Source organism: Loxodonta africana, chromosome 6 (assembly GCF_030014295.1).
Source record: "Loxodonta africana isolate mLoxAfr1 chromosome 6, mLoxAfr1.hap2, whole genome shotgun sequence".
Classification (NCBI taxonomy): domain Eukaryota; kingdom Metazoa; phylum Chordata; class Mammalia; order Proboscidea; family Elephantidae; genus Loxodonta; species Loxodonta africana.
Window position 1 is genome coordinate 43,319,534 of NC_087347.1, and position 121,896 is coordinate 43,441,429.

At 39.5% G+C, this 121,896-nt stretch overlaps 1 protein-coding gene across 1 annotated transcript; it reads right to left on the reverse strand.

Annotated features, from left to right (window-relative positions):
• Positions 1-13,825: 13,825 nt before the first annotated feature.
• FAM117B (family with sequence similarity 117 member B) lies at positions 13,826-108,322 on the reverse strand. The gene is made up of 8 exons (XM_064286797.1): positions 107,506-108,322; positions 71,582-71,733; positions 63,933-64,025; positions 62,882-62,995; positions 38,423-38,566; positions 36,871-37,096; positions 34,945-35,065; positions 13,826-21,504 (listed from the first exon to the last, which is right to left on the reverse strand). The coding sequence occupies exons 1-8, from the start codon at positions 108,302-108,304 to the stop codon at positions 21,186-21,188; spliced, it is 1,968 nt and encodes a 655-aa protein (XP_064142867.1). The 5' UTR covers positions 108,305-108,322; the 3' UTR covers positions 13,826-21,185.
• Positions 108,323-121,896: the final 13,574 nt, after the last annotated feature.

Sequence of the window (121,896 nt, forward strand, 5' to 3'; positions counted from 1 at the left end):
TTCAAATGCACATTTATTTCAGATTTATTTTGGAAAATGTAAAGAAGCCTAATCTGACTGCAGCTGGGGCAAAACTTACATGGTTTGAATCAAATACATAATCATAGATAAATTTTAAGGGTTGTATACCTCTTGTACTATCAAATCTTACCGTGATAGCCAAAGACTGGAGGACCTGTTATTTTTACCTGTTCTTGTTTTTCTGATACTACTTCCTACTTGACTAACAATGGATAATTCAGTATTTCCTCCCCCAGGCTGGGCCTCTCATGGAGGATCAGAGCTTCCTCTTCCCCACAAGGATAATGAGTCCGTGCCTTCACAGAGCCCAAAGAAGTTAACAAGTTGTAAGTTATTTATCTATACTGTTTCCCACCACATTAAGAATCAGTTCAATTCAGATAAATTCAGAAAAGGATCACTTCATAGTCTTTGCCTCACACTGTCCAGAAAAATATTTAATAATAAACTATAATTAAAATGAAAACTATTCCTGGCTATCCATCACTGTGGAAAGCAATGAATAGAGATTATGAGCTCGTCATAGAATACTAAGTTCTGTGCTGTAGTCTTTTATATTTCATGTTAAGGTTTGTTGATAGTGGATACCATTGGGGATAAACCAGTTGCTGTCAAGTCAGTTCTGACTGACGGCAACCAAAAGGTCAGCAGTTCGAATCCACCGCCCGCCCTTGGAAAACCTGTGGGGCATTTCTACTCTGTCCTGTCTGGCTGCTGAGTTGGAATCACCTCAATAGCAGTGGTTTGCCTGAGTCACTGCTTTCACGTCTCTACGAGTAGAATCACCAGGTCATATGGTAGTTCTTTGTTTAACTTTGAGGAACAGCCACACTGTTTTCCACAGCAGCTGTACCAGTTTACATTCCCATCAGCAGTGCCAAGTGTTCCAATTTCTCCACATCCTCTTCCGCATTTTTTTTTTTTTAAATCTTAGCCATCTGTGGCATGATTAATTACTTTTGTGTGTGGCCTTTCTAGCTGTGGTCTTGTAACTCCCACCCAGGTGATTCGGTGGAGCTCTGCAAATAAGGTAACTGTGGCCCACTGAGGGGATTGGTCAGTTTTGCCTTAAAAGAGGCAGAGAGGCGAGCCCCACCACCACCAAAAAAAGGAGCGACCCGCAGGAGACGGCGTAATGGGCATCCTGGCTCACGGAGTGAGAAAACTGAGTGCACTGGGTAGAGACTGAAGGCCACAGGGAAGTCCATGCCTGACCCACAAATTTGGGACTTGCCGGCCTCCATGACCGTGTGAGCCATTTCCTTTGTATGGTTCATGAGTTCTGTGAGAAGCTGCAGCGAATTAGGAACCAAAGACAGGGAGTAGTTGATGTTAGAGATGGAGCGGTACAGCAGCTTGGAAAAGTTAGACGTCTGGGACATGTTTAACCTCTGCCCCATAAGAGCCAGTTTTGTGCTGATCCTTATAAAAGAAATTATTTGTTTGCCATCCTACTGGTTTTGATTTGCATCTCCCTAACGGTTTTGGGTAACGGCTAATGGGGAAACCCTGGTGGTGTAGTGGTTAAGTGCTACAGCTACTAACCAAAAGGTCAGCAGTTCAGATCCGCCAGGCACTCCTTGCAAACTCTATGGGGCAGTTCTACTCCGTCCTATAGAGTTGCTATGAGTCGGAATCGACTTGATGGCAGTGGGTTTGGTTTGGGTTAATGGCTAATGGAGGCCCTGGTGGTACAGTGGTTAAACATTTGGCTGCTAACCAAAGGTTGGCAGTTTGAATCCTCCAGCTACTCCTGGAAACCCTATGCGGCATTTCTACTCTGTCCTATAGGGTTGCTGTGAGTGGGAATCAACTTGATGGGAGCAGGTTTAATGGCTCATGATATCGAAGTTCTTTTCATGTGTATGTCTTCTTTTGTGTATCTTCTTTGGTAAATTGTCTATTCAATTCCTTTGTCCATTTTTTGATGGAGTCATTTGCCTTTTTGTTGTTAAGTTTTAGTTCTTTTTATATTCTGAATATTAAACTCTTATCTGATATATGGGTCCCCAGAATTTCTCCCACTCTGTAGGTTGTATATTCACAGTGTTGTTAAAGTCTTTTGATGAGCAAGTTTTTCATTTTGATGAAGTCCAATTTATCTGTTTTGTCTTTTGTTGATTGTGCTTTTGGTGTTGTATCTAAGAATTCATCGTTAAAAACTAGATCCCAAAGCAATACCCCTGTGTTTTCTTCTAAAAGTTTTATGGTTTTAGTTCTTACATTTAGGTTCTTGATGCATTTTGAGTTAGTTTTCAAATACAGTGCAAGATATGAGTCCAACTTCATTCTTTTATATGTAGGGGTCCAATTGTCCCAGTACCATTTATTGAAGAGACTGTTCTTTCCCTATTGCATGGACTTGGCACCCTTGTCAAAAATCAGTTGACCATAAATGTATGAGTTTATTTTTTTATTTTATTTTTTTATTAACTTTTATTGAGCTTCAAGTGAACGTTTACAAATCAAGTCAGACCGTCACATATAAGTTTATATACACCTTACTCCGTACTCCCACTTGCTCTCCCCCTAATGAGTCAGCCCTTCCAGTCTCTCCTTTTGTGACGATTTTGCCAGCTTCCAACTCACTCTATCCTCCCATCCCCCCTCCAGACAGGAGATGCCAACACAGTCTCAAGTGTCCACCTGATATAATTAGCTCACTCTTCATCAGCATCTCTCTCCTACCCACTGTCCAGTCCCTTTCATGTCTGATCAGAGTTGTCTTCGGGAATGGTTCCTGTCCTGTGCCAACAGAAGGTTTGGGGACCATGACCGCCGGGATTCCTCTAGTCTCAGTCAGACCATTAAGTATGGTCTTTTTGTGAGAATTTGGGGCCTGCATCCCACTGATCTCCTGCTCCCTCGGGGGTTCTCTATTGTGCTCCCTGTCAGGGCAGTCATCGATTGTGGCCGGGCACCAACTAGTTCTTCTGGTCTCAGGATGATGTAGGTCTCTGGCTCATGTGGCCCTTTCTGTCTCTTGGGCTCTTAGTTATCGTGTGACCTTGGTGTTCTTCATTCTCCTTTGCTCCAAGTGGGTTGAGACCAACTGATGCATCTTAGATGGCCGCTTGTTAGCATTTAAGACCCCAGACGCCACATTTCAAAGTGGGATGCAGAATGTTTTCATAATAGAATTATTTTGCCAATTGACTTAGAAGTCCCCTTAAACCATGGTCCCCAGACCCGCACCATTGCTCCGCTGACCTTTGAAGCCTTCAGTTTATCCCGGAAACTTCTTTGCTTTTGGTCCAGTCCAGTTGAGCTGACCTTCCATGTATTGAGTATTGTCCTTCCCTTCACCTAAAGCAGTTCTTATCTACTAATTAATCAGTAAAAAACCCTCTCCCACCCTCCCTCCCTCCCCCCCTCGTAACCACAAAAGTATGTGTTCTTCTCAGTTTATACTATTTCTCAAGATCTTATAATAGTGGTCTTATACAATATTTGTCCTTTGGCCTCTGACTAATTTCGCTCAGCATAATGCCTTCCAGGTTCCTCCACGTTATGAAATGTTTCACAGATTCGTCACTGTTCTTTATCAATGCGTAGTATTCCATTGTGTGAATATACCACAATTTATTTAACCATTCATCCGTTGATGGACACCTTGGTTGCTTCCAGCTTTTTGCTATTGTAAACAGAGCTGTAATAAACATGGGTGTGCATATATCTGTTTGTGTGAAGGCGCTTATTTCTCTAGGGTATATTCCGAGGAGTGGGATTTCTAGGTTGTATGGTAGTTCTATTTCTAACTGTTTAAGATAATGCCAGATAGATTTCCAAAGTGGTTGTACCATTTTACATTCCCACCAGCAGTGTATAAGAGTTCCAATCTCTCCGCAGCATCTCCAACATATATTATTTTGTGTTTTTTGGATTAATGCCAGCCTTGTTGGAGTGAGATGGAATCTCATCGTAGTTTTAATTTGCATTTCTCTAATGGCTAATGATCGAGAGCATTTTCTCATGTGTCTGTTAGCCGCCTGAATATCTTCTTTAGTGAAGTGTGTGTTCATATCCTTTGCCCACTTCTTGATTGGGTTGTTTGTCTTTTTGTGGTTGAGTTTTGACAGAATCATATAGATTTTAGAGATCAGGCGCTGGTCAGAGATGTCATAGCTGAAAATTCTTCCCCAGTCTGTTGGTGGTCTTTTTACTCTTTTGGTGAAGTCTTTAGATGAGCATCGGTGTTTGATTTTTAGGAGCTCTCAGTTATCTGGTTTCTCTTCGTCATTTTTGGTAATGTTTTGTATTCTGTTTATGCCTTGTATTAGGGCTCCTAAGGTTGTCCCTATTTTTTCTCCATGATCTTTATCATTTTAGTCTTTATGTTTAGGTCTTTGATCCACTTGGAGTTAGTTTTTGTGCATGGTGTGAGGTATGGGTCCTGTTTCATTTTTTTGCAAATGGATATCCAGTTATGCCAGCATCATTTGTTAAAAAGACTATCTTTTCCCCAATTAACTGACACTGGGCCTTTGTCAAATATAAGCTGCTCATATGTGGATGGATTTGTATCTGAGTTCTCAGTTCTGTTCCACTGGTCTATGTGTCTGTTGTTGTACCAGTACCAGGCGTTTTGACTACTGTGGCTGTATAATAGGTTCTGAAATCAGGTAGAGTGAGGCCTCCCACTTTCTTCTTCTTTTTCGGTAATGCTTTGCTTATCCGAGGCTTCTTTCCCTTCCATATGAAGTGGGTTTATTTTTGGACTTTCAGTTGTCTTCCATTGGTCTTTGTGTCTATCATTTTACCAGTACTAGACTGTTTTGATTACTAAAGGTTTATAGTATGTTTTGAAATCAGTGTGAGTACTCCTGCTTTCTTCTTCTTTTTCAAGATTGCTATGGCTATTCAGGACGCCTTGCAATTTCATATGACTGGCTTTTCCATTTCTATAAAGAATGCTGTTGGAATTTTAATAGAGATTGCACTGAATCTGTAGATCATTTTGGACAGTATTGACATCTTAACAATATCAAGTCATCCAGTCCGTGAACATAGAATTTCTTTCCATTCGTTTAGGTCTTCTTTAATTTTTTTCAGTAATGTTTTATAATTTTCATTGTAAAAGTCTTTCACATTTGTAAAAGTGGCATGGCAGTGGCATCTGACTTCCTCTATCTTCGCAAGGGGGAAGGAGAATCAACATCAACAGCCTAAGGCTGATTCCTATGAGGTGGAGTTCAGAGGTGTCTCCTCTCTCTGCGATCTTTCCCAATTCTGACACCAACTGTCCCTCCCACGATACTCTCTACTTCTCTGCTGGGTTCGACAATTCATTGCAGTGGCCACAAAGAACTCACAAACAATACTCACCATATGGGGTTTATTAGGGGAGTAACAGGTTACGGTTCAGGTTTAGGAATGCTCAGGATACAGTTCTTCCATCAGGACAGCCTCTTCTCAGCCATGCTCACAAACATGCCTCTCTCTGGCCCCTCAGCCTTTGCCCTGCTTGGGCAAGTGTTACAAAGCTCTTTTAACTCTGCCGATAAGTGCCCAGAGGCACCACACTCCACCAGCAAGCCTCCTACCTGAGGGTGCACAGCTTTCTTGCTCCATGGGCTAGGAAGCCCACCATGCCGTCTCCTGCTGAGCTCTCTTCTACCAACACTTCTCTGCCACTGCTTCTTGCTGTCTTCAGTGGTACAGTTCTCTCTCGGTCTCCTGGTTCCAGGAGCATCTCATTGCAGAGATTCTAAATCCAAGGGATGCGCTTTGCTCTTGGCTCTTCTTCCTTGGTGGTGGTGAAATCTTCCTTCTGCTCTGGAATTGGCTGTCGCTTAAGCTAGAGGGGTGGCAAAACTGACCAGTCCCCTTGCTGGGCCACAATCAATTTATTTGCACAGTCCCACCCAATCATTTGGGTGGGAGTTACAAGACCATGCCAAGAAAGGCCACACAAAAGTGATCCATCAAACCGACAGCTGCATTCTTGTTTAAATTTATTCCTTGGTATTTTATTCTTTGAGATGCTATTGTAAATAGAATTGTTTTCTTAATTTTCCTTTCAGATTGTTTGTTGCTGGTGTATAGAAACCCAACTGCTTTTTCATGTGTTGACCTCGTACCCTGCAATTTTGCTGAATTCCTGTATTAGTTCTAGAAGCTTTCTTGTGGATTCTTTGGGATTTTCTATAGGCTCATGTCATCTGCAAATAGGGAGAATTTTACATTTTCCTTTTATTTCTTTTTCTTGCCTCATTGCTGTGGCTTGGACCATTTCTTTGTCAACTGAGATGGTCATGTGGTTTTTCTCCTTGATTCTATCAGATGTTGAACTACCCTTGCATTCTTGGAATAAATCCTACTTTGTCATGGTGTATAATCCTCTTAATATGCTGTCGGATTTGATTTGCTAGTATTTTGTTGAGGATTTTTGCATCTATAGTCATAGGGAATATTGTTCTGTAGTTTTCTTTTGGTGTCTTTATCTGGCTTTTGTATTAGGGTAATGCTGGCCTCACAGAATGAGTTAAGGAGTGCTCCTTCCCTCCTGTCTATTTTTTGGAAGAGTTTGAGCAGGATTGGTGTCAGTTCTTCTTTAAATATTTGGTAAAATTCCTCAGTGACACCATCTGGTCCAGGACATTTTTTTGCTGGGAGGTTTTTGATTACCAATTCGATCTCTTCACTTATGGGTCCGTTGTGATTTTCTATTTTTTCTTGAGTCAGTTTAGGTAGATTGTGTTTCTAGGAATTTGTCCATTCCATCTAAGTTATATAGTTTGTTGGCATACAATCGTTCATACCATTATGATCATTTTTATTTGTCAGGTTGGTTGTAATGTTTCCAACTTCATTTCTAATTTTAGTTATATAATAGGATGTTATGTGATTTAGATGTTCTGCAAACACCTGGGTCCATGGGGCACAGGCTCCTGTATGTACAGGCCTGGGGGCTGCTGTGTGGCATGCAGCCCAGGCAGCTCCCGCTGTGGATACGTCAAGTGAGCACTCAGTCAGGTCATGGCAGGAAGGCTCCAGGTGTTGGCCAGGGCAGTAGGGGAGCAAGCAGTCTTGGTGACCTGACACCCCTGCCCCAGCCACCCCTGAGGTGCCTGCCGACGTTGGGTCCTGGGGAGTAAGAGCAGGTGCCCACTCCTCCCAGCAACAGGAGCACCTGTTCCTGCAGGTGGGGTGTGGCAGAGTGGCCAGTTGGGTTATGGGCTTCCCCTGGAGGGTGCGCACCAGACCAGACATATATGCAGTCAGATGTTGGCAGAATGGATTTGCATCCTCTTTTTTTCTTCGTAGCCTAAAGGTTTGCTGATTTTATTGATCTTTTCAAAGAACCAACTTCTGGTTTTGTTGATTCTGGATTTTCTCCTATTCTGTTTCATTTTCATTCTCTTTCCCCATGGATTGCATTTGTTCCCCATCCCCCAATTGTTGAAGCTTTTAATAGTCCATCTGTTCACCAACCGCATCTATTATTGAGACCACCCTCCAGAATGTGTGTGACTATCAAGGACTCTGATCCAGAGCACGTGTTCTCCTAGTGTTTTGAAGATTTCCTTGTACTTCAGAGAAAAAACAAGCAGCAAAATACAGCAGTTTTCTGATAGTCCACTGCTCCGGGATTGCTGTCATTACTTTATGTAGGCTGCAGTGGACTGTTTATTTAGGGCCTTTTCCACAAAAAAAAAAAAAAAAAAACTTTTTTTTTTTTGTTTCCACATGTAGATTCAATTCTGTTACCTCCGCAGTCAGTAGCCTGATTCCACCAGAGGGCGCGCTGGCCCTTTGACTTAGCCAGCAGGGACAAGGTGCTGCTGTGTAAGGGCCCAGTCTCCGCAATCGTCTGCGCACTGTGCAACCACAAATCCTCATGGGGAAAGGTCTCCACTGCTCGCTCTGGCACCAGGCAGCCACTCTAGGAATGAGTTGCAGCGCCCCCACCTCTGCAGTGGGGCTGAGGGATAAGTGAAGGTAGCCAGTTGGCATTCGTGATTCACACATGTTAAGATCAACAGCTTATCCCTTCACTAAGCTCTTCCCTGGTTGATTTAAGTGTCTGATCTGTTCCCAGTGTCCCAAAATAGTTTGCTCTAATTGCTCTTTCCTAGGCAATAGATGGTTTTGTGGAGGGATGAACCTTTAGAATTTCCTAATTTGCCACTTGTGTAACTACACTTTGCTTTTAAAGTTTTAACTTTTGCAAGAAACTTATAGGCAAGCCCTTTTCCTTTGGCATTCAGAATTCTATTGTTCCCCTCAATCATGCTGATTATTCCCAGATGATTCAGGGCAGTTACAGCCTGTAGGCATTGCTCACTGACCCCTCCACCCCCCCCCGCCCCCCACCCCCCACCCCAGGGGGCAAAGCTGGCTATTCCGGGAGGATTCCACCTCTCAGTCCATTAGGCAGCCCCCTGATGGATATTAAGAATTACACACAGTGGTCTGCCTGCAAAAGCTAAGTCTGACCCCATACTCCTGGGCCAAAGGCAAGCACAGTTCGTAGTTTGCAACTGGCGACACCAGGTCTATCACAGCCCTCACTGCCACAGAGGGGGAAGAGCACATACAATAGATACGTTTTCCAACTGTTGAATGTCACCTTATTATTGCTTCAGTGTTCATTTAGGTGCTGTAACTTGCTGACTGGTTTCTATAGTTCTGAGTCTGTTGGTTGTCACATTATTTTTTTGTTGGGGGGTGGTGGGAGCATTCGTATGCGTACACCACCATCTTGCCCTAAGCTGAAAATGCTTTTTCATTACAGGACACCTATTGACAAAGAATGCATTCAGGCACTTAGCACAGGGCGTGGTACATAGTAACTGATAACACATATAGAGTACTTAACCATTATAGTAGCTTCAAGAACTGGTCCATGTACTAAAGGGTACATGCAGAAAATAGACACATGCTCTGGCTTCCAAGATTGTAGATATATATACAGTATACATACATGTATATATACATATATATTAGTCGTTGAGGTAGATTTTTAAAAACTTTATTTGGAAAGAATCTCAAATGTACAGAAATGTTGCATAAATAATAACAGCACAATGAATACCTGTGTACCCTTTGCCCAGATTCACCACTGTTAATTTTACCCCATTTGCTGGATAAAGTCCCCCTTTCTGTCTTTTCTCCCCCACACATTCTTCAAAGGCCTTTACCCCTAAATACTTCAGTTTGTATTTCCTAAGAATATTCTCTTGCATAACTCTGTATGGTTGTCAACTTAAAAAAATTTTACCATTGATTTAGTACTTTTCTCTAACGTTATCATTTGTATTTCAATTTTGTGAGTTGACACCATCAACATTTCCTTCCTCTGGTAGAGTCCAGTATAGGGTCAGGTACAGGATTTAGTACGTCTCTTTGGCTTCATTTAATCTGGAACATTTCCACAGCCTTTCATTCTCTTTGAGGACATGGGCATTTTTAAAGAATATAGTCCTCCTGCCCAATGTTTTTTAACAGACTGCTCCTTCAGGGTTTTCTGAGGTCTCTTCTCTTTAAGATTATATATAGGTTATTCATTCCTGACTAGAATATGCATAGGTGATGGTGTGTCCTTCTCAAGGTAGCACACTGGGAAGCATATGATGTCCATCTCTCTCTCACGGGCGATGTTAATTCTGACCACTCATTCAAGGTGTTGTCTTATTTCTCGCCTGTATAATTACTGGTTGTTATTTTTATCCACCATTAAAATTAATAAGCAGTCTGAGGGGAGACACTTTGTGACCATGAACGTGTCAACATTTTTTAAAGTACATGTGGAAAAGACAAAGGAAGTAACTATAAACCATAATGACAACTCTTGGATGGGTTAATGTGGTAGGATTAGGGAGATTTTTTTCTCCTTATATCTAATATTTTTTTATCATACTACTTTTCTAATGTAGATTTTAAGCATGGAGTTTACAAATGTCGTGTTGCTGCTTGGTAGGAACAAAGGTTACTTTTAATTTTAAACCTTATATGAAAGCCTTCTATAAATTATCTTAATGTTTCTAAGAATATATTACTGCTTTCCTTTCTATTCTTGTTTTGGCCAAGTCCCATTAAATATCAGATGCCTCAGCAAAGCTCAAGGTATCCACATTAGCGTTTCAAAATCACCCTCAAGGGGATATAATTGAGTTTATTCTTGTCTGTTGTCTTAAGTTTTTTTATTCAAAAATAGCATCTACTTCAAAATCATAGAAGTAGTAAAAAGTGCGATTTCAAAAAGCCGCAACTCTTTAATGTGCGTGTTTTTTCTTTTTTTTTTTTTATAGCCCCTAATGGTAACCAAGACATGTCAGCCTGGTTCAGTCTATTTGCAGACTTGGATCCACTTTCAAACCCAGATGCTATTGGACACTCAGATGATGAACTTCTTAATGCCTGACTGCAGTTATGTCTCTTCAACAGCCTTGAGAGATCAATTTTGCAACATACAGCTTTTGTGAAAAGGAGTTTATATTGTATCCACACACAAAGCATGGTGTTTGCGAATACTTGTCAGCCAACATTAGACAGGTGGTAAAGATCACATTTGAATATATTAAGTACACCCTTAATATCTTGGATTTGTGATTCTTGATAATATGTGGAAAACCTGAGGAACAACTGAGTCCAAAATGGTTAGATACCAAAGTTTATTTAAAAAACAGGTAGGGATAATTCTGTCAATACGGAGTTAGGTTTGCTTCTCTGGAAAGCCTTTTATGTTTAAGTTACCTGTGAGAATTCTATATGTAGATAAAGTACAGCATGTAGACTGGGTTGTGGTTTGGGGTTGGGCTTTAAATAAAACAGTGGCAGAGGGAATTATCTGTTGTGGAAAATAGCCACTAGAACCCAACTAACTGCCTTCAGTTAGAAAAGTAAAATAAGATTTGAGAACTCAATTTGCTTTAATGAAATCACAAACTCAGTGCTTGTTTTTTTCCATTTGCAGGCTAAAATTTAATGTTACTTAGCTTTTTTCATTCATACAAAAACCACAGCACCCTCTAAATCCAATATTGAAGTTGGTTAATTTACTAAGCCCATTCTCCAAAGGAATGGAAAAAAATCTCTTTTCATCTCATAATCCATAAAAATGTCCACTGATATTCAAGACATTGAATAAGTAGGTGTCTTCAGGCCTAGTTTTACACACAGTGCTATAGTAGTATGCATCATTCATATTCTTCCAGAAAAGAAAATGAGGGGAGAACATTCTCTAAGCAACTAGCAATAGTATTCCTGAAAGTACCTAGAAACTGCTACTTGAATGAGGGAAAAAGTTTAGAGCACATTATTACTATGTGTGTACTTAATCCTATTTTTCTTGACATGATGTAACCCAAAATACCTTCTGGCAGAAATACAGAAAACTCTTCCTGGTCAATAGCAGTGTCTTTTTCCGCTGAGCCTTTCTGTGCAGAGGTGACATCATCTGCAGCTCCATATGATTACTAAGCAAAAACTTTCATCACTAGAGGGTTTAGAATCCATGTATTGGGGGAAAACTAATCGAAGTTTGTGTAAGCTGAAGAAAACATAGCCACTGTTTACACGCATCTATCACTCAATTTCCTGTTCTTTTTTCTTGCCCCACCCCTTTATTTTTGAGGCAGTTTTCCAGGTTTCTTATTTTTTGTCACACAATCTACTAAATCTTCATAAGAAAACTAAGTTGTTCACTGTAGTTTCCACATGTTCCTTCTTCTAAATAGGCTTGTTTAGGGGATAACTGTTTCTAATGTCTGAATCATTGTATATAAAAAAAAAACTTTTTTAGGAATGGACCAGAGTAGGTAAAATGCAGTCCACTTCCCATCCCAAGCAGTCCAGACTACTAGGATCTTAACTGCCTGCAAGCTCTCTAGAAAACCACTACAGGCACCAAGTACTGCACAGGCTGGAAAGACATTATCTGAGGGTCAGGAACACAGACTCTGGCAAAGGTCAATAAGAGTCCTTCTTCAACGTCTTTTCATGTGCTTATTCCTGTTTCTTTACTCAGTATTAATAAGGTGTTATTGCTTCAGAAGCATATTTTAACTCTCCCTTTTTATTCAGTGAAATTTCCCGGAATGCAATACTGTCAGGATTCAATCACCAAGTTTACAAATGTAAATCAATCTAAACTCTATGCCCATAGTGATTCTGGTGCTCTCACCTCCCAATGAGTACCTCAGAATGCTGACTTCGCGCTACTTTTTGTTTGCAGCGGTAGCCTTATGAATGCAATAGTTCAAAGGTATCTGTATATCCCTCACATGCATGTGAAGCAATCCCTGATGTTTAAATGAAGATACGACAATAAGTAGGAAAATCAGTAGTTGTAAATTCCAGACCATGAATGTGAAGGGGTAACATCCTCAATTTTCTAAGAGCAAAGGTTCTCAAAAAATAGAAGCATACGAGAGATTTGTATTATTAGTCTTAGTTTCTATAACACTTTCTCTTTCAGCACAGACTAGGTAGTTGCCCATTTCGCCCGAAACAACATTAATTGCCTAAGCAAGTCCTGCTACAACTTTAACAAGCCCAACAGCTCAACTTTTGAAAAGCATATTGTATTAGAATGAAGGCAACCATATTTTCTCAAGATTAGTTATTTGAAGTTCAGTCACTAGAGGTCAAAAATATAAATTTTGTTATGTTAAACCTAGATTGCTGATATAGGAAACCAACCACATATTCAGTAAAGGGAGGTAGGAAGGACAGGATAAGTGTGTAACAGAAAGGTAGGCTGGTTGCTATTTGTCTCAGTCTCTATCATCCATTCAATAAAAAGTAAATTAACCTTAACCAAAGGTAGACTGAGAACACCTCTCAAAAAAAAAAAAAAATTGACACTTTTTATACTAAAAGGGTGGGGGGGCATTTGACACCTATCTTTTTTTTTTTTGTATCAGATAAAAAATCCCAGAAGAGCTCTAATTTGCCTACTGTTTCTACAACCACTTTATAGGAAAGGCAGAAATACCAGGGCATATGTTACGATCAGATCAGTGTAACTAACTTTCTATTTGAGATGTTTCATTAATTGTAGAACATAGCTCTGATATGATTAGAAACAAATTGTATTTCAACAAAACAGGTTTCAGTATTTGCACATTGAAAAGGTGTATTTCAACTGTGGATATTTATTTTACATAACTACCTTTCGACTCTCTAGAAATGTAGAGGTCTTACAGCATTAAAACAAAGGAAGTTTGTGCTGTTTTTTTGAACTTCTTTTAATAAAGTTTACAAGATTGCATAAAATGGTCTATTTCCTAAAGTGGTCGATACAAATCCATTTATTGTTTGTTTTCCCTAATCAGAAACTTAGGTTTTACCTAATGACCATAGTAGAAAAGTAGATTGAATTGATACCTCAGAAAGTAAATAAAACTGGGCAGTTAATATCCTTGTAAGACTGATTAATCTTTTTTAATTTGCCATATGTAGAAGGGGACTATGTAAAGTATGGGAAATAACAGAATGTGTGTTCTTTGTGTAAATAGTAACAAAATGCAAACTATCAAATATCGAAATTTTGAGCCATTAGAAGCAATAACCAATGAAATATAAACCATAGTTTTTAACCCGTTATTAAAAGAAGAAATAAAAAGAAAGCCAGAATTGTTTCCAGTTATTTCTATCTTTCATAGAGTTGGTAGGGCCCTGCATTCCTTTACCTTGAGCAATGAAGCAGCCCCAGGATCTCAGGATGCAGAAATTAAACTAGGAAACAAACACAAACTTTAGAATTCAGCAGTAATGAAAGTAATTCATTTAAAACAACAGTAAAGTGTTTAAATATAGCAAAAAAAAAAAAAAAAAAAAACTTGAGAAACAGGATAGAAAATCTTGGTTTGTCAAGATGGGTCACATCCAAAAATCCAATATAAAATATCTTTGTCCATCTTTTATGTACCATTTAAAAGAAGACTGAAGAGTTCAATAAAAACTGTCCTTGGCATTTAGTGTCAAGACATGGTTCCTCACACAGTGGTGCAAATAAACCAAGAGCCAAAGAATGAATACAAAAGGAAGATAAAGGCCTGCTTAGCGTTGATAGGTAAGATTTTTGAAATGCAGGTCTTTTACCTTAAAAAAGTTGTTTCCTCTTTGCCATTTCAAAGTAATAGTCTCTCATTTATAAGTGTGAAAAATCCCCAAAACTAGACAAACCACAGCCCTACCATCCAGGAATAACTACTGTTAACACTGCACATTCTCTGTTATTCTTTATAGTGTCTTTGGGCACACACATGAATTAAACTGTGATCTAGGTGATTTCATTTTATCATATTCTCTCTCTGAAATGGGCCTACCAAATTATAAAGATTAAAACATAACCTTTCTAAGCCTTTTTCTCAAAAATTCAAGTTAAAAAAAAAAACCGCGAAGAAAGTGACTGAAGTCAGTTTCTACATAAAAGTTGTGCTCCTCAAGAAATATACTTCTCCTGAATTTCTGTAGCTATAGCAACATTGGAGCCCTAGTGGCAAAGTGGTTAAGAGCTCGGCTTCTAACCAAAAGGTCGGCAGTTTGAATTTACCAGCTGCTGTTTAGAAACCCTATGGGGTAGTTCTACTCTGTCCTATAGGGTCACTGTGAGTTGGCATCAACGACAGCGGGTTAACAGGTTATAGCAACATTAAAAACAAGAGAGCTTGAGGGTTTGTGTCACTTTCTTGGTCAGGAACTGGTGTCTAACCAGCTGATGCTTGCTGGCATTTGTACACAATGAAGAGGACCACAAGAGAACAAGGCAGTGTCCCAATGGCAAATAATCTGTGATACTAAACATACACATTTTATCAGTGTCACTTGTACAGGAGAAACTTAGTGGTTAAATTTGAGTTCTAGAGTCAGACTTGGTTCAAATCCAGACTTTGCCATTTCCCAGTTGTATGGCCATGGATAAGTTAAAAGTTTTATTATCTGTAAGATAGTAAAACTAGCAGTACCTGCCTGAATAGGGTTATTGTAAGGATTATGGTAGAGAGGAGCAAGTGCCTGGCATTTGGTAAGTTATCAAGTGTGTTACCTAATTGTAATTTTAGCTCAACATCCTTGGCTATATGATACTTCACAAGCTAAAATGAATTTTACAGGACCACGCTCCATAACGAAAAACTCTTGTCTTACCTAAGAAAATATAAAGATGGTAATGATAGTTTGCTTACAGTTTTAGAAGCTATTTTCATATTCACTAGCCCATTTAACTGACAGCATTATCAGTATTTCCTTCATCTCATAAATAAGAAAATTGAGGTTCAAAAAGGTGACTTTCTTGCAAGAGCCCATGACCGTTAAGTAGCAAAGCCAGAACTCGTACCTAAATTGTGGCCCTAACTCCAGGGCTTTCTGCGTCTCCTCTGAATCATCCCAGTGATCTCAAAAATAACTTCTAAAGACATAGGACTGAGACAAACAGTTACACTCCTGTTTTTTAACCATCAGAGTGTCCATGACAGTCTTCTATAAAACATGATTCTAAATAATTCCACCCATGAGTAATGTGCTCCCTTAAACAATCAACTATATGAGACCAAGCAGTCAACGTTTACCCAAATGCAAAGATGAGAAGACAATGAGAGGTAGGAAAGCTAGATCAATGGAAAGAAAACAGAAATGAGAAAGCTGACACATTGTGAAAATTTTAACCAATGGTACGGAACAATTTGTATAAAAATTGTTAAATGGGAACCTAATTTACTATGAAAACTTTCACCTAAAACAAAATAAAATAGTAAAATGACAACAACGATTCAGTAGAACTAATCCATACTTGTGTGTAAAATCAAATAGTTATAGTCTATGGAGATAAATTGTTTGAGGAAGATGCATATTTTGCTGAAAAGACAAGTATTTTATTTTTTATATCAGCAATTTGGAGATACTTATTAAAAGGGAAGTAGAAAGGATGTCTTAAAACCTCGTTTCACCTCTGCATTAAGATACCAGATCAACCCAAAGATAGATACACAGGGGCTCTATCTAGAGCGATCCTTTTCAAATCATTTAGATTGCAACCCATTTTTATATGACAACGTATATACGTGTATCTGTATCTAACAAAAGTTTTAGACACAAAAAATATTTTCATGTGTGGATATATTCTAATGTTCCCTATTGCTTCATTTTATAAAAAAAGGCTGGTTGGAATCATTTAACTCATTTCAAGACCCAAACTTGCAGTTTGAAAAACACTAAGCCAAAGAGTATGAAGGCTATTTGTACTATCATACCATGTTCTAAACCAAAAAAAAAAAAAACCAAACCCACTGCCGTCGAGTTGATTCCAACTCATAGCGACCCTACAGGCCAGAGTAGAACTGCCCCCATAGACTTTTCAAGGAGCGCCTAGCGGATTCGAATTGCTGACCTTTTGGTTAGCAGCGGTAGCACTTAACCACTACACCACCAGGGTTTCCAACCGTGTTCTAGTAGAGGCTAATATATATACACATATTTAAAAAGCACACCAAACCTTAGCAAGGGGGGAAAAAAAACCCTGGAATTGCTATATATCCTGCCACGAAGAGGATACTGTATTTCAGACACAGCCACTAAAAAGCAAGCAAAGGATAAGGGCCATTATAGGCTTTAAAACTTTTTTTGTAAAGTTAATACTTTTGAACCAAAGCCCCCCGCCCCCCGCCAAAAAAAATGGGGGAATAAAAACACTCAATTTGAGATACAGAAATTAAGGGATTACACTTCTCACCTCTGTAATGATGGTGGGGAAAGACTAAGGGAAAAAAAGGGAGAAGTTTTTATGTGCCAGTTTGAGAGTTTCTCTTTGCATTTGATGTTGTTAAACTATAAACTTAAATTTGTAAAAATAAATTTATAATGTAACTGTATTAAAAAAGTTAGTTATCCCTAAACTCTGGTTAATTTATCCTCCCAGAAATAATTTTAATAAAGTAATCTAGTGACCACTTTTTACGACTGACAGCTGTGGTGACTTTTTACTTCACTTAAAATGTGTCCTTGCTTTCTAAGTGATTACAGTGTAGTCTTCATTAGGGGCATATCTGAACAGCTCCTCCATCATGTGGATACAGACCAAACCCCTCAGGCTTAACTGTCTTGCATAGATAAACCATTGTCACAGAGGAGGAACACGGCTGCTTTAGTGAGAATGAATTACTAACACAAAACAAACCTTATACACTTCAGAATGAACGTAAGTGACTATGCCAGTTAAGTCACCTCTAACAAACTGTGAGGTGCTGAATTACTTAAAAACATGTATGTCTTCCAGTGTGTTTGCTTATACTTTAATGTTTGCCACCAAGACCAAGTACTTTCAGTACTAGAGCAATTAAGGAAGTAGCAAAAAAGTAGTAACAACTGCCAGTATTATATATCCTGCTACTTAACAAAACTCATTTTTATATCAATTTGTGAAAGAGACATACTATTTATAAAAGTTATTTCAGGTTACAAAATGTCTGAAAAGAAATATTTGAATTTTTGAGGCAATATTCATAAAAGTACACACAAAAAAGCCTCAAGAACAGACACTTTATTTTTAAAAGTTCTATTTTCTTGTGAGGCAGCAACAAGTGTCCAGGTACAGGGAATACATAAGTACATAGTTATAATATTTATCATCACTGGAAATGCTGTTTTGGTGGGGAGAATTTTGTTAGAAAAACAAATTTTTTTTTAAATTGCTTTTTAAAAAGATTTACAGAGCTTCAACAGAGATGAAAGATGAAGAGTTTAAAAAAACATAAATTATATTCTTCAACAGGATTGTATAAACAAAATATTGTTCAGGGCTGCTCTGCTTATCATTAATTTAGGCAGAGTAAAAACTTAAACCTTAAAGTGCGGAGTTAAATATTCTTAGCTTTATTTTGCAAATTCAGCACTTTCATCGGTCCTGTTTTGAGACATCAAAATCCCAAACTTTAAGGAATGAAACTTAAGTTTAGAATCCCCACCCCACTCCCTCTCCCCCGCCCCCACTGCCGCCGAGTCTAGGAAAGTAAATTCAGTAGTGGCAATTTTTATTTCTTTTAACAAAAGAAATAAAATCTTGACAACCTAGTCCTAATCCTGGCCATACAGACGGTTTTAAATTCTGCCATTTTTTTTTTTTTTAATACCGTCTTCCAGTAAACACCAACCATTAAAAAAAAAAAATTTTTTTTTTTTTTTAAAGGCCTTTCGTGTTGCCAGTTATTCCACAGTTAGCAATAGCACCTTCTAAAAGGCTGATCTGACTTGTGGTCATAAATATAAGATACGCTTTAAACAAAATGAAGAATCCAGGTCAAAAATAATTTTGGCAACCATGCTCACCATATTAACCAGAGAGGTAAAATGGGTTATTTTAAAAACATAATTGCTCACAAAAGCCATGACCAGTTAAAGACTTAGTCATGATCAGAAATAGTAAACTTATATAAGTTTTATCATCAAAAGGAAGAACTTGTCTAAGGTAGAAAGTAACTAAGATTGACAAAGTGAATAATAACCAGAGAATAAAGCTTCTTTTGCTGAAAGATAGATGCTACCCATCTCTTTTACTGTAATGGAAGTAAATTTAAATTTCTAAAAATTTGAAATTATAATCCTGTTGAAGCTATTCTCATTTTTTACCTTCTATACAGTTTTCTATAGAATAACATGAGAACTAGGGAACGTAACTATAGAAAACAGTATTATACATTCTACTGAGAATAGACACCTGTGAACTAGGGGTTAAATAAAACAGCTGAATGGACCTACAGTTAATATTTTTTTAAGACTGCAATAAAGCTTATATGCTTAAAAATTAGCCCTTTGGCACTGGTGGTTAGGGTTGTTTGTACCTTGTACCCTTCTTTTTCAAATCTCAGGCTCTCTTTCTCCCAAACCTGAGGGATCCGTTTGGTTTGTCATACAATTCATTTACTTGCAAGTTCACATTCTCCTTAGAACCAAATATTAAGCTAGAAGTTCTGTTTTTAAGACTATGTAAATAATCAATCTTAAACTTTTCTTCCATTACAACTTTAAATTACTTTAGATTAAAGATACATGGTAACTCCACAGAAGGGTGTGAATGAGACAAACTCGCACAACAGAGTAAAAGGGAAAAACTGTTTACAAAGTGGCATTCTAGGTGTAAGATACCATTGTGACGTGTAGGGAAGGAGACAGAAGAAGAAAAGTGTAAGGCAAAGAAAAGAGCAGAGATTTAACCGACTTCAGGTAATCCTAAAACGGAAGTTTTGGGGTTTTTTTTAACCTTGTTTTTAACTTCCTCCTCCACCGTTCAGTTTACCTTTCCTTCTGCACCTCTGATGGAGTGGATGGATGCTCAGTGGTGAAATGGCATAATCAAGAGGCATAATAACAGAGAAGGTAGAGAAATAAAGTTCTCAAAAACCACCAGCCAGAAAATTCAGCCCCCAAATAACTGAGCTTTTACCGCTTTAGAAGCCATAATGTAAAGTCCCAAGTAAATCAGCTTTGGATGGAAAAGGTAGCAAAAATCACCCGACTTACAAACTAAAACCTGACAGACAGACTTACGAACGTCTGGATTTATCTGACTTACCTAAATATGCCGCCATTTTAAACTTACAGGGCACCTTTTAAAATACTTAACTGCTTTAAAGGTGCGATGAGTATAAGGTAGTCCTTTCAGAAGATTTATTGCTACCACTAGGTTTTCTCAATGAGCTACGTCTCGACAAAGTGATGTACTGACTGTCAAAGCAGAACTCCTTTTATAAGTATTTAAGATTTTATTCTGCCTACAATATGTATAGGAAAATTAAATTATTGCATCATAAGATAGTACATAAAAATCTCAGAAGGATGCTTTTTATCAGCACTGTTTGCTGAAACTCATTTTTTTGAAAAAAAGAGCAGCTCCTTAACGTCACTACCACATACCCAGAAATGAAATTATCTGTTATCCTGTGATACTGGCAGTGATGTGTATTAGGACGAACCCAAATCCAAAACTGCATGAATTTTTCAGAGGTGCCTGCTGTTTATGCTCCAAAGTTATCCTTATCTGTTTTCCCCACTGTGTGGAATGCTGCGGAGGAAGCTAGCAAAATCTGTAGGCAACAAATCTCAGTGCCAACCACCATAAAGAAAATGTCAGTCACAAGATTCTGCGGCTACGGATTGCTATTCAATGGATTACACTCCTGGCAAACTACTAACCCTGACCAAATCCACAAGACAACAACATCACAAAAGCAAAGGAGGGAATCCATGCACAGCCATTTCAGGATCTCCTGGGGCTATGATACAGTGATGGTTAAAGGCAGAATGAGATCTGCGGTAAAGGAGAAAGATCATGTGATACACATTTCGCAGAGTAGGAAAGGGACTCCTTACTCCTAGCTGGCAATCAACGCTGGGTAATTTCCTTTTGGTTCACTGACTTTAAAACCAAGTTCCAATGATGGGTGAGAACATATTAAAGCACTTGTCTCTGGACTATAATTTTTCTGACCACATCGTGAAATGTGTACAGGAGTAGTGAAGAAAACATCAGTTTTACAAACATTTCACCCAAAGCACAAACTTCTGACATCAAAAAAACATAAATCACATAATGTACTAATATTGCTTTTTATCTCTTTTCATATATATGTGTCCAATGCATTTACCTATCAATTCTGGTTTGGGAGGAGAACATAGTCATGAGTTTAAGACTGTTGGAAAAATGTCAACAATTAATCCCTTTGGTCCCAAAGCTGAAAACAGCTGAGAAAAGCACACATCTAGAAAGGGAAACAAGAAACAGAGGCCACCAAGGAATCTTTTGAACATCCTGTTTCAGAAAATGTAACATTGGAATTATAAAATAGTCGTTTTCATATAAAAGATGGTTCTTGCAGCATCGTTCACGTCTCCCTTCAGGATTCATGTTTGCAGGGATCAGTTGTTTTTTTAAGTCTAATTTGAGAACAAAAGCAATGAGATATCAGCCCTCGAAAAGTAAAGAATGAGACCTTTCTTGTTTCAATCGTGCTTTAGGAAAAAGCAGGCTAAGAACTGAGGGTTGGCCTTCATGAGCAGGGCAGAGCCATCAGAGAGGCTGCTTCCTTCTAGAAGCCTCACTGTCACATGTTGCTGTGGAAAGCTGGAGCACATCACTGCCAACTGGGAGCGCATGATGCCGTCAGAGTCAAGTGATCTGAGGAGGTTCTCAGTTTCCCAGAACAATGGCCACACAGTGCCGGGACTTAACCTTCAGCTTCCTCGATGGGTTCTGGTGGTGGAAGTAGAGAGGATGACGGCATGACGGTACTCGTTCCTCGAGAGACTCGGTCTTGCTCTGTGTTTGTAGACACGGAGGCCACAGCAATAGGCTGCAGCAGAGTGGTTGTCATGCCAGTGGTGACTGTCAGGCTGTGGCCCGAGCCCTTGAGGGTAAGATCTGGTGTGGGAAGGAGTGGCTTGAGGATGCTGACGAGGCAGAAAGCTGAGCCACTTTTAGGAATAAAATTCACCTTGTTCTTGTCAGGACAGTAAAAAGCTGGAATTTCATGAAGTTGTTTTGGCCTAGACACAGAATAGACAAAACAACACTTTTAGGTCACTCAACACTGGAAATAAGTATTTTTATTTATTTTTACAACAGTTAACTCAGAGATACATAAATGGAAGGCAAAACTTGGGCTATTAAAAACTTTGATGACTAAGAAAGAACTTGGTACCGAGAGAGTGGCATGCTGCTCTAACAGATACCTAAAACGTGGAAGTGGTTTTGAAACTGTGACTGGGAAGAGCTGCGACAGTGGCAGAGGACCCAGTGCAGCAGAGAACCTGCAGCAGCAGAGAACCGACAGCAGCAAAACCAGGAGACCAGCACCAGACAGCACTGGAGCCGACCCACAGAGCGAGAGAGCTGAGTGCCTGTGCACAGCAGGCTTCCTGGCGGAGTGGGGTGCCTCCAGGCACTTACTGGTACAGCTACAGAGCTTTAGAACACTTGACCCAGCAGAGCAGATGCGGGTGTGAGGCCCTAGAAGCTGAGATGCCAAAAAAAACATGAAGCAGAAGCTAAAGAGACAAGGAACACAAGAAGCTGAGCTGCCTCAGTCTCAAAAGGTATGGCCATGACCACAGGGGTTTCAAAGGGTGGAGCCATGGCCTCTGGTGTTTCTAAGGGTGGAACTGCCACTCAGATGGTTGAGGAGAATGGTGTGCCTAAAGCTGAGGGAGCAGAGTTGCCGTACCAGTGGGACTGGAAGGCAAAGTTGAGGCCTAGAGCCAAGGGGCCTCTGCTGAGAACCTGGAGAGCGTGGCCAATACCTAGAGTCCGAGGGCAGGGACACTGTGTAAATATTCTCAGAGAACAGGGGAGTATTTTCAAAGCTTTGAGGGCTAATGTAATGTGTTCTGCTGACTTGCTTGGTGCCTGTTATGCTTTCTTTTCCTCCAATTTTGTCCATCTGTTAAGGAAATCTCTAGCTTGTGCCTGTTCTGCCACTGAACCCTTGGAAGCAGATAACTTGTATTCTAGATTTCACAGATGAAGAGAAATTTTTGGATTTTGGACTTGGGAGTTAAGACTTTTGCTATGATATGACAGGGTGAATATGCTTTGCATGTTACAAGAATGTGATTTTTGGGGGGCCAAAGGGTGAAATGTCATGGGTTGAATTGTGTCCCCAAAAAAATACATCAACTTGGTTAGGCCATGATTCCCAGTACTGTGTGATTGTCCTCCATTTTGTGACTGTAAACTTAGGTTGAAAGATTAGGGTGGGATTGTAATACCACCTTACTCAGGTCACCTCCCTGATCCAAGGTAAAGGGAGTTTCCCTGGGTGTGGCCTGCACCACCTTTTATCTCTCATGAGATAACTGGAAAAGGAAGCAAGCAGGGAGTTGGAAAACTCATACCACCAAAAAAGCAGCACCAGGAGCAGAGCACATCCTTTGGGCCCAGGGTTCCTGCACCTTAGAAGCTCCTCGACCATGGAAAGATTGAGGGCAAAGACTTTCTTCCAGAGCCGACAGGGACAGAAAGCCTTCCCCTTGAGCCGACGCCCTGAATTTGGACTTGTAACCTACTAGGCTGTGAGAAAATAAATTTCTCTTTGCTAAAGCCATCCACTTGTGGTATTTCTGTTATGGCTGCACTGGATAACTAAGACAAGCTTCAACTTCCAAGGACCAACGTTGTATTAGACATATGACTCAAAACACATATGCTGGAATGCTAGAAGGGAAGTATTCACCGTTGCTGCTTCCAGTTCCCTGGTGAGCTCCGGTGCCCTACTGGTGGCTCTGGATACCGCTAACTGCTTTCCAATGTAGATCTAAGATTGCCAATATGAATAATGAACTTCCTAAGGCAAAACTTTAGAGATAAAAATATGTTCTACTATCATGGTTTTTTCCAAGGCTTGTGGGAGAACCTAAGTAAATCAAGACTCAGGTGGAAAAGATCCTATGATCATAAGATCAAAGTACAGTTCTTAGCTCTCCCTATAACAATTCCATTCAATAAAAATCTAAGTAAGCCAAGTTTGCACTAGATTCTGAGAGCACAAAGATGAAGTATGAGCCCTGCCCTCAAGCTCCTAATCTACACATGGGAAATGGACTAAATTTGTAGTTCTTAGGAGGAGGGAACAGCTGGGGACAGAGTATGTTTCAGTACAATTTGTCTCCTTTGTAATTCTATATATTTTATTTGATGCATTTCAAAACATTATTCTGAGAAGGAATCCATAAGTTTCACGAGACTGCCAAAGGGGTTCACAGCACAAAAAGGTTAAGAACAGGGGGCAGAGCGAAGATGGCAGCTTAGTCACACACACCACAGTCTCCCTGTCCCCCCTTCCCGCCTTGCACACCAAAGATCAAAAAAACTGAGTAAAACAGAAGCAGATAACAATTCAGGAAACCTGAACATGAAAAAGGAAGTCTAAGGACTGAACCGAATACTGACTGAAAGGAGTAAGGAAAGCAGAGAAAAAGGAGTAAAATGGAATGGCAGGGGTCAGCCAGCATCCAGGCCCGCCGTGGCTAAGTTAGGACAAAGCCAGCAGCGACCCTGGATGAAGAAAACAGCATGGCAACTTCACGACTTTCCCAAAAGGGATAAAGAACCTCTATGGACGCACACACAGAAAGAAGCAAAGACAGGGAGGGTACCAAATCCTGAACTGGAAATACTCAGGAGCAGTGGCCCTTGTCCCCAGATGCTGAGTGCACGCATGAGGTGGTAGACTCACTGAGTGTTGGCAGAAGCTCTCCCACTCGACCGGTCCCTCAGGGGCATCCCCTCCTTGCACTTGAGAAAGGAAAGGTTCTGCTCGCTGGCTGCAGCAGACACGGGTACCCTGGCTCCCACGTATCTTAGCAGGAGGAACGCACACTCCCTCACATCCCATCCTCCTGATCAGAGGCAGCAGAGGGCTCCATACCCCAACTGCTTTGCCTGACTGGGGAACCATGACACTAGCCTATCCTCTTCTCAACCATACCCACTACTCCCCCTTGCCCTCTCGATGAGCAATAGACTAGGCGGATCCCTGTGTGTGACTGACTGCCACCTACTCCCCCCAAGGGCCTGGTGGAGGACACCAGCAGCGGAACAGCGAGAGAGTTTGCCAACTCCTTCCTTCTCCTTCCCCACATCTGGCGCAAGGTGGCACTTCTGTGAGTGCAACCACCAGGCGTGACTCAGCCTGCCCAGCGAGGGGCAGAGGAACTATGACTGTGCACACATTGCACTGCAGCCCCTCCCTTCCTCTGCCCCTACCAAATGACACAAGACGGCATCACTGTGCTTGCATTTGCCAGGGGCAACTCTCTCCCTTAACCCTGCCCAGGGAAGAGCAGAGGAAACACAAGTGCGTGCACATCCCCCAGCAGCTCCTTCCTCCCTATCCTTGCCCGATGCGCACACCTCTCAGACGTGACTCTATCCCTTAATTCACCCAGCTAGGGGCAGAAGAGCCTTGACTGTGCACACATCTCTCTGCCCCTGCAGTCCCTTCCTCCCTCCCCCCACCTGACATGAGGCGCATTTGCTAGCAGCAACTCCACACCTTAACCCCCTTAGTGAGGGGCAGAGAAAATGTGATTATGCGTGCAACCCCTACAGCCCCTTCCTTCCTCCCCTTGCCTGATGGGTGGTGACGTCACCATGTGCGGATCCGCCAGCATTGAATCCAACCTTTATCCCACCTAGCAAGGGGCAGAGGAGCTACGATTATACGCACTGAAGCCCCTTCTTCCCTCCCCTTGCCTAGCTAGGGTGGAAGAAGAGTGAGTGCACATACCCACCATCACACCTTCCTCCCTCCTCCCATCATGGACATTTGCAGCGAGATGGAGTGAATATCTGCCTGCCGTTCCTTCCTCCCTCCCCCTGCCCAGGAGGAGGTGGAGGTAAAGCGACTGTGTGAATGTCCCCCCGCCGCTGCCCCTCATCTACCACCCATAACCCCCTCACAACCAGTGAGAGGAAAGGAGCACGCCCCATTTGCCCACCACACCAGTTACTCCATCTACACGGAGAGCATCATTCACAGCTCCTGAACCACCAAAATGAAAAGAGATGGAGGTCAAAGCCAAACCAACCCACCCTCAGCTGCCCAGCAAGAGCAGTAAACCGAGACTCAAATGCCCAAACCTACTCACCACTCCACCTGCCCAAAGACAGGTATGGAGGGCTCCAGCACAGCCGGTCCAGTGACCAGAGCACCACTCCAGCCACACCTACAGGAATCACCAAAACAAGGACCCTTCAAACAATTACAAAAATGAAAAATAAATACAATAATCCCTTAATGTCTTGGAAACAACAGACAATAGTAAACTACCTAAAGAGGAGGGCAAGATGGCACCAGCAAGTAACCATAATAAATAACTAGAAATTCTCCCTGAGGAAGAAAAAGTAATGAAGCTTCCTGATAAGCAATTCAAAAGGCTTATGTATAGGGTCCTCAAAGGAATCAAGGAAAATGTATACAAAACTATGGAGAACACAGACAAAACAGTAGAAAAATTCAGGAAAACAATTCAAGAACAAAATGACAAAATATACAATTGAAAACAATACAGAAGTAGCAACTAGAAATCCAGAAGCTTAACAGTAAAATGGCAGAAATTGACAACTCAAAAGAAAATCATACGAGTAGAATTTAAAGAATGGAAGACTGGATCAGTGGAATAGAAGACCAACTCCTTGACACTAATCTGTTCAGGAAGCAATAAAAAAAAAGAGTGAAGAAAGCCTAAGACTTATGTGGGACACCATCAAGAAGAATAACTTAAGCATGATTGGAATCCCAGAAGGGAAGGAGTCAACAAAAAGCTGAGAGAATTGTGGAAGATATTTTGACAGAACACTTCCCTAATATCATGAAAGATGAGAAGATAACCATTCAAGAAGCACAATGAACCCCATACAGGATAGGTCCCAATAGAAGAACACCAAGACATGTGATAATCAAATTTTCCAAAATCAAAGACAAAGAAAGAATGCTGAAAGCAGCTCAGGAAAAGCAAAAGATCACCTACAAAGGGACACTGATAAGATCAAGTTCTGATTACTTGGCAGGAACTGTGCATGCAAGAAAGCAATGGGATAATATATATATATATATATATAAGCTTGAAAGAAAAAAACCGCCAATCAAGAATTACATATCCAGCAAAATTATCCCTCAAATATGATGGTGAAATTAGGACATTTCCAGATAGACAGAATTAAAAGAATTTGTAAAAACCTGACCAACTTTATAAGAAATATTATAGGAAGTCCATCAGACAGAAAACTAACAACACACCAGACAAAACTTGAAATTAAAACACATGACAGCATCAGATAGATATCAACCAAGATAAAGAAGTCTCAAAAATAAAATAAAGCTAAAAGATGCACAACAGTGAACCAGAGACATTCATCTGTAACTGATGACCACTTCAAAACATAGAGGGGGAATAAAGGGAATAGGTTTAGAACTTTCATATGGAGAGGAAGTCAAGGCGATATCAAGAAATAAATTACTCCTTTAAACTTAGGAAGATAAAGGTAAATTCCAGGGTAACCACAAAGAAAGTCAACAAACCTACTCATCAAAACACGAAAGAAGAAAATTATAAAGATTCAGCACACACAAAACCAAAAGCAACAAAGCAAGTGAGAAGACAAACCACGATAAAAAAACAGCAAAGAAAACTAAGTGGAACGAAAAAACAGTAAACACCACATAAAAAATTTTAAGAAAATGACAGCAATAAACTCATACCTATCGATAATCACACTGAATGTAAATGGCCTAAATGCACCAGTAAAGAGACGGAGAGTGGCAGAATGAATTAAAAAAAAAAAACGACCCATAAATATGTTGTTTGTAGAGACACACCTTAGACACAAAGATATAAATAAACTAAAACTTAAAGGACAGGAAAAGATTTATCAAGCAAGTAATGACCAAAAAGAGCAGGAGTGGCAATGTTAATCTCTGATAAAATACACTTTAAAGCAAAATCCAGTATAAAAGACAAGAAGGACATTATGTAGTGATTAAAGTGCAAATCCACCAAGAGGTCATAACCTAATAAATATATACACACCCAATAACAGAGCTCCAAAATATATATAACAAACTAACATCACTGAAAAGAGAAACAGACACTTCTACAATACTAGGAGATTTTAACACACAACTTTCAGTGAAGGACAGAACAGTTAGAAACTCAACAAAGACACAGAAGCTCTGAACACCACAATCAACCAATCTGACCTCATAGGCATATACAGAGCATATCACCTAGTAGCAGCAAAGTACACATTCTCCTCCAATGTTAATGGATCATTCTCCAGAATAGACCACATTTTAGGCTAAAGCAAGCATCAACAAATTCAAAAACACAGAAATACTACAAAGCATCTTCTCTGACCACAACACTAAGAAAGCAGAAATCAGTAACAGGGAGAGCAAGAAAAAAAAAAAAAAATCTAATAAATGGAAACTAAGTAACACCCTGCTTAAAATTATTGGGTAAAAAAATAAATCCAAGATGAAATTTAAAAATTCCTAGAATCAAATGAGAACAGAAGCACAACATACCAAAACCTTTGGGACAGAGCAAAAGCAGTGCTCAGAAGTCAATTTAGTGATAAATGTCCATCAAAAAGGAAAAAAGGCCAAAAATCAAAACAGTAACCCTACAACTTGATTAGGAAGAGAGCAGCAAAAGAAGCCCACTGTTGCCAGAAGAAATGAAATAATAAAAATCAGAGCAGAAATAAATGAAACAGAATGGAAAAACAATAGAATCAATAAGATGAAAAGCTGGTTTTTTGAAAGGATTAATAAAATTAACAAACCACTAGCCAAACTGACAAAAGAAAAACAGGAGAAGATGCAAAAAACCCAAATAAGAAATGAGATGGGTGACATTACAACAAAACCAGCTGAAATAAAAAGGATCATAAAAGAATCCTACAAAAAATTGTACTCCAACAAATATGAAAACCTTAGAGGAGATGGACCAATTTCTAGAAACACACCACTGACCTAAACACACACAAATAGAGGTAGAAAATTTGAACAGACCCCTAACAAAAGAAGAAATTGAAAGGGGTGTTTTAAAAAAAGCCCTGGTCCAGGTGGCTTCACTAGAGTATTTTATCAAACATTCAGAGAAGAACTGACACCAATTCTACTCAGAATATTCCAGAACACAGAAAAGGAAGGAATACTATTCTATTCTATTCTACTAAGCCAGCATAACCCTAATTCTATTAAGCCAGCATAACCCTAACACCAAACCCATTCTATTAAGCCAAACCCATTTTATTAAGCCAGCATAACCCTAATATCAAAGCCAGGCAAAGACATCACTAAAAAAGAAAACTACAGACCAATATCTTCATGAATATAAATGCAAAAATTCCCAACAAAATTCTAGCCAATAGAAAACTACAGCATATCAAAAAAAAAAAAAAAAAAAAATGCATTAAGACCAAGTGGGATTCATACCAGGCATGCAAGGTTGATCCAACATTAGAAAATCAATCAATGTAATCCAACACATAAATAAAACAAAGAAAAAGAATCACATGATCATATCAACCAAAGCAGAAAAAGCATTTGATGAAGTCAAACATTCATTCCGAACAAAAACTCTCAGAAAAATAGGAAGAGAAGAGAAATTCCTCAACGTAACAAAGGAAACGTATACAAAACCAACAGCCAATATTATCCTCAATGAGAAATCTGAAAGCAATCCCCCTGAGAACGGGAACCAGACAAGGATGCCCTTTATCACCACTTTTATTCAACATTGTATTGGAAGTCCTTGCAAGAGCAATAAGACAAGAAATAAAGGGCATCCACATTGGTAAGGAAGAAGTAAGACTATCCCTATTCACAGATGATATGATTCGATACATAGAAAATTCTAAGGACTGTACAAGGAAGCTATTGGATCATATGGTACTTCTATTTCTAGCTTTTTGAGGAAGCACCATACAGTTTTTCATAGTGCTTGTACCATTCTGCATTCCCACCAGCAGCGTTTAAGAGTTCCAATCTCCCCACTCCTTGCCAACATTTGTTATTTTCTTTTTTAACTAGTGCCAGTAATGTTGGGGTGAGATGATATCTCATGGTAGTTTTAATTTGCATCTAATTGCTAATCATCATCAGCATTTTTTTCATATGTTTATTAACATCCTGCCTGAATGTCTTCTTTGGTGAAGTGTCTGTTCATTTCCTTTGCCCATTTTTAAAACTGGATTATTTGTCTTTTTTTTGCTGTGGTGTTAATTTGTTTTTGGAACTAAATTAAAATGTTTAAAAATAAATAGGCTTTTGTGCACTTCGCAACCTTTATATCAGTAAAATTTGTACATAAAGAAGAGTATGTTTTACCTTCTATTAACAGATGAATGTGCCATAAAACATGCAACGTGTTAGAGTTTACCCTGTTTTTCACTGATCAATTGCTATAACTAGCCATTAATAAATATACACACACATACCTGTCCTTTCTTCCCTCCCTTTAGACACAAACAATGTACTAGTATATAGCTCAGATAGTAAGTTCTGAGAAATTTCCCACATGTAATCATCTAAGCAGATATCACAGGACATCAACCTACAAACAAAATCCACTCAGTCATTTCTAATGGGAAATTCAACAACGATTATTGGTGATGGTTGCACAGCATGATTAATATAAACAATATCACTAAATTATACATTTGAGAAATGTTGAATTGGCAAGTGTGTTTACACAGGCAGTCCTCGGGTTATGAACAAGATCCATTCCTAAGTCTGTTTTTAAGTTGAATTTGTAGATTAAGTGGGAACATGTACATGTGTTGTTAGCATCAGCTGGTCAAACGTTTGTCTTAGTATATAATATATTTTTTACCTTTCTATGCTTATAAAACACTTAAAAAACACTTCTAAACCACATTATGTTTTCATGAGTATCACAAAGCAGTGCATGCATTACTACAAACCAATGTATATATTTCACTAAACTTTTTAATATAATATGCTTTATGACAGGCCAGTCTTAAGGATAATTGTCCATAAGTCAGACGTTAGTAACCCAGAGACTGCCAGTATAAATAAAAATATATTGTAAAAAAACAATAAAAAAAATTAAAACAACAGCAGCAACAAAGAGATTTCTAAAAATTTCAATTTCTTTTTGAGCCAATCAGCCATTTCTCTGCACTTAGGTAAATCCTGCAGATGACACAACCTTCTTTGCTAAAAGCGAAGAGGACTTGAAGCACTTACTGATGAAGATCAAAGACTACAGCCTTCAGTATGGATTACACCTCAACATAAAGAAAACAAAAATCCTCACAACTGGACCAATAAGTAACATCACAATAAACAGAGAAAACATTGAAGTTGCCAGGAATTTCATTTTACTTGGATCCACAAATCAATGTCCATGGAAGCAACAGTCAAGAAATCAAACAATGCATTGCACTGGGCAAAAAAAAAAAAAAAACCAAACCCACTGCCATTGAGTTGATTCCGACTCACAGTGACCCTATAGGACAGAGTTGAACTGCCCTATAGTTTCCAAGGAGCGTCTCGTGGATTTGAACTGCTGACCTCTTGGTTAGCAGCCCTAGCACTTAACCACTACACCACCAGGGTTTCCTGCATTGGGCAAATCTGCTGCAAAGGGCCTCTTTAAAATCTTAGACAGCAAAGATATCACTGATGACTAAGGAGTGCCTGACCCAAGCCTCGGTCTTTTAAATCACTTCATATGCATGCGAAAGCTGTTGTTGTTGTTAGGTGCCATCCTCCAGTCAGTTCTGACTCATAGCGACCCTATGGACAACAGAACAAAACACTGCCCGGTTCTGAGCTATCCTTACAATCGTTGTTATGCTTGAGCCCAAGGTTGCAGCCACGGTATCAGTAATCCACCCTGTGGAGGGTCTTCCTCTTTTCCACTGCCATGTACTTTGCCAAGCATGATGTCCTTCTCCAGAGACTGATACCTCCTGACAACATGTCCGAAGTATGTAAGACGCAGTCTCGCCATCCTTGCTTCTAAGGAGCATTCTGGTTGTACTTCTTCCAAGACAGATTTATTCCTTCTTCTGGCAGTCCGTGGTATATTCAATATTCTTCACCAACACCACAATTCAAAGGTGTCAACTCTTCTTCGGTCTTCCTTATTCATTGTCCAGCTTTCACATGCATATGATGCGATTGAAAATACCATGGGCTTGGGTCAGGCGCACCTTAGTCTTCAGGGTGACATCTTTGCTCTTCAACACTTTAAAGATGTCTTTTGCAGCAGATTTACCCAATGCAATGCGTCTTTTGATTTCTTGACTGCTGCTTCCATGGCTGTTGATTGTGGATCCAAGTAAAATGAAATCCTTGACAACTTCAATTTTTCCACCATTTATCATGACGTTGCTCATCGGTCCAGTTGTGAGGATTTTTGTTTTCTTTATGTTACGGTGAAATCCGTACTGAAGGCTATGGTCTTTGATCTTCATTAGTAAGCGCTTCAAGTCCTCTTCACTTTCACCAAGCAAGGTTGTGTCATTTGCATAATGCAGCTTGTTAATTAGTGTTCCTCCAATCCTGATGCCCCGTTCTTCTTCATATTGTCCAGCTTCTCGGGTTATTTGCTCAGCATACAGATTGAATAGGTATGGTGAAAGAATACAACCCTGACACACACCTTTCCTGACTTTAAACCGTGCAGTATCCCCTTGTTCTGTCCGAACAACTGCCTCTTGATCTATGTAAAGGTTCCTCACGAGCACAATTAAGTCTTCTGGAATTCCCATTCTTCCCAATGTTATCCATAATTTGTTATGATCCACACAGTCGAATGCCTTTGCACAGTCAATAAAACACAGGTAAACATCCTTCTGGTATTCTCCGCTTTCAGCCAGGATCCATCTGACATCGGCAATGATATCCCTGGTTCCACGTCCTCTTCTGAAAGTGGCCTGAATTTCTGGCAGTTCCCTGTCAATATACTGCTGCAGCCATTTTTGAATGATCTTCAGCAAAATTTTGCTTGCGTATGATATTAATAATATTGTTCTATAATTTCCACATTCGGTTGGATCACCTTTTTTGGGAATAGGCATAAATATGGATCTCTTCCAGTCAGTTGCCCAGGAGGCTGTCTTCCATATTTCTTGGCATAGACAAGTGAGCACCTCCAGCGCTGCATCTGTTTGTTGAAACATCTCAATTGATATTCCATCAATTCCTGGAGCCTTGTTTTCGCCAATGCTTTCTGAGCAGCTTGGACTTCTTCCTTCAGTGTCATCGGTTCCTGACCATATGCTACCTCTTGAAATGGTTGAATGTGAAAGCTAGACAATGAAAAAAGGAAGACCAAAGAAGAACTGATGCATCTGAATTGTGGTGTTGGCAAAGAATACTAATATACCACAACTGCCAAAAGAATGAACAAATCTGTCTTAGAAGTACAGCCAGAATGTTCATTAGAAGTGAAGGTGGAGAGACTTTTTCTTCCTTACTTTGGACGTGGTAAAGTGGAGGGTCAGTGAAAAAGAGGAAGGCCTTCAACAAGACGGACTCAAACAGTGGCTGCAACACTGGGCTCAAACATACCAGGACCAAGCAACATTTGTTCTGTTACACACAGAGTCGTTATGACTCAGAACCTAACAATGGAAACAGTCAAATCCCACCTGCCAATGAGTACATCAAAGAACCCAACTTAATAAATGTCCATTTGGACCAACTTATTTTTCTTTAGAACTCATGGAAAGATCTAAGCCAGCATTTTCAAATTAAGTATAAAAATCATATTATTAAAAATGCAGAATCCACGTGCTACTTCCATATTTACTGATTCATTAGGCTTGGGATGGGGCCTGGAGATCTGCAGTTTTAACTTATACCCTAGGTGATTATGATGCAAAGGAGTTCATGGAACAAGTCTGGAGAAATACTGGCTAAAACTCTCAGCCAGCAGCAGTCAAAATTTATATATAGACATGGTGAAAAAACTGAAATCAGCATTTGCTAAAACAGAGTTTTCAATTACTGTCACATAAGCAGATAGGAGACTGACAGCTGGTGTTTCCTAGTAGAGAAGTTGAAAGGATTCAAAAACAATGCTCTTTGTATGGCAAGATTATTCAAAATTCAGGTTAAAGGAAATACAGACAGGAGGAGCCACATAAGAAGAACAAAAGGATGCCATATTTTAAATTATTCTGAGACGTTCACGATAGAGGAAGAAGGCAAATTGTGTGAATTGGAGAAGGCTGGACAATCTCCACATTGTCTCTTAGGTTTCACATTCAGAAAAGGCCAGAAGGGGAGCTTTTGGACTTGCAGCCATAGTGACACTGGAGGGTCCAGATTAAGTACTATCATCATATCCCAAATGTTTATCACCTAGTTTGCTCAGGCTCATACCTATCTCAAATACTGAGGGTCAGGACTAAGTACTATCATCATATCCCAAATAATGTTTATCACCTAATTTGCTCAGGTTCATACCTATCTCAGATCCTGTAGCCACTACTTGTAAAGCGGTAAGACATAACCACTGAAAACACAAGGCTGCATACTTTCTGAGTGAATTACAAGCTTAAAATGGGAGTGGCTGATTATTAGTACCAGCTAACAGAAGCACATATGTTCAGAAGATCACATACCAACGGCACCAGTTAGTATTAGTCTCAAATTTTGCTTCTTATGTTATCTTCATCAAAGTAGTATTATTGTACAAAGTAATCTGGTTCCTGAACTGGCAGATTAAAAAAATATATATATACTTTATCTTTAAAGAAACCAGAAACCAAAAGTAGACAAAAACTGAAGAAGATTTGATCCTTGAAATAAGGGAGAGAGATCTGTGGTCCTCCTTGAATAAACTACAAAATTCAATGTGTGAACTTGACTGGATACAGGCTCAAAAAAAATAGCCATAAAGATACTTTGGGGTCAAATGAGGAAATTTGAATATCAACTAGATATTAGTTAATATTAAACATTACTGTTAATTTTCTTAGGTATCATAATGGTACTGTGGTTATGCAAGAATACTGAGGAATTTCTGGTTAAAGTACTTGGCTGCTAACCGAAAGGCTGGAGGTTCAAGTCCACCCAGAGACGTCTCAGAAGAAAAGTGCTTGCAATTTACTTCTGAATCAGCCAGTGAAAACTCTACAGAGCACAGCTCTACTCTGATACACATGGGGTCACCATAAATTGGAGTCAACAGCAACTTGTTAGGAGTACTGTGGTTATTTTTGGGAAATGAATATTAAAATGTATTCAGGGTTTAAGTGTTAGGATGTCTGCAACTTATTTTCAAACAGTTCAGCAAAAACAAACACCACTACACACAGGCAAAGGAAGACAAAATTTTAACAACTGTAGAATCTGGGAGTGAATATATGGGTGATCACTGTACTATTCTTTCAGCTTATCTGAAAACTGTAATACAAGTTGAGGGGGGCAGCATACTTACGAGCATTCCTCAAAGACTTTGACCCTTTCACAACCCTCAGGAGGTTCCCTTTTGAACATGTAACTGTTGTTAGGTTTTGGTGAAGTTGCATATTTGGGCAAAGGAGAATTGTTCCCATTTTCTGAAAGAAATGACACATTGGATTATTAAGAAATACTACTACATAAATATATAATCATACCGTATTGCACTGTTCCTGGCCTCCTTCCACACCATGAACTATTTGAGGGTAGAAACAGTGTTTTATTCATCTCTATCACCCCAATACCTAACACAAATCCTAATTTAGAAAAAGGAGCTAATTCATGTTTATTAAGTAAATACATAAATAAAGGATTTTTATTTCTTCAGTTCCAATTACCATAGTCTACACCTGTATCACTTAATCCTGTACTATTGAGTACTCATCTAATTGGCTGCTTTATTTCTATTCTGCACATAGCACGCAGACTCAAACACCACTTCCATTTTTCCCAGTACAAGTCTCTGAAATAGTCTGCTCTTGGTGTGCTCTTCAGAATATTTCAATTTGGCTTCTCTGTTCCTCTGCTCATAATCTCTGCTCTGGATAGCCATAGACATATGCATACTGTAGAGCGAAAAATTCCCTTTACCTAAAATGTTCTTCTCTGTTTACTTTCCAAAACATTCTTCAAAGTCCAACTCAAAATTTTTTAAATCTTTCCAACCAATTTAACCCTATTAGAGAAAATATTTCCTTACTCTGATATTCCTGTCCAATGGGATGTCCTCAGTTTATACTACATAAACTTAGAATTCTTGATATATTACATGTAGCTGTTCTAAATTTTTCAGCCTGACTGTGTCAGCTAAGCTACAAATTTCTTGATAGCAGTAGCACCACGGTCCTGTTTACTTAAAACGGAAATCCATAGAAGCCAACAAACCACCAGTCTCCTAAAATCAAATACAGCAGAGCACAACACTTAGGGAGTTCCTATATGTTACTCATGTAAAAACAGAAATAAGGGGGCAGATTTTAACAGCTCTGTTTTATCTGACCTAGCCCAAAACAAAAAAAGTCCAAATAACAACAGTTTATAACGGTCCATAGTTTGAAGATACTTCTTCGGTGAATTTTATGCCCTCTGCACTTGCTATAGTCTCACTGCTTTAGGTGATTCGTGGTAATGGTCAATCATAGCAATGAAATGTTTCAGGACATTCAATACACTGCATGTAGGTTCTAAATAAATGACTAACGAACTGAGCTGTAGAATTTACACATAAATTTTCATATTATCGCTCTCAAGTATACACGGTAACTAGAATAAAAAAAAATAAGGCTAGTAAAATACCATCCTGATATAGACACACCCAAAAGTTTTTAAAGATGTGAATATTTTTAATCAATATACAAACTGCTTATATCTCCAGGCTATATTTTTAACTTGCATAGTTTAATAGTACAAATAGCTGTCTCCAACTTTTTACTCTAGACTTACCTTGAATACTCACTTTGCATTGAGATAAATCAGTTTAATTCTTGTTAAATTATAACAAACATAAAACCAAAAAGACACTAACTTGAAGGCTTTACATTCAATTAAGAAGTATTAAGGTAGTAAAGACTGATGACTAGTGAGGTGACAGAGAACAAAGCATTTTTCAGACAAACGTTCATCTTATTTATACCAAAAAGAATATTTCTTTCACTATAAAGAACTTGTATTAACAAGTGCTAAAAAAAAAGTCCATAAACTACTCAACCAGACCATTGCCTGATCATCACAATAAAACCTACTGTTTTGGGCTCCAATTTTTTAAATCTATGTTTTCGACACATCGCAAAGCAAATACTTTAGTAGCCTCAAGTGTATGTGTTCTGCAAGAAAATGACTAGGAAGAATGATAAAATGGGTAGTATTCACCGTCATCTAGCCACGAATTCCTCCAGCATTGTACCTTTATCCCTAGGATCAACAAGCAGGTCATCAGCTGAACAAGGACTCTCCTCGCTACCTTCGTTGGAGATGGTGAGGAATGACGTGGGGGACACAGACTGAGAGCGGCTGCTGTTGTTGCTCCCCCTGTCTGCTCCACCAGGTGTCTGCGTGTCGATGCTGCGTGTGCTGCTACTTCTCTGCGCAAGTGGGGGAGGTGCACGATGGCCATCGGGAATATCCTGTGGCTGTTAAAAGAGTTTAAAAAATATATGTATATTTATCATTGATTTCGAAATTCACCCAGAAGTGCACCCAATGTCAACCTTTCCCTGTAGTCTCAGGGACTCACGAATCCTAAGTCCCCTCTTACTTATCAGGCGATCGAGAGAAGAGCTTTTGTGCTGCTCCATTAGTGACATTCTTGTCTATTTTGACACCCCCACTGGACGCTGAGCAGCCTGGGGTAGGACACTGTCTTCTCAAGACCTAGCGTGTAGGAGGTGGCCAATGTCTGTTGAACGAATGAACTGACTGAATTATTTATCATGTACTTAATGTTATTTTTAAAATTATAGAGGAAGGCCATGTGAAAGCAGAGAAATCTAGGTGTGATGCTAGGTTCCACATTAGGGGAAAAGTTTCCATTGTGTGAACTAGTGATACTTAATGACAGGCCCTTGATACTTTTTCTTCCTGTCTACTTCCCCAGAAGAGTTTTTCAAAGAAGCCTTCCTAAATGAAGGAAAGGTTAATCACAGCAATGCTAATTACAGAGGAGGAAATCAAGGAGACACGCATGTAATGTGTGTCTCATTTAGCAGAGGAACCGAGTTCTCTGTAGACTCTTGGTTCATTCACCTTCATTACATCAGGGAAAGTTTCCCTACTATGTAGTTTGGGAAGAAGAGATGTGGGGACCTATATTTTCTCTAAGCTAAATCAACCTTTTATTTTAAGAGAGGAGGATTACAGTCATCATGAAATATGACTTCAAATTCAAGTCCTCTTTTATTAAAGAATGGAGGCTTAGATAAATATACTCTGTGACATGGTTTTAAAATCTAAACAGGAATTTTTCTCACTGTGGCTTACATATGAACCATTCTTACGTGCAGTCTAGTTGGTAGAAAGGGTAAGCAGAAGATGGTTTCTAACTGCCCTTCATGATGGTAACATAGCCTACCATGCCAACCAGAGTATCTGACAAACAATAAACATGTAGAATCATGTAACCCCCACTCACCCAAAAATTAGTAAGCTGAACTTGTATTATGTGAAGTTACAGCAAATGAGAAGTATATCATCACCTGTCTAGTGATTTTTAAATACATACAAACATAAAATTTCTGTTTAAGAATTCAAATTTAAGTCAGAGCAGTTGCCTCTATGAGGTGAAAAGAAATGAAAACTTTTCATTCACTTGCCAATGTCAAAGTTTTTCAAAAGAGATAAATTTTCATTCCCTCTCAACGAGAAGAAGCCTAAGTAAATATGGAAAACAAAACTGTGAATATTTTAATAGTTACAAGAGTTCATGGGTAAAACTTATTTTAAGATACAAAAATACTTACTATAAGTTGCTCTTCCTTTTCCCCAGTCTCTTTAATTATTATTTCAATCTCCTGATTTAGTCCTTCCACACTATTCCGGAACCGGGAGCCTGTTGATTTGGTGATGGGAATGACTGGAATAAGTGCACTCTTTGGAACAGGAGCCTTAAAAAAAAAGAGATGAGGGGAGAAGAAAGGTTGAACGTTACCTTTTTCTCTCTAGATTGAAGTATACTTCCAGTTGACATGAGTAACTCACAAATAAGTCAAAGTTTAAAGGCTTCACAAAAAGTGTGAGTTACAAAGTTTGCTCCACAGTACATACAAAATATAATTTAAAGCCAAAATCCCAATGATCAGAGTAGAATTTCAAAAGTTTATTCACCTCTGTGAGGGACTGGAAAGGGAGTAAGGACAAAGGAAAATACTAAAAGAATGTCAATCACAAAAATTATTTTATGATCATAACTGGTTAAGATTTCAGAACATAACTTAGAAGTCCCCAGGGCCACAATTATCTCTATTCCAGGAAAGAAACAAAAAAAGTTATAAAAAAGAAAAATATTTTGCTTGGGAAAAATTACTTCCAAAGTATATATACATATAGCAACAAGACTGCAGAAATGAAAATAACTTCCATGTGAAAGTTAATTGTTCATACTTTCATTGTAATGGCTTTAATTAAGTTCTGTTTAGGAAAGGAAGTGATACAATTCATTTTCCTTCTTTTTCCAAACCCTATGACTTTTTTTTCCCCTTAATTTAAAATCTTTTCTCTGGTACAATAGCACTTTTGAAAACGAATGACTGATTATATATCTGAATAATACTTGGTTTCCTGATAAGATGCTCAAAATAGAACATGAAACAAACATTAAAGATACATCTGCCAAAATTCATAACAATAGTGTGCAGGAAGATTATCTTGTGTATTTTCCTGTTGTCTGGAAAAGATATGACTAACCCTTCCCTCGTTTGGGGAGGTTTCTTTGAAACAGCTCTCTTTCTGGGGAAGCGGGACAAGGAGAGAAAACTAGCAGAACCTCTAGTCAAACATCATTACTTTCATTCAATGGGTAGGAGCAATAACCTTGTCCTCTAATACAGAACCTCGTGTTAAACCTGCATTTCTGCTTTTACTGCTGTTCACATTTATAATAAAAAAAAAAAAATTAAGCATAATATAACAAAATTCTGTGAAAACACAAGTCGATGAGAAATATGAGGCAAGGGGAAGCTTCAATCTGGAGTGCTGAGGCCGTGCTTCTTCACTGCTCAGTTATGGTTGGGCACTCGAGTCTCAGTTTTCTCATACGGAATATGGGAGCAATACAACTTACCTCAAGTAGAAGTTGTTAGAAAGAAATGAAAGGACATCTGGCACGCTGCCTAACCCATATTGTCTTAGTTATCTAGTGTTGCTATAACAGAAATACCACAAGTGGATGGCTTTAACAAAGAGAAATGTGTTTTCTCACAGTTTAGGAGGCTAGTAGTTCAAATTCAGGGCACCAGCTCCAGGGAAGGCTATCTCTGTCAGCTCTGGAGAAAGGTCTTTGTCATCAATCTTCCCCTGGTCTAGGAGCTTCTCCACCCAGGAACCCCAGGTCCAAAGAACATGCTGTGCTCCTGGCACTGCTATGAGGTTTCCGTCTCTCTGCTCACTTTTCTTTTTTACATCTCAAAAGAGACTGACTTAAAGACACAACCTAATGTTGTAGATTGAGTCCTGTCTTATTAATGTAGCTACCTCTAATCATGCCTCGTTAATATCATAGAGGTAGATTTACAACACATAGGAAAATCACATCAGATGACAAAATGGTGGACAATCACACAATGCTGGGAATCACGGCGTAGCCCAGTTGACAGATATTTTGGGGGGATACAATTCAATCCATGACAGTTATCTACTGCTGCTATACCAGAAATACCACAAGTGGATGGTTTTAAGAAACAGAAATTTATGTTCTTGCAATTTAGGAGACCAGAAGTCTAAATTCAGGGTGCCAGATCTAGGTGAAGGCTTTCTCTGTCAGCTCTGAAGGTCCTTGTCTTTTCTGAGCTTTTGCTCCTGGGCAATCTTCCTGTGGTTTGGCATGTCTCTTCCCTCGTCTCTTCTAGCTCACTCACTTGTTTAATCTCTTTTATATCTCAGAAAAGGCTGACTCAAGATAAACCCTGTACTAACCCTGCTTCATTAGCATAAAAAGACAACCCATTCCCAAATGAGATTATAACCACAGGTGCAGAGATAAGGATTTACATTTTTGGAGGTGTAAAAATGGCACGCCAGGGGCTTCGGAGCTCCTTGTCTAACTTCACAAGGGATAAAAACCACAACCAAACCCGTTGCCGTCAAGTCGATTCCAACTCACAGTGATCTATAGGACAAAGCAGAACTGCCCCACAGAGTTTCCAAGGAGCGCTTGGTGGATTTGAACTGCCGACCTTTTGGTTAGCAGCTATAGCTCATAACTACTACACTACCAAGGTTTTCCACAAGGGGAAAGGAGAATAAAAATCAACAGCCCAGGACTGATTCCTATGAGGCAGAAGTCAGGCACACCTCCTCCCTCCAAACTTTCTACCAATTCTGACAGCAATTGTCCCTCCCACAGTAATCTCTACTTCTCTACCAGGTTTGATGATTTGTTACAATGGCCACACAAAAATCACAGACCATACTTAGAGTTATGGGGCTTATTAGGGAAGTAATAGGTTATGATTCAGTTTCAGGAATGCTCACAATATAATTCTTTAATCAGACAGTCTCTTCTCAGCAGTGCCCACAGGCACGCCTCTTTTTGGCCCTTGGCCCTCGGCCTGGCCTCTGCCCTGCTCGGGCAAGTGTTACAAAGCTCTTTCAGCTCTGCCAATAAGTACCCAGAGGAACCCTACTCTGCCAGTAAGCCTCGGCCCGAAGGCATTCAGTTCCAGCTCCGTGGGTCTGCAAACCTAGCTCCGTCTAGTACCTGGATGCACCCTACTACTCCACCAGCAAGTCTCCTACCCAAAGGCACTCAGCTTTCTTATTTCCTGGACCCGAAGGATGCAATCTGCTCCTGGCTCTTCTTTCTTGGTGGTGTTGAGAGTCTCCCTTCCACCCTAGCAGGATGGCAAAACTGACCAATCTCCTCATTAGAGTTTAAAATGCCTTATTTGCATGGTCCCTCCCCCTCCAAGGGTGCCATTCACCTTATTTACATTATTAGCAAGCTATCCAATCCCCTTGGTGGTCCACAAGCACCTCATTTGATTGGAGTTACAAAACCATGGAGAGAAAGCCCATGTAAAAGTTATCTATCACAGCAAAGGGGAACACAATTCAATCCGTAACATTTCACCCCTTGGTCCCCAGAAATTTATGTCCTTCCCACATGTAAAACACATTCACTCCATCATATCACCCCAAAAGTCTCAAATCCACTCCAAGTCCAAAATTTCATCTTCTGAATCATCTAAATCAAATATGGGTGAGACTTTAGGAGTATTTCATCCTAGGGCAAAATTTCTTTTCATCTGTGAACTGTGAAACTACAACTTATCTGTTTCCCAAGTACAATGGAGGAACAGGCACAAGGTAGACATTACAAGAGGAGAAACTGGGATAACAGGCACCCAGCAAGTCCAAAACCCAACAGAAATTTTTACATTAGTTCTTAAGGCTTGAAAATAATCCTCTGTTCTTTGGGACCATCTGGGCAACAGCCCCACCCTCCATACTCTGGGTGTTGGCTATGCTCTCTGGATTCTGGGTGGAAGCCCCCTCTGCCCTGGGCTTCAGCTCCACCTTCCATGTGCTCTGGGATGGCACCCCTGCCCCCTCGGCTTTGGGAGGACCCATTCTCCTAGTCCATCTGAGTGGCAATGCCACCCCCTTGGCCATGGAAACCCCATTCTGTCCCTTGGGCATGGCAGCCCCACCCCCTCAGCTTTGGGCAGTGGCCCTATCCTCCTGGAACACCTTAACAGCAGCCCCACACTCCAGAACCGAGTTGGCAAAGATCCTACTCTTTGAAATTTATGAGGCTGGGGCCCTACCCTTTGAAATCCAGGAGACTGCAGCCCCACCCTTTGAAACTGGGAAAACCCTGCTTCCCATGATCCTTCCAACAGTTCAGCTGATCTCCGAGCTGCTCCAAGGATGGTTCTTTTCATTTCTTGGAGGACAACAGATGTAGCTCCTTTGTCCTATTTCCTGCTCTTAGAATTCCAAGAGGCAGACCGCATTCTCCCCTTTCATTCTCTCTGCCCCCTTTAGTATATAAGCTGCTGGGTTTTCCCTTGTGGCAGCTGGTTAGATCCATCAGTCACAGGCTTCATCTCTTCTAGAACACATGTCCTTAGTTTGTACAACAGAATTGTCCAAATCTTTAAGCTGTTTTCCTTTTGCACAGTTCATTTTTAAGTCCACCTTTTTTCTCTCACATTTCATTATAAGCAGCAAGGAGAAACCACATGGCCCCTTTAAGACCTTGCTTAGACACCTCCTTAGCCAGATATCCAAGTTCATCACTTACAGGTTCCACCTTCTACTGAACATTTGAACATAATCCAGACAAGTTCTTTGCCACTGCATAAAAAGCATCACCTCTGTTGTCCAATCACATGTTCACCATTTTCTTTTAGAGCCTCTTTAGAAGCACATTTAATATCCACGTTTCTAGCAACATCCTGTTGCTGGTGCCATATGTATTCTCTAAGTCGATAGAGACTTTCTCTATGGCTCTCCTCACTTCCTTCTGAGCCCTCACCAGAACTGCATTTGACGTCCATAATTCTACCAACAGTCTCTTCATGGCAATCTGGGCTTTTACTATTAAGCACCTTAAAACTCTTCCAGCTTCTACCCATTACCCAATTCTAAAACCACTTCCACAATTTAGGTACCTGTTAGAGCAGCACCCTCCCTTCTTAGTACCAAATGTCTTAGGAAATGGCTCATGCAGTTGTGGAGGCTGGCAAGTCCCAAATCTGTAGGTTAGACATCAGGCTGGAGGCTTCTCTTGACTCATATGGTAGCAGGGGCTGACAAACCCAAAATTAGCAGTCAGATGGCAGGCTGCTGGCTCGTGTCTCAAGAACCAAAGGTCAGAGGACAATGAATTGGATACAGGATCCAAAGAGGGTGAGGTTTGCCAGAACATTTATATATATTACATGCAGGCTACGCCCCTAAGGAAACTCCCCTTTCAAATGATTGGCTGCTCACATCAGATCACAAAATGGAGAATGATTACATAATATCTGCCAAACCACTGAGAATCACAGCCTAGCCAAGTTAACACACAACCTTAACCTTCACACCAAGAGACTTGAAAACAGCAATGCGAAGATATATATGTACCACTGTTCATTGCAGCACTATTCAAAACAGCCGAAAGGTGGAAACAACTCAAACATCCATCAACAGAGGAATGGATAAGCAAAATGTGGCCTATACATACAATGGGCGATTACTCATCAATAAAGAGAAATGAAGTCCTGACACATGCCACAACATGGATAAACCTTGAAAGCATTATGTTGAGTGAAATAAGTCAATCACAAAAGGACATATATTGTATGATCTCACTAATATGAGGTACCTAGAATAAGACATAGAAATCAGAGTTTAACTGTGGTTAACAGGGAATGGAGGGATGAGGTCATGGGGGAAATCACTATCTAGAAAGCACTGAGTTTTTGTTTATGGTGATGGAAAATTTGACAAAGGATGTTGGTGATGGTTGCACAACACAACTGATGTAATTGATCTCACTGAACGGTATACATGAAAAATGTTGAACTGACAAATGTTGTATTACCTACATTTTTAAAACAATAAAAATCAATCATTTCATAGAAGAAGCACTAGGACCCAGTGCAATGTTGAAGACAGAGAGAAACAAAAGCCAATAATACATATGACAACACAAACATATATTTACATTTCATACAGATTAAAGAAAAGATTATTCCCTAAAACATCAGGAATAGCTACACCAGGGCAGTGGAGTTATAGGTGATATTTTTTTCTTTTGGATTAGTTTTTCTACAAAGAGCCTGAGGAAAGAAACTATGTCTTATCTTCTACTGCCACTGCCTACCACAGAGCCTAGAACACACACATCTTTGCTCGTCAAGGCTGGCCATTCTGTGTAAGACCCTAGACGGAATCTCTACCACTTTGTGAACATGGCAAACTATTTAACCCTGAGAGCTTCCTTACCTATAAAATGAGGAAAATTGTACTTTAAAAAGTTGTGAGACCACAATGAGATATGACTTCACACTAACTAGAATGGCTATTATCAGAAAAACGGAAACAAGTGTTCACAAGGATGTGGAGACATTGGAACCTTCGTGCACTGCTGGTGGGAATGTAAAATGATGCAACCCTATGGAAATCAGCTTGGTAGTTCCCTGAAAAGTAAAACATAGAATTACCATATGACTCAGCAATTCCACTCCTAGGTATATTCCCCCAAAGACTTGAAAGTAAGAGCTCAAACAGATACTAGCACACCAATGTTCACTGTACCACTATTCACAAAAGCCAAAAAGTGGAAACAGCTCAAGTGTCCATCAATAGATGAATGGATAAACAATGTGGTATATTCATATGGAATATTATTCAGCTGTAAAGTGAAATGAAATTCTCATACAATGCTATGACATGAATGAAGCTTGAAAAAATGCTGAGTGAAATAAGTAGGCACAAAAGGGCAAATATTGTATGATCCCACTTATATGGAGTATCTAGAATAGGCAAATGCATACAGACCAAAGTTTATTAGTGGTTACCAGGGCCTGCCTGGAGGCGGAAAGGGAGGAGAATGGAATCAAGAGTTATTGCTGAAGGGCCACTGAGTTTCTGTCTGAGGTGATGAAAACTTTTGGAAATGGATAGTGGTGATGGTAGCTCAACATGGTGAGTGTAATTAATGTCACTGAATTGTACATGTTAAAATGGTTAAAATGGCGAACTTTTGTATTTGACAATAAATTTTTTTTAAAAATAAGTAAAAAGTTGTATTATATGAGATAATATTTATAAACTTCCTGATCCAGTACTGACACAAATTAAGTGGTTAATAAAAACTAATTCCCTATGGAATACAAACAATAGACCCATACATGAATGCTAAATTTCTTGAAGTTGATAACTTACTGTGGCTATGTACAAGACTATCCCTCTGGAATAAATGCTTAATGTATTTAGGGGTAAAAGCCTATGATGTATGCAACTCACCCTGAAAAGTTTCAGAACACAAATACCCATGAGAGGCAGATATTCAAAAACAGTATTCAAAACATATATGAGTACCATATCGGATCTGATCTTTATTTCTAAAGTGTTCGTTTTAATACAAATTAAGTGCTTAACTTTAGATTTCCTTCCTTTAAATCTCTACCTTAATGCTGCAAAGCCAGTAACTTCCCTGCTTCCCACAAACCCCATCAGCAACCTAGCACTGGCTCATCCTGTGGCAGACTGGTGATATCAGGATGGGACCAGAAGAGGAAGGCAAACTCCAAAGTCTAATGTTCCATACCATTCTTCTCCTAATAACTTGCATCCTCCACCCCAATCCTAACTTCCAGGTGCTCACTTTGCTATTTTTAACTTCAGTGAAATAATGCTCAAGAGCATCACTGAAACTGTCTACAGCACATATCTTAGTTATCTAGTGCTGTTGTATCAGAAATACCACAAGTGGGTGGTCTTAACAAACAGAAGTTTATTTTCTCACAGTTAGGAGGCCAGAAGTCTAAATTCAGGGCACCGGCTCTAGAGAAGACTTTCTCTCTCTATTGGCTCTAGGGGAATGTCCTTGTCTCTTTTCAGCTTCTACTTCTTGGTTCCCTGGAGATCTCACGTGGCATAGCATCTAGTTCCTCCCAACTGTGCTTACTGGCTGCTTGCTTAATCTGCTCTTTTAAATCTCAAAAAGCAAATCCACTGCCATTGAGTTGATTCCAACTCATAGTGACCCTAGAGGACAGAGTAAACTGGCCAACAGGATTTCCAAACCTGTAAATCTTTACAGAAGCAGACTGCCACATCTTTCTCACTAGGAGCCAATGGTGGGTCCACACTGCCGACCTTTTGGTTCACAGCCAAAGGCTTTAACCACTGTGCCACCAGAGCTCCCTCACAAAGTCTTTTAAAACTCTCAAATTTGATATATACTTGCTTCAGGGATAAGATGGTGGGACAGTGAAGAAGCTAAGACCACCTTTTGGTCCTTGATGGGTCAAGGAAGAAAAGAAATCTTTCTTAAGATAGAAACAGAAATAGAGAAGGAAATAATGAGGTGACAGGGAACTGATCCAGGCTAAAAAAGCTAGGGGGTTAAAAGAAACTTCCGGCTCCCTAGTCTGTAGCGGGTGAGCGTATTGGAACATTTCTGTCATGCAGCCATACAGCCTGTGCCTGAATTCTTCTTGTGTCAGGAAATAATGAGGTGATGGGGAACTTAGGTGAAAACTAAGAAAGATCTCAGGAGTTATTAACACATATACTACAATCTTTTTTTTTTTACTGAGTGAAAAGGTATTCAGTTCTAAATTTAATTTCCTCTTATAACTGTCAGAAAACAACATATATAACAGCTTGCATTAGATGCCATTTTCACGCTAGTTCCAGCTATGCATTTGCTTTATAGCTGCTACGTTATAGGAAACCATAAGAAAGAAACAATCTGTCAAGGTTTTTGGAAATTGTTAATCTTGGATTTTAGAACCATCAAAATCTGTTAGTAAGCTTGCTTAAGTGCAGACAGCTTAAGTTTTCTGACTTTATAATGAGAAATGCACAAACACAGGACCTGCCAGAGTAATAACTAACTCTGTACTTCTGGTTTGCTGATGCCTTTTAGTGTCTTTCAAGGTTGCTAAAAAAGTCACACCCTACACATTTAATAAGTTTTTCTCAGATATACAAAGCAGCAAGTATTTATCAATTGTTCAGTATCCTGAAAAGAAGTAAAGGGAGGGAGGGAGGGAGGGAGGGAGGGAGGGAGGGAGGGAGGGAGGGAGGAAGGAAGGAAGGAAGGAAGGAAGGAAGGAAGGAAGGAAGGAAGGAAGGAAGGAAGGAAGGAAGGAAGGAAGGAAGGAAGGAAGGAAGGAAGGAAGGAAGGAAGGAAGGGAGCCATTGTTCTAAGACCAACACACCATTTTAAATAAATGAAGCAAAGGTTCAACTATAATTAATTTAACTAGTAAACAGTTACAGGATCAGAAGAAAAACAATCCACCCAAGCTGCTTGGGAAAAGATTTTCTTCACTAAACATATTATTGTTTCAGAAACAGAAGAATAAGCCTTTAATTTCACTCCTAACATAAACTACATTCTAAAAAATAGCAAAAAATGATTGTACTTAAACTTTTATCCTTCATTTCAAGGGCTCTTAAGGAATTTAAGAGATTAAAAATATATATAACCCATTGCTGTCGAGTCAAATCCAACTCATAGTGACCCTACAGGACAGAGTAGAACTGCCCCGTGGGGTTTCCAAGGGGCGCCTGGTAGATTCGAACTACCGACCTTTTGGTTAGCAGCCATAGCTCTTAACCACTATGGCACCAGGGTTTCCAAAATATATATATATATATATTTTTTATATATATATACTTACACACTTTTATATAAAAACTTCATTTTTTCCTATATCTACACAGGTTTCTAGAATAAAATTTGTATTTCTAAATATAAAAACATATATACAAATTTAAGTGGGTTACTAGATTTACTGAGGGCACATCTTTAGACAGCTCTGAAAGTAGAAAAGTTCTCCTTGTGTGTACTGAGGTAAAAGTCGCTCTCTCATAAGATCTGCCCTTTGGAAACATAAAGAACAACACTTCCTGGTTTCTTAGCTTTTGATTCTCCTCAAAGCAAAATGCTTCAGTAAATTGCAGTCAATTAGGTTTTTAATTAGGTAGCTACCCTTTTAAGGCTTTACTTTCCATTTACATTCTCTCTTTCTATATTCCATACACATACACATAGACACACGAGTTTAAAAATAAAGATAAAATTAATAACTGAGAATTAGCCAAAAAAGGACACCAAGGGGTTTGGCCAACACCGAATCTCCCAAGGTCAATCTCCATTATAACTTAAGTGTCTACTTCAAAATGTGGGAATAAGACTGTGGTCATACATAACAGAGTCAGGAAGGTGTTAAAAAGCAAAGATGTTACTTTGAGGACTAAGGTGCACCTGACCCAAGCCATGGTATTTTCAACCTCCTTATATGCATGCAAAAGCTGGACAATGAATAAGGACGACTAAAGAAGAATTGATGCCTTTGAATTATGGTGTTGGCGAAGAGTACTAAATATACCTTGACTGCCAGAAAAACGAACAAATCTGTCTCGGAAGAAATACAGCCAGAATGCTCCTTAGAAGCAAAGATGGCAAGACTTCGTCTCAGGTACTCTAGACATGTCATCAGGAGGGACCAGTCCCTGGAGAAGGACATCATGCTTGGTAAAGCAGAGGGTCAGCGAAAAAGAAGACCCTCAATGAGACAGACTGACACAGTGGCTGCAACAATGGGCTTGAACGGCAATGACTGTGAGGATGGCACAGGAGCAGGGAGTGTTTCATTGTCTTGTACACAGGTTCACTATGAGTTAGAACCAGCTCAATGGTACCTAACAACAACATCATCATCTTAAGGGTTTTTGATTTGAGGTCTCCACATGTCCTTGATTCCTCTTGTCCTGTCACCATCACTTTATTTCTATCCTCCAGCTATCACTGAACTCTTACCTAGTATCCAGCTATTCTAAGCTACAGCTATACTCTGTAATAAAGGTCACAGTAGAAGTACCTATTCTTTTGATTTCTAAATGGAAAAATCTTTAAAAACTCAAGAACAGCAAGCATGTCCAAGAGTAGCAGTGTTTGCAGTGCAAAGTATCAATTTTCATTTTTTAAAGTACAATGTCTCTCATTCCTCACGAGAAAGTTAAGTTTTTTCCAACTCTACCTTACTGTCTCTTTTCTTCCAAACCCTCCCTCCCCTAGACCACTACAACTATAGTATCCCCGGTCCAGATGACGAAATAGAAAAATCCTATGAGAAGGCTTTCTAGATGCTTCCATCCCCAGGCCAGGGATAAATACTCCTTCTAAAGCACTCTGAACTCTCCCTGCCAATGCATCTATTGCACTGTATTATCATTAACCGGTTACTTACATCTATCCAATGAGACTTGATGGCGGAAAGCCCCAATACTTCATTTACCACTGCATGAGTATTATAGTAACAGACATGGGGGAGATATTTAATAAACACCGTATAGATGGATCAAAAGTACACACAGAATGCAACAATGGGTGGAACACGAATACCACTTTCACAGCTATCATGATGTATATATGCCTGGTCTGTGGTTCGTTATTAACATTCAACAAAACAAGTTAAGCAGTCAAGATATTTGGTGTGTCAAGTGTACAAAACTCAAGCTACATGAACTTATTTTCCCAGTTGCTCTATTTACTAGTCCTTATTTTCTCTGCAAAATGATTCTCTAGAATTAAGCAAACACGGATTTCATGAAAGCTCCAACAGTCTTTATTAAGCAAACTCAACTTGCACGGGAAAAAAGGGAATTTGGGATACTTTTTTTTTTTTTATACTAGTAGCGTAGTGGTTAAGTGCTACAGCTGCTAACCAAAAAGTCAGCAGTTTGAATGCACCAGGGGCTCCTTGGAAACCCTGTGGGGCAGTTCTACTGTGTCCTGGAGGGTCGCTATGAGTCAGAATTAACTCAACAGCAATGGGTTTTTTTTTTAATTAACTTTTACTAAGCTTCAAGTGAACATTTACAATTCCAATCAGTCTGTCACACGTAAGTTTACATACATCTTACTCCCTTCTCCCACTTGCTCTCCCCCTGTTGAGTCAGCCCTTTCAGTCTCTCGTTTCGTGCCAATTTTGCCGTCTTCCCTCTCTCTCTATCTTCCCATCCCCCCTTCAGTCAAGAGTTGCCAACACACTCTCCAGTGTCCACCTGATTTAATTACCTCACGCTTCATCAGCATCTCTCTCCCCTCCACTGACCAGTCCCTTTCATGTCTGATGAGTTGTCTTCGGGGATGGTTCCTGTCCTGTGCCAACAGAAGGTTTGGGGAGCACTGCCGCCGGGATTCCTCTAGTCGCAGTCAGACCATTAAGTATAGTCTTTTTATGAGAATTTGGGGTCTGTATCCCACTGATCCCCTGCTCCCTCAGGAGTTCTCTGTTGTGCTCCCTGACAGGGCAGTCATCGATTGTGGCCGGGCACCAACTAGTTCTTCTGGTCTCAGGATGATGTAGGTCTCGGGTTCATGTGGCCCTTTATGTCTCTTGGGTTCTTAGTTGCTGTGTGACCTTGGTGTTCTTCATTTTCCTTTGCTCCAGGTGGGTTGAGACCAATTGATGTATTTTAGATGGCCGCTTGTTAGCATTTAGGACCCCAGACGCCACATTTCAAAGTGGGATGCAGAATGTTTTCATGATAGAATTATTTTGCCAATTGACTTAGAAGTCCCCTCAAACCATGTTCCCCAGACCCCAGCCCCTGGTCCGATGACCTTTGAAGCATTCATTTTATCCCAGAAACTTCTTTGCTTTTAGTCCAGTCCAATTGGGCTGACCTTCCTTGTATTGAGTGTTGTCTTTCCCTTCACCCAAAGCAGTTCTTATCTACTGATTGATCAATAAAAACCCTCTCCCTCCCTCCCTCCCCCCTTTGTAACCACAAAAGTATGTGTTCTTCTCAGTTTTTTCTATTTCTCAAGATCTTATAATAGTGGTCTTATACAATATTTGTCCTTTTGCCTCTGACTAATTTCGCTCAGCATAATGCCTTCCAGATTCCTCCATGTTATGAAATGTTTCAGAGATTCGTCACTGTTCTTTATCGATGCGTAGTATTCCATTGTGTGAATATACCACAATTTATTTACCCATTCATCCGTTGACGGGCACCTTGGTTGCTTCCAGCTTTTTGCTATTGTAAACAGAGCTGCAATAAACATGGGTGTGCATATATCTGTTTGTGTGAAGGCTCTTGTATCTTTAGGGTATATTCCGAGGAGTGGGATTTCTGGGTTGTATGGTAGTTCTATTTCTAACTGTTTAAGATAATGCCAGATGGATTTCCAAAGTGGTTGTACCATTTTACATTCCCACCAGCAGTGTATGAGAGTTCCAATCTCTCCGCAGCCTCTCCAACATTTATTATTGTGTGTTTTTTGGATTAATGCCAGTCTAGTTGGTGTGAGATGGAATCTCATTGTAGTTTTAATTTGCATTTCTCTAATGGCTAATGATTGAGAGCATTTTCTCATGTATCTGTTGGCTGCCTGAATATCTTCTTTAGTGAAATGTGTGTTCATATCCTTTGCCCACTTCTTGATTGGGTTGTTTGTCTTTTTGTGGTTGAGTTTTGACAGAATCATGTAGATTTTAGAGATCAGACGCTGGTCTGAGATGTCATAGCTGAATATTCTTTCCCAGTCTGTAGGTGGTCTTTTTACTCTTTTGGTGAAGTCTTTACATGAGCATAGGTGTTTCATTTTTAGGAGCTCCCAGTTATGTGGTTACTCTTCATCGTTTTTGGTAATGTTTTGTATTCTGTTTCTGCCCTGTATTAGGGCTCCTAGGGTTGTCTCTATTTTTTCTTCCATGATCTTTATCGTTTTAGTCTTTATGTTTAGGTCTTTGATCCACTTGGAGTTAGTTTTTGTGCATGGTGTGAGGTATGGGTCCTGTTTCATTCTTTTGCAAATGGATATCCAGGTATGCCAGCACCATTTGTTAAAAAGACTATCTTTTCCCCAATTAACTGACACTGGGCCTTTGTCAAATATCAGCTGCTCATACATGGATGGATTTATATCTGGGTTCTCAATTCTGTTCCATTGGTCTATGTGCCTGTTGTTGTACCAGTACCAGGCTGTTTTGACTACTGTGGCTGCATAATAGGTTCTGAAATCAGGTAGAGTGAGGCCTCCCACTTTCTTCTTCTTTTTCAGTAATGCTTTGCTTATCCGGGAGTTCTTTCCCTTCCATATGAAATTGGTGATTTGTTTCTCTATCCCCTTAAAATATGACATTGGAATTTGGATCGGAAGTGCGTTATATGTATAGATGGCTTTTGGTAGAATAGACATTTTTACTATGTTAAGTCTTCCTATCCATGAGCAGGGTATGTTTTTCCACTTAAGTATGTCCTTTTGAATTTCTTGTAGTAGAGCTTTGTAGTTTTCTTTGTATAGGTCTTTTACATCCTTGGTAAGATTTATTCCTAAGTATTTTATCTTCTTGGGGGCTTGTGTGAATGGTATTCATTTGGTTATTTCCTCTTCGGTGTTCTTTTTTTTTTTTTTTAAGCTTCAAGTGAACATTTACCATTCCAATCAGTCTGTCACATGTAGGTTTACATACATCTTACTCCCTTCTCCCACTTGCTCTCCCCCTATTGAGTCAGCCCTTACAGTCTCTCGTTTCGTGCCAATTTTGCCATCTTCCCCTCTCTCTCTATCTTCCCATCCCCCCTCCAGTCAAGAGTTGCCTACACACTCTCCCCTGTCTACCTGATTTAATTAGCTCACTCTTCATCAGCATCTCTCTTCCCCCCACTGACCAGTCCTTTTCATGCCTGATGATATGTCTTCGGGGATGGTTCCTGTCCTGTGCCATCAGAAGTTCTGGGGAGCATTGTCTCTGGGATTCCTCTAGTCGCAATCATACCATTAGGTGTGGTCTTTTATTGAGAATTTGGGGTCTGTATCCCATTGGTCTCCTGCTCCCTCAGGAGTTGTCTGTTGTGCTCCCTGACAGGTCAGACATCGATTGTGGCCGGGCACCAACTAGTTCTTCTGGTCTCAGGATAATGTAGGTCTCTGGTTCATGTGGCCCTTTCTGTCTCTTGGGTTCTTAGTTGTGGTGTGACCTTGGTGTTCTTCCTTTGCCTTTGCTCCAGGTGGGCTGAGACCAATTAATGTATTTTAGATGGCCGCTTGTTGGCATTTAGGACCCCAGGCGCCACAATTCAAAGTGGGATGCAGACTGTTTTCATAATAGAATTGTTTTGCCCATTGACTTAGAAGTCCCCTCAAACCAAGTTCCCCAGACCCCAGCCCCTGCTCCGCTGACCTTTGAAGCTTTCATTTTATCCCGGAAACCTCTTTACTTTTAATCCAGTCCAATTAGGCTGACCTTCCTTGTTTTGAGTGTTGTCTTTCCCTTTACCCAAAGCAGTTCTTATCTACTGATTGATCAATAAAAACCCTCTCCCTCCCTCCCTCCCTCCCCCCTTTGTAACCACATAAGTATGTGTTCTTCTCCGTTTTTTCTATTTCTCAAGATCTTATAGTAGTGGTCTTATACAATATTTGTCCTTTTGCAACTGACTCATTTCGCTCAGCATAATGCCTTCCAGATTCCTCCATGTTATGAAATGTTTCAGAGATTCGTCACTGTTCTTTATCGATGCGTAGTATTCCATTGTGTGAATATACCATAATTTATTTACCCATTCGTCCGTTGATGGACATCTTGGTTGCTTCCAGCTTTTTGCTATTGTAAACAGAGCTGCAATAAACATGGGTGTGCATATATCTGTTTGTGTGAAGGCTCTTGTATCTTTAGGGTATATTCCGAGGAGTGGGATTTCTGGGTTGTATGGTAGTTCTATTTCTAACTGTTTAAGATAACGCCAGATGGATTTCCAAAGTGGTTGTACCATTTTACAATCCCACCAGCAGTGTATGAGAGTTCCAATCTCTCCGCAGCCTCTCCAACATTTATTATTGTGTGTTTTTTGGATTAATGCCAGTCTAGTTGGTGTGAGATGGAATCTCATTGTAGTTTTAATTTGCATTTCTCTAATGGCTAATGATTGAGAGCATTTTCTCATGTATCTGTTGGCTGCCTGAATATCTTCTTTAGTGAAATGTGTGTTCATATCCTTTGCCCACTTCTTGATTGGGTTGTTTGTCTTTTTGTGGTTGAGTTTTGACAGAATCATGTAGATTTTAGAGATCAGACGCTGGTCTGAGATGTCATAGCTGAATATTCTTTCCCAGTCTGTGGGTGGTCTTTTTACTCTTTTGGTGAAGTCTTTACATGAGCATAGATGTTTGATTTTTAGGAGCTCCCAGTTATCTGGTTTCTCTTCATCATTTTTGGTAATGTTCTGTATTCTGTTTATGCCCTGTATTAGGGCTCCTAGGGTAGATCCTATCTTTTCTTCCATGATTTTTATCGTTTTAGTCTTTATGTTTAGGTCTTTGATCCACTTGGAGTTAGTTTTTGTGCATGGTGTGAGGTATGGGTCCTGTTTCATTCTTTTGCAAATGGATATCCAGGTATGCCAGCACCATTTGTTAAAAAGACTATTATTTCCCCAATTGACTGACACTGGTCCTTTGTCAAATATCAGCTGCTCATACGTGGATGGATTTCTATCTGGATTCTCAATTCTGTTCCATTGGTCTATGTGCCTGTTGTTGTACCAGTACCAGGCTGTTTTGACTACTGTAGCTATATAATAGGTTCTGAAATCAGGTAGGGTGAGGCCTCCCACTTTCTTCTTCTTTTTCAGTAATGTTTTGCTTATCCGGGGGTTCTTTCCCTTCCATATGAAATTAGTGATTTGTTTCTCTATCCCCTTAAAGTACGACATTGGTATTTGGATTGGAAGTGCGTTATATGTATAAATGGCTTTTGGTAGAATAGACATTTTTACTATGTTAAGTCTTCCTATCCATGAGCAGGGTATGTTTTTCCACTTAAGTATGTCCTTTTGAATTTCTTGTAGCAGAGTTTTATAGTTTTCTTTGTATAGGTCTTTTAAATCCTTGGTAAGATTTATTCCTAAGTATTTTATCTTCTTGGGGGCTACTGTGAATGGTATTGATTTGGTTGTTTCCTCTTCGGTGTTCTTTTTGTTGATGTAGAGGAATCCAAGTGATTTTTGTATGTTTATTTCATATCCTGAGACTCTTCCAAACTCTTCTATTAGTTTCAGTAGTTTTCTGGAGGATTCCTTCGGGTTTTCCATGTATACGGTCATGTCATCTGCAAATAGTGATAGCTTTACTTCCTCCTTACCAATCTGGATACCCTTTATTTCTTTGTCTAGCCTAATTGCCCTGGCTAGGACTTCAAGTACGATGTTGAATAAGGGCGGTGATAAAGGGCATCCTTGTCTGGTTCCCGTTCTCAAGGGAAATGCTTTCAGGTTCTCTCCATTTAGAGTGATATTGGCCGTTGGCTTTGCATATATGCCCTTTATTATGTTGAGGAATTTTCCTTCAATTCCTATTTTGGTTAGAGTTTTTATCATAAATGGGTGTTGAACTTTGTCAAATGCCTTTTCTGCATCTATTGATAAGATCATGTGGTTTTTATCTTTTGTTTTATTTACGTGATGGATTACATTAATGGTTTTTCTGATATTAAACCAGCCTTGCATACCTGGTATAAATCCCACTTGATCAGGGTGAATTATTTTTTTGATGTGTTGTTGGATTCTATTGGCTAGAATTTTGTTGAGGACTTTTGCATCTATGTTCCTGAGGGATATAGGTCTATAATTTTCTTTTTTTGTGATGTCTTTATCTGGTTTTGGTATCAGGGAGATGGTAGCTTCATAGAATGAGTTGGGTAGTATTCCGTCTTTTTCTATGCTTTGAAATACCTTCAGTAGTAGCGGTGTTAAGTCTTCTCTGAAGGTTTGGTAGAACTCTGCAGTGAAGCCGTCCGGGCCAGGGCTTTTTTTGTTGGAAGTTTTTTGATTACCGTTTCAATCTCTTTTTTTGTTATGGGTCTATTTAGTTGTTCTACTTCTGAATGTGTTAGTTTAGGTAGGTAGTGTTTTTCCAAGAATTTATCCATTTCTTCTAGGTTTTCAAATTTGTTAGAGTACAATTTTTCATAGTAATCTGAAATGATTCTTTTGATTTCATTTGGTTCTGTTGTGATGTGGTCCTTCTCGTTTCTTATTCGGGTTATTTGTTTCCTTTCCTGTTTTTCTTTAGTCAGTCTAGCCAATGGTTTATCAATTTTGTTAATTTTTTCAAAGAACCAGCTTTTGGCTTTGTTAATTCTTTCAATTGTTTTTCTGTTCTCTAATTCATTTAGTTCAGCTCTAATTTTTAGTATTTGTTTTCTTCTGGTGCCTGATGGGTTCTTTTGTTGCTCACTTTCTATTTGTTCAAGTTGTAGGGAAAGTTCTCTGATTTTGGCTCTTTCTTCTTTTTGTATGTGTGTATTTATCGATATAAATTGGCCTCTGAGCACTGCTTTTGCTGTGTCCCAGAGGTTTTGATAGGAAGTATTTTCATTCTCGTTGCTTTCTAAGAATTTCCTTATTCCCTCCTTGATGTCTTCTATAACCCAGTCTTTTTTCAGGAGGGTATTGTTCATTTTCCAAGTATTTGATTTCTTTTCCCTAGTTTTTCTGTTATTGACTTCTAGTTTCAATGCCTTGTGGTCTGAGAAGATGCTTTGTAATATTTCGATGTTTCGGACTCTGCAAAGATTTGTTTCATGACCTAATATGTGGTCTATTCTAGAGAATGTTCCATGTGCGCTAGAAAAAAAAGTATATTTTGCAGCAGTTGGGTGGAGAGTTCTGTATAAGTCAATAAGGTCAAGTTGGTTGATTGTTGTAAGTAGGTCTTCCATGTCTTTATTGAGCTTCTTACTGGATGTCCTGTCCTTCTCCGAAAGTGGTGTGTTGAAGTCTCCTACTATAAATGTGGAGGTGTCTATCTCACTTTTCAGTTCTGTTAAAATTTGATTTATGTATCTTGCAGCCCTGTCATTGGGTGCATAAATATTTAATATGGTTATGTCTTCCTGATCAATTGTCCCTTTTATCATTATATAGTGCCCTTTTTTATCCTTTGTGGTAGATTTAAGTCTAAAGTCTATTTTGTCAGAAATTAATATTGCTACTCCTCTTCTTTTTTGCTTATTATTTGCTTGATATATTTTTTTCCATCCTTTGAGTTTTAGTTTGTTTGTGTCTCTAAGGTGTGTCTCTTGTAGGCAGCATATAGATGGATTGTGTTTCTTTATCCAGTCCGTGACTCTCTGTCTCTTTATTGGTGCATTTAGTCCATTTACATTCAGTGTAATTATAGATAAATAAGTTTTTAGTGCTGTCACTTTGATGCCTTTTCATGTGTGTTGTTGGCCATTTCATTTTTCCACATACTTTTTTGTGCTGAGACGTTTTTCTTAGTAGATTGTGAGATCCTCATTTTCATAATGTTTAACTTTATGTTAGTTGAGTCGTTACGTTTTTCTTGACTTTTTTCTTGAGTTATGGAGTTGATATTCCTTTTTGTGGTTACCTTATTATTTACCCCTATTTTTCTAAGTAAAAAACCTAACTTGTATCGTTCTATATCGCCTTGTATCACTCTCCATCTGGCAGTTCAATGCCTCCTATATTTAGTCCCTCTTTTTGATTATTGTGATCTTTTATCTATTGATTTCCATGATTCCCTGTTATGTGTATTATTTTGTTTATTTATTTATTTTTTAGAATTAATCTTAAGTTGTTTGTTTTTGTGCTTTCCCTATTTGAGTTGATATCAGGACGTTCTGTTTTGTGACCTTGTATTGTGCTGGTATCTGATATTATTGGTCATCTGACCAAACAATCTCCTTTAGCATTTCTTGTAGCCTTGGTTTGGTTTTTGCAAATTCTCTAAACTTGTGTTTATCTGTAAATATCTTAATTTCTCCTTCATATTTCAGAGAGAGTTTTGCTGGATATATGATCCTTGGTTGGCAGTTTTTCTCCTTCAGTGCTCTATATACGTCGGCCCATTCCCTTCTTGCCTGCATGGTTTCTGCTGAGTAGTCTGAACTTATTCTTATTGATTCTCCCTTGAAGGAAATCTTTCTTTTCTCCCTGTCTGCTTTTAAATTTTTCTCTTTATCTTTGGTTTTGGCAAGTTTGATGATGATATGTCTTGGTGTTTTTCTTTTTGGATCAATCTTAAATGGGGTTTGATGAGCATCTTGGATAGATATCCTTTCGTCTTTCATGATGTCAGGGAAGTTTTGTGTCAGGAGTTCTTCAACTATTTTCTCTGTGTTTTCTGTCCCCCCTCCGTGTTCTGGGACTCCAATCATTCGCAAGTTATCCTTCTTGATAGAGTTCCACATGATTCTTAGGGTTTCTTCATTTTTTTAATTCTTTTATCTGATTTTTTTCTCAGCTACGTTGGTGTTGATTCCCTGGTCCTCCAGATGTCCCAGTCTACATTCTAATTGCTCGAGTCTGCTCCTCTGACTTCCTATTGCATTGTCTAATTCTGTAATTTTATTGTTAATGTTTTGGATTTCTACATGCTGTCTCTCTATGGATTCTTTCAACTTATTAATTTTTCCACTATGTTCTTGAATAATCTTTTTGAGTTCTTCAACAGTTTTATCAGTGTGTTCCTTGGCTTTTTCTGCAGTTAGCCTAATTTCATTTGTGATGTCTTGAAGCATTCTGTAAATTAGTTTTTTATATTCTGTATCTGATAATTCCAGGATTGTATCTTCATTTGGGAAAGATTTTGATTCTTTTGTTTGGGGGGTTGGAGAAGCGGTCATGGTCTGCTTCTTTATGTGGTTTGATATGGACTGCTGTCTCCGAGCCATCACTGGGAACCTAATTTTTCCAGAAAATCCGCTAAAAAAAAATGCAGTCAGATCCCTATCAGAGTTCTCTCTCTGGCTCACGCTATTCGGATGTTAATGGAGCCGCCTGGGGAGGGTGGGGGAGGGATCAGAGAGCTAGGAGTGTAGCACCTCAGAATATAGCCAGAGTTGTTTGTCTTACTTGGAATGACTCTTATATCTGAGATTTCCGCAGGGCGCATCGCCTATATGTACTGGCTGTGTGGAGATTGCCCCCCGGGGGTTCTGGCCCGCTGGTGTCACGGTCAGATCCTCCGCTGTCAGTCCCACCCCGAAGGTTAAGTCTCCCCTACTGGGACGGTGCACTCCCGTCTCCAAAATCAGTCGCTGCCTCCCGGGGACTCCCCGTCCCTCCAGCCGTGTCGCACGCCGCTCCCGCGAACCGGGTGGGGTGGGGCCCCCCCCCGGGGTCAGCTTAGGAGAGCGGAGCAGGTCCCCACGCCTGAGTCACGGCTGCGCGTCCCGGCTGGGGCGCCGCTCTCCCCATTCCAAGACCAGCCACTGCCTCCTGGGGACTTCTTCCACTGGCTGCTCCGCCCCACCGCCCGCACGAACCGGCTGGGCCTGCGCGCACCGGTTGCGACCCTCCCGGGGTCAATTCAGGGAAATGTAGCTGATCCCCGCGCTCACGCCCCGCCCGCGCCCGCCAAAATCCCGGCGGGACGGCTCCCCATCTGGGACGCTGCTCTCCCCGCTCGAAGACCAGTCACTTCCTCCCGGGGACTTCTCCCTCCGGCGTGCTGCGCCGTTCGCGCGAACTAGGTGGGCGCCTCCCACACGAACGGCTGGCCCCCCCCCCGGGGACAATTCAGAGGAATGTAGTTGGTCCCCGCGCTCACACCCCGCCCACGCCCGCCAAAATCCCGGCGGGACAGCTCTCCGGCTGGGACGCTGCTCTCCCCACTCCAAGACCAGTCACTTCCTCCCAGGGACTTCTCCCTCTGGTGCGCCGTGCCGCGCCACTGGCGCAAAGTGTGTGGGCCTGCCGGCACGAACGACTGGGCCCCCCCCGGGGTCAATTCGGGGAAATGTAGCTGGTCCCCGCGATCGTGCCACGCCCACTCCCCGCCAAACTCCTGGCGGGACGGTTCCCCGGCTGGGAGGCTGCTCTCCCCGCTCCAAGACCAGTCACTGCCTCCCGGGGACTTCTCCCACCGGCTGCACTGCCACTCCACCCACGCCAACCGGCTGGGCTCCCTCCCGGGATGAGTTCGGGGGCTAGGGCTGGGCCCCTTGTCTGTGCCGTCTGCCCCCCTGGGCTCTGCCCCAAATCGGGCTCCGAAGGTCACCTGCCTGGTACGCTGGCTTCTGGCTCTGAAAACAATCGCTGTCTCCCCGTATTTGTTCGTTCTCCATCTCTAAATCTGTGTTTGTTGTTCAGAGTTCGTACATTGTTATGTATGTGATCGATTCACTTGTTTTTCCGAGTCTTTGTTGCAAGAGGGATCCGCGGTAGCGTCCACCTAGTCCGCCATCTTGGCCCCGCCTTGGGTTTTTTTTATACTACTTTAAAATTGCCCTTTTTTTTTTGAGTACTTGCCTTTTTAGTCTCTTAATGGTGTCTTTTTATTAATTTTATTTTATTGCATTTTAGGTGAAAGTTAACAGCACAAATTAATTTCTCATTCAGAAATTTATACACGAAATGTTTTGTGACATTGGTTGCAGTCTTTGCAATGTGTCAGCACTCTTCCCCCTTTCCCTTTCCACTCTGGGTTCTACATGTCCATTTGTCCAGTTTTCCTGCCCCTTAAAATTGCCAATTTTAATGCAAATTTGAAAAATGACTTCACAAATTTCTAAATTCCACCACTTAACTCAGTAAGGATATCCTAACACCTGTTCTACTTGAAGTAAAAATATGGAGTGTGGAAAAGGGAGGAAGAAAAAAAGGCTTATCTCTTAGAAATACAAATTATTTACAGATGAATGAGAGAGGGGAAGGTTGGCAATTCAACAGTAAAAGCATATGGGTCTACAACCTGTTGGGGGAGAAAAGGTTTGGTGTTTAATTAATATCCCAAGTTCAATAGTTATTAATCTATTCAAATTTTTCTTTCTTTTTTGTCAATTTTCTAGTTCTCCAGAACTAAATCCAATTTGTCTAGGTTTTTAAGTATATTAGTGTATATTCATATTTTTTTTAATTAAAATATATATGAAAGAAAGCTACTGGAAACTACAACCAAAGTATAAGTTTATAGGTCAAATTTGACCCATGTATCAATATTTATAGGTCAAATTTGACCCATGTATCATCAATATAGGGTTGCTATGAGTCAGAATTGACTCGACGGCAATGGGGTTTTTTTTTTAATCAATATTTTAGAACAAAAACAGTTTGAAAAAGTACATACCTATACCCCATCCTCTTTTTAAAACAATTCACATATAGTTGCCAATCATCAGAAGCTGTCATCCTATAAAGGCAACTGGCAAAATTTTTCTGTAAATGGGCAAATCGTAAATATTTTTGGCTTTGCAACACAGTCTCCGTTGCAACTACTCAACTGTACTGTTGTAGCACAAAAGGAGCCACAGATAATACATAAATGAGTGCGGTTGTGTTTCAATAAAACATTACTTACAAAAACAGGAGGTAGGCCAGACTGGGCCTGCAGGCCATAGTTTGGTAACTCCAGTCCTACAAAAAAAACTTAGAAGTTAAAGAACTAGGTCTCCTATAGTTTCCCTCCACTTCCCAGGGGCTACCATCTTATTATTGAGATAAAAAAATTGTTGAGATAGAAAACTGAATTCAAGCTCCCCCATTCGTGGGACCTGAAATGAACTTGTTCTCTCCTTGCCAAGGCTGTTACAGTTGCCATCAAGTCAGCTCCAACTTATGGAGATCCCATGTATAACAGAACAAAACTTGCCCATTCCCGTACCATCTTCATGACAGTTGGTGTGTTTGAGTCCACTGTTGCAGTCATCATGTCAATCCACCTTACCGTGGGTTTCCCTTGCCTTCACTGACCCTCCACTTTACCAACATGATGTCCTTCTCCAGTGATCTGTCCCTCTTGATGACATGTCCAAAGTAAGCAAGTCAAAGTCTTGGATAATATTCTGTGATCCATAGGGTTTTCACTGGCTAATTTTTAGAAGTATATCACCAGGCCTTTCCTCCTAGGCTTAACTTAGTTTGGAAGATCTGGTGAAACCATGGTGATTCTGCTGGTATCTGAAATACCAGTGGCATTGCTTCCAGCATTATCGCAACATGCAACCTACCACATTACAGTAAGCTGATAGACAACTGGTGGCCTTGCCAAGTGACCCTAGCCAATTTCAATTCAGTTAAAGAGAAGTGCTCCCTGGATGAGCTATCAAATACAGCTCATAGCAGCTAAAGGCTTTTTCCTACCAAAAGACTTCAGAAGACAGGTATTATTATCCCCAATCTTCAGATGAGGAAACTGAGACTTAGAAAGGATAAGTTACTTGCCAAGGGTCTGGTTCCATAGCCAATGCTTATCATCTCCATATTATTCTGCCTCCGATATACTGAACCGATAAAGATAAAAATGTGGTAAATCAAGATACGCATTTAGCTATGTCTCCTAAAAGTCATATCTCAGGTCACTAAAAGAAAACATCATTTTGTCCATGTAATACTGTTTGTTTTTACAAAGGCTGTGATTTAATATTTAATCTCTGTTTCAAATATATTTTTGAACATTTTTGTCCTAAACAGTTACCTATGAAATAATATATCACCATCACAGGAACAACAAACCCCTTGTCTACATTTCATAGCATCTATGCTCCTACCTGACACTGGTTAATAGCTGCATGGTTGCCATGGAATGGAGACTGTCTTTCTTTATCTCGATGATGCCGACTGCTGTGTTTACTTCTCTGCAACTGTTGACGTAATTTTGCGATCTGAAAAGGGAAAAATAACAAGTACACCAGAATATTTTCCATACTACATTAAAAACACATCCTCATTTCAAAATAATCGGTAAACCTCAGCCTTAGTAAACACACACTTTCAGTCTTAGATCATATCACAAAATCTTAATGATTAAAAATTTATATTATATACGTGCATGTGTGTATATATATGTATTTATCTTTGTTTTTAAAGAGAAAAAGAATTTTGTTCCAATATTGTTCTAAGCCTTCAAGCTTCCCAAGTACTAAACAAATGAAGTTTTTAGCACTTAAAATAAGTTACAGTACAGCTTTCACAAAAAATTAAAAATGATAATGATTACCTCATTGCCCTTACAATGAGAATGAACTTTTATTTAGATTTTTAAATTAAAAAGCTAATCTTCAACAGCTTCAAAAATTAAATAGCATTTAAGCATCAATTCAAGCCATGAAATTTATTCACAGATAAAACAAATGCAATTTCAATAAATATACCATTTATTAGTCCTTGACTGGATTTTTGTTTTATTTCTACATTACATGTAAAATACAAATATGTCATAATTATAGGCATAGAAAAATAGTAGTCACTCAAAGCACAGAGCCATAACCTACTTGGTTATACTGGGTTACTGAATTACAGAAATACTAACATATATGGAAATATTACATGTGAATTTGCTGTTATTGCTACAATTTTACACATCTGATACTTTATATGTAAATAGGTAAGGACTCCCATAACAAAAAAGACAAACGTATAATGTGTACATTTCCCTATTCAAATCTTTATCAAATTAACACAATAACTTTTTCTGTTGCTAGTTATCAAGTTAAAAAGAAAAATCAATGACTAGGCAAATCATCGCTGCCCACACCTTCAAGGAACTAGCCAACAAATATCTAATTTCCACACCCACTTCCTTGGAACCATTTTCCTGACCTCCTTAAGTTGATCTGTACTGCCCCAGGATGCTGAACGCTTGTGAGATCCTTTCTTCTTTTCAGCATACTCTTCGGCCCATGCACTTTCTGTCTGCAATGGAAAAAAGAGGGAAGGGGTATTTTAATAAAATAATCATTTAACAATAATGTACAGCATATTTTTCTATTATAAAATACATTTCCATTACAGAAATAGTAACACCAGCACAAACTGTTTTACTTCGTATGAAAACCAGTTTTCCAATTTCAGGTACCACAACTGGAAATACATCTATAAACTTAATGTGTATCTAATGAAAGAGCGGCCGATGTGGAAATTAGCTCATTTGGAATTAGATCTGTTCTATACAGCCTAAGAACACAGCATTAGATTCAAAGGACAGAAATTATGGGGAGGCAGGTTCCTATGCAACGTAAGAACTTTCTTCAATTGGTGATTTTCTTGGTAAGTCTATTTCAAGAATTTTAACGAACTTGGCTCCATAAGCTTGTGACATCTTCATTCAAGAGCTCTTTCAGGCTTACTCAAGAAAGGCAAAACTACTGAGAAGCAACTGCAGACTTTACACTGAGGTCACTGGGTTAGGATCTGAAAAAAAAAGATTCTAACATTATCCTTTTCTCCTAACATTATACTCTCATTTCAACCAGTACATCAAAGTTTTATTCAAAATAACAAGTGTAACCAAAAAAGTAATTAAAAAAAATGCTGATCCATCTCTTCAGCACTTTTATTATACTTAAGATATAATTTTTTAGTGTTGCTTAAATCTGTTAAGAAAACTCTGGTGGTACAGTGGTTAAGAGCTACAGCTGCCAACCAAAAGGTCAGCTGTTCAAACCCACTAGGCGCTCCTTGGAAACCCTATGGGGCAGTTCTACTCTGTCCTATAGGGGCACTATAAGTCGGAATCAACTCAACAGCAACATCTATTAAACATGCAAAATAATTTTTTTTTTTTTTTTGCTACAGATTCCAGGTTATTCTTCCAAAAAGGAAACAACCTCTAAATAAATTTGCAGATTTATAAACAGCTATCTTAAGGAATGGAAACCCTGGTGGTGTAGTGGTTAAGTGCTACGGCTCTTAACCAAGAGGTCAGCAGTTCAAATCCGCCAGGCGTTCCTTGGAAACTCTACAGGGCAGTTCTACTCTGTCCTATGGGGTCGCTATGAGTCGGAATCGACTAGACAGCAGTGGGTTTTGGGTTTTGGATCTTAAGTAATTTAGCCCTCCAGTTTACCAAATCTTTAATTTGATTAGGTTTTAATCATAGGACATCCTGTAAAGTTTCCAGACCCAGATGACAATTTCAAGCTAAGTCCCAAATTGGAAAAATAAAAGCAATAATCAAAATCAGCCTCTGAGGAAAAAAAAATTAGCCTCTGAAGTGTAGGGGTTCCAAGAGAAAAGAATAATGTAAGATTTTTTAATGCAAAAGATGACTGGTTATGCAAAAAAGAAAACAAGTAAACAAAAGAAAAAAGAAAGAAAACCAAACAACACAGTCACAAATTCAGGACTAAGTCACCTGTAAGGAAAACAGGCCTATAAGGTTAAGGAAGTTGAGAAAAGAATACCCTTTGAATCAGAAGAATCCCAAATAATCCAACCATACATACACTTTTTCTTTCCCTAAATTGATATATGTAATCAGCAAATAGAAAAAGCACCCTCTGGAAAGAAGGCAGTTTAAATTAAATTAATAGAACTGGTAAAAATTACAATCTTTTTGAAGGGCAAACTGGCACATGGTCAGATTAGAATCTTTTAATGAAGATTGTTTGTGGCGAGAGATGGCAGAGGCAGCAGAGGTTGGTGGTGGTGTAGTATTAAGCTGTGTACAAACTCTGAAGCAGGAATAGCAAATCAATCTTGTAGGCAATTAGTTTTGTAGACCATCCCCGATCCACTCACAATGGAATGCTGTAGCACTGTGTTAGAAAGATTCTCAGGCTATCTGAGCTCACAGGGAATGAGTAGTATCTGCCAAAGAAACAGAAAGGAACAAAAAAAAAAAGAGGGGAGAAGAATGGTAACACATTTTTGCTATCTTTGTGTCAAGAAATTATGCTAATAATCATATACAGTAAAATCTTAATCATTCATTCATTCTGATGGCCAAAGTAAATAGTAGAGCAGCAGGTGGGGTAGGAGGGGACATTAACATCTTTAAAAACTTGTTCCCATATTCCTAACTTTTTTGATACTGTCTTTCGCTTTATTTTCCAGAACCGTCCATCCCCATTTCCCACTCCCCTGCCAGGAACTGGAAAGGACCTTCGAGTCTTATATAATTATTTCACAAATGAAAAACCAGGGCTCAGAGAGGCAACATGATCTAACTTGTCAAAGTCTACAGAAACTTTCTGAAAGAACTCATCTATAATATAAGATAAACTGTTTCCACTACACTGTCTGCTAGAAAAGAAAGCAATAATAAAATTCTGGACAGGGGGTAGTAACTGCCTGATACAAGTGCCCCCAGCCTCTTACCAGAGACAGAAACAGCTAATCAGTCATAGCAATCTGTAGCCTAAATCTTTTTCAACATAATTCTCCAGGAAGCCAAGTGAAATTGAGCAAATTGACAGAGGAGATAAAACCTTATGTGTCATCTTTGTTCTAATCTCATAACAATCAGAGGTAATACTTTTTATAGCAAACATTTATTGAATGCTTACTATGTGTCAGACACTGTTCTAAATGCTTTACATGTATTTCCTTGTTTAATCCTCATAATAACCTTGTTATTACGATATCAAAAAAAACCAAACCCAGTGCTGTCGAGTCGATTGCGACCCTATAGGACAGAGTAGAACTGCCCCATAGAGTTTCCAAGGAGCGCCACCTGGCGGATTCAAACTGCCGACCCTTTGGTTAGCAGCTGTAGCACTTAACTACTACGCCACCAGGGTTTCCGTTATTATGATAGGTATTATGTTTTTCCCATTTCACGAAGGGGAAACAGAGACACAGAGGTGTTAAGAAAGTGCCTGAGGATAGTGAGTAGCAGAGCAAGTTCTGCTCCAGAACCTGAGGTCTTAACTATTACAGCTATATTGTAATAAGCACACAGGCAAGGAGAAAAGTAAGGTGGGGAGGCGGGGGGTGCTAACCTCTGTAAAGTTGTCCTCCAGAACAGAAATCATGTGAAACAAACATCCACAGACAGGTAATTCAGAGTTGATAAATAAGAAACTGTACCCTAAACTACAATCATTGCCACAAGAAGTACAACTTAAGTATTTAATCAATATCACATGAAAACACATATGACAACTAAAGTAAGACAGCATTAATACCAGAATCCAGGAATGCTGCTAGTCAATAGCACTGAAGTGTTTACCCAGCTTAGTCGGTACATAACAGGACCCATAAGGAGATGCCCGGCATAACAGGCCTTGGACAAATTAAGACTGGATTTTATTCTAAAACATACTCTGTAACTCAGGTATACGAAGTCTTTCCAAAGGGGAGAGAATTTGTTTCAAACGGAAGTGTTGGGCCTTAATTCTTACTGGTATGTGGGTTAGAAAGGAGTAAAAAACTGTAAGATTTATATGCAGTATATGAATACACACACACCCCAACTCAGTTTTTAAAAGCAAATTAAGACAGCCATCAGTATATAAAAAGATTTTCAACCTCTCTTTAAAAAAAAAAAAAAAAGGCAGATAAAAACAAGATAATTTTTCACCCATCAGATTAACGAAGATTCATCCAATCCTAATATGAAATAGGGTAGGGGCATTAATTTGTGCTCCATGAGCCAAATATTCCCACAAGACTCCGAGTGGGGCCTATCAGAGATGTTTGGCAAAAAAATTGACTTAATTAACTAGCATGCATAAGTTAGAAAAATCTAGTATCTTCCAATAAAGAATCTGAAAACTTCTGATTAGTCATGTTAGTGCTAAATTCACTTGCCAGTAGCTGGAGCGCCCAGCTACTACTGCATTATTGCTTAGGAGATTCTGCATGTGAACCTTACAAGCAAGATTAATAGTATGACAATTATAAATTGTCTTTTTATTTGTACCCTTAACAGTCCCAATCTGGGAACATTTAGAAGTTGAAGAAAACATAGAGTTTATTTACACTTCAATTCAGTGTAGTCAGAGCTAGGTCATATCAAGTTGCTATACTCACTGAACTGCTTCTACAGATCAATGAGCTCCCAGTGGCTTATAAAATTGTTTATTCTTACTAATATAACAAAATATCTAACTCACTGAACCTGAAACTGCAAGGGAAATAAAGAACACTGTAAAAATATTTAAGGAAATATATCCACTCAAATTTAAATGGAATTTGTGGATTAAGCAGAAATCAAGTAGAGGCTACACTCATTTTCCATTACTACACTTTTCTAAACTCAGCAAAGTTACAGATTTTGAGCAATTTCAGAGCTGTGTAGAACTCTTCAGGTAAAGAAAGTAACAACTTCAGAAAAAAGCTCATTACTTTTGATGAGTACAGACTATGCATTTAAGTTTCTGTAGTTGCCATTAGAGTATAAATCTCAAGGTAATCTCAAATCCCAAACATCTGCTGTAACAGGGGGCTCACTTTTAGAAGTATCAGAATAGCAAACCAACTATGCCCACAAAGAACACCTAGAATTTTGGAAACCAACGTGCAAAGCCAAAAACCACCCCAAAGTGCATTTACTTGTCTCTGTAAAAGTGCATTCTCTCATAAAATCCTTGGATCAAGCAACCATCAGTGATATAAATATGAAGTCTAAATTGAGATGCACTTCAGCTGATTTTCAATAATCAGTATTAAGAATCTTTTATATCTTTACATGATTTTCATCGTTTATTAACGATAAGGCTGTAACTGTTTCACTCATTCAATTCTTGGCAAATATTCCTTGGGTGCTTATCCTATGCCAGGCACTGTACCGAGTCCTAGGGTTGGAATACCAGCAATGAACAAGCCAGACACCGCCCCTGCCTTCACGGCAATCACAGTATAATGAGTATAAGAAACATTAAATAAATGATGACACGAAAATTTAAGTATAATTGTGGTAAGTGCTATGAAGGAAAGTACACCAAACTAAGATGCAGCAATTAACTGGCTATATGATCTTGGACCTAAATTTCTTCATCTGTAAAATTAGGATAGTCCTGAATGATCTTTTGTTGTTGTTAGGTATTGTCAAGTTGGTTCCAACTCATAGCGACCCTATGTACCAACAGAAGGAAGTATTACCAGTCCTGCACCATCCTCACAATCTCTGTTAAGCTTGAGCCCATTGTTGCAGCCACTGTGTCAATCCATCCATCTTGTTGAGGGTCTTCCTCTTTTTCGCTGACCCTCTACTTTACCAAGCATGATGTCCTTCTCCACGGACCGCTCCTCCTGATAACATGTCCAAAGTACCTGAGATGAAGTCTTGCCATTCTTGCTCCTAAGACGCATTCTGTCTGTACTTCTTCCAACAAAGATTTGTTCGTTCTTCTGGCAGTATGTGGTATATTCGGTATTCTTTGCCAACACTATAATTCAAAGGCATCAATTCTTCTTCAGTCTTCCTTATTCATTGTCCAGCTTTCGCATGCATACGAGGCAATTGAAAATACCATGGCTTGGGTCAGGCACACCTTAGTCTCAAAGTGACACCTTTGCTTTTTAAAATGGATGTTAGCAGCTGTTTCTTCTCATTTCGAGTCATGCTACGTCAGCAAATGAAGGTCCTGAAAGCTTTATTCCATCCATGTCATTAAGGTCCCTGGTGGCGCAGTGGTTAAGAGATCAGCTGCTAACCACAAAGTCAGCAATTCAAATCCACCAGCCGCTCCTTGGAAACCCTACAGGGCAGTTCTACTCTGTCCTATGAAAAAGAAAAAACCCACCTGCCGTCGCGTGGATTAAGTCGGAATCGGCTTGTCAGCAGCGGGTTTGGTTTTTGTTTTTTCCCTACTTTGAGGAGGCAGCTCTTCCTCAGTCATATTTTTAGTGCCTTTCCAACCTGAGGGGCTCATCTTCCAGCACTGTACCAGACAGTGTTCCAACCTGAGGGGCTCATCTTCCAGCACTGTACTAGACGGTGTTCCACTGCTATTCAGAAGGGTTTCGTTGGCCAATTTTTTCAGAAGTAGACTGCCAGGTCCTTCTTCTTAGCCTGTCCTAGTCTGAAAGCTCCACTGAAACCTGTCCACCATGGGTGACCCTGTTGGTATTTGAAATACCAGTGGCACAGCTTCCAGCATCACAGCAACACACAAGCCACCACAGTATGACAGACTGATGGACAAAAATGATTTTTTAAGGCCTCTTTAGTTAACGAATTTTATAAATCTAAAAGTACAAAACTTTGCTTCCAGAGTCCTTTTGGCAGGATATTTATTTTCAATCTTTGCTTGAAAACGTCCTTTCATACCTACAAGAATCCACCATGGACTGGATCCTGCATGCTCTACACTTAAATACCATCTTACAAATGATACAGTGCATAGGGAGTTTCTGGTCGTGGCACTATGAACTCATCATAGTCCTCATGTTAGGATATCTGGTGCTTACTATGGGAATGTCTTTGTCAAATGAAGACTGCATACTTCTCATACTTGAACTTGCTCTTCTTTGGGCACTTTTACTCAGTATATGAACATTACGGTGCGACACTGGAGAGGACAAGTCAAAGGCAAGCAACAGCACTACAGTGTCAATCTTCAGAATGAACCTCCAACATAACCCAGGCTGCAAGAGCCAGAACACCTGCCTGTAATCCATTTTCGTATGTATAGCCTGGCCTCAAATGTATTTTATTCACTCTTCTCAAACCTGAAATAAATTTTAGTTTTTAAGCTATAAAAAAAAAAAAAGTACAGTATGTAAAATAATTTATCATTAAATCTCCACTTATACCCAAAAGCATATAAGGCAGATAAAATAAAGTTACAGGTAAGATTTCATTTTAATCAGCTCCATGAGACATGTATACTAGTGAGATTTTGTTACAATAAACAGACACTAAGAAATCATATTAACCAGGTGGTGCAGTGATTAAGAGTTTAGCTGCTAACCCAAAGGTCGGCAGTTCGAATTCACCAGGTGCTCGCTGGAAACCCTATGGGGCAGGTCTACTCTGTCCTCTAAGGTCTCTAGAAGCTGGAATCAACTCAAGGGCCACAGGTTTGATTTTTGGCTTAGGAGCTATATCTGAAGTCACATATAGAATCTATCAGCAGTATAATATAATTCACACTTTTACAGGTACCATCTCCCCACACATGAAGATTTTTGACATAAAAATATAAGATTACATGGAAAGTAAAGCAATGCTTACTGTTACAAATTTTTCAGTCTAAATTCTATATAATAAATGTATCCTGTGTTCTAAACTAACTATAAATAACAACCGGGGGCTAGGTGAGAGGGGCAGTGTGTGCATAAATTATCTGTATGTACCAGAATTACCTTAGGATCTGTTTTAAATGCACATCCTCAGCCCCAACCCTATACCCTACTACAGAATATCTGGAGGTCAGGCCCGGGAACGTGCACTTTTAATAAGCTTCTCAGGTAATTCTAATACACACCAACGTTTTAAGGATCACAGAGTAGAACAAATCAGATTCTGAGAAATGGCTTCAGAGTGAAACACGTCGGGGTAAGAACTGTAATGAACCTACCTGTGTGGCTTTGTCCCTCATGCAAGGCGCAGCTTGCCCATGACTATCACGAGGCCAGTGCCCTGCAAGGTATGGAGCAGCAAGTGTATCCAGAGAGGAAGTGCGGCGGATAACACTGGAAGGGCTTGAAGAAGGCGGTCGTGTTTTGTCACCTAGATTTAAGACAAAAACATTTATTTAAAAAAAAAAAAAGATTAGGAAGAAAACAAAGCAGAAACTGAGTTTTAAACTATAAATTCTAGCTTAAATATAGAGAATAAGCAACTGAAAGGAACAAGCTATTGATATACCTAACTTGGATAAATCTCCAGGGAATTATGCTGAGTGAAAAGAGCCATCCCCAAAGGTTACACATGTATGATTTCATTTATATAACATTTTTAAATAAAAAAAATTTTAGAAATGGAGGAAATGTTAGTGGTTGCCAGGGGTTAGGGACAGAGGAGAGGGGATGAAAAAGCAGGAGACAGGCAGGTGTTGTTATAAAAGGGAACCATGAGGGACCTTTGTGGTACTGAAACTCCTTAGTATCTTGACTGTGGTGGTATATACTCAGACAGATATAAGAGATTAAACTGTATAGAATTTAATATACACATATACACACAAATGAGTACAGGTAAAACTGAAAAAATTTGAATAAGATCAGTGGATTGTATCAACATCAGTTTTCTGGTTGTGATATTAGGCTACAGCTTTGTAAAATGTTCCCATTGAGGGAAATAAAAGATCTCTCCATTATTTCTTATAGCTACATATGAATCTACAATTATCTCTATAAAAAACAGGATGGAAAACAAACATAGCTACACATTTTTTTAAATGTTCACCTTGGTTTTAATTGCACAATATGTAAAATAATTTATCATTAAATCTCCATTTATACCCAAAAGGATATAAGGCAGTTAAGATAAAGTAACACGTAAAACTTCATTTTAATCAGCTCCATAACACAAATATACTAGTGAGATTTTATTACAATAAACAGACACTAAGAAATCGTATTAACCAGGTAGTAGGAGCTATATCTGAAGTCACATATATAAAAATCTAAAAAAAAAATCCCATTTCAATCTACAGGACATGGATTTAGATGTAAATCAAAAATAAAAACAAAAAAAATTAGAGGTAATGAGAAATTAGAGGTGATACAGGAGAAACAACGAGCATTATAGTCTGTTATTAAAAAATAAATGGAAAAAAGCACATTTCAGCTCTTATTCCCTTCTTCTATTTATTATCTCTTATTACCTATTATCTGTTGACTAACATAAAATCAATGATTTCAAGTTCATTTATAAATATTCATTAAAGACTACTTGTATGCAAAGCTTTGTAGGAAACAGATGGAGATGCCACCCTCAAACATCAAATAAGCCATTAGGGGAGATAAGGCCAAAGCGGTTGTAATTCAAAGCAGAAAACTCGTAAGTGCCATTACTGGTTACAGGACAATGATTGACAAATTAAAACATTTGTTGAAAAGGTAACTCATTACACAGAATTTAGGATAACCAAATCTGGGTAAGCTCAGTTTCTAATCGCAAATTGCCAACACGCAGAACTAGCTTTGCTGTAACAAAAATTTTTAAAGGACACCTATATTCACTATTCATAATGCACAGAAAAGAGTTTGCTTGCCAACAATTAATAAATTAACCAGTTATTTGGAAAGAAGTGCTTATTATACTATCCACTTAAAATTTATTCAGCTGAGATGTGTAATAATTTAATCTACTCCATAAAAATGTTATCACAGACTTAAATATCATGTATGCTCAAGAAACTCTCCCCTGCTGCAGGGCTGACCTAAAATGCAGCTCTTGTCACATCATATAGCTCCCATTTAAGAACTAACAACCAGTCTTTACTGACTCCTACAAATAAAGCCAGATCCTTTACTCCTTAGCCTAGCATTTAAGTACCTTTAACAACTAGGTGTGTAAATCCAAACCTGAGAATCCCTTCCTAAGAAAGCAGCATTTAAATAAAGACCCTAAGGAGGTGTATGTGTAAAGGTGGGGGAAAAAAATCAGATAAATCTGAAAAAGAAAAAAAAAAAAACTGTTAACAAGCAAATATAATCACTAAAATTAAAACTTGACAGATAGGTTAGACAGAAGATTGGATGCAGCTTAACAGAGTATTAGTGAGCTGGGAGACAAAGAGAAATTACTCAAAAAATACCACAAAAAGAGACAAAAAAGTTGAAAGAGAACTTGGAAGAGAAAACTAATATTTATTGCAACATATGTGCAATACAAATTCCAGGAGAGAAAAGAGAGAGGCAATATTCAAAGAGATAATGATTGAGAGTTTTTCAGAACTGATGAAGGACATGAATCTTCAGAACGAAGTCTGAAGCTCTAGATTCTGTAGTGAAACTGCAGAATGCAAAAAAAATTAAAAACAGCACAAGAGAAAAAGGATCAGCAATTAATTCTCATCAATAGTAACTGAGGACAAAAAGTTAATGGAATAACTTCAAATGGTCAGAAAATAACTATTAGTCTAGGATTCTATACTCGGCTATACTATTATCCAAGAGTTACGATGAAACAAACTCATTCTCAGACAAATACTGAGATTTACCATGCAAAAAAACTCTACAAAAATTAAAGGGAGACTGAAACACTTACACACTGCCGGTGGGAATGTAAAATGGTACAACCACTTCAGAAATTGATTTGGCACTTCCTTAAAAAGCTAGAAATAGAAGTACCTTTTGATCCAGCAATCCCACTCCTTGGAATATATCCTAGAGAAAAAAAACAGCTGCTACATGAATAGATATAAGCACACCCATGTTCACTGCACCACTGTTTACAATAGCAAAAAGATGGAAACAACCTAGGTGGCCATTAAGAGATGAATGGACAAACAAATTACGGTATATTCACACAATGGAATGCTATGCAACAATAAAGAAAAAGGATGAATCCACTAAATATCTCACAACATGGATGAACCTGGAAGGCATTACGCTGAGTGAAGTTAGTCAGCTGCAAAAGGATAAACATTATATGAGATCACTATTATAAGAACTCAAGAAAAGGTTTAAACACAAAAGAAAACATTCTTTGGTGGTTACGAGGGTGGGGAGGAAGGGAAAGGGGAATTCGCCAACTAGATAGCAGACAAGGATTATCTTAGGTGAAAGGAAGGACAACACATAATACAGGGAAGTTAGCATAACTGGACGAAAGCAAAAGCTAAGAAGTTTCCTGAACACAACCAAACATGCTGAGGGACCGAGTACCAGGGGTGGGAGTCTAGGGACCATGGTTTCAGGGGACATCTACGTCAACTGGCGTAACAAAGTTTATTAAGAAAATGTTCCACATTCCACTTTGGTGACTGGCATCTGGGATCTTAAAAGCTAGCAAGCAGCCACCTAAGATGCATCAATTGCTCCCGACCTACCTGGAGCAAAGGAGAATGAAGAACACCAAAGACACAAGGAAAATATTAGCCCAAGAGACAAAATAGGCCACATTAACCAGAGATTCCATCAGCCTAAGACCAGAAGAACTAGATGGTGCCCGGTTACTACCAATGACTCCCCTGACAGGGAACACAACACAGAGTCCCTGATGGAGCAGGAGAAAAGTGGGATGCAGAACTCAAATTCTAGCAAAAAGACCAATCTTAATGGTCTGACTGAGACTAGAGGAACCCCAGGAGATATGGCCCCCAGACACTCTGTTAATCCAGAACTAAAATCATTCCTGAAGCCAATCTTCAGACAAAGATTAGACTGGACTATGAAACATAAAATACTCATGAAGAGTTTGCTGCTTAATTCGAGTAGATATACAATCCTAAATAAATGGGCAGCTCCTGTCCGGAGGCGAGATGAAGAAGCAGAAAGGGATAGGAGCTGGTTTAATGGACATGGGCAACCCGGGGTGGAAAGCAGAAGTGTGCTGTCACATTACAGGGATAGCAACTAGGGTCACATAACAATGAGTGTATGAATTTTTATATGAGAAGCTAACTTAAACTGCAAACTTTCACCTAAAGTACAATTAAAAAAAAAAAAGTTTACCTAAAGGAAGGTACCACAGAAAGAAGGACATCGAAACTGCGAAGAAGGAAGTTTAAGAAGCATGGACAAGCAAAGAAAGAAACCAGTTGATAAATTTAAATAAGCATTTACAGTAAAAATGAAAATAACAGTAACAATAACTAGGAAGTTTAAAAAAACTAAACCAAACTAATATACTACATGACAACATGAGAGTTCAGATGGGGGTGACTACAGTAAAGATTGAGAAAGCCAGGACTCTATTTTAGTCTAGAGAATAATATTTAGGTTTTGGCACTAACTCCAAAAATACTATAAACAAATGCCAATAATCATCTCCAAACTCTTACCTGATGGTAATTTTCCCTAATGCCCTCCAGTACTAGGAAACTTTCGTCCACTTTTTGGGCTACTTTTTGATCTTCTGAAACCTCTTGATCATAATAACCCTATATTGGGCGGGGCTATATGTCTTCCGGATTACCATTAGTGCTCTCCTCAAGCAGCAAATGAAAGAGACCTGGTGATTGTGAGAGCGAGACTGGAGCAGGAAAAGAGGAAAAGCCCTGAGAACTAATGGAAATGATATCAGAGAACACACTTGAAAAGACTGAAGGGTTAAAGGGAAAGAGCTACAGAGAATGGGGACATTTACTAGCATAAAACAGAAAAAAGGAAAGAAGGGACAAATGTCTGCCTTATAATATACGTAAAAACACACCAACCACGAAGTGTCAAAGCTTAGAGATTAGCCACTAATTTAATCATTAGTACCTCTTCTTCACATTTGTGTACCATTTGAGAAACAGGTATTATTCTGATTTGTAAAATGGGGCAGGGCAGGTGTGGGTTGGAGGGAATAAGTGGGCTGACACATAGAGAAGTCAATAGCTAGTTATAACAACACTAAGATTTAAATCCAGGTTTCTCAGGGTTCTTTCCACAACATGGATTTTGCCTCTCTTTTTGAGACAATGGGGGCAGTTCTGTGCCTATTAAATTTCTATCATAAAAAATAGGAGGATCAAAAAAATTCCTGCTCTTCAGTTTGACAGGAAATTGAATGCCATGGTATAATACAGAACAACAATCAGAGCAGGCTCACCAATCTGGTTTCCCAGTCTGCATCAAAGCAACAAAATTTCTTTAGGATGTTTATTAAAACTGCACATTCCTGGTTTCCTGGACCCTATCCTAGACCTACCAAATCAGAATCTTGAGGGGTGGGAGCCAGAAATTTTCTATAGAATTGATGTATCCCTGGTATCCAATAAAACCCTGTGCGCTACTCCTTTTTGTTTATAAGCTGCATTGTTGCTTTATAGTTTTCAGGGAACTATGAGGGCACGCTGAAAATAAAACAGGAAGCTGCAAATTATCAGAAAATAAAAAAACTATTGACAATCTTTCATAGTATTTATTATCAATATCTAAAGGTATATAATACAGGCGCTTAGCAATCATCCTATTCCAGACACCAACAGAAACTTTTACAGAGGAGAAACTAAGGAACATAATTTCCTGATACTTGACATCAGTCCAAAAGAGAGCTCTGAAGACTTAAGTTTATTAACATCTTGTTCATTGACTCCTTGCGTTTGAGATTATCCTAGGAGACCCATAAACAACCAAATCAACTCAAATACCAAACACCAGCTTTGTATCAGGGACAGGTTTAATTTCTGAGCAAACAAAAGGAGTGCTGACAATACATGAGTATTAATTGTGGGACAGTCAATGCAAATTACAACAGTAAAATAGTATAATGGCGATAAAGCAAATGTAATAAATTGTGTGAGGAAAGATGTATATAAAACATTTATGTAAATGTCAGATTTCTAGCTAACGATAGAGTAATTCAACTTAATTCTATTGCAATTTTTATTTATGAAAACTTAAATTATGCAACACTGCAGATCAAGTTTTGATAAATCAAAAATAAACTTTAAGTACCAATCAACACCATACATGTGATCTAACCCTGGAAAATAAACCTATACATAGTTTTCTGTTAGAAATAACTCCAACTCACCAGTGAAAAAGGAAAATACATTTTCCCAATAAACACACAACATTAAAACTATATTCAAGGTACATAGTCCTTTAAGACTGATCCATCAAATCTCTTAAAGAATATGATCAAGTTTAAGACTTTAATAATTTATTTATAAGGGGACTTGAAATGCATCACAGAAAACAGGGAACAATACAATGTCCAAAATGAGAAACAGATTTAACACATTATGGCAGATTTAGACAATGTGCTACTATGGCCATTCAAAAGAATACACATATAGGTCTACATGTTGTGGTCTAAAGAATTATCATGAGTAACTATGTGAGAAAAAGATATGATCTCATTCTCATTTTCTGTGTTGAAAATTAAATGTATGTAAGTGTGTTAGTCCATCTATAGAAAAAATCTGGAAAAACATGTAACCAACTTTTTGGGGACAATTCTATGAGTTTTAATTTCTAATTTAGGCATTTCTTTGCTGTTTGATTTTTTGTAGGGAGCATGTAGTCGAGAAATATTTAAAACGATAGATTTTTTTGAAATCATAAAATGCTTAAAAATGCAAAAATGACAGCATTAGATCTGGGGACTATTCATGGTTTATATCTCAGGCTGGGGCCAACAACAGCCCACCAGACATGTCTGGCCTGCACCTGTTTTCTGAACAGCCAGTGAGCTAAGAATGGTTTTTACATTTTTAAATGGTTGGAAAAGAATCAAAAGAATCATATTTTTTGACACATGCAATTCAAATTTCAGAGTCTGTAAACAAAGTTTTATCGGAACTCAGGCCATGTTCATTCGTTTATGTATTGCGTATGGTTACTTTTGTGCTACAATGGCAGAACTGACTAGTTATGGCAGAGGTCTTATCTGGTTCTCTCATTGCTTTGCACTGCAGCTTGCCACACTACAAACTGTAATGACTCAGTTATGCCACCTGCATCACCTGTGTGAAAACATACATCCAAAGATAATACATAAAATTTCATTACAGGCCAGCATTAAGAGATAACATTTGCAACTGACTTGATGACTGCAGTTGTTAGGTGCTGTCGAGTCAATTTTGACTCATAGCGACCCCATGTAACAGAGTAGAACTGCCTCAGAGGGTTTTCTAGGTCAGGTCTTTCTCCAGCAGAGCCACTGGGTGGGTATGAAGTGCCAATCTTTCAGTTAGTAGCCGAGTGCTTAACCATTGCTGTGCCATCAGGACTCCTCTGACTTGATGATAGGGAACACAAACTTTGAACCACAATTAAATGAACCATCATCCCTCTAAAGAGAGTCCCTCTTCTTACTGGTAAAACTGTACTAGAAAAAAAGTACTGATTATTACATTTTCAAAGGTCAACACATGAAAATTTGTTTCTCTTTTGTTATATAAGTTCCTAAGTGATATCTCTGATTTTTGCTTCTTGGCCTACAAAGGATAAAATAAATATTATCTGGCCCCTTACAGAAAGAGTTTGCTTAGCCCTGGTTCAAACTGCATGTCTCTATGTCTTGGTTTCTATACTAGAGAACCCTCTTATCTCCTTTTTTATGGGGGGAAAGGGCAATCTTGAATAATTTATGCTTAATTTTCACAGGGGCTTTAAAAATATTAAGCACAAATATATTCATATGTATAATTACGTTACAATGCTATCATTCTAGTTCTATATGATGGCAAATAACTTACTCTTCTTAAGGCCATATATGAAAACACTTTTCAACACCTCTCAACTCAATGGCAGTGGGTTATTGTATTTGTAGGAGCCCTGGTGGCACAGCGGTTAAGAGCTCAGCTGCTAGCCAAAAGCTCAGCAAATTGAATCCACCAGCTGCTCCTTGGAAACCCTATGTGGCAGTTCTACTGTGTCCTATAGGGTTGCTGTGAGTCAGAATTAACTCGATGGCAATGGGTTTTCGGTTTTCTGTTGGAAGGAGGCCTGGGGGCACCATGGGTTAAAAGTGCTCGGCTGCTAACCAAAAGATCAATGGTTCAAATCCACCTGCTGCTCTGCGGGACAAAGAGGTGGCAGTCTGCTTCTGTAAAGATTATAGCCTTGGAATCCTATGGGCAGTTCTACTCTGTCCTATAGGGTCGCTATGAGCTGGAACCAAGTGGACAGCAATGAGTTTGGTTTTGGTTTATTCTATTTGTTATTTCATTATGTCTTAATAAGGCTCTTACAGAGTTACAAGCATAAAAATTCAGCAGCTTGTTACGTGACCCACATAACAAAAGATAGTAGTTACAGCAGCTGTGTTGCTGATAATCATAAAAGTTGCTTCACAGATATCCTCAGATACATAATTTGCTTTCAAAATGGCACAATTATTTCCCTATAACAACGCCTAACTGTTGCAAATGCTAACCATCTCTCCATGTACAGTCTTCCTTTTATAGTATATTTTGATTCAATGGAAGAGAAAATAAATGTAGTACATATCTCTAAGTTCAAGAAAACATGTGCCCACATTACTAAAACTGACAAGTGAAAAGCAACAGTAAATACATATATTCACGATTTTTCTTCTAACTAAAAAATTAATCTCAATTGGGATAATCATAAGAGGCCTGTTCTCTGCTAGGGGGAAAAAGGCAGACACACTATGTAAAGATGTGCATATTCATTAAGATCAAATTACAGAAAACTTGCGCTTTTCTTCTTAACTATGACCTTTGCTTCAGTCACCCACCAGTGCACTAATCAAACAGGTCTTACTGATGAGCCTAAATTTCACTGAAAAGATTTTTCATTTCAAAGAGTTGACTTTTCAACCTGGTTTCCCAGAATTATCAGATTTCTATAACGAAATGGAGATCATAAGTTATACATGGTCACATGTAAAAAAATACACTTTCTTTTTTAAACTCTATAACCCACTCATTTAAACATTTACTAAGGGTCTATGACCAAGTGCTAGGCCTTAGAAATTAAAAAGCGTAAATCACAATCTGTCATAAAAAAAGGCCCATAGTCTATATCTAGTTTGCCATTGTTTCATTTTAGTCTTAATTGCCAAAACTGACAGAATCTGGTGCCTAATTACAAGCAAGGTTAAGGAAAGGCAGGGAGCCTGAAGAGTGAGGATGACTCAATGATTGCCAGCGTAAGTGAACAAAGGAAGTCCAGAGGACTCTGACAGCTGACAAGACCTTTCACGATCTGGTCTCTCCAGCTTCACTTCTTGCCTGCACAGCCTCAATCTCTGCTGAGCCACCTGCAGTTCCCAACCTGTGCCATGCCCTTGCATGTCTCCGGGACTTTGTCTCTGCCTAGATCACCCTCATATCCCTTCCTTTGGTTTGGCTAATTCATGCTTAAGCTTTCAAAATTCACCTCAGATGTCACTTTCTCTGGAAAATATTCCTTGAACAGTTACCCACCTCAAAACACAGATCCACATCTAGGTCAAAAGCCCTCCTGTGTGCTGCCATAGCCAGGTCCACTGAAATGGTCCCGTGACTGTTCCAGCGCCCCACTGGAGAATGAGCTTTTAGAGGGCAGGAATTGCATTTCCTCCCATCCCAGTAACTAAGACAGTATCTGACATATAAACCAAAAGCCAAACCCACTGCTGTCAAGTCAATTCTGACTCATAGCAACTCTACAGGGCAGAGCAGAATTGCCTCAAAAGGTTTCCCAGGAGCAGCTGATGAATTCGAACTGCCGACCTTTTGCTTAGAAGCCAAGCTTTCTTAACCACCACGCCACCAGGCCCCCATTTTCTTGGTTAACTAAGAAATAAGATCATTTACTCTAAATAACAAAAAATGAAACCAAACCCATTGCCGTTGACTCAATTCCAACTCATAGTGACCCTATAGGACAGAAGAGAGCTGCCCCACCAGTTTTCCAAAGAGCAGCTGATGGATCCCAACTGCTGACTTTTTTTGATTAGCAGCCACTGCTCTTCACCACTGAGTCACGAAGGCTCCACTCTAAATTAAAACCAACAAACAAACCCAGTGCCCTCGAGTCGATTCCGACTCATAGTGACCCTATAGGACAGAGTAGGAGGACTTAAAAAGAGATGCAGAGAAGGGAATGATTTCTAATGTTACTATCTTCTATCAACAAGAGCTGATACATGCAATTAATTCAAATGCTCATTTATTAATAGAAAGTAATCAAAATAACAAAACAAAGTTCAAAACTTGACTTTGTGCCTTAAAAATTCTTTAACTGCAGCAGGGTGTGGTATTGAAATCTTCATTCAGTCAATGCCTTGGGCTTTGGAGTTCAGAGTTTCTCAGCGATTAGTACCAGTTCAACTGGTTCCTGGGAAATTTCAATTGCACTAGCAGAGCATCCCAAACCATGGCCCCTAGCTATTACATTACAAAGGTTCTACAGACTTTGCTATACTAGTATTAGATCTAGGTGTTTGTAGAACTTCAGGTTATCCACAAAATCATTCAACAAGGAGAAAGGATAATAAACTGGGCATACACATTTGTTCAAAATGGGGAAAAAGCTTTCCTTTTCAGGTGTGAAAATAATATTCACTATAAAGAAACCTAACAGTACAAAAATAATCCCAATAGGCCACCACCAAGAGATAACCATTTTAAAGAGTATCCTTCCAGAAATTTGTTTACATACGTGCAAAATGTACAATTTTATAAAAAATCAGGTCCTATTAGCCATGATATTACTTATTACTAAGTTTAAAAAAAAAAAAGAGGTATGTCAAGGTCCTATTTCCATGGGGGAGGAGGGACTGAGTCACCTGCTAAATTTTTTACTAGGATTGCAATGAATGTACAGAAAAACTGGGAGGAGTGAACTCTTGGGTACAAACTCTCAGAACATACGTTCTTGATGAATTGACCCTCTTATCATTATGAAATATCCCTCTTCTTCCTTGGTAGTATTCCTTATTCTTTAGCTAACTTTAATGGTAATCAGTACTACAACTTTTTAGCGCTCAGTGCTTGTACTACAGTACATCATTTTCTACCCTTTTATATTTAACCAATGTGTATCTTTATATTTAAAATCTTGTAAACTGCATACAGTTCGATCTTGCGTTGGTTAAATCCAGTCCGATAATCTCTGTATTTTAAATGGAGTGGTTAGACAACTTAATATGGATGCAGATGAGTTTAAATCTACCATCTTGCTATTATTTTCTATTCGTCTCATCTTTGTTCTTTTTGCCTCTTTTCCTACGTTCTTTTGTATTGAATACTTTTTAGTATCGCATACACTCTACTGATGCATTAGTTTTTAAAATGGTTGCCTAGGTTTTATACTACGCATCTGTTATGGATTAAATTGTGTCCCCCCAACAATGTGTTATAAATTCTAACCCCTGTACCTGCGGAAACCCTGGTAGCACAGTGCTTAAGTGTTATGGCTGCTAACCAAACGGTTGGCAGTTTGAGCCCACCAGGTGCTCCTTGGAAACTCTATGGGGCAGGTCTACCCTGACCTATATAGGGTCGCTATGAGTCGATATCGACTCCACTGCAATGTTTTTTTTTTTTTTTTAAATACCTGTGGATGTAATCTCATTTGGGAAAAGTGTTTTCCGTTACATAATGAGGTCATATCAGCGTAGGGTGTGTTTTAAACCAATCACTTTCGAAATACAAAAAGCAGATAAGGCACAGAAGGAGACACATAGGGGGAAGGCCAACACTATCAGAAGACAATGGAGGCTGACCAGTCTACAAGCCCAGAAACTGCAAGGATGGCCAGCTAGAAAAGCTGAGGCAAGGTTTTCCACCAGAGCTGACCGAAAGAGAGCCTTCCCCTAGAGCCAGAGCCCTGAATTTGGACTTCTGGCCTCCTAATCTGTGAGAAAATTAATTTGTTTGTTAGAGTCAACCACTTGTGATATTGCTGTTACAGCAGCACTAAGAAACTAAGACAGTATCTTTAACTTATCACAGTCTACCTTCATAAAATTAGATCACTTCACATAAGGTAAGACCCTTAGGATACTTTCATTGCTCCCTCCTGTCTTTTGAGCTATACATTTTTGTTGTTATATATTTTACATACGTATTACATACCCCACAGTATCTTATTACTATTTTGCTTTAAGCAATTATCTTTTAAAGAAATCAAATAATGACCAAAAGATGTCTTTCATTATTCTTTTACTATTTCTGGTACTCTTTATTTCTTGGTAAAGATCCAAATTTCCATCTGATATGATTTTCCTTCTATTTAAAGAACTTCCTTTAACATTTCTTTAATTCATCACTCTAGAGCAGGCATAGCAACTTTTTACAACTAAATTTAAATCTGAAGTAAACAGTAAGAGGAAATGCTTTGTGATGAAGCAAAGGCTTAGCATTCTAACATACATGACACCAGCCAGATGTATGTAACCAAAGTTCATGCTACCTCAGTTCATAAACCACAGCTCCTTTTTGGGCTCCTGTTAAAGTCCTTCACTTCTCTGGCAAAAAAAAAAAAAAAACCCTACAAAGAACAGATCCATTTGCAACCAATAAACTTACTAATATTAGTCTTTGAAATCAAAGAGCAAAAATAAAGGAGCAAAATGCAAATTAAGTAAATGGAACAGCATTTAAATTTCATATTTCAAAAGGTACTTTAGGATCTTGCCACACCGTAGGGCCATCACTACTATAAATCAGGGTACTCAATTCATGCTGTACTTGTTAACATTATCCACACCATTAGCTTCAACTTTCTCCCTAGCATGAGACTTAAATTTAAAACTGCTTGTCATTTAAGGTGAGCTACAAGCAATTCTGAACCTACAATTTCTGTCACCTGCCCTATTCATTCTCCAGTGTTGCCTACCTTTCCGTGGCATTCATCCAACAAACATTTATTGAGCATCTACTACAGATACTGGAATGGACAAAAGAGAAAGGCCCCTGCCATTGGTGAGCTTATATTCTAATAGACAAAATAAGGCCATAAAACCAATAAATAATATATTCGGTAGAAATAAACTCTATAGAAAAAAATATGGCAGAATAAAAAGATAGGGGTGTAGTGCTGTTTGGGGTTGCCATCTTATATAGAAGTTAGGAAGGCCTGTCTGGTAAACTGACAATTGAACTGAAACCTGAGAACAGATGCCTGAAACAGGCAAGGGAATGGTAGGGGCCTTTCTTGGGCCCTTCTCCCATTCCAAACTTCAAAATCACTAAACCCTTTCCTCTCCTGCAAAAACCAAAACTTGTAAATTTCACCAAGACGATACATTTCTAATCATTTCTCTTTTCTGTACCTATTACTACTGTCTCAATTTCAGGCTTTCTTACTTCTTGCTTTGACAATTGCACCAGATTAACTAGTTTCTTGTCTTCTTCACCTTCTCCTTCCCTCTATCCCACCCTGCACCCTGCCACCATTTGCTCATGTCACTACTTTCTTCAAAACTTTTCAATGATTACACAGCACACACTGAATAAAATCTGTAATTTTAATTTGTTATTTGAAAACCCCTCCAAATCTGCCCCAGGAGAAATTTCTAAATTTATCTCCTACTACTCCTAGAAAAAGCCAGTAGAATACAATAGTTAAGACACAGGCTCTGTCACCAGACTGTCTGGATTAAAAACCTCAATCCGTCGTTCACTAGATGTATGGTCCTGGGAATGTTACTTACATCTGTGCCCCTCCTTCTGTAAAGTGGGGGTAATTACCAAATTCTCTTTAAGAGGTGCTATGAGAATTAAAATAAGAATCATCCCTAGGACATTATACTTAATAAAGCAGACTGTTATTTCAAATATTTACTCCACATACATACTTCTCCATTCTCATCTCCTGCCACCTCCTATCTTATGCATTCGATAAACATTTATTAAATTATGATAAACCTATATGATTTCATCATCAAGATGACTGAGGTTTAGTGAATGTAAGTCATACCTCAGAAAAAGAGTTAAAAATAACTCTTGTTCTTAGTTGCCATCAGGTTGCCCCCAAGTCATGGTGACCCTATGTACAATGGAACAAAACGCTACCCAGTCCTGCACCATCTTCATAATTGTTGGTATGGTTGAGTTCACTACTGCAGCCAGTGTTCAGGGGGCTCATCTTTCAGCACCATACTGAACAATATTCTGTGTGAACCATAGGGTTTTCATTGGCTGATTTTAGGAAGAAGGTCGCCAGGCCTTTCTTCCTATATCTGCCTTAGTCCAAAAGCTCTGCTGAAACCTGTCCACCATGAGTGACCCTGCTGGTATTTGAAATACCAGTGGCATGACTCCTAGCATTGTAGTAACACTCACACCACCAAAGGTACAACAAACTGATGGATGGTGGAAAATACAAATACAGAACCCCTCACAAAGACATAGCTCTATGTGTGAAAATCTTTCCGAGTTTAACATAAAAATGTATATAATTTTGCATACAGTATGATACCATTCTATTAAATTTCTCAAAATTTTATCAAATAAATTGTGTGCATGTGTGTATTTCAATAACTACATAAACAATTCAGCAAGAATATCCAAAAAACAAATATCCTTCTAGAGGGCATGACCTTTTTTTTTTTTTATCCTGTACATGCATATCATTTGAAAGCAACGTATGCCAGATCCTGCATATAGTCTGTTAGGATAGGCAAGTTCCAAATGGCAATAAGAAACCATAAGTCTTAAGATGATAAAAACCCACCATAGAAGCGCAAATTTCTCTAGAAGTATATGAAATAGGAAGTGTCATCAAGCTGAAACCTGAAGAACGAGCAGGAGTTAGCTGGGGATAGAAGAAAGGCTCTTCAAGCCACAGGAAAAGAATGCGCAAAGGATTTGAGGCAGAAAAGGGCATCTTATACTCAAGAAACTGAAACATGGGCAGCATGGCCAGGGCATAAAGACAGAGGGGAAAAGCAGGGCTAGATAAGGCTTACACTTTCTGTACCAAAAAACCATAATTTCACAGCTGTCTGAACGTATCATGCCTTTGAGCATTCTGATCCCTCTGATGAAGATACCGTTTCATCTTATCTTAGCCTAATGAAGGCCTACCTATTCTTAATACTCAGTTATCTCCAAGAAGTTTTCTCTGGCTTCTTTTTGTTGTTAGTTGTCACTGAGTCAGTTTCGACTCATTGAGACCCCATGGGTGCAGAGCAGAACTGCATCACAGGGTTTTCAAGGCTGTGACCCTTTGGAAGCAGATCACCAAGTCTGTTTTCCAAGGCTCCCTCCTCTCGGTGAGTTCAAACTGCCAATCTCTTGGGTACTAGCCCAACACTTAACTGTCTGCAACACTCAAGTGCTTGATTTCTTCTGAGGCTAAGCACAACTCTTCCGTATTCTCACAGAACTGACTCATGCACTTGCCACACAATCTACTAAACTCATTTCTTTTATCACTGACATTAGCCTGTAAGATCCCTGAAGGAAGGGATTTTATCTCCTTTGTCATTTTATCTATAATGTACAGCAGGGGTCAGCAAACTATGACCTGCACACCAAATCCGGCCTACTGCCTACTTTTGTGCAGCCAGAGACCTAAGAATGGTCATTTAGATTTTAAGATGTTTGAAAACAAATCAAAAGAATAATATTTTGTGACACATAAAAATTAAAATTCGAATTTCAGTGTCCATAAAGTTTTATTAGAACACAGACATGCTCATTTGTTTACATATTGTCTATGGCTGCCTTCTTGTTACAATGGCAGAGATAAGTAGTTGCAACAGAGTCTGTATATGGCCCATAAAGTCTAAAATATTTACTGTGTACCCTTTACAGAAAAGGTTTACCTACTTCTGGTGCATAGCCTAATATGTAGTATAATAACCGTAAACCTCTTTTAGGATCTTATCATCTCAGTGGAAACCCTGGGGGTGTAGTGGTTAAGTGCTACGGCTGCTAACCAAGGGGTGGGCAGTTTGAATCCGCCAGGCGCTACTTGGGAACTCTATGGGGCAGTTCTACTCTGTCCTATAGGGTTGCTATGAGTCAGAATTGACTCGACGGCATTGGGTTTGGTTTTTGGTTTGGTTATCATCTCAGTAATTTGGGGGTTGAGTGTGGTGAGGAGTATCAGACTTTCCAGGCCAGTAATATATACTATAATTTCCTGTTTAGAATACATATATCTGTTATTTTGATAGTGCAGTCTCCTACAGAAACCAAAAGGTTACTAAAATCTTTACAGTTTATGCTTTCTTAAGGTAAACACTTTATATTTTGAAGAAGACATGTTTCATTTAAAATTAAGATTTGAATACCAACAACTTTCTTTAAAGAGATGGAAAAACTAATCATTAACTTTATATGGAAAGGGAAGAAGCCCCAGAAAAGTAAAGCACTACTGAAGAAGAATATAGTAGGAAGACTCACACTACCTGACCTCAGAACCTACTGTACAGCTACGGTAGTCAAAACAACCTGGTACTGGTACAACAACAGATACACTGGCCAATGGAAAAGAACTGAGAAGCAAAGATGTAAATCCATCCACCTACAGTCACCTGATCCTCGACAAGTGTCCAAAGTCCATCAAATGGGGAAAAGACAGTCTTTTTAAAAAATGGTGCTGGTAAAACTGGATGTCCATCTGCAAAACAATGACACAGGACCCATACCTCACAAAAACTAATTCAAAATGGATCAAAGACCTAAATAAAAAGCCAAAAACTATAAAGTTCATAGAAGAAAAAACAGGATCAACACTACAGGCCCCAATACACAGCATTAACAGGATACAAACCATAACCAACAACACACAAACTCCAGAAGATGAGCTAGATAACTGCAATCTTCTAAAAATTAAATCCTTAGGCTCATCAAAACACTTCGCCAAAAGAATAAACAGAGAACCTAGAGACTGGGGGAAAAAAATTGGCTATTACAAATCAGACAAAGGTCTAATCTCTAAAATCTACAGGAAAATCCAACACCTCTACAACAAAAAGACAAATAATCCAATTAAAAAATGGGCAAAGGAAATAAACAGACACTTCACCAAAGAAGCCATTAAAGCCACCAACAGACACACAAGGAAATGCTCACGATCACTAGCCATAAGACAAATACAAGTTAAAACTACAATGAGATACCATCTCACCCCGGCATTACCGGCACAAATCAATAAAACATGAAATAACAAATGTTGGAGAGGCTGCGGGAAGATCAGAACCCTTATGCACTGCTAGTGGGAATGCAAAATGATACAACCATTTTGGAAAATGATATGGTGCTTCCTTAAAAAGCTAGAAATAGAAATACCATATGATCCAGCAATCCCACTCTTAGGAATATATCCTAGAGAAGAGTCGTCACAGGAATAGACATAGCACATCCATGTTCACTGCAGCATTGTTCACAATAGCAAAAACATGGAAACAACCTAGATGCCCATCAACAGATGAATGGATAAACAAACCATGGTACATACACAAGATGGAGTACTATGCAACGATAAAGAACAATGATGAATCTGTGAAGCATCTCGTAACATGGATGAATCTGGAGGGCATAATGCTGAGTGAAATGAGTCAATCACAAAAGGCCAAATATTGTATGAGACCACTAATCTAAGAACTCATGAAAAGGCTTACACACAAAAAGAAACAATTTTGTATTATTATGAGAGAGGGGAGGGGTGAGGATGGAAAAACACCAAATAGACAATAGATAAGTGGTAACTCTGGTGGAAGGTAAGACAGTACACAATACTGGGGAAACCAGCACAACTTGTGCAAGGCAAGGTCATGGAAGCTCCATAGACACATCGAAACTCCCTGAGGGTCCGAATTGCTGGGCTGAAGGCTGTGGGGACCACAGTCTCAGGGAATATGTAGCTCAACTGGCATAATACAATTTATAAAGAAAATGTTCTACATTCTACTTTGGTGAGTAGTGCCTGGGGTCTTAAAAGCCTGTGAGCAGCCGTCTAAGATACTCTACTGGTCTCACCCCTTCCAGAGCAGGAAGAATGAAGAAAACTAAAGACACAAGGGAAAGATTAGTCTAATGGATCACATCTACCACAGCCTCCACCAGACTGAGTCCAGTACAGCTAGATGGTACCCAGCTACCACCATTGACTGCTCTGACAGGGATCACAATAGAGGGTCCCAGACAGAGCTGGAGAAAAATGTAGAACAAAATTCTAACTCACAAAAAAGACCAGACTTACTGGCCTGACAGAGGCTGGAGAAACCTCGAGAGTATGACCCCCCCACACCGTGTTAGCTCAGTAATAAAGTCATTCCCAAGGTTCACTCTTCGGCCAAAGATTAGACAGGCCCATAAAACAAAAAGAGACTAAAGGGGCACAACAGCCCAGGAGCAAGGATTAGAAGGCAGGAGGGAACAGGAAAGCTGGTAATGGGGAACACAAGATTGAGAAGGGAGAGTGCTGACATATCGTGGGGTTGATAACCAATGTCATAAAACAATACGTGTACTGTTTAATGAGAAACTAGTTTGTTCTGTAAACATTCACCTAAAGTACAATTTAAAAAAAAAGTAAGAGTTGATACTGTAGTCACCTAAAAAGAGATACAAAAAATGTAACCTGGATTGTGTCCTCGTCTTCAGCAGTCCCTCCTCTACTGGCTGACTTTCCTGGATTCATTTATTCAACTCAAACTAAAGAGGATTTTCATGTATATTGAACAAAAGTGAGGGTTTCCACTGCCTCATTATTGTGTGTTTGAAAAGTGTTAAACACACAGGCCTCTTAACTAAATTCCCATATGATCAAACTGACACAAATCTTATTTCAGAAAAATGTTTTGAGTGGGTTACAGAACATGCTGGAATCTATGAAAACTGTGAAAGTTTAATATGAAGCAGCACTTTTGATCACACAGAATAAATTAACCACTAGAAAAACCCTTTTGAAAACTTGTATCCAAGTGCTGCCAAAACTTTAAAGAGGATATTAAGAAATTCCACTGCAGTTTTTTGCTGTTGGATGAACCCAAACAAAAGCACTATGTAACATTAACTTTCAAAACTATAATCCATAAAACTACAATATTCCTGACAATATGGTGAACTATGTAGGAAGCAGTATATTAAATCATTAAGTTATTTGTTTGGACATCAAACTAAAAATCACAATTACCCTAGATTTAGAACTCATGAGAAAGACCAACACCTTCAAGTTTTCTAAATTAGTAGAGCTTGGCATATTTGGCAAGTTTATTTGATCCTTTGAATGTAAGAAATCAAACTTCAAAACACAAACACCATAGAAGAGCTACTGTCTTTGCCTGCCCAGTATACTCAGCCCCTTTCCCTTCTTTTGCTAACAGGCCCTGATTTCTGAACAGGGTGTGTAAATGACCCAGGCTTGTTGAATAACAATACCTTATCCTACTGGGTTCAGTATCTGATTCTGTAATGGGCACATGACCTAACAATTTTTTTCCTGGAATTTTTCTCACTGGAATTGGTAGAGAGGAAGCCCTCTTATCTCATGGATCTTGCAAATGAAAACATGAGTCTGGAATAGTCTGTGGACCTGTTCCTTGCTATGTAGAGAAAGTACCTACCAGGTAAGCTCCTTGAGGACAAAGACTTGGTCTTTTTTCATCATTTGTTTCCCCAGCAACTAAAATAGCATCTAGTATATAGCAGATAATAAATATTTGTTGGCTTGAGATAAGAGGACAGAAAGAAGCTAACAGATAGGCACAGATGAAAGATTACAGTATCAAGAAAAAATGTCCCAAAAGTATTTCATCCCTGTGGCCAGATCTATCCTAGTTCTTGGTTATTTCAGAGATTTCTTCAACTCTACACTCATTCCGCTTAGTTCAACTGGGCTGTCATTTGCAATCAAGAGTCTATAAAAAATACCTTCTCAAGCAAAAAAAGGAAAAATTCAACAAATTAGATAAAGGAAATTTTTGCTTTACGTATTTCCTCATTTTGAGCTAATAAAGCATACAAGAATAAGGATCACAAAAAACACTTCAAGGAAAAAAAAGCAATATTCATCTAGTACTTTTTCTGAAGGATAAATTAAACAAATACTTTCACATTACATGCCCCAAATCCCAACTGAAACAATGTGAGAAGCACTTTTCTTAGTTATGTTCTATCTTGGTCAAAATATCTCCAAGGATGGTTTTTATAACTCAAGATTAACTCACTTACCAAAGTAACTTCCAGAAAACAATCTGGAAATTTTTACAGAAAATATCTTCCCATTCACCATCCAAAATAAGCAGACTTTATCCTCTATTCTTTATTTAACGCGCAAAGCTGTTTTTTGTTTTTTTTTTTTTAACTTATGTGGCGGGGGACAACTCACAAATTTCCACATTAGGAGGGAATGAAAACCCTGTGGTAAGTAAGCAGATCCACTCAAACTGACACCACATGATTGATATACAGAAGGATAAAATTTTTTTAATAATTTTTATTGTGCTTTAAGTGAAAGTTTACAAATCAAGTCAGTCTCTCACACAAAAACCCATATACACCTTGCTACACACTCCCAGTTACTCGCCCCCTAATGAGATAGCCTGCTCTCTCCCTCCACTCTCTCTTTTCGTGTCCTTTTCGCCAGCTTCTAACCCCCTCCACCCTCTCATCTCCCCTCCAGGCAGGAGATGCCAACAGTCTCAAGTGTCCACCTGATCCAAGAAGCTCACTCCTCACCAGCATCCCTCTAAACCCACTGTCCAGTCCAATCCATGTCTGAAGAGTTGGCTTCGAGAATGGTTCCTGTCCTGGGCCAACAGAAGGTCTACGGGCCATGACCACCGGGGTCCTTCCAGTCTCAGTCAGACCATTAAGTCTGGTCTTATGAGAATTTGGGGTCTGCATCCCACTGCTCTCCTGCTACCTCAGGGGTTCTCTGTTGTGTTCCCTGTCAGGGCAGTCATCGGTTGTAGCCGGACACCATCTAGTTCTGCTGGTCTCAGGATGATGCAGTCTCTGGTTCATGTGGCCCTTTCTGTCTCTTGGGCTCATAATCACCTTGTGTCCTTGGTGTTCTTCATTCTCCTTTGATCCTGGTGGGTTGAGACCAATTGATGCATCTTAGATGGCCACCTGCTGGTGTTTAAGACCCCAGATACCACTCTTCAAAGTGGGATGCAGAATGTTTTCTTAATAGATTTTATTATGCCAACTGACTTAGATGTCCCCTGAAACCATGGTTCCCAGACCCCTGCCCCTGCTACGCTGGCCTTCAAAGCATTCAGTTTATTCAGGAAACTTCTTTGCTTTTGGTTTAGTCCAATTGTGCTGACCTCCCCTGTATCATGTGCTGTCTTTCCCTTCACCTAAAGTAGTTCTTATCTACTATCTAATTAGTGAATACCTCTTCCCACCCTCCCTCCCTCCCCCTTCTCATAACCACAAAAGAATGTTTTCTTCTCAGTTTAAACTATTTCTCAAGTTCTTTTAACAGTGGTCTTATACAATATTTGTCCTTTTCCAACTGACTAATTTCACTCAGCATAATGCCTTCCAGGTTCCTCCATGGTATGAAATGTTTCACAGATTCCTCACTGTTCTTTAACAATACGTAATATTCCATTGTGTGAATATACCATAATTTATTTATCCATTCATCCACTGATGGGCACCTTGGCTGCTTCCATCTTTTTGCTATTGTAAACAGTGCTGCAATAAACATGGGTGTGCATGTATCTGTTCATGTAAAGGCTCTTATTTCTCTAGGACATATTCCAAGGAATGGGATTGCTGGATCGTATGGTAGTTCTACTTCTAACTTTTTAAGGAATCGCCAAATCGATTTCCAAAGGAGAAAGATAAATTTTTTAAAGATTAAGTTTTTCTCCTATAATCACCACTGCTTTATTTTTAAAACGCTTGTTTTGAAATTTCTAACAACATCACAGCATAACATTTACGTTCACCAAATCAGAATGTAGGCTTAAAAGGCTGAAGTACATTTCTACCTAAAATGTTCTGTTTTCCAACCAATATTTCCAAATCAGTCCATCCATCAATTATCAATGCATTTATTTTCTATGCTTCCCTTAAGACTAAAAACAATTTTATATCAGACAGTCTTAAGAGGTGCTACTAGACACTCATCCAGCCAGAAACTGTGAGAAGCAAAAACGGAGGAACTACTGGTATATAAGCCTAATTTGTATTTTTTCAGAGCTTCCAGCTTAGTACACTACCTATTCATAATAGGTATTCAAAGTTAAATGAATTATACTGCATAATACCGTGATATGATCTAAAGAACGCAGGCCTCAAAATCAAGCAGACATGAGCTGACATGCCACATTTAGTAAATCTCTGAAACACTAATCACTTAAAACTTTCTGGACCTGAATATCCTCATTTATAAAATGAAAATAAATACAGGCTAATTTGGAAGCATGCATCCAGCACATGTAAGGCACTCAAATACTACTTCCTTTTCTTACTCTTTGTTGATACAGAAAATAAAGAAAATTGGACTCCGAAACTATTGCTTTATACCACACTTCAGAAAACATTCTTTTAAATAAGTACTTATGTCATAAGAGAATTATTACTAATCTCTCAAAAACATAAAACAAATTTTTTTCAAAGTTGTACTTCCTGAATCTTTAGACTCTAGATAAACTGAAGTTTATGCCCAATGATGTGACAAGTAAAATTTTTAGAAAAAGTTGTTTTGAACAGGCAGATATATGCTATGATTTTACAGTGATTTTACTTCTAACACTATCCTATTACTAACCTCTCTATTATTATGCTATAATCTTATCCACTACTTCCCGTAGCACAGCCATGCCAGATGTCTACTTCACCACACACCAATTGTCTCTTTATAAGCCAATATCCCAAACGCCTCAAAAGACTGAGACCTAGCAGAAATAAACACAGCACAAGTCTTCAACTAGATAACCCAACCTAAATTATTTAGTTTAGTTTGAGATTCCTAAACTATCTATCAGGGTCCAACAGCAAGGTTCACCTTGGGACTGGTCTAAACTATGATAGAAGAAGTACCATTCAAGGGTACCCTGGCACAGCTGTTCCTCTAGATGTAATTATTACCTTCACCATAATCACTGAACTCAAGAATAGAAAAGCATAATTTCTTTCATGAAATTCAAAGAACACACACAAAAGCAGCTCTTTCTGAGCCATATCAAAAAGAAAAAGTATTAAAATAGCCCAAATAGAGGCTGGGAGCAAGTCCCAGTTGTGATGAATTTTCATTCTATATTTAATCCATTTCTTGACATTTAACTCCATTTTTAAATCACTGTTACAATACAAATAAATTTTATTAGCATTTTTATTATAAAATGGAACATGCTATTTCAAAAAAAAAAAAGAAAAGTGAAAGTTATCTATGACACGTCCCCCTATTCCACCCGCCAGAGGAAACCCAGTTAGCAGTGTCTTGCCTGACATTTTTCAGAATACAAACATACGAACGTACACACTCAGATACAATTATTTTTAAACAGATGTGGCAGGTTGAGCTTCTCAGGCTCTTCAAACCTTTTGTCTCTCCCATCTTCACACAGAGGCGTGTGTGTGTGTGTGTGTGTTTGTGTGTGTGATTATGACTGTGAAACATTAACTGATTTTTTATCAACAAAGTATTTTTCCAGTGCAAATCCACTAAGTCAACTTATTCCTTTGATAAATTTTCTCAAGACCACAAGAAAACTTTTCTAATTTTTTCCTCAAACTTCATCTTTATTTTACTAAAGTAATTTTCTTCTGCCTCAATTGTTTTTAATGTAAAGTTAACAATTAAGACCCAATTCGGTTTTTACTATGTCAAATTTTATCAATCAGAGTCTCTTATTGGGAGTTTTCCTTTGTAACAATTATTACTATCACATCCAATTTTATCAAGGCAAATTGTCCATATCTAAATTTTTTGAAGAATATTTTATTCTTCTATCAATTTTTAAGGAACAGTTCTACTCTGTAACACAGAGATAGGGTCCCCAGAGTCAGAACTAACTCGGCAGCATTAACACCCTAAGCACATGTACACAGTCAGAATTCAAAATTTCAGCTTAATTTGAGAACACACTCAAACCACAATGAAACTTACAACTTAGTATCATACAGAAAATAAGGCAAAATCGTTCAATTTTAATGTTCACTGCACACTTGAACAGCAAAAGAATATCCAAAAATAAACGTGGAACATCCACATAAAAGAATATGCACTCCATAGCAATTAAAATGTTGCAGAGGCATATTTATTGATGCGGAAATTGTTTCCAATACTTTAAGTGGAAAAAGCAGACTGTAAAACTATGGGGGTATAATTTTTTTTTTAATGAGTTTTTCTAAAGCTTCATATTCTGCAGCTAAAAATATGATTTTTTCTACGTGAGCTGGTTCAACATAGCAAGTAGGTAACTGGGCTCTGGACTATAAAAGTCCCTGGTTTGTATACTGGTTATACCACTTAATATTTATGTGACCATGAGTAAGTTAGCTGGCCTCAACATTTTGATCAGTAAAATGGCAATATCTACTTCACAAGGGCAGTGTGAGGATTAAATTAGGTATTACACATAAAGCACTGAGCATAGTAGTTGGTATACAGAAAGTGCTCAATAAAATAATAAGAAATTTACTATTTCTCATATTGTATTCAGACTTTCAAATAAATCTCTGAAATTAAATAAAAGTTGGTAAGGGAAGATGCCAGCATTCCAGCTTAGATGGAGTGCCACCCGATCTCTAGCACTAATTCTAACTAAAAACCCTGGACAGAATACATAAAGTAATTATCTTAGTAATTAATAGCAGAGAGATTCAGGGAAAAAACAACTGATACGGAAATAAATTCCTTGGGCTTCTTTTCCCTCCCATATATCCCAGATTGGATTCAAAGGCAGCCGGAGGTGTGAACTATGCGGTAAGAATTGGTAGGAAAGGTCCAAGAGAAGCTCTTCTTTTTTGGGTCAAAGGACCAGGAAAGGGGCACCCCCATTAAGATGTTGGTATAATCTTGTTTTATTTTGTTTTTTCTCTCTCTCTTCCTACTCTCCTGACACTGGCCCAAGGGAAGTACCAGATGCAGAGCTGCACTCCTGTGGTTATAGCAGTGACCACCAAAAAAACCCAAACCCACTGCAATCCAGTCAATTCCAACTCATAATGACCCTACAGACACTGAAAACTGTTAAGAGAAAATCCTTCTCCTGTGACAAGAGGAACTCAGAAAAGAAGCTTCTGTGGTTGCAAGAGCACAAGGAAGAAATCATTATTTTTCCTCTCTCTGCTCTCACGGATTAGGCCAGGAGGCAGACCTAGTCGTGGGAAGTGAGTGACAGCACAGAGAGGTTAAAAATCCTGGCTTTATACTCAGAAAATGAAGACAAGGACTGCTGGGAGACAGAATGTTTTTGGAGGTAAATCATGGAGAAGATGGAGGTGGAGAAAGGGAACCCCCCTAAATCTGTGTATGCAGTTCTAGGCTCAGTGCAAAGTTGTGCATGCATGCAACTGACCCAAAGCAGCACAGCGAAGGCTTTGAGGCCTGAGCTAGGATACAGATGTAGACCACTATCCCAGAGATACACAAACAAAAGACAGCCTCAGGCAGCACTGCTAAGACTTTAAAAACTAAACAGCCATTACAGCCATAGACCAAAGAAAGTTGAGTATTTGCAGTCTGAAGGTAATAGGTTTATTTCCTGCAAAAAGAAAAAATTCAACACCTTCCAGATAACTTTAACAGTCTCAAAATATAACATTCGAAACATCCAGAAAATCAAGAGACATTAACCCCAAGATGACTTGGATTCTGCAATCATCAAAGAATTTAAGGCAACTTTTATAACCATGTTCCATGATTTGAGACAACAGGACAGAAAGAAGTAAACAGAAACAGATGAAAGATTAAGGGATTAAGAGAAAATATCCTGAAAGCATTTCATTCCTGTGGCCGGCTCTATCCTAGTATTCATCAATAGATGAATGGAGAAACAAAATGTGGTACATACATGCAATGGAGCATTACTCAGCCATAAAGAGGAATGAAGTCCTCATGCACAACACAACATGGATGAACCTAGAGGACGTCATGCTAAGTGAAACAGGTCAGACACAAAAGGACAAATACAGTACAATAACAAAAAAAAAAAAAACACCAAACCCACAGCCGTCAAGTCGATTCCGACTCACAGCAACCCTACAGGACAGAGTAGGGCTGTCCTGTAGGGTTTCCAAGAAGTGCCTGGTGAATTCAAACTTCCAACCTTTTGGTTAGCAGTCAAGTTCTTGAAGTCCAAACTCAGGGCGATGGCTCTGGAGGAAGGTCCTTGTCTCTTCAGCTTCTGCTTCCTGGTTCCTTGGAGTTCTCGATCCATGTATCTTGGCATGTATCTTGCCCCATTTCTGCATCCCTTGCTTGCCTGTTTTAATCCATTTAATATCTCAAAAGAGATTGATTTAAGACACACCCTATACTAATCCTGTCTCATTAACATAACAAAGACAACCCACTCCCAAATGGGATTATAACCACAGGCATAGAGGTTAGGATTTACAGCACATGTTTTGGAGGGACACAATTCAATCCCCAACAGTAATCAATGTTACTGAATTGTACGTGTAGAAACTGATGAATTGTTATATGTTATAATTTTTAAAGAGGTAAATTTTATGGTACATACATTTTACCACAAAAAAAATTAGTAAAAAAACAAAAAATTTATAAAGAAAGGAAGATTAATTTCAAGAGAGGTAATTGTATGTCAATTTGGCTGGGCCATGATTCTCAGCGGTTTGGCAGTTATGATGTAGTTTGGCAGTCCTATCATGATGTGATCACTTCCATGATGAGATTTGATATAATGTGATCACCTCCATGATAGGATCAGTTGTGAGTAGCCAATTTGGTTCAAAGGGAGTTTCCTTGGGGGTGTGGCCTGCATCAAATATAAGTGGACTCTGGCAAGGCTTGTGGGCTTTTGCTAGCTCTGGATCCTGCAGCTGGCTCCTGTTCATCTGACCTCTGGTTCTTGGGACTTGAGCTAGCAGCTTACCTGCGGTCTTGCCTGTCAATCCTGAGATCTGTAGATCTTCGCAGCCTGTGAGCAACAGCCCTGCTGTTTGACCTGCCAATCTTGGGTTCACCAGCCCCTGCCAGCTACATGAATCAGGAGAAGTCTCTATCCTTACCCATGGACTTGGGACATTCCAGCCTCTACAATCATGTGAGCAATTTCCTTAACATAAACCTCTCTCTATATATATATTTATACGCTTTACTGGTTTTGCTTCTCTAGAGAACCTGCCTAAAACAGGTAAAGTAAGCTTAACTGTGTTTCTCCTCCCAGAAGAGTTAGATAAAGTGTAGTTTTTCGTTTCAGTTGGGGCGGGGGGGGACATCTTGTACATATCATATATCACATAATATCTCATTAGCATCTCGCAAAGTAAAAACCGGTGAAAAAATTATTTCAACTGCTTGAATGAGGTAAGAAAAAAAAATCACAGGAATTTTTTTTAAAGTAAAAACTGAAGTTTCCTTTACTTCACTACTCCCTTGAATTAGTGGCGATTCCTTTGTGGAGAGGGGAAAAACATACGAAAGGAATAAGCTAATAAAAATTGGCCCAATAAATTCACAGATAAATCAAGGGCTTAAATTATTACTAGATTATTATATCTCGATTTACTGATCACACATGCAGTTCCCAGAACTGGAAATTAATCCAGGGGTTCTCTAGGGCAGAGAGATTGTGAAAGACTGCTTTAGTGAGAGTAACTACACAGGCTTAAGACAGACTTAAGAATGCCAGCCACACGTTCAAGCATGATATTATAGGACTCTTTCCTGGGGAAACAGGAGCCCCTGCTTCATCATTTGACAATTAAGGGTCCTCCAGTCTACCTGCCTAACCCAGGCACAAAGCACACCTAATCAACATTTTAGTGTCTCGTTTAAAAATTAAAATGAAAAAGTCTCCAACACGAAAGACAAAGATCAAGATAAAAAGAACTCTGAAAACAATGCAGAAAAAAAAAAAACTCTGACATGCATTTGTACCTTTTATAACTATTTGTAAAGGATATTAAGAGAATAAGTACTCTTGAAAAATAAAAATATAAGAGCCAAAAGGAAAAAAAAATCAATAAAAAGGATAGACGATAAATTGCCAAGAAAGAGCAAAAAAGTACAGAAATAGAAACTAGAACACAAATAAAAAAATTAGAGGTTCAATCCAAGAGGTCCAACATCTGGATAACACAGGCTTCAAAAAGAGAAAACAAATAGTAAGGAGAAGCAATAGAATAAAATCTTCCAGAAATGAAGAGCCTCCACACTGAAAAAGCCCCCCACATAGCCAGCACACTGAATGAAAAAAAAAAAAAAAAATACCCACATCAAAGTAATAACTATTTTAGAACAGTGGTAACATTTCCATTACCACTGTTCTAAAATAATTATTACCTTATAGTTCATACACATGCACGCACACACACACAACCCGCATCCCCTACAAGGAACATCTCAACAGCAATTTTAGAAACTAGAAGATGGAGAACTGCTTTTAACATTCAATAGAAAAAGTATTTTCAACCTAGAATTCTACACCCAAACCATCAGGCACAAAGATATTTTCAGACACTTAAAGTCTTCAAAGAATACAACATATCTCCCAAGTACCCTCTCTCAAAAAAAATGATTGGAAGTTATGCTCCAGCAAAACAAGATCCAGAAATAAGGGTACCTTTTTTAAAGCAGGAGAGAGATGAACAGAATTCCAAGTTGAATGAAGAGAAGACCTTCATTCCAAGGGAGATTAAGAGAAGTTCCAACACAATAGCTATACCAAAGACCTAGGGATCAACAGGCCCATTTGTAAAAGCAGGATAGTGGACTCCAGAAGGGAAAGCTCCAAGGGAAAAAAGTGAAACTGACAAAACATCTGATGTGTTTTAAAATATTTAAAGGTAGTTCCTGTTATCAGAAAGTTGGGGGATGAATTCATGATTGTTGTCAGTTTCTGTCAAACCCCAACTCACTCATGATACACAGAAAACCAAGCAAAAAAAAGCTAAAACAAAAAATAAGGCAATTTTAACTTCAAGGAGCATAGAGCTATAAAGAACGTAAATATAACTGCAGCATGCCACAAGGCTCTACTACAAACAATATTTACACGATCATAATAAATTAAACATACTCACTGCCGTCAAGTCGATTCCGACGCATAGCGACCCTATACAACAGGGTAGAACTGCCCCATAGGGTTTCCAAGGCTGTAAATCTTTATGGAGGCAGACTGCCACATGTCTCTCCGTGGAGTGGCTGGTGGGTTCAAACCTCTGACACTTCAGTTAGCAGCCAAGCACTTAACTACTGTGCCATCAGCACTCCTAATCTGAACATTAATACTGACATAACCAAAAGGATGCTATGATTACATTAGGAGGATTGCGGAGGAGAGATTAGAGAGGCAAATCTACATTTTTCATAGTAGGAAGTCACTATATAATATATAAAACTGAAAGAAAAAGAAAACCCTAAAGCAGCAGCATAAACATGTTATTTAGAATCATGTAGGAAACACCAAAAGAAATCACTAAGAGTTGAAAGTGATTGCCTCTAGGGGGCAGGAAGTAGGAGTGGAAAGGGATGTGGTAGGGGAACATTTTATTTGATTATAAGCTTAGTGCTACTTGACACTTTAAATTATGTACACGTACTTTGATAAAAATAAATTTTAAATGTAAAAATATAGCACTATGACAAACATGCTATTTATTCTCTGCAAGTAGTTTGGAGATGGAAGTGGGTAACTTTCTCAACTTCCTTTCCCTTCTGCAGCTGAGTTATCTATCAACTTAACCCACCCTTAGCCCTTTCCACCCTCAGAGGAAGAAGTGTCTTTAGTCGTTTCCAAGACTTCCGGAGACTCTACCATGTACTAGATCCCATTGTCTCTCATCTTTTCCATGACCTTGCTCCATCTGTTATTCCTATCTTCTCTTGAACTTGCAATTTTCCATCCTCTGGTTGATTCCTTTTCCTAAACCTATAAATACTCTTAAGTTTTCCTCATTTAACAAATAAATGAACCTTAGCTCAACCGTTCATCCTGTTTTGTCACTTTCCTTCCTTGCACTGACTAAGAGTAACTTATACCCCATAATGCATTCCTGGGTGGTGCAAACAGTTAACATGCTTGACTGCTGACAGAAAGGCTGGAAGTTTGAGTCTACCCAGAGGTGCCTCAGAAAAAAGGCCTGGCAATTTACTTCTGAAAAACTAGCCACTGAAAACCCTATGGAGCACGGTTCTACTTGGACACACACAGGTTCGCCATGAGTCAGAACTGATTCAACAGCAACTGGTTTGGTGTTTTGGTTTTATACTCCACGAGAGTAATTTTTCAGGACCCTGGGTGGAGTAAACGGTTTGCTCTCAGCTACTAACCGAAAGGTTGGCAGTTTGAACCCACCCATTGGCACCATGGAAGAAAAGCCTGGAAATCTGCAGCCAAGAAAACCCTGCAGAACACAGTTCTATTCTGAAGCATATGGGTTGCCATGAGTCAAAACAGACTAGATGGCAACGTGAATGGAACCGTAACAGTAATTTATCCTCACTACCTCTGCTTCCTCACCCACCACTTCAATCTGATTTGTGCCCCCAACATGCTACTTAAACTATTCTTTTTCAGAGATCATCAACTGACCTAAACGCCAAATTCAAAAGCCTACTCTCTAGGCCCAGTCTTCTTCTCTTCACAACATCTGAAAATCTTTACCATCTCCTCCTCGAAATCTAATCCTTTTGGCTTTCCCAACCCTATTCTACCAGTTCTCCTCCTACTACATTCTCAAGCTTCTTCACTGGCTTTTCTTTCTATCCTTAAAAATGCTGTTTTCTCACAGGGCTCTATCCTCAGCATTCTCTCCATCATCCTGTTCATCCTAGTATAATTAATCATTGCATGTACTGTGCAATGCAAATATCTAGTATGAGTTATGTATTAAATGAATGCTTACTGAACAGAAATGAGTGAGTCCCAATTTTTTAAACTGCATCCCTAATTCTAAAACTGTATTTGCCACAAGTTAGAAAATTACCTGGATTTCCTCAGAGCACAAATTAAACATGTCTAAATCTGCTTTGCCATCTGTGTTGTTTATCTCAGTTAATAACCACCACCTAAACTATCATCTTCGACTCCCCCTTTCTCAATCCCTATATCCAACAGGTTACCAAGTCAAGCTCTCGAATCTTTCACCCTTGCCATTCCTGTCACTGCACCTAAATTCAGGTGCTCAATGCTTTTTTGAGTTACTATCCTCTGGTGTCTCCTACCTCAAATTCTTTCTCTATTCATTCTAAGAATATATTACTACTAATACTGCCACGAACAGCTAACACTTATATATGTAACATTTATTATGAGTCAGGTACAGGAGCCCTGGTGGTGCAGTGGCTAAAGCACATGGCTGCCAACCAAAAGGTCAGCAGCTCGAACCCACCGGCTATTCTGCGAAAAATGTGGCAGTCTGTCTCCGTAAAGATTTCCAGCCTTGGAAACTCTATGAGGCAGTTCTACCCTGTCCTTTAGGGTTGCTATGAGTAGGAATTAACTTGACAGCAGTGGGTTTGATTTTTTTGGTTTATGAGTCAGGTGTTCACCTTACGTAAATTGACTTTTAATGCCTTAAAACCCCTGGATGAGGATGATAAAGATGGTATGAAAATAGCTAATAGTAGGAGATCACTATACCCCACACATGCATTAAGAGGATTTTATCCTTGTAACAATCCTCTGTTGTAAGTACTATTGTAAGTATCCTACAGAACAGAGGAGAACTGCCCCATAGAGTTTCCAAGGAGCGACTGGTGGATTCAAACTGCCAACCTTTTGGTTAGTAGCCGTAGCTCACCATAGCTCTTAACCACTGTGCCATCAGGGCTCCAAGTACTACCAGTATCTTGCTTTTTATAGGTGAAGTTAACTCAAAACCACTTAGGAAAAAACCACATGCTGTCAAGTCAATTTTGACTCATGACAACCCCATGTGTGTCAGAGCAAAACTGTGCTCCATAGGGTTTTCAACAGCTGATTTTTCAGAAGATCACCAGGCCTTCCTTCCAAGGCATCCCTGACTGGACTTGAACCTCCAGCCAACCTTTAACTTAGCAGCTGAGCATGTTAACCATTTGCGCCAACCAGGGACTACAAAGTTAGCTTGCTAAGGTTAAACAGCCAGTAAGTAAGTGGCAATACCAGGATTTAAACCCTAGCAGTCTGGCTCTAGAACACATACTATTAACCATGTAATACATTCTAAGCTCCTAAGAATATTCAAGGGCATTCCGAAAACATCTTTCTACCTACTTCTTCTGGGGCTCCGTATCTCCCCTCCCCAACATCTTGTGCCCTTTATTTTAACCCATATAAACCAAAACCAAATCAAACCTGTTGCTATCGAGTTGATTCCCACTCATAGCGACCCTATAGGACAGAGCAGAACTGCCCCGTAGGGTTTCCAAGGAGTGGCTGGCGGATTCGAACTGCTTATCCTTTGGCTAGCAGCCAAGCTCTTAACCACTGCACCACCAGGGCTCCAAATATAGTGAAAATTATATTTTCATACCTCTATGATCCAACTACAAAATTATTTTCCACCCTTTCCAACTCCAATCAAAAGCCACCTCCTCAGAACTTCTATACCCATTCCCTACAAATTACACTCCTCTATGAGTCCACAGTGGCATAGTGGTTAAGTGCTATGGCCTGGGAACCACCTGCATTTTTTAACAAGCACTCTCAAGTGCTTCTGATACTGATGAACCATAGACCCATTGTGAAAAAAATGTTCTGACATTCACAGGCCATGTTTTCCCCAATTCGAAATTTCACACAACCGTAGAAACTGAGCCTACACAGGCAATTTATATTACATCCACTAAAACTAGAAAGAAAACTAGTATGACACACAATAGCTAACTTATATATCGTGGTATTGTTCTGAGTATTGGCAGAGCTGGTGGTGCAATGGTTAAAGCACTCAGCTGCAAACCAAAAGGTCTGCAATTCAAACTGACCAGCCGCTCTGTGGGAGAAAGATGTGGCACTCTGCTTCCATAAAGATTTATAGCCTTGGAAACCCTATGGGGCAGTTCTACTCTGTCCTATAGGTCTGCTATGAGTCAAAATTAACATGACAGCAGTGAGTTTGGTTTTGGTTCTGTGTATTTTTCAATTTTCTCTCATTCTCTAATCTTTATCATAATATAGATATTATTATCAACCATTTTACAGCTTGAGGTTTGCAGAACTACATGCAGTAGATCCTTCTCCTCTACAGTAAGGATTACTACATTTTATTGAAACTACAAACTTCCGGTGCTGTTGTCAGCTGCTACTGAGTCTACCCTGACTCATCACAACCCTATGCACAATGGGATCAATCTGTTGTGATACACAGGGTTTTCGCTGGCTGATTTTTTGGAAATAAATCTCCACGTCTTTCTTCCTAGTCCATCTTAAGTCTACAAGTCTACAAGCTTGGCTGAAACCTGACGAGCATCATAGCAACACACAAGCCTCCACTCACAGATGGATGGTGGCTGTACTTAAAGTGCACTAGCCAGGAATCTAACCCAGGTCCCCCACATGGAAAGCAGGAGTTCTAACACTGAACCACTACTGCCCCACCCCACCCCCCGCCCCCACAAACAGGCAGTAACCTTCCTTTAATCAAAAAGGGAGTCTGGTTTTTCCCTTTTTTCTCCTTCCAGATTTGGTCTAACAAAACGCAGCAAATGGTCTAATAGATTCTATGAAGACTTGGAATTTGAAAACACCTCATCCCACACGGCCTAGAATTTCACTAGGATGAAACAAGAATACATTCCTGGGAGGGAAACTATCGGACATTTACACTAATAACAGGCAGTATCCCTTTTCACCCGTAGTTGACAGTCCTGCACTAAAGGAGTATTTTTATTTTTCTGTATTTGCTTTTTTGAGCAGGATTAATTTTACAACAGGAACACTCCATGGAATGACAAATCTGGAGGTGGGGAGCTTTGAGAAACATGAGGAGTGGGCACATGAGAAGCCTGGGATCACAGGAAATACAGCCCTCCTGGAGATCAGAGAGAAGGAATGCCATCCTCCATCCACCATCATTTCCAAGACTTAATTCAACCTGGCTCTCCTCAAGCTGCTGCTCTGTTTAGAATGTCAAATAGCTGAGACAGTAGCCAGATTCTGTTATCAGGCTGAGGTCTCCATCTCCTTCCTCCGCCTCGACTGCCCACTTCAGAAGTTCTTCTCTCCACCTGCCATGCTACGTTAGCTCCAGAAGGTCAAAGGCAAACTAAAGCAATAATGTTTTCACCAGATATCTCTAAACAGTTCCTTCAAAAAACTAAACACATGTGATTTTCGTATGCTCTATATTTTTATATATATTTCTATATTTTTATACTTTTTTTCCTATATATTTTCAGGTTCTGTCTTAAACATCATGAAACTACTTCCTTGACATAACGTAAAAGATACAGACTTTGGAATTTCAACAAGCAGAGTTCAAACCTCAACCTCTCTAAAGACTGTTGTTAGGGTCAAAATGAAATCTTGTATATAAATCATTTAGCATATAGTAAGAGCTCGAGCTCAGTAGGTAACAGCTATCATGGTGTGTGTGTTGGGGGGGTGTGCTCTAGTACTTTTAACAATCAAAGTGGAAAAAAAGCATTTCGCATTCTCAAAAGACTTAAAATAGTATTCTTATGAGAAAAAACTACTGATCACTTTTCAGGAGCAATTCTCTTCAAAAAAGTATTCATTGTCTAAAATCTTTCATAAAATAAACAGTAAGAAAGACATACTACTCTCTCCATTTCCTTGCAGCCACCCTGTCTGTTTTGGTTAGAAAAGTACTTTACTGAATTTTCTGAAATTCTTCTGAATCTTCTGTGTGAAGGTTCTAATGCAAATTCTCCAGAAAGACAACGGTAGTGTACATTGTCAGTATTAATACACAACTAAAAACCACCCATTTCTTTAATCACTAGATTCTCAAAGCAAGGCAGCCAGGTGATAAAATTTTATCCCTTTTCACTTCTCATAGTTTGAATTTCTCCGCTCAGTTATCCTTCCTTACGAATGACTCCATCGGAATCCACATCTCTATTCTGGACTTTTCTCACTAAAGTTCCCGGTACAGAAAGAAAACAAACAAAACAGTTTTTAGATCCCTAAAATAGTAAAAGAGGGAGACAGACTCTGGAATTTGTTTTTGTTTTTTTAAGTAGATATTCAGATAAATGGTTTTAAATCCTAAACGCAAAATCAGTATGTCTGAAATACTCCCAGACGCTGAAACAAAGCCCATAAACCATCCAAAGGAATCTTGCTTTTAACTTCCTTCTCACTTCTTGCTTCCCATTTTACCAAGTCTTAGGAAATGCTAAAACGCTGCCACCCTCAAGTCTCCTCACTGATCCAGATCTGCCCTCCTAAGATAATGTCCTTCGTCCCCCAGATCTGAAACTGTTCTGTGGAAGACAAATACCAACACGTAGCAGCAAACACGTAGTATGCTAACATGAACCATGTCACTAAAACAAAGTGACAAACCACTCCTAGTTTCACCCCAACTTGCGGAAGAGAAAAAGAAAAGTAGGCTAAGCGATAGTCAGTGGACAGCCAGGGCGCCCAAGAGCCCGGGTTTATAATTAACACGTATCAGCCCAAGCACAAGGTTAGGGCAGGCACTTCCACGCCCGAGGACCGGCGCGGGCCCGGCTAAGCCATGAATGAGACAGGCGCGGGGCGGCCGGGGCTGCGGCGGGGCCACAAACCCGGGCCCGGCCCCGCCCCCGGCCACACACCCCACCCGGCCCCGCCCCCGGCTGCCCGGGCTCCGCGGCAGCGCCGCAGTCCCGGCGCGGGATCCGCGAGCGCCCGGGACCCTTTCCCGCCGCGCGCCGCCCCCTCGCCGGCACGGACCTGCTTTGCAAACCGGGGCGCTCGGGCTTCTCCTCTCCGGGGAGCTTCGGCTCTGCTCCGGGGATCTCCTCCGGTGCCGGACGCGGGCTGGGGGTGGGGCCAGGCTCACCTCGCCCGTCCACAGGTGGGTGGGCGACGAACAGGGCGACGATACGGTGCCCAGCAGAGGCGGCGGCGGCGGCGGCCGTGGGGGGCTCCCGCGAGCCCCGGACGCGGTGCCGCGCGTGGGGCTGGTGCCCCGCGTGGACGTCGCGGACGCGCCCGTTTGCGTGGCCACCGTGGGGCTGGTGCGCGCGGCCGTGCTCCCGCCGCCCCGCGTGGGGCTTGTACTGCGCGAGGCGGTACGCGGGCCCCCGCCGCCGCCAGAGGGGCCGGAGGCGCCACCACAGCAGCCGCCGTTGTTGCCGCCGCCGCCGCCGCCGCCGCCGCCGCCGTTGTTCCGCGTGGGGCTGCCATGTTGCTGCTGCTGCTGCTTCAGCTGGAACGGAACCGTCGCCCTCATGGGCTGCAGACGACTCCCGGCTCCCCCGACCATGGCGACCGCACTGCCCCCGAGGGAGCCGGCCGGCGTGGGGGACCCATTGCGCCTCACCCGCTGGGACATGGCTCCCCCTCCCTGGTGACTGGACGAGACGGGGGTTTTGTTGTTGTTGTGTTGCAGGGGGTGGATTCTCGAGGCCGGAGGAAAGGCCCACACGACGGGGTGACGACAGCGGATTCCGGGGTGCTGGGGGAGCGCTCGGGCCGCGGCCGGCAGCAACGAGGTGGTGCAGCAGCCGCCGTCTCCGCTCCTCCTCATCAACAATAGTGTCTCCTCCGCTGCCCCCGCCCCCCGCGGCCGCCCATTGGCGCAGCGTCAGCCGCGCTCGAGCCTCTCCACCGCGCCCATTGGCTGCGACCGACTCGGGTCCCGGGCCCCCGGGGCCTTAGAGAGCCTGGGTTTGCGAGGAGACCGTCTGCTCTTTAAAGAGAAAGAGACCCCCCCTCTGGAGGGAAGAGGGAGGCGGAGGAAATGGGCCGTGTGTATGTGTAGTGCGCGCGGGTGTCTGTGTGTATATGTGTGTACACGTGAGTGTACGCGTACGCGCGCGCCCGGCCACGCACGCCTTTGTCTTTCCCTTTCCACTGGGGGGAGCCCTGGGGAGTCAGATCCTGGGATGTTGTCACAGGGAATCTTCAGAACCAGAGCGGTCCCCAGAGATAATGTGAAGTCTTTCCCCCATAACGTTTCCTTAAAAAAAAAAATTACCACGGTATTAATTGGCAGGGGCCATGTATACATGTCTCTTTCTGGCTTTTTGTCTTGATCTTTTTGTTCTGCCCTAATTCCATCAATGTGTGGACAGGGCTCAAAAGGAGATGAAATTTAATCTTACTAGTATCTGAAGGAGCTCTGGTGGCACAGTGGTTAAAGCGCTGGCTGCTAACGGAAAGGTCGGTGGCTCAAACCCACCAGCCAGCCATTCAGCGGGAGAAAAATGTGGTAGTCTACTTCCATAAATATTTACAGCCTTGGAAACCCTATGGGGCATTTCTACTCTGTCCTGTAGATAGGGTCACTATGAATCTGGATCTATTCCGTGGCAGTATGTTCTTTACTAGTATTTTACACATACACACACACCCTTTTTTCTCTCTCTCTTTTTATAAAGAGGCAAATCTTAGAAAGATTAATATTGCTGATTGGAATGTGGCTTTAGATTGTATCAATGGAGTCCAGATACCAAATATTATTTCTACCTTCCTGTATCTTAAATATTCAAGAATTTATTTTAATCAGCTGCTTCACAGTTCCCTGATACCTTGGAAAGATATCTGCTCCCTTACAAGTTTGTAAAGTGCTAGTATGCAAAGGGCCTTATTTGATTCTCGAAATCATTATTTGAGATAGAACTGGGCCAGCCAACCACATTTTTGTCTAGTGGAGGAAATGGGTCTTTGTGGTAAGGATGAGGACTCAGGAAGGCAGGCAGTGATACAAGTTCTAAAATGACCTAAGGGATATCTCGTTAAGACAAAAAAATAGTGGAACTGCACTCTTCACACACCTCTCTGGTTCCACATTCCCTGTCTATGCCCTCTTTTCCCTTTTTATTAGATCTACATTCTACTCAGATTTCACCTTGTAAAAATGTGGGAGTGGAGGGCAAACTATGACATCCTGGACCTGAAATCTTGGTGGATCCTTATGCACAGTGGTGGAAAGGCTTTGAAGCCCTAGAGAGGAGATTCAGATCACAGATCCAGCACTTGCTCTGTGACCTTTGGTAGGTCACTAGCCAGCTTTCTTTCTTTTTTTTTTTTTAATAATTTTTATTGTGCTTTAAGTGAAAGTTTACAAATCAAGTCAGTCTCTCACACAAAAACCCATATACACCTTGCTACACACTCCCAATTACTCTCCCCCTAATGAGACAGCCTGCTCTCTCCCTCCACTCTCTTTTTGTGTCCTTTTCGCCAGCTTCTAACCCCCTCCACCCTCTCATCTCCCCTCCAGGCAGGAGATGCCAACGTAGTCTCAAGTGTCCACCTGATCCAAGAAGCTCACTCTTCACCAGCATCCCTCTAAACCCATTGTCCAGTCCAATCCATGTCTGAAGAGTTGGCTTTGGGAATGGTTCCTGTCCTGGGCCAACAGAAGGTCTAGGGGCCATGACCACCGGGGTCCTTCCAGTCTCAGACCATTAAGTCTGGTCTTATGAAAATTTGGGGTCTGCATCCCACTGCTCTCCTGCTCCCTCAGGGCTTCTCTGTTGTGTTCCCTGTCAGGGCAGTCATCGGTTGTAGCCGGACACCATCTAGTTCTTCTGGTCTCAGGATGATGTAGTCGCTGGATCGTGGGGCCCTTTCTGTCTCTTGAGCTCATAATCACCTTGTGTCCTTAGTGTTCTTCATTCTCCTTTGATCCAGGTGGATTGAGACCAATTGATGCATCTTAGATGGCTGCTTGCTAACGTTTAAGACCCCAGATGCCACTCTTCAAAGTGGGATGCAGAATGTTTTGTTAATAGATTTTATTATGCCAATTGACTTAGATGTCCCCTGAAACCATGATCCCCAGACCCCTGCCCCTGCTACACTAGCCAGCTTTTTTATCTATAAAATGCAGTTAAACAATACCATCTCCTTCATACAGTTGTTGTGATTATTAACCAGGGTTTAAATGAGAATGTGGTGTGAAGAAGGTGCTCAACACTTCCAGTCTCCATGTGATTCAGAGGTCCATATTGCTGCTTACCACACACTACCCTTTCTCCTCCCCTCTCCTTCACTGCAGAGAGACCCCAAAACACTCACCCCAGGAACCTGCCTTAAGTGGCTGATGCTCTGGATAGTCTTAACATCACTACCAGTCCCTCCAACCTGGAATGAAGACAAAAACAGCTTCTCAGTAGACAGGAAACTGCCAACAAGATCCATGCAGAATGTAAAATGGTACAACTACTGTGGAAAATAGTATGTCGCTTCCTTAAAAAGCTAGAAATAAAAGTACCATATGATCTAGCAGTCCCACAACATCATGGATTGAATTGTATCCCCCCAAAAATATGTGTATCGGTATGGCTAGGCCATGATTCCCAGTATTGTACGATCGTTCGCCATTTTGTCATCTGATGTGATTTTCCTATGTGTTGTAAATCCCATCTCTGTGACGTAGATAAAATGGGATTAGTGGCAGTTATGTTAATGTTGCAGGGCTCAATCTACGAGATTAGATTGTGTTTTAAGCCAAACTTTTTGGATATGAAAGAAGCAAGCAGAGAGACAAGGGGACCTCATACCACCAAGAAAGCAGAGCCAGGAGCATGCATCCTTTGGACCTGGGGTCCCTGCACTAAAAAGCTCCTAGACCAGGAGTAGATTGATGACGAGGACCTTCCTCCAGAGCCAACAGAGAAGAGAAAGCTTTCCCCTGGAGCTGATGCCCTGAATTTAGACTTGTAACCTACTAGACTGTGAGAGAATAAATTTCTTTGTTGACGCTATCCACTCGTGGTATTTCTGTTGTAGCAGCACTAGCTAGCTAAGACAAAATTTGGTACCAGGAGTGGGGTTCTGCTCTAGCAGATACCTACAATGTGGAAGCAGTTTTGAAAGTCTGAATGGGTAGAGGCTGGAAGAATTTTAAGATTGCCTGAAGAGACTGTTGGTGGAATTATGGACATCAAAGACAATTCTGGTGAGGACTCAGAAGGAAGTAAAGAAAGCTGTTACTCTGGAGATGGCATGGATGGCAAGAAGCAGCAGCAGAGGACTGGCAGCAGCGGAGGACCAGCAGCAGCAGAGACATAGCAGTGGTATAACCAGGAGACTAGCAGGAGATGGCACTGGAGCCAACCCACAGAGCAAGAGAGCTGAGTACCTTTGGCAGGAAGCTTCCTGGCAGAATGGGTGCCTCCAGACATGTATTGGTGGAACTAGCCTTGCCAATCCCTGGAGCAAGAGAGCTGAGTGCCTTACAGCTGAAGTTTACTGGCAGAGTGGGATGCCTCTAGGCACTGATCAGTGGAGCCACAGAGCTTTGGAACACTTGCCCCAGCAGGGCAGACATGACCAGAGAGGCCCGAAGGGCTGAGAGGCCAAGAAACCAGGAAACAAGCTGAAGAGACAAAGAACACAGGAAGCTGAGCTGCCTCAGTCTCAAAGGGTAGGGCCATGACCTCTGGGGTCTTAAAGGGTGGAGTCGCCACTCAGATGGACTCAGAGAATGGGCTCCTCATACCACCAAGAAAGCAGCACCAGGAGCAGAGTGCATTCTTTGGACCAAGTTTCCTGTGTGGAGAAGCTCCTAGACCAAGGGAAAATTGATGACCAGGACCTTCCTCCAGAACTGACAAAGAGAGAAAGCCTTCCCCTAGAACTGGCGCCCTGAATTTGGACTTCTATCCTCCTAGACTGTGAGAGAATAAATTTCTCTTTGTTAAAACCATCCACTTGTGGTATTTCTGTTATAACAGCACTAGGTGACCAAGACACACTTCTAGGTATATATCCTAGAGATATAAGAGCCATGACAAGAATAGATATATGTAGCACACCCATGTTCATTGCAGCATTATTCACAATACCAAAAACATGGAAACAACCTAAATGCCCATCAAAGGATGAATGCGTAAAAAAAAAAAAAAAAAAACCTGTGGTACGTAAACACAACGGAATACTAAGCAACGATAAAGAATAATGATAAATCTGCAAAACATCTCACAACATGGATGAATCTGGAGGACATTATGCTGAGTGAAACAGGTCAATCACAAAAGGACAAATTGTATGAGACCACTATCATAAAAAGTTCAAAAAATCTACATACAGGAAGTAACATTCTTTGATGGTTACCAGGGATAGAAGGGGGAGAGAGAGAACACCACCAGCTAGATAGTAGACACATGTTAACTTTGATGAAGAGGAAAGCAATATACAGTATGGAGGAAGTCAACACAACATGACCAAGGCAAAGATAGACACTGAGAGGTACGAAAGAATATAAGGCCACTATGCTAAATACTACAACATACACAACTGTGTAACAATAGTAATAATAATTTATGAGTGGATACGTGGGCAGATATGTATGCTGAATAGGTATGAGAGGGCATATGCGAGTACACTCACATGCATACATGGACTTAAGTTGTGGATATTTCAACATACATATTCGTATGTACTGCATGTATAGTCATATACACAATGGCGCACACAGGGAGCACAGTCAGAGAAACTTCTTAGACATAACCAGACACTTCTAGGGACTGAGTTATGGGGCTTGAGAGCTGGGGACCATAGTCTCGAGGGTCAATCAACATAACAGATCATAAAGACAACGCTGTACATTCTACTTTGGTGAGTAGCCTCCGGGGTCTTAAAAGCTTGCTGGTAGCCATCTAAGACACAACTATTATTCTTTTCCCATCTGGAGCAAAGGAGAATGAAGAAAGCCAAAGACTCAAGGAAGCAATTAGTCCAAAGGACTATGGCTCCCACGAACCACAGCCTCCATTAGCCTAAGATCAGAAGAACTAGAAGGTGCCCAGCTACTACTACTGACCTCTCTGACCAGGACCACAGTAGAGGGTCCTGGACAGAGCAGGAGGAAATATATAGAACAAAATCCAAATTCATAAAAAAAAGACCAGACTTCTTGGTCTGATAAAAAAAAAAAAAAAATTAGAGACTGGAAAAACACCTAAGACTATGGTCCTTTATCACCCTTCTAACTTGGATTGGAAGCCACTCCCCGAGATCACCTTTCAGCCAAATAACAGGTCTGTAAATTAAACAGTAACACCCATGAGGAAAGTGCTCCTTACAGCAATCAGCTGTCCGAGACCAAAAGGGCAACGTTTGCCCAAAAGCAAAGATAAGAAGGCAGAAAAACTGGAGGAATGGAAACAGGGAGTTCAGTGTGGAAATGGGGAGAGTGCTGACACATTGCAGGGATTGTAGCCAATATCACAGAACAATTTATGTATAAATTCTTGAATGAGAAACTAATTTGCTCTGTAAACTTTCACCTAAAGCACAATAAAAATAAATAAAAACCATACAGAGAGCTAAGTCTGGTTTTAAAACAGAGGATAATGGAGAAGATATGACTTTAAATAAGGGTGTCATGGATGCTGTCCCTGGCACTTTGTCCTGCACAAAGTAAGAGCTAAATACATAATTACTGAAGGGAGTCCAGCTGGCCTTGTGTCCTGGTCTCCCTAACCAATTGGTTTTGATGACACTAAACTAGAGACCTATTTGGGGATCGCAAGAGGCTTTTAGCTTTTCTGAGCTAAAGAACTGATTTCAGCAAGAAGTTCGTTAGATTAGAGACTTAAAATGTCCTTGGCTCGCTCATGAGTTCTGGTAAGGCTAGTTCAACTTTTGCTTCTAGTCATGTTTCCTATGGAAACTTAAACCATACCCCTTCCCGAAAATGTTTCTTCTTCGTCTTATTTGACAAGTTAATCACTAGTTTAGGGCTTAACTTTAAATAAATGAGACAATTCGTCAGGAGCAGGTATTAGCCATTTCAGTCTCTTTTGTACTAAAAGGATATTTGTGATGGCTTACAAATAAAAGCTTTGAAAGTATGAAATCAAAGAATACTCGGGAAAAAAAAAAACTCTTAGAACTCTTCATTTTGTATTTAAAACTCAACAGCAATGCATAAAAGCATCATTTACTCTTACCCTTGACTTCATTATCTGTTATTGAAGATTCAAAGCAAACAATATGCATCAAGGTGATATATATTGGTCTTCAGTTTGCTAGTTTATTTACAAAGAGAGTCCTTGTATTTCAAGATCAACAAAATAAACAAAATGTCTCCTTCTCTGTTTTCAACTGAACTATTATCTCTCCCTCTAGTTTAACTCTACTTTCCTTAGGACATAATTCAAATTTTCCATTTTCTCTCCAAGGTTGAAATGTGACTGTATGAAGTTGTAGATCAAAAGCAACATTGCAATTGGTTTATCTATAATTAGACCCCAGAATAAAATTATTGGTGAGCTCATTTGCTCCTCTGCTTTTTTAACTCTTTTTAAAACCATCTTGTTATGTTAAAGGAAGATGGAGCTTGGAAAAAGTTTACCTTCCTGTAGTTTTTTTTTCTTCCAGTGGTTTTAATAGAATCAGCAGTATCCTTTTATAAATCTCTAAAGTGTCATTGAAGGGAATATTATACAGCCACTACAATGATAATCATGAAATCATAGATTACTTTCACTGTGAAATAGAAAAAATTGAAATTATGCATCCATTGGAATTGCAACTATGCAAAAAATGTTTATGCATTATAAACAAATATTGGAAGGTGAAATACTGAAATGAAAATTAAATATTCATTTTTAAGGTAGGATTTTGGAAAGTTTTCATCCCCAGGAAATTCCAATGTATGATTTCCTAATAAAAATGGAAAATTATCAGAGCTTAAATTGCTGAGTGATGTTCTCTACTTAAAATTTGACTGCTACTTCACAGAGACTCCCATCTTAGACAATTTCATTAAGGCCTTCCATAGCACCACACATTCCTAGTGTTCCTCTTACCTCTCTGACTACTCGGTCACTTTTGCTGGCTCCTTCTCAATCTGACCCTTAAACAGTGAGTCCATCCCAAGTCTATCTTTTTTCACTTACTCCCAAGCTGGTAGCATTGTTTGTTTCCCCAGAATTCCACTGACCATCACACAGTCATCTATTCGATTGCCTGCTTGGCATCTCCTCTTTTCTCTCTTGGGTGCCTCAAACCTTGTCCACACTGAATTCATCATCTCCCCAATATTCACCCACCACCACCAACTGGCTTTTCTTCCAGTTTTCTCCTATATCTTTGTAAATGGCACCATCATCTACTCAGTACTCTCAACCAAAACCCTGAAAGTCATCTTGGCTCTCTCCTGTCTGTTACTGCAAGTCCAATGAATCACCATATTTTATCTACTCTAGTTCCCAAATCTCTTGTGAATCCACCATTATTCTCTAGGTGCACCATCTCTTATAGCCAAGCCTCTATTTTCTTTGGTCTGTGCTCTTACGCTTACCTAACCAATCTCCCTAGATCATCTCTCCCCTGCCCCACTTCTCTAAACTCCCCACTCCCCACTCTCCACCAGTAATTCACTCTAATCCGTTCCCTACACATCTATAGTGGTCTTTTGCCCTGTTTTTTTTTTTTCCCCCTTGTGGTAAAAATATATATAACAAAACATTTACCAGTTCAACAATTTTCACGTGTACAATTCAGTGATGTTGATTATATTCATTTTGTGCAACCATTACTACTATCCTTTTCCAAATTATTCTACTAGCATTTACAGAAACTCAGTGCCCCCTAAGCAATGACTCCCTGTTTCCCCCTCACTCCCACACAGTGATTTCAAACTGACGTCTTTTAGACTCCAAAGCCAGTTCCTCTTCACCGTAGTATGGTACTCCAGTTCAGCAGGTCATCTCAAAAACCTGGTGAGAAAGACAGGTACGTGATATCCCCATTTTATAAATGAGGAAACTAAAGCAGAGAGGTTAAATGACTTTACTAAAACTAGAACCTAGGTCTTTTGATTCATATTTCAGCATTCTTTTGATGCTGTAGTAAGACCAGCAGCTGCTCAAGATATTTTGTACCTACCAATTAACAAATATTGTAAAGAAATTATGTTTGGACTGGTGAGTATTACCACCATGTATGCATTCTGCTTAAAGCAATCTGCTTTTCTGCTTTGCAAGCTTTTCCATCAAGATTAGCTCAACCATATCCTTCCTATGGTCTTTTCCAGTTCTCAAAAGCAAGGTATTGACTCTCTACTCCCGTTCTTATTTTTTATTGTTGAAAATATACACAGCTATACATACACCAATTCAGCAATTTCTACAGGCATGCAATTCAGTGACATTGATTACATTCTTCAAGTTGTGCAACCATTCTCACCTTCTTTTTCTGAATTGTTCCTCCCCCATAAACATAAACTTGCTGCCTCCCTAAGCTTCTCGTCTAAACTTTCTGGTTGCTGTTGTCAGTTTGATCCCATATAGATAAAAAAAAAAAAAAAAAGAGTGCTGTGGGGTCGATTCCAACTCATAGTGACCCTATAGGACAGAGTAGAACTGCCCCATAAAGTTTCCAAGGAGTACCTGGCAGATTTGAACTGCTGACCCTCTGATTAGCAGCCGTAGCACTTAACTACTACGCCACCAGGGCTTCCCCCATATAGATAGTTCTTTAAAACAGCACAATTCTCAAGATAGACATTCTTTACTAATTAACGTAACCTATTTATTTATTTATTTTTAAATTGTTTGGCTTAAAGAAGACTTCAGGGGATGTTTTTGCCTTAAGATTTAAAGATTATCTCAGGGCGAGAGTTTCAGAGTTCATCCATGGCTTCAGAAATTCTGGATTCCGTGATAATTTGAAATTCTGTTTGCATTTTTTCACTTTTGATCAGGATCCTTCTCTAGAATCTTTGGTCAAAATGTTCAGTAATGGTAGCTGGGCACTATCCAGTTCTTCTCATGACAAAGGAGGCATTTGTTCATGGAGGCAATTAGCCACACATTCCATTTCCTCCTCCTATTCCTGACACTCCTTTCTCTGTTGCTCAAGGCAAAGGGAGACCAAATGTACCTTGGATGGCCACTTGCAAGCTTCTAAGACCCCAGGTATTGCACAATGAACTAGGACGTAAAACAGGAGCACTAAAAATGATGTTAGGTCAATTAACCAAGATGTCACATGAAACCGTGATCCTAAACCTCCAAACCAATAAACCGCATCCCGTGAGGTGTTTAGATGTACGTAAGCAACCTCAGCAGCTCTTTTTTTTTTTTGTAAAAATATATATTACACGACATTTGCCCATTCAACGTTTTACAGGGGTACAACTTATTGACATCAATTACATTAATCATCTGTGCAGCCATTTCCCTTAAGCAATGAGAATTTTCCACTACCATAAACAGAAACTCCGTGCTCCATAAGCAACAACTCCCCTTTTTCCCCTCCCTCCTGTCCCTGGTAACCACTACTAAACTTTGGGGTTTTTTTATACATTTCCCTGTTCTTGTCTTTTTATATAAGTGAGGTCATATAATATATCACCTTTTGTGATTAACTTATTTCACTCATTATTTTTTTTTTAACGTCTTTAGGCTCCAACCATATTGTAGCATGTATCAGTACTTCATTTCTCTTTCTGGTTGACTAGTATTCCATTGTATGTATGTACCACATTTTGTTTATCCATTCATTCATTAATGGGCATTTAGGTTGTTTCTACCTTTTGTCTATTATGAAAAAAGTGCTGTGATGAACATTGGTGTACATCCCACTTGCCTTTGTTCATTGGCATTGTGCTGACGATATGGTTCTCACTATGCCTGCTGTTTTTGTATCTTTTCAAAAACTCTTACATCTATTTATTAAAATATATACTAATTTTTAAAAGGCATGGCATAGAACAGTGTACATAGCAATAGTTCTTTTTTTTTAAGGAATATATTTATATACATGCTTGTATGTGCATGCCTAAAGTATCTCTGGAAGTTCTCCCAAGAAATTGGCCTTTGTAAAGGGGAATTGGAAAGGATAAAGATAGGAGGAAAATGTTTTTTTAAGGCATGTTCTTTGTATTGTTTGAATTTTTAAAAAGTATGTTCGTGTATTTGTTTTAGAAAAAAATTTTAACGTAAAAAAAAATCTCAGAAAACATCCAGATTATTTTGGTGAATACTAAAGTTTGAAAACAGGGTTTGTATAAACACTTCACAAGATTAATTTTCTTGATTTGAAGGCTTAGAGCTATAGTCTCATGGGTCAACTCAGTAAATTGCCATACTATAGTTCATAAAGTTTATGTTCTATATCCTAGTTTGGTGAGTAGCATCTGGGGTCTTAAAAGATTGCTGGCAGCCATCTAGGATACAACTATTTGTCTCCACTCATCTGGAGCAAAAAAAGAAAGAAGGGGACCCAAGATTCAGAAAAGAAACTAGTCTACAGGACTAATTGTCTACATGAGCCTTGGCTTCCTCTACCAAACATTCTGATCAAGGCCACAATAGATGGATCCTGGTAGAAAGGGATAAAAATGTAGAACATAACCTCAAATTCTTAAAAAATCCAGACTTGCAGGAGGAATCCCAAAGACTGTTGCCCTGAGATACTCTTTAAACCTTGAACTGAAACTATCCCCTGAAGTCACCTTTTAGCTAAATAGCAGGTTAGCTCATAAAATAAAGAATATCACCTGTGAGTACTGTATTCCTTTAAAAAATCATCTATATGAGACCAAATGATCAACAATTATTCCAAAGCTAAGAGGGGAATGTAGGAGGGCAGGGAGACAAGGTTATCGGAAACAGAATAAGTAGAACAGAAATAATGAGAATGTTCACACAATGTGAAGAATGTAACCAACGCCACTAAACAATATTTGTAGAAATTATTGAATGGAAGCCCATTTTGCTGTGTAGACTTTCACCAAAAATACAATAAAATACATTTTTTTTAAATTAAGGTTTAGAGATAATTGCTCTCTTATTTATGATTCAGTATCCAACATATTTCCATATTTTCTTTAGGTTGCATAATTTTGAGAAAATCTTGATTGATGCTGAGAAATAGTTGCAAATGATAACAGCATTCTTTTAATATCTCTTCAACTAGGCTGATTCAGAAACTTGACACAGGAGTAGTGGAAATGTTTATTGGAAAAAATAATCAAGTGGGGATTGGGGTCCAGAAGGAGATATCGAGGATACAAGAATGGCAGAATGTTGATAATTGTCAAAGCTGGCTGATAAAATTGATAAGTATAGAGAATTCATTATTCTATTGTTTACTTGGTACATATTTCCAAGTTTTCACAATAAAAAAAGTTTTAAAAGTTAGACCACAAAAATAGCCAGCAACTGTGCCCTGCTGACATCCTCTTAGTTATCTAGTATTGCTATAACTGAAATACCACAAGTGGGTGGCTTTAACAAACAGAAATCTATTTTCTCACAGTTTATGGCACTAGGAGTCTGAATTCAGGGTGCTGGCTCTGGAGGAAGGCTTTCTCTCTCTGTCAGCTCTAGAGGAAGGTCCTTGTCTCTTCTGAGCTTCTCTGTTCGTGGGCAATCTTCATGTGGTTTGGCATCTCTCTTCCCCCATGTCTGCTTCTCTCCCTTGCTTATTTGATCTCTTATATCTCAAAAGAGATTGATTTAAGACACAGCCTACACTAATCCTGTTTCATTAACATGACAAAACCCATGCCCAAATGGAATGATAACCACAGATATAAGGGTTAGGATTTACAGCACATATTTTAGGGGGACATAATTCAATCCATAACACATGCTTTATCGTATAAGTCAGACAAGCACTGGAAACTTACAAAGCTCGGAATTTAAGGATCTGCAAAGCCCTGTCTACCCTACTTAACATGTTATACATTTACTTGTTATTGCACATGAGAGTGTACAACAAGCAAATGAACTTGGACTTTGCTCTATGTTTAATTGTGCTCAGCATACATGCACTGTGGTCGCATAGTCACTTATAGACTTTTCTGTAAGTAGACATACTCAGGCCTGGATATTAAAAAGACGGATGCAAAGCCGTAACATTTGTAAGTAATGATGTATGTACAATAAATTCAAATACATGCCCAGAAATGCCAGGAAAATTTTAATGCTGACACCTTTACTAAAAATAGTTAATCTGACCACAGACCCAATGTGGTCTCAATGTATTAAAATTTATTATATTAAATTAATTGATTTTTATTACAGTTTTTTTAGTATTTAAAATATATTTTGAAAATTAAATTCAGATCAAACATGTATCCAACTCCTGAAGCATAGGGCAGTTTTAAAACTATCCCACTAGACTGTGAGCAGATTAGAAGCAGGAAATACATTTTATTCATTTCCGTCTTTCCAATATCAAATACAATAGCTTGATGAATGAATATTGTTAACTAGAGCTATGGAAAAATTTATTTCTAACACCCAAAGTAATCTTATTAAAAATCTGTGTTGATTTTTCTGAGCGCACAAAGTCCATCCTCATTATAAATGATTCAATACAAAAATTTGTAAATTAGAAAATAAAAATGCAAGTTCTCCACTTTTTCATTTTTTTCCTGTGTATAAAATAATATATATTTATAAGATTTTTTTTTACTTTAAAAAAATTGGATCACATTACAAATACAATTTTTAAAGCTTGTTTTTGTTTATTGTTTCCCTTAACAATATATCTAGGACATCTCTTCCTTCAATATGCACCTAGATTCTATCTCATTCCTTTTAAAGGATGCATAGCTTTCTATCATTTGGAAGAACTGTAATTTAACCAATCTCTCACTGATGGAAATTTAAGGTTATTTTGAAGTTTTTGATATTATATATAATGGTATAATGATATCTTTGCACACTTGTGAGAGTATTTTAAATTTAATATCGTATAAAAGCAAAATGTGTACACAGTTTAAAAAACTCAAATGGCATTCACAGTTTAAAAAACTCAAATGGCATTATATTTCTGATTTTTTTAAGAAGCCATTTGCTTTGTTTCATTTCCCTTCCCAAATCTTCAAAAGAATTGTCAAGCATCTCTGAAAAGGATTGGTGGTTTGTGTTTTCCCTTAAAGGCATCCCATTGGAGTCTTCTGTTCTGTTCTGTCTGGGCTAGCTAAGTCCAGGCCTTCTGCATAGCCATCAGTCTGGGTTTTCCCTTCACTTCTTGGCTGTACATGCATCCCGTGTTCCCTAAACCCAGAGTCGTCCTCTTTGATTTATTTCCTTGTTTACTCCTTTGTTTTATAACAGTTTCCTAAGGGAGGGTGTACGTAGAAGGCAAATTTTTTGAGACATTGCATGTTTGCAAATGTCTTTTTTCCACCCTCACACT

Coding starts and splice junctions, on each gene's coding strand:
- FAM117B (XM_064286797.1), bottom strand. CDS start 108,304: ATGAGGAGGAGCGGAGACGGCGGCTGCTGCACCACCTCGTTGCTGCCG. Junction 62,996..63,932: donor GTACAGATCAACTTAAGGAG/GTCAGGAAAATG, acceptor TTCCCTTTTCAG/ATCGCAAAATTACGTCAACA. Junction 21,505..34,944: donor AAAGTCTTTGAGGAATGCTC/GTAAGTATGCTG, acceptor TTCTGTGTCTAG/GCCAAAACAACTTCATGAAA.